This window comes from Oryctolagus cuniculus, chromosome 2 (genome assembly GCF_964237555.1).
Source record: "Oryctolagus cuniculus chromosome 2, mOryCun1.1, whole genome shotgun sequence".
Classification (NCBI taxonomy): Eukaryota; Metazoa; Chordata; class Mammalia; order Lagomorpha; family Leporidae; genus Oryctolagus; species Oryctolagus cuniculus.
The window spans coordinates 97,328,831-97,473,009 of record NC_091433.1 but is presented as its reverse complement, the minus strand read 5'-3'; the positions used below and the strand labels follow the sequence as shown (position 1 = coordinate 97,473,009).

The 144,179-nt window shown below is 46.2% G+C and overlaps 1 long non-coding RNA gene across 1 annotated transcript; it reads right to left on the bottom strand.

Moving 5' to 3' along the window:
- Positions 1 to 35,709: 35,709 nt before the first annotated feature.
- On the bottom strand, positions 35,710 to 87,213 carry LOC138843255 (uncharacterized). The gene is made up of 5 exons (XR_011386408.1): positions 87,074 to 87,213; positions 86,257 to 86,517; positions 37,648 to 37,863; positions 36,228 to 36,314; positions 35,710 to 35,775 (listed from the first exon to the last, which is right to left on the bottom strand). It is a non-coding gene; the product is annotated as an uncharacterized lncRNA (long non-coding RNA).
- Positions 87,214 to 144,179: the final 56,966 nt, after the last annotated feature.

The following is a 144,179-nucleotide window of genomic DNA, read 5'->3' as shown; positions in this document are numbered from 1 at the left end:
ACAGAGAGAGCTGTCCCCGCGACAGCTGTGTGCTCCTGTTGGGGATGCTCAGGGGCACGGTGAGTTGGCTTTTAGTTATTTATCTGTAACAAGTGTTTTGATGTTGAGGTAATGCAGACTCATGCTCATTGGTGACAGGGTCAGAGGTCCCTGCTTCTCTCCCCCACCCTCAGTTTGCCAAGGTGGCCACATCCTGTGAAGCTGAGTCGAGGATGTGGACACCTCAAGACCCAGAACATCCATCACCAGGGACCCCCACTCTCCATCCAGGACCCTGGCAGCCCCTGACCTCCCCATGCCATGCAGTTCCCAATGGGGTTAGCAGATAAAGGCTGTTGCCTGGCCACATGTGGCTGTGGTGGCTGTGGCTTCCCTGCTTCTGGGGCAGCGTAGGAGGGGGCTTAGTCCTCAGGCCACACCTGTCTCCTGACACCTCGGGAGTCTGACCATGGCTTCCTGGCGAGTCCTATGTGGCCTGTACCAGGGGCTGCACCTGCTCCCTAGCCCAGCCTGGGGGCCTCAGAATGGAGCCCACACCCTCCCCAGAGCTACAGGAGTCCCTGGGGTGACCCCCACTGAGCACAGCAGGGCCTTTGAGAGGCAGACAGTCCTGCCCAATGCCCAGCAGGTCCCGGACACAGCATGTGGCTTTGTGGACAGCATCCTGATTGCAGCCCACAGGGGAGTGGAGCTGACCGCCAGCCACACTGTCCCTGGGGGACACACTCGCCCGTCTGGATGCACACTCGAGGACAGTGGATGCAGTGGTTTATTTAGATGGGGACACTTGATGTCCATGAACCTGCCTGTCTGTCACGTTGACAAGGATGCCAAGCAGCAGCACTGTGCTCTGGAGGTGTCACACAACCGCCAGCCTCCTGGATGGCACACCTGGCTGTGCCGTGCCAGGGACACTGCAGGGCAGTGGAGGGGTGAGTGCTGAGTGGTCAGAACATGTCCAAGCTCCACCCTGCTCTGTGTCTGCAGTGTGCCGGGTAGCTGGAACTGCAGGACTGGAGTTTGTGGCTGGGGTCTCTGGGAGGAAGGGGACCCCCCAGCATCCCAGCCCAACTTGTGAGAATTCTATAAAGTCCGCTTGAAGGGAAGCACTCAGGCTTTTCTGCGGAACATGGAGGTGGCCATTTGTGGAAGCAGATGCCACAGGCACAGCTTGCGTGGGCTGAGGTTGGTGCCAAGTCCCAGGGCCATCCACCCTGACACAGCCCTGGGCTCCAGGGGGGCCAGGAGACATACAGCATCCTTGGTGGCAGGGGCCAGGGCCAAGTTACCCTGTAACCCTCTCTCCCAACATCTGGCTAACAATTCAGTTAATATCCCCATAAGAAAACAGCTGATGTCTTCCTCTGGCTGGGCCACACTGAGCTGCACTCAGAGCATCTATCCATGGCAGGCAGAAGCAATGATTAAATGGTGAGTATTCATTAAGCCAGGGGTGGTGGGGCCAGGGCATGGGGGGGGGGTGTGGCCATGTCACCACAGGCTCAATGGGCTTCTGGTAAAAGGGCCCAAACCCTGACCTCGGGGTCTCTAGGTCAAGTGTCTGTAGCTAGGGGGAGGACACAGGGTGAGGGCTGGGAAATGAGAATGGCTGCAGGGGCCGAGTCAGCAGCCCACACTCCAGGCTCCACGGCCATCCATGGCAACCTGGGGGCAGCAGGTGCAGCCTCCCCACCCCTCAGCTCTTGACTTTGGGGGACATACTCAGGGCTGTGTGGCATGCTGTACAATGTTCATGACAAGGAGACTGGGCCCACATGGTACATGTGTGTGCCATGAACATGTAAACAAAGATGCACATATTGCACATATGTGTGTGAACACGTGTGCACCTGGATATGCACACACATGCACGTGCATACAAGCAGTGTGCGTATATGTGTAAGCACAATGCACATGTCCACATGTGCACAAAATATATAGCTACATATGTACAGATGCACGTACACACATACACATGCATATGCACACACCCATAAAACATGCACATGTATGCACACAGGCATACATGCACACAATACATACATATCCAGGTATGCATACAATGCTGACATAACTCACATGTACACACACGTGTGCGTAGACATGCATGCATATGGAGAAACATCACATACACATGAATGAATATACACATGTACAACATACGTGTCTACACATTCAAGCTAGTGCACACACGTATGAAATGCTCACACACATAAATGTGTGCATGCGTGCACTCACATACACACACAGCCTGGAGCTGGGCCCCTCAGTACTTGAGGTCCCCATTCACGGAAGCCATGGACTGCGTGCTGACCAGGCCCTGCTGGTCCCCTGGCTGCTGGCAGTGGCCCCTGATGAGCTTGCAGATGGCGAAGCAGGGGATGATGAAGCTGGGCATGCCAGCCACGACGACCACCACCATGTACACCCAGGGCAGGTACCTGACCTGCCAGGATTTGAGGAACTCCTCCTGGGGGAGAACCAGGCCAGAGGTGAGCATGCAGGGCCTCCACCCTGACCTGTGACCCTCCCCTGAGCACATGCATGGCCTCCACCCTGACCTGCGACCCTCCCCTGAGCACATGCATGGCCTCCACCCTGACCTGTGACCCTCCCCTGAGCACACACAGGGCCTCCACCCCAACCTGAGACCCTCCCGGCATGGGCGGCCCCAGGCACTCATGTAGCTGGGGTCCCAGACACTGTAGGTCAGCTCCTTGCTGACTTCGACCGTGAAGTAGAAGAGGAAGATGACCAGCATGATCTGGGGGCTGACAACCCACCACATGAGCTGCCAGAAGATGTTGGGTTTGTGCTCAATCATGAACTCAATGTCCTTGTTGAACTTGGAGACAGAGGCTGGGATGGTGTCGGCTGACCTGGGTGAGATGCTGCCTTACCCTGTACTCCGGGCCTTTCACAGATGGACGTGTAGACATGTACAGTGCCAAGCACAGCTGCACAGCTGTGGGGCCAGGCGCATGGCCAAACCCACACTGCATGATATTACCAGAGCATGGCCATGGTACCTTGGCCTGCCCCTCAGCTGCACACCTGTACCTGCACACGCAGCCTCTGCACACTTGGCCTGCACATACCTGTGCATACCTATATCTGCACACACCTGGCCTCTGCACACCTGTGCCTCCACACCTGTAACTGTACACCAGGCCTCTGCACACTTGGCTTCTGCACACCTGTGCCTGTGCACACCTGTGCCTGAACACCTGTACCTCTGCACACCTGGCCTCCACACACCTGTGTCTGCACACCTGTACCTCCGCATGCCTGTGCCTGTACACCTGGCCTCTGCACTCCTGGCCTGCACACACCTGTGCCTGCATGCCTGTACCTGCACACCTGGCCTCCACACACCTGTGCTTGCACACCTGTGCCTCTGCATGCCTGTACCTGTACACCTGGCCTACACATACCTGGCCTGCACACACCTGTGCCTGCACAGCTGTACCTACGCATGCCTGTGCCTGAACACCTGTACCTCTGCATGCCTGTGCCTGTACAACTGGCCTCTACACTCCTGGCCTGCACACACCTGTTCCTGCACACCTGTACCTGTGCACCTGGCCTGCACACACCTGGCCTCCACACACCTGTGCCTGTACAACTGGCCTCCACACACCTGGCCTCCACACACCTGTGCCTGCACACCTGTACCTGTGCACCTGGCCTGCACACACCTGTGCCTCCACATACCTGTGCCTGCACACCTGTACCTGTATACCAGGCCTCTGCACACTTGGCTTGTGCACACCTGTGCCTGCACACCTGTACCTGTGCAACTGGCCTCTTCACACCTGGCCTGCACACACCTGTGCCTGTACACATCTGTGCCTGCACACCTGGCCTCTGCACACCTGGCATCCACACACCTGTGCCTGCACGCCTGTACTTCTGCACGCCTGTACCTGTACACCTGACCTCTGCACACCTATGCCTGCACACACTTGTGACTCTGCACACCTGTACCTGTACACCTGGCCTCTGCATGCCTGGCCTGCACACACCTGGCCTGCACACACCTGTGCCTGCACACCTGTGCCTCTGCATGCCTGTACCTGCACACCTGGCCTGCACATGCCTGGCCTTCACACATCTGGCCTGCACACCTGTACCTGTACACCTGTGCCTGCACACCTGGTCTCAGAAGCAGCTTGCCTTGATAGCTTCTCAGGCTGCTCTCTGGTGGCCACCCCACCCAGCAAGGTGAGTGCCCAGATGTCTGGCCAAGTGGGGGCTGAAAGCCCCCGCTCTGGAAAGGCCTGGACTCCAGGGAGGAACAGCCCCCCACTATAACATAGGTACCCCGGGCTGAGGACCCCAGCCCCACTGCCCACCCACCCATTGTTCCTCTGCTGCACCTGCACCCAGGCTGCTGTGGGGGACCCAGAACAAGGCTCTTGCTCAGCCATGTGGCAGAGGGCCTGCTCTTTCTCTGGCCTCCATGCTCATATACCCCAAGTTCTGGGCGGTCTCCCAATGCTGCTGTCAGTGCTCGCTCTGCACAGCTAGGTGTAGGGGAATCTGGAAGCCAGAGGGGCATGGACTGCCCCTGGCGGGCCCTGCAGAGCCCCCTCCCGGGACTCAAGGCTGCTGCACTGCTGTCTGCTCTGTGCCCCCTGAGGCTGGCCCTGGCCCAGCTCCCTGCTGCCTCCTCCCTCGTACCTGTCAATGCCATACATGTAGAGGATCCCAAACATCTAGCAGAATGCAATGATGAGCATGGGGATGGAGCCCGCATATCTGTCCAGTAGGGAGAGCCAGTACTGGCTAGAGTTCAGTGTGAAGATGAGGGCCAGGAGGTAGGTCCCCAGGCAGATGAGGCCTGCAGGGAAATAGAGCCGAGCGGGTCCCAACCTGTGGCCTGGCGGGAAGGGGACACAGCCGGGCCCCCCACGGCACATGCACCTGTGAGCAGCTCCTTAGGGCATTTGGCGTGGATGAGTTTGAGGTCCTGCAGTGGCACAGCCATGCCCTCCATGTTCCCGAACATGGACGACAGGCTCAGGCAGAAGAGCATGAGGAAGAACAGCACAGACCACAGTGGCAACACCGGCATCTTGGTGATGGCCTCTGTGACGACAATGAAGGCCAGGCCTGTGTCCTCCATGCCCTGCATGATGGCACCCAGTCACTCAGGGCCTGTCGGTCCCTGACGGCCACACTGGTCACCCTGTCAGCACATGGCCCACTGACCAAACCACACCAAGCGAGAATGAGGCTGATCCTAGGCCTCTTGTTGGCTCCAGATACATGGGTAAAGCGGAGCTGCAGGCTGGGAGGTGAGGGTACACGGGGCCCGGGCCCCTTCACCAGGTGCGCCCGGCCCTGGCAGAGCCAGGAGCAGCTGAGGGCACCTGGGCTGGGATGGGGAATGTCAGCAGCCACCTGGGGCCCAGGAGGTGACACACAGCTGACAAAAGGTGACGCCATGTCCCGTCACCAAGCTTGACGCTGTGGGAGCCGGACCAGAAGTAATGACACCCCCACAACCTGGGGGCTCCTGAACAGAGAGGAGGCAGTGTGTGGGGAGCCGAGCAGCAGCAAGATGTGCCACAGCCAGCATCGTGGCGACCAAGGGGAAGTGGATGGCAGCCCCAGGGAGCAACCTGAGGGGCCGGCAGGGGCGCTTCTGCCTCCCGCTTGCCAGGGTGCCTGGGACCTGCCTCCGAGAAGACGGAGTTCATGCCGCAGCTCTGGAACGTGAGCTGGGCTAGGCCACGGGGTCCATGGCATTCCACCAGAGCTGCATCTCCGCGAAGTTCTCCTGGGTCACATTGCCCTCCGGCAGGTCGAAGGCGTTGATGAGGGTCAGGAGGTTCCTTGGAGCAGAGCCAGGATGGCACTGGGTGCAGGGCGTGGCGGGGGTGGGACCACTCACATGCTGAAGCAGTCGTCATAGCGCTTGGTGGCGCAGAAGCCGATGATGGAGTAGATCACTGTGGCCGCTTACACAGATGTGTAGCCATTGATGGAGATGACCACCATCTCACACCCCACAGGCAGAGGTTGGCAAAGGCACCACTGCCAGGCCCAGGACTGAGGGCCCAGGGCCTGCTGGGAAATGGGCTGGGCAGGAGTCCACCTGTGCCCCTCCAAGCAGGTGCGGGCGCTGAGGACTCAGAGGGCCAGAGGGCTGTGCCCAGCGTGGGAGCCCAGAGCAGGGACCCTTGGCCCTTGCCCTTCATGCCTCCCCCACCACAGCCTACTGGCTCTGGGGCCCCTGGAGCAGCTGTCGCCCCTGGTTCTGGAGCAGGAGAGCCCTGGGTTCAAGTCCCAGCTGGACCTCAGGTGCCCCTGGACCTGCCGGGCATCGGTGCAGCCAACACACATGATGCCGTCGGCCATGGAGACCCGGCTGGACCCACAGTTCCACTCCCAGGCACGCACCTGGAGGTGGGATCGTTCCCAAGAGCCACGGAGCCCCAGGCACCTGCGGAGCAGCCGCAAGGCCCTGTAGAGCTGGCGGGACAGGGAGAGTGGGTCACGGGGTGGGGCTTGGGCGGGTGGGGTAGGGAGAATGTCTGGAACTGGAAAGAGGTGGTGGAGTCGTGGGAGCCACCTGTCCTGCCAGCCAGATGGAGCCTCTGTAAGGGTCAGCACCCGGGAAGCCAGGTGCCACAGGGTCAGCAGGGTCACACTCCTCATACCTCCCCCAGCACGCCCCCACCAAGGGCTGCCATGCACGCTCTCGCGAGGGCGGCCGGGTTTCCAGGTCTGATGGAGAAACCGAGGCGTGGCCCGCTCCCGGCGCCCCAGGACCCCTGCACCTCCGACTCACTGCATGGAGTTGCAGCTGGAGAAGGAGACGAGGACGCCGAGGGCCAGCGAGAAGGAGTAGAACACCTGCCCGCCCGCGTCCAGCCAGGTGACCAGTTGGCCAGCTCGGTGACCTGCGCAGAGCGAGAGCGCGGCGTCAGCGGGCAGTGGGCAGCGGCGGGCGGCACTCACGTTGGGCATGAAGAGGAAGGCGATGCCGGCGCCTGCGCCCTTCAGCCTCGGGCTGCGGATCAGGAAGATGGTGAGCACGAGGTAGGGTAGCGTAGAAGTCATGTACATGGCCTGCAGCGGGGCAGGGAGGCGGGCTCAGGGCGGCCGGCGAGGGCGCGCCCTGCACCGCATCCCCGCAGCCACGCAGCCGCGCGGCGCCCTCCCCGCACCTTGCCTGTTGTCTCGATTCCGCGGATGGTGCACACGTAGAGCACGCTCCAGGCACACGTGAGGCACAGCAGGATCCAACACTGCACCGAGCCCGTGTCATTGATGGACGTAGATATGTTGAGCGTCTCGCGGTACCAGAATTAGTCCAGAGGAGCTGCGCGCGCACTCATCCGTGTAGCCTGCCAGGGCGTGGCCGTGACGCGTGTTGGCGGGAGCAGCACACGTGCACGCACCCGGGGCTGCATGCTCCCTAGCTCCTGACGGCCTCCCTCTCCCTTGGCTGCCCTGGGTGGAGCGGAGTCTCGGGGCTCCCTGCCCCCAGCCCCTCCAGGACCCTGGCTTCGGCCCCAGGTGCAGCTCACCAGTGAGGTTCTGGTCCAGCGGGCACTGGCTCCAGGGCAGCCGGTCCTGGAAGGAGTTGAAGAAGTACCAGAAGATCCAGGCCATGATGGTGTTGTTGTACAGCCCGACCGTGAAGGACGCTAGCATGGCGGTGATGCCTGCGTGGGCGAGGGGGCTTCAGGGGAGATTCCGCACGTGGTGGGGCAGGGGCTCCTGTAGGTGCTTGCCTCTAACAGAACCAAGCATGAAGGGACCAGGAGAGGCAGCCAGGGGAGGCCTGGATCGTGGGCTTCAGGGCAGGGGCCTCCTGCCCCAGGAGCTCTCATCAGTGGACCCTGCCCCCTGCCCTGGCCGGAAGTCTGAGGGAGCCAGTGCCCTGGTCACAGAGCTGGTCAATGAGTGACCCCCAGGGCTGGCAGGGTGTGGGAGTAGATGGAGGCCGCCTGAGCAGGTGGCCAGCGCCCCTTGCTGGGCTCTTACTCTGGGCAGGCAGGCTGTGCCCCTCCACTCTATGCCGATACTGCCCACACTTCCCAGGTGCCCAGGGAGGGGCCTACCCACACCCTTGAGGGCTGGGTGCACAGCGCTCCACACGCCCACAGGCCTCTTGTGCAGCCTCTGCCCGATGGCAAACTCCAGGTACAGCAGGGGGATGCCCTTGAGGACCAGCAGGATGAGGAATGGGATCATGAAGGCCCCTGGGGAGGCAGCACCAGTCAGGGCAGGTTCCCTTCTGGAGGGGCCACGTAGGGGCTGTGCAGTGCCAGCCGGGTGGCCCTCCCAGTCCGCGACTGCCCAGGAGCCCCAGCATGGGCGGGCAGCACCTGTGGAGCCAGGCAGGACCAGGCCGCCTTGCTGCTGAGTGACCAATCCATCACAGACTGGCTGCTGCCCCTGGAGCCGCCCCCCTGGGGCTCCCAGTGAGCTTAGCCAAGATGCAGGAGCTCTGTCGTCCATGTATGTCCAGCCCCAGACCTGACAGAACTGTGCACACGTGTGTGTACATGCATGTATTTTGCATGTGCTGTGTGTGCATGTATGTGTGTATGTTGATATACATGTGCCCATGTATGCACGTGTGTGCTTGTGTGTGGGCGTGTGTGTATTGTGTTTTGTGTGTATGTGTGCTTGCATGTGAGTGCATGTGTGTGCAGTGCGTGCATGTGTGCACACGTGTACGTGTGCTTGTGTGTGTGTGTGTGTATACTACCAAACTTGGCCCTCAGTGTCTGTCAGGTTCCCTGGTTGTGCCCTGTGTGTGCTCCGTGAGAATCACATTGATGGGAATTTTTCGCAGTCCAAAGACAACATCAAGGTGGTTGTTTGGCCTGGGGGTGCGGGGCCCACAGCCCACTCCAGAGAGCCTGGGTTTGAGTCCCAGCTCCACTCCCAGTTCCAGCCTCCTACTGACAGCCACCGGGGAGATGGCCCAAGGACCTGGCTCCCTGGCACCCACATGGCTTGGCATTCAGGGAGTAAACCAGCAGGTAGAGCTGTCTTTCAGGTAAGTTAGTTAAGTAAAAAAAACACGCAGCACCAGGGGACAGTGGCAACCTGTGGTCGGTGAGGAAATGCTGGTGCGTTCTGACCTCAGGGATTCTCGCCCAGGAACCCAGAGAGCAGCTGGACTCTGCTCAAGACATCACCATCACTCAGATCTGGACCAGCGAGGGCCATGTCTCAGTAGATGAGGGCCAAGCAGAGTGCCTGCCCAAGAGCTAAGCCCAGGTCTCCCCAAGACCCAGCCCCCACCCTGCAGAGCAAGGCAGCTATCCCCCAATGGATGGACAGATGGACAGAGGAGCAGAGGAGTTCTGTGCTCGGGCCTGGGTGCTGTGTGACATTAGTGGATGCCAAAGGATGCCTGTAGCCCTCACTCACAGGAGGACCCCAGAGAGACAGGAAGCAGAGCAGAGCTGCCTGGGGTGGGGCCTAGGAGTCAGTGACAGGTGGGCACACAGCTTTGGGCTGGGGAGATAGAGCTCTTGAGAAGGTGGCAGAGGCAGCTGCACATGGCCCCACCTGCTGCCCCTGCTGCACACGGCACCATCAGCTGCACACGTCACTGCTGCCCCTACTGCACACGGCACGGTCTGTGGCCAGCTCTGCCTACCCACGGCTGAGGTCCCCCCGTCTCAGGTTCCTCGCTTCCCCCACCCTCCTCACTCTAAGGGGATGCTCCCGGCCATCCCTGGGAGTTCTGGCCTGAGACTTCTGGAAAGTGACCTCTGAATGTGGATGACATTGACCTCATTCTGAAATTACAGGAATTCAGGGCTGGACAGGAACAGGAGACTGACCAAAAAGTTCAGTTTGTCGGGTTGTATGCAAACTCAACGATGTCCCCACTGGCACGAGTCAGCCTGAGGCTGGGACGACCCTGAGTAGAGGCCTCAGGCCACCACGGCTCGCACATGTCCAGTGGGCTGTGAGAATGGCCTGCACAGGTGAGCCCCCACCTGGTGTCCACAGGTGCTTCCCAGGCCCCGGGCGGGCCAAGGTGGCCCCCTTCCAGCTGGGGGCTTCACCGGGAAGGAGGCATGCAGCAAATCACACAGCCAGAAGCCTGGATGCCAACGGTGGCCCCACACCTGACACCCAGTGGGCGATGTCTCGTCCCTGGACACGGCACAGGATCACCTCGGCCTGTGCTGAAGGCAGCGCCCAGGAGCAGGAAGCAGAGGCCTCCCCAACCCTGTGCCACACGGCAGCGATGGAAATGAACTTCTGTGTCATCAACGTTCTAGAACAGATCTCTCCCTGTGGCCGCTTAACCACTTGTCCGGGCTGCGCCGAGTCACACCGCCAGCATACCAGGTCGGCCAGGGTTCTCTGGAAGCGTCCTGGTCTCCAGTGCTGGCCTCCCCGACCTGGCCCCAGCTCTGGCGCTCCCAATGCCATGGTCTGCATCTTGCTGCAAGCCTGGGCAGAACCCGGGGGAGCCGCCACAGAGCACCTGCTGGGCCTGTGCCCTCATCTGCCACCCAGTGCACCCCGAGAACCGAGTGTGAGGAGCGTGGGCACCCAGCACCCGCGTGTGGAGAGAGGCCTCTGCCTCCCAGCTGCCGCGGCCACAGACGTTCAGCTGCTCCCCTGGAGTTGTTTTCCACCTGTACCCGCAATGAACTCTCATTCCAGCGTTTCTCCATATATCTTGTGAGGTGAGTGGGTGTCGGTCAAGTCTCCCGCCGCTCCCTCGGAAACCGCCTTGTGCCCCTCACCGGCTCCTCGTGGAGTTAACACATTCGCTGGGCAGAGACGGCCTCCTTCGTGGCGTGCCACTGTGCCACTGGGGCTGCAGCAGGGGTGGCCTTAAATCTGGCCAGTCCTGCCTTGGCACCCCGCAGTTATCCCATCTCCTTCCGGCCATGACCTGAGGCCCTCAGCAAATGTGCGCCGGACAGCCAGGTGTGTCCTGAGCTCCGGGACACTGTGAGTTTACTCATTTGTAAACATTACTAGATTTCCCACATTGGCAAGACAGCAATACTCCCAAGATATCAAGCGTTATAGTTATTTGAAAAGAAATCTTGTCAATCAGGCTACTGCCTAAAACAGAAAAAGGACCAGAACCAATGGCTGGCATTGTGGCACAGTGGGTTAAGCTATGAATTGTGATGCCAAATCAGTGTTGATTTGAATCCTGGATCTATACTTGACCTAGCTCCCTGCTAATGCACCTGGGGAAGCAGTGGAAGATGAACCAAGTACTTGGATCTCTGCCACTTGTACAGGAGATCCAGATGAAGTTCCTGGCTCCTGGTTTCAACTCAGCCCAGCTCTGGTTGCTATGGCCATTTGAGGAGTGAACTAGTTGATGAAGCTTGATAACTCTCTCTCTCTCTCTCCCTCCCCTCCTCTCCATTTCACTCTCTCTGTCACTCTTTCAAATAAACCACTAAAAAATACAAAAAGAAAAATCACAATTATTTAAACTAAATGCTTAAAAGCATTAATTAAGCTGAGCATCTGACCATAAAAAAGCAACTGTTAACAGAGCAGTAAAATATAGGAATGTCCCTATTATAGTTAAGATTGTCTATAATGAACAAAAACAGGAAAATTTTTATTTTTTTATTTTTTATTTTTATTTTATTTTTATTTTTTTGTTTTTTTTTTTTTTGACAGGCAGAGTGGACAGTGAGAGAGAGAGACAGAGAGAAAGGTCTTCCTTTGCCGTTGGTTCACCCTCCAATGGCCGCCGTGGCCGGCGCGCTGCGGCCGGCGCACCGTGCTGATCCGATGGCAGGAGCCAGGAGCCAGGTGCTTTTCCTGGTCTCCCATGGGGTGCAGGGCCCAAGCACCTGGGCCATCCTCCACTGCACTCCCTGGCCACAGCAGAGGGCTGGCCTGGAAGAGGGGCAACCGGGACAGAATCCGGCGCCCCGACCGGGACTAGAACCCGGTGTGCCGGTGCCGCTAGGTGGAGGATTAGCCTAGTGAGCCGCAGCGCTGGCCCAAAAACAGGAAAATTAACATGGAACATTGAAAGCTCTTTTCTCAAGGGCCAGCACTGTGGTATATAGCAGGTAATGCCACCACCTGCAGTGCCGGCATCCCATATGGGTGCCAGGTTTGAGTCCTGGCTGCTCCACTTCTGATCCAGCTGTCTGCTATGGCCTGGGAAAGCAGAAGATGGCCCAAGCACTTGGGTCCCTGCACCTTAGTGGGAGACCTAGAAGAAGCTCCTGGCTCCTGGCTTCAGATCGGCCTAGCTCTCGCTGTTGTGGTCATTTACAGAGTGAACCAGCAGATAGAAGACTTCTCTCTTATGTCTCTGCCTCTCTGTAACTCTGCCTTTCAAATAAATAAATGAATCTTTTTTTAAAAAAGAAATAAAGTTCTTTCCTATGGCAGCAGACCCATGTGAGATGGGTCTTTCTTTTCAATATTGTACTAAAAGTGTAATCAGGGAAATGAAACAATGAAATTTAAACACAGTATAAAGATACATTTTTAAGATTTATTTATTTTTATTTGAAAGGCAGAATTACACAGAGGAGAAGGAGAGAGAGAGAGAGAGAGGTCTTTCATCCAATGGTTCACTCCCCAATTGGCTGCAATGACCAGCACTCTGCCAATCCGAAGCCAGGAGCCAGGAGCTTCTCCCAGGTCTCCCATGTGGGTGCAGGGGCCCAAGGACTTGCCATCCTCTACTGCTTTCCCAGGCCATAGCAGAGAGCTGGATCAGAAGTGGAGCAGCCGGGTCGAACTGGTGCCCATATGCGATGCCTGCGCCACAGTGGCTGGCCCCAAAGATAAATTTTTAAGTAACAAAACTATCTATACAGAGATAATCCTAAAACAAACTGATAGGAGAACTAAGCAAGAATCCTGGGTACAAGATCAACTTATACCATCAATGGGGTTACTATATATCACTAAGAAATAAGTAGAAATCTATTTTAAAGGAAAAAGATACAGACTAGAAGCAAATGAGTCTTTTCAGTATCTTTAAATATTCTTCAAAACAATAAAAAATACTGAAGTGACATAAAAGAGAAGTATGCCAAGAATATGATGAAACTGAAAGGCTCAAGACTTAGTAAATGTTAGTAAATTGTGACTGTGATGCTAAGTTCTAGGTCACAAGATCCCAGCAGGATCACAGACATGGTGGGGATTGAGGGATCTCAGGTGGAATCATCAGGGACATGACAGTACAGGCTGCCGTCAAGAGAGCCAGCCCCCAGGAAGATGAGGTGGCTTTAGACTTGAGCTGAATGTCCCCCAACAGAAACTGCCCAAAGGACTACCCCTATGCTAGGGCAATTCTGATTGGTTGAATCTTTCCTGAGGTCATGCATAATCACCAGCTGAACAAACTGTCCAATCAGGTATGCTGAGACAACACTGCAGTACTATATGGGATCTTTGATCTTGGTGTTGCCAAACACAGCTTCTCTAGTCTGTTCCCAAGAGAGGCCCTTGGTGGCTCAGCCTTTGCTGCTCTGTGAATTCTCCTCACCACAGGAGCCATCAGAAGGATGCCCAAACACCTCAGAAGCTGAAAAATGGAGAGTGTGTGGAAACAACCCCCTCAAGCTTTCAGGATGTGAGCTGGGCTGGCAGCTGGGATTATGAGTATGCTCTCTCATCCCTGTATTTAGTTTCCTTGGCTCAGTCCTAGAGCCAATCTTGCCAAATTGTGTTGTGAGGATGAGCGAATTCTCAGGGAGAATACAGACTTCATCATGTATGGAAGAGAAGCTGTGACATATAGGGTCCTCTCTCCCTCCTTTCTCTCCAGGGGTGACCTGATTACTCTTAGTTGGGAAAGATGTCATCAAGCCCACAACCCAATCCTCTTAGCATAGACCTTCCTCAGTGTCTGATGCTGTTTTCTGTTGCTAATAACACAATACTATAGAGTTATCGTGTAAGTTATAAAAAAGTAGCTTTATTTGGCTCAAATCCAAGGTTGGGAGCAGTCTATGGTTGCAGTGTTCTTTTTGACAGAGGCTTAGATGTGGTACAGAGGCTATGTGGCCCAAAAAAAGGAATGTAGGAGAGGCCAATCCAAAGTGACTTTTTAAAAATATATTTGCTGGGCTGGCGCTGAAGAGTAAGGAGCAAAGCCTCTGCCTGTGGTGCTAGAATCCTATATGGATGCTGGTTCATGTCCCAGCTGCTCCTCTTCCCATCCACCTCTCTGCTATAGCTTGGGAAAGCAGTAGAAGATGGCCCAAGTGCTTAGTCCCCTGCATCCGCATGGCAGACCTTGGAAGAAGATCCTGGCATTGGATTGCTGCAGCTCTGGTCATTGTGGCCATATGGGGAGTGAACCAGTGAATGGAAGACCTTTCTCCCTGTTTCTCCCTCTCTTTATCTGTAACTCTGCTTCTCAAATAAATAAATAAAATATTTAAATAAAGATATATTTATTTACTTGAGAGGAAGAGTTAAGAGATACACACACAGAGAGACACAAAGAGCGATCCTCTATCCACTGGTTCATGCCCCAAGTGGTCAAAATGACCAGATCTGGATGAGGCCAATGCTGAGTCTGGAATGCCATCCCCATCCCCACATGGGTGCAGGGAGGCAAGCACTTGGGACACCCCCGCCACTCTCACATAGCAAGGAGCTAGATCAGAATTGGAGTGATCAGTACTTGAACTGGCACCCATATGGCTTGCTGGCATTGCAGGTTGCAATTTAACCCATTATACCACAAAGCCAGTCCCCCAAAGTAATTTCTATAGTAGACCTCTGGCAATAACTCATTAATCACATGAAAAGACTTATCCTAATCACCTCTTATTGATGTGAAGATTAGATAGGTAATTTTAAGTTTATGAGCTGGAAGTCACACTTAGTTCACTTTATGTTTTCATATTCATCTTCCTGTCAATCAGGGATCCCCTCCCCAGAAAGTACCTCCTCTTACCCAGGAAATGGGGGTTGTACCATGTAAACATTTCCATTTTTCTTTCTTTTTTAAAAGTTTCATTTATTTATTTGAAAGCCAAAGTTATACAGAGAGAGAAGGAGAGAAAGAGAGAGAGAGAGAGAGAGAGAGGTCTTCTATCCGATGGTTCATGCCCCAGTTGGCTGCAATGGCCAGAGCTGTGCCGATCTGAAGCCAGGAGCTGAGAGCTTCTTCCAGGTCTCCCATGCAGGTGCAGGGACCCAAGGGCTTGGGCCATCTTCTACTGCTTTCCCAGGCCATGGCAGAGAGCTGGATCAGAAGTGGAGCAGCTGGGCTATGAACTGGCACCCATATAGGATGCCAGCACTGTGAAGTAGGCAGACATACAGGCTAAAATTGATTAGATTTGTGAACTGGAAGACCACGCCTTCACCACACCCCTGTGTGACCACATGCCCCTAACTGATGCCTTCACCATGGCCCTGTGTGGCCTCATTCCCCTACCTGGCCACACTTGGGTGCCCACCGGCCAATCAGGTTAATTAACCACTCGCTTTTGGAAGTGGGTTAAAATATGGTACATGGTGTGGCCTGGCCCTCTCTTCTTCCCTGGACTCTTGCCAGGAGGGGGTTGGCTGTAGCCCTGCACCACCAGGGCACATGGCCTTCAGGCCATATGCTCCAGGCTTCCTGGCCTAGATGCTCTTCCATGTGGCTGGTTCCTGGTGCTCGGTATGAACCCCTATTTACCTCTCTCTTAAATAAAGCTCTCAACTCTCCTATGCATTTTTCTCACTAAATAAAAGCTTAAAATGTACCATGCTGCCTCGTTTATCTGTGCCGATATTTAGAATTCTTCTTTAAATAATAGGCAAGAACCCTCTAGGGCTTATTAATATTGGGGATTTAGTAATAAGCCCATGGTGAAATCGTATGGCACCCCAATTTCTGGTAGCACATGTGACACCCTAGAACTTTAAGGGCCACATTTTTAGTGTAGATTTTAGGGGTCTTCTCCAATTTCAACTGCAGGCAGCAGCTTTACCCACTACACCACAGCATGGGCCCCAACACTTCCATTTTTCTAAGAGTATAAAAAGTTAGGAAGAACAGAAGCTCTCTGTCATCCTCCTAGACTCAGGAGGAGCAGAGCAGGCTATGATAACTCCCTTTCTTTAGCCCCATTCTTCCTAATTAAGCCCTTTTGGGTGTGTGTATGTTTCTCACTTTGTAAATAGTTTATCACATTGCATGCTGTGTTTGGGCCTGTATTTAGTATTCTTCTCTAAGTAAAAGCAAGAACCTGGAAAGTTAATTTAGGCCCTACACCTAGTCCATAACATTATAAGATGTCATCTAGTTCTATTTCCTAATAACTCATTATTGGGATTCAATCTCCCAATGACTGTCAGAGTGGACAAAACATGATCAATCCATAGCAATAAGTCTGGCAATAAATGCATATATATTCAGATCTTTTTCCACATTACCAATTGAAAACTTTCTCCTCTAATACTTCCAAAACTGTCAACTATTTTTTCTCTATGACACACTTCATTCAGCTCCAATGTGTTAGGTAGGAAATTAAAAATTAGCCTATGCATGTAAGAGGGACCTAAGGAACACAAGGCACCACAGAAGGGAAAGCACTGCAGCAGCCCTTAGCAGCCTCAGAAGCACACATTCTGTCCTGCCTAGCATTTTCCACCATAGAATACTACTCCTACCCTGATAACATTACTGGTGGTCCTAGCCTTCTCCCAAGATAAGCTCCCCAGAGGAATCTCCTGGTACCATCTGGGCTACCAATCTAATAACATTCAGTAATAAAACCTTGGCAGATAGTTTACCTATTTCATATCTGGCAAGTCCTTTGCCCAGAAGAGGGAAGGAGAAAGAAAAGTGGTGGGAAGAACTGGACCCCAGGGACCAGTGTTGTGGTGTAGCAGGTTAAGCTTCCTCCTGTAATGTCAGCATCCTATAGGAGCACCAGTTTGGGTCCCAGATGCTCCACTCCCAATCCACCTTCCTGATAATGCAATCTGGGAAAGCAGCAGAAGATGATCCAAGTCCTTGTGCAGAGAGTTGGATCAGAAGTGGAACACCTGGACTCAAACCTGATTCCCATATGAGATGTTGGTGCCACAGGCAGAGGCTTAGCCCACTATGCAACAGCACCAGCCCTGACAGAAACTGCTTTTTTTTAATTTTTGTTTTGACAGGCAGAGTTAGACAGTGAGAGAGAGAGAGAGAGAGAGAGAGAAAGGTCTTCCTTCTGTTGGTTCACCCCCAAAATGGCCACTACAGCTGGTGCACTGTGCAGATCTGAAGCCAGGTGCCAGGTGCTTCCTCCTGGTCTCCCATGCAGGTGGAGGGCCCAAGCACTTGGGCCATCCTCCACTGCCTTTCTGGGCCACAGCAGAGAGCTGGACTGGAAGAGGAGCAACCAGGACAGAATCTTGAGTCCCGACCAGGACTAGAAACCGGGGTGCTGGCACCACAGGCAGAGGATTAGCCTAGTGAGCCATGGCACCGAACAGAAACTGCTTTATTATTCTGTCTTATGATATATGTGTTTCTTATGTGTGTGTGTGTGCATATGTTCTATGTTGCACCTACATGGTAAAAATTCCTTAAGAGTTCTATTTTATTTGACATACATCAGTGATGACTCACATAAATTAAAACTATTAAATTAATCCAAATATATTTTGGCTCATGTGACACCTTATATTGTTTCAAATTTGTTGGTAAAAGCAAACTAAAGATGTTTTCAGAGCCATTAGTTTTTTTTTTGCTTGCAAAAGGTATACTTGTTTTTCTTAGACACTTTAAAATAATGTATAATTTTGACCTAAGAACAATAGTGCATAAAAGGTGTGATGCAAGGTTCCTTATTTCATTTGTAAGAAGTATAATTTAATTTAGTTTCTTTTAGTTTTTAAAGATTTACTTATTTACTTGAAAGGTAGAGTTACAGAGAGTAAGAGGCAGAGGGAGAGAGGATCTTCCATCCGCTGGTTCACTCCCCAAATGGCTGCAATGGCAAGAGCTGGTCCTCTCTGAAGCCAGGAGACAGGATCTTCTGGTTTTTCCACATGGTCACAGGGCCCAAAGCACTTGGATCATTCTCCACTGCTTTCCCAGGCACATTAGCAGGGAGATGGATCAGAAGTGGAGCAGCTAGGATTTGAACCAACACCCATATGGGGGGTGCTGGCACTGCAGGAGGTAGCTTTACCCTCTATGCCACAGCGCCAGGCTCTTAGTTTCTAGAATTGTTCTTTGGCAAGACATGACTTCAAATTATAACCATGTTTTTTTTTAATATCTTAGTTTCTTAAAAAATCTACAATTGTTAAAATAAGTTAGTAAACACAAAAGATAAATATTTTCAAATTCACATACTGTTGGTTTTTTCATGTCATGATAGAGTGCTATATCATATGGGAAGTGTGGGTGGAATTCCTGACTCCTAGTTGTAATATAGCCCACCATGGGAAGTGAACCAGAAGAGGGAAGATCTCTCTCTGTTTTTACTGTTTTCTAATTAATTCATTAAAGACTTCAAGGGAGATGCTGGTACTGTTGCATAGCAAGTAAAGCCACTGCTTGCAGTGCTGGTGTCCCATATGGGTGATGGTTCGAGTCCCAGCTGTTCCACTTCCAATCCAGCTCCCTGCTAATGTACCTGGGAAAGCAGCAGCAGATGGCCCAAGTTTTTGGGTCCCTGCATCCATGTGGGAGACCTGGAAGAAGTTCCTGCCTCCTGGCTTTGGATTGGCCCAGTTCCAGCTATTGCAACCATTTGGGAAGTGAACCAGTGGATGGAAGACTTCCCTCTGCCTCTGCCTCTGCCTTTCTGTAATTCTGCCTTTCAAATAAATAAATAAATATTTTAAAAAACCACACAACTTATCAGGAGTAGGGAGCTTAGAACTCAATCCAGGTCTCCAACATGGCTCAAAGGGTCAAAACTACTTAAGTTATTGCTCACTGGGCAATGTACTCACAGGGCGCACATTAGTAGGAAGCTGGAATTAAATCAGGTGTGGAACTGGTACTCGAACCCAGTCACTCTGGAATGTGGATGTAACCAGGTAGATCTTAACCATTGGTCAAATGCCTATCCCTATGTATTTTGGGGGTGATAAAATATTCTAAAAGTAATGGTGGTTATTGTTACACATAACTGGAAGCTGGTGGCTTGTATGTACACCCTTAATGGATGAATTTCATGGTAAGTGAAATATATTCATACCTCAGTTCTGCTGCTTAAGAATATGATATTGGCCAATGCCATGGCTCACTAGGCTAATCCTTCACCTGCTGCACTGGCACTCCGGGTTCTAGTACCGGTTGGGGTGCTGGTTCTGTCCCGGTTGCTCCACTTCCAGTCCAGCTCTCTGCTATGGCCTGGGAGGGCAGTGAAGGATGGCCCAAGTGTGGGCCCTGCACTCACATGGGAGACCAGGAGGAAGCACCTGGCTCCTGTCTTCAGATCAGCACAGCTCCAGCCATAGTGGCCATTTGGGGGGTGAACCAACAGAAGGAAGACCTTTCTCTCTGTATCTCTCTCTCACTGTCTGTCTGTCAAAAAAAAAAAAAAGAAAGAATGTGATATGATATTTACAAAATTTTAGCCAGGTGTATTGAATTATCAAAATTTTATGTAACATTTTTAATGCCTTTCAAATTCAAATTCATGTAAAATGTGACTTCCCCTATGTAAGCTGTACTGCACATTTATGTGTAGATATAGATATAAATGCATGAGAAAGTGATGGCAGCATAGAACTGGATGAAGTACAATGATTGATTTGGGGCAGGGGATGGTGGAGAAAGGTGATATTAGTCTTATCTCATATGTCTTTCTTTGAAAATATATTCATGAATTAAATTAATGGATAATCAAGCATGGTCAGACACTACAGGTATATGCCTAAATATTTTTATTAGTGATGTATCAGAAAGGACTTCTTTCAGCTTTTATTCCTTATGGTATTCTCAATTAGTCAATCCTACTGTTGGGTCATCATTTCCCTTATCATCACATGAGGGACTATTAATTCTTCTGCATTTGGTACAAATCAGAGAACTCCTGTCACTTAGTTAATGCTCAAAATCATGAGCTCTACTCATTACATACAGAGTACAGGTGGCTGGCGCTGCGGCTCACTAGGCTAATCCTCTGTCTTGTGGCACTGGCACACTGGGTTCTAGCCCCGGTTGGGGCGCCAGATTCTGTCCCGGTTGCCCCTCTTCCAGGCCAGCTCTCTGCTGTGGCCAGGGAGTGCAGTGGAGGATGGCCCAAGTGCTTGGGCCCTGCACCCCATGGGAGACCAGGAGAAGCACCTGGCTCCTGCCATCGGATCAGCGTGGTGCGCCGGCCGCAGCACACAGGCCACAGTGGCCATTGGAGAGTGAGCCAATGCAAAATGAAGACCTTTCTCTCTGTCTCTCTCTCACTGTCCACTCTGCCTGTCAAAATAAATAAATAAATAAAAATAAATGAGAGTACAGGTAAAACAAAGAGGAAGTGAGTGCCTGAGGTCAACTACCTATAAATGGATATGATCTTTCCAGTTTTTCTCTTATTAGAACTCCTCATGGAATCCACATCTCCAATCCTAGTATGAACAACTCCTGCTGGCAGAGGTGTGTGACTACCACCATTCTGGAGCAGTAATTACTAGAAAAGGACTAATCAACTAGCTACTTCATGGAACAAACTAATTCATTTTAAAAAATTTTAAAAGATTTATTTGTTAATTTGAAATGCAGAGTTACAGAGAAAGAGTGGGGGAAAGAGAGATCTTCCATCTGTTGAGACAGGCCAAAGCTAGGAGCCTTGAACTCCATCCAGGTCTCCCATGTGAATGGCAGAGGCCCAAGAACTTGGGCTATCTTTCACTGCTTTCTCAGGTGCATTAGCAGGGTGTTGGAGTGGAGGTGGAGCATTTGGGACTCAGACTTGTGACCATATGTTATGACATTGTTGCAGAGTGGCTTAACCTGCTGCACAAAAATGCTGGCCCTCAAGCTAATTCTTTGATTCCTGCAAATTATTTTCTATTTCAAGGAATACAACTTTGAGAACTACATATTCAGGTGCAATTGCCACTCTGATCTGAAATGGAGAGATCTAGGCTTAACATTTAGAGGCAGGTTTCTTAATTTGCAGAAGACAATCACTGAAGGGCAAAGGCAGGATCAGAGAACAGGGAAAACCATATCTTATGCATAGAAACAACAAGGGGTAAATTGTTGGGTAAGAGTGAGTATGCCTTCACATCCCTGTTCAAACCCACACCAACTCTGACTATAGTATACAGGCTTATCTCTATTGGAAGGAGAGCAGCAATAGGGGTGGGGGTGCCATGAAACCCTTGCACTGATCTCCTTGCCTAATTGGTGGCAGAAATCACAAATGGAGGGAAAAGTTCAGGTTCAGCAGTTAGACAATGAAAATTTATTAGGTAGTCAGATAGATGGTGTATGAGTTGGACAGAGAGGCCTTATGAGTTCCTTCGTTCCAGGCAATGGCAGATCTGTGATTGTACAGTGATTTTGAGGTATATCCACCTTAAGGCCCACTATTTTATTCCAGTATATGCTCTAGGATAGTTTTCTTAACTGGGAAATATGATCCATTGATAGGTAATGAATTACTGTAGTACTTTAGAGAAAGCCTCTTTTTCAAGGGTGAAATATGAGTTGCCACAGAATATTAGTTTGTTGTTTAAGTATCTTAATGTAGAGTCATTGTGACTTTCCTCGTGCTTTAAGTATCTGTAACAAATAGATATGTATTCTTTTTTTAAAGACATTTATTTTTTGATATTCAAAGCTACACAGAGAGAGCAAGAGAGGCAGAGAGAAAGAGAGGTCTTCCATCCATTGGTTCACTTCCCAATTGGCTGCAATGTCCAGAGCTGCACTGATCTGGAAGGAGCCTGGAGTTTATTCTGGGTCTCCCACATGGGTGCAAGGGCCCAAGGACCTAGGCCATCCTACACTGCTTTCCCAGGCCACAGCAGAGAGCTGGATTGGAAGTGGAGCAGCTGGGATGTGAACTGGTGCCCAAATGGGATACCCACATTGTAGGCAGTGACTTTACCTGCTATGCCACAGTGCCAGCCCCTAGATGTGTGTTCTATACCTACAAAGCAGTTAACAGAAAAATAGAAATAAAATAGTGACAAATAGCATTAAACAGCAATGTTCAAATTTCTCCATTCCTAGCACATTTCTTTCAAATGTGAATTTGTCAGGCTAAGAATTGATCATGAGAATTCCACTTGGATACAGACCAATCTCAATGCATTACATGTATTCTCCAGGCAGTAGGGCTGAATAGTGAGCAAATAGACATACCACTCTTCTTGTTTCTTAGTGGAGGGGTGCAGAGGCTTATGAGAAATGTAGTCTCATCATCTTGTGACACCATTAGTGCAGAACCATCGGAAGGCCTTTCCATTTCCTTCTGAGCATGCGCCATCCTTCTCAGCCCTGCCCTGTTCTTCCAAGATTTTCTAGGCCCTGTGTTTCTCCCAATGCTGCTCCACAAGCTGTGAATGAATTCTTCTTCCCTGAAGGTTGGGGATAAGGTAAATAGAGGCCTCACAGGCCCACAGGGAGCCCTAGAAAGTGAGACAGATGTTCCTCAGTTGTGGGTGCTGTTCCAGAAAGCCAGTGTGTTCTTTCACATGTGCAGATGTGGTTCCAGAATCTCCACAGATGGAATGGACAATCCAAGATGACAATGGAGAAAGGGGAGCCTACAGATTGTGTGAGCAGCAGGGAGGCCTGTGGTATAAGTCCACTTCCAGCTCAACCACTGAGGAATCCTTTTAGTGGCCTGGATGACATTATTTTATCCATTGTAGCATTAAGATATTAACAATACCAGTGAAATACCCCAAAATTCACAGAGAATTGAATATGAAGTGGTGCAGGCTGCCCTACTATTAGACAGTAGTAGGTTTTGTGCTGCCTTCTCAGATAATGAAGTTTCTGACCCATTCCTGCACTGTGTATCTTGCCCATGCTCTTGTTTACACAAAATCTACTTTCCAAGCACAGTGGATTCTGTGAGAACAATTAGGAAACTGAATGCTGATCCTGTTTGGTTTATTTTCTTAAAGATTTTTTAAAAGATTTCTTTATTTTTATTTGAAAGTCAGAGTTACACAGAGAGAGGAGAGGCAGAAGTCTTCCATCTGATGGCTCACTCCCCAATTGGCTGCAACAGCTGACACTGGGCCAATCTGAAACCAGGAGCCAGGAGCTTCCCCCAGGTATCCCATGCGGGTGCAGGGGCCCAAGGACTTGTACCATCTTCTACTGCTTTCCCAGGCCATAGCAGAGAACTGGATCAGAAGTGGAGCAGCCAGGATCAGGACTGGCACGCATATGGGATACCGGCACCTCAGGCCAGGGTGTTAACTCTCCATGCCACAGTGCCGGCCCTGATCCTGTTTAGTTTAGAACAAAGTAGCTAATGGTGTGTGAAGCAGTGGGTTCCATGAATAGGGATTTCGCCTGAAGGAACATCCCTCTGGCCCAAATGTTCTCAATAGTTCTTCACAGCAGAAGCAAGGGAATCCTAGAAGGGTGAAGGCCATAGCTTTGCATGGCCCAAGCAATTAATTATTCACTCTGATGCCAAGAGTGATTTAAGATTTAAGTGATGATAGCTCACCTAATCCATAAGCTATCAAAGACAGTGTGATGTTGGAAAGTTTGTATAAACTTTTAGAAGAGATATGTGAGTGGGTTGAGGACAGGCAAGGATCTAGGAAGTAGTACTTAGAAAGTTATTGAAGGTATGGCCATCACTGGAGGGATAACCTGCCTTTTCTGAGAATCTATTTGTGTTGCTCTCTACCACTTCATTTTACCTCCATTATTTCCTGAATTGGAGCTCTCTGAAACCTAGTCTTTCAACACAGTTGGTGACTGCAAATGTGCTGATGCCTCCTAAATCCTGATAGCTCTGGTATCACAGGAAGATTGCCACAATCTTTTTACCTGACAAGGAAGATGGAATGGTCCAGAGCTGTGGTGTAGCAGGTAAAATTCTGGCATCCCATATGGGTGCTTTTTTGAGACCCAGCGGCTCCACTTTCAGTCTAGCTCCCTGCTAACAACTGCTTTAACTGCTAGGAAAAGCAGTAAAAGAGGGCCTAGTGCTTGGGCCCCTGCACCCACATAGAAGACCTGAAGGAAGCTGCTGGCTACTGGCTTCGGTCTAGCCCAGCCCCAGCCATTGTGACCATTTGGAAAGTGAACCAGCAGATGGAAGACTTCTCTGTCTCTCTTCTCCACTGTCTCTCTGTCTCTGTAATTCTTACTTTAAAATAAATAAATATTTAAAAACAGCAAGAACAAAAAAGAAAGATGGAACAAATTTTTAGGAGATAAGTGAGTTGATTACAGTCATATCATTGTAGATGTCAGCCACCTTTAATTTTGATAATTGTTCTGCATTTTTCATAGTGAAAATTGTATTTAGTCAGCCCTTAAGGCATTTTGATTTGGCTAAAAAGCCCATGAGAGTATTTCAGGCATGGAAAGCCAAGACACTCTGGCAAAAAAACAAAACAAAACAAAACAAAACCTAAATGAAAGATCTCTGTGAATGAGATCCTAGTGGAAAGAACGGCCCATCAACAAAGGAGGTACCTTTCTCTGAAGGGAGGAGAGAACTTCCACTTTGACTATGACCTTGTCTAAATAAGATCAGAGTTGGTGAACTCAAAAGGCTTCCATAGCCTTGGCAACTCATGACACACACCTAGGGTGATTACTGATGTCATAAACAAGAGTGTCAATTGTTAAATCAACAACAGGAGTCACTGTGCACTTACTCCCCATGTAGGATCTCTGTCCTTAATGTGTTGTACTATGTGAATTAATGGTATAACTAGTACTCAAACAGTACTTTACACTTTGTGTTTCTGTGTGAGTGCAAACTTTTGAAATCTTTACTTAATATATGCTAAATTGATCTTCTGTATATAAAGAGAATTGAAAATGAATCTTGATGTGAATAGGATAGGAGAGGGAGTGGGAGATGGGAGGGTTGTGGGTGGGAAAAAGCCACTGTAATCCAAAAGCTGTATTTTGGAAATTTATATTTATTAAATAAAAGTTAAAAAATTATATTTAGTTTTGGGATACTTTTCAGAAATGAATCAATTTGTAACACTGCACTTTTGAAGATTGTGTTAAAATTGCTATATTTTTCCCCCTTTAATGTCAGTTATCCATTCTAGGCAACATTAAATACAAAAGAATTTTAAAGTTAGTCTATTTTCATTTATTTAAAGTGGAAAAATCGTAGTTTGTTGCTAAGTAGTTTGCTAAATACAAATATAGCATAATTGAATGCCCACACATATGTAAAACAGTAAGCATAGTCTTATAATCTCCAGACAATGGCTGTGTGATTGGCATGTATCATGCTTGTGGCGACTTCTATGTGAGACCATAAAATGCTGGTGAATTTCAGTTCTTTCTTCTCTACTCCCTGATATACATCAGCATTTGATGTGTAGAGAACCTACAAGAGATGTGCACGTTGAAAATACAATGCTTTCATTTGTAACTTTGAATCAATCTTTTGGAGGTGAGCTACACTACATAGACATGTCTTTCCTTGGATCTTAAAGTAGGGTTTAATCATCTGATATCTTGATTGAGATGGATGCTTTTATTTATTTATTTGAAAAGCAGAGGTAGAGGGAGACAGAAACATTCATTTGGTTCACTCCCCAAATGGCCGCAATAGTTAGGGCTGGGTCTGACTGAAGCCAGAAGCCAAAAGCTTCTTCTGGGTCTTCCATGTAGTGCAGGGGCCCAAGTACTTGGGCCATCTTTCACTGTTTTTCCAGGCACATTAGCAGGGAGCTGGATCAGATGTAGAGCAGCCAATGCTTGAACCAATACCCATGTGTAGTGCCAGCACTGCAGGCAGAGGCTTTACCCACTACACCACAGGGCTGGCCCTGGCAAAGCTCTTCAAACTTTGTCCGATATATATTGATGGCCCATGGGCTAATCCAAGTAAAATGGCACAGTCAAGGGTAACTGTGTTGAAGGACCATTTGAAGACTTGGATACGGGGAGGCGTGTCTTTTGGAACAATTACCAAAAAGGTTTACTACAATACATATTTATATTTTCCCTATGGAGTAGTGGGTAAAAAAATCAGGTGGCAATATATATACTTTTTAAAAAGATTGTATTTATTTATTTGAAAGGCAGAGTTAGAGAGAGAGAGAGAGAGCCAAATAGAGAAAAGAGAGATCTTTTATCTGCTAGTTCACTCCCCAAATGGCTGCAATGGCCAGAGCTGGGCTGATCTGAAGCCAGGAGCCAGGAGTTTCTTCTAGGTCTCCCATGTGGGTGCAGGGGCCAAAGCACTTGGGCCATCTTCTACTGCTTTCCCAGGCCATAGCAGAGAGCTGGACCAGAGTGGAGCAGTCAGGATTTGAACTGGGCCCATATGGGATGCTGGCTACACCACAGCACTGGCCCCAATATTATCCGCTATACCACAATGCCAGCCCCCATGATATGATTTTCAAGTTAGATGTTTTTGAGCTTGAGGTGTGATTTAGACAGCTATAAAGGAGGATTCAACCTGCAGTAGAAGCTTTGGTCTGAAGGCTGTGGGATAGACACAAACTAGAGGGAAACAAGAATGTCAGACTACAGAGGGACAAATTTAACAAGGAGAACCGCAGAATAGAATGCAGAGAAGACCAGAAGGAATACTTAGATGGGTCATGTTAAGTGGAAGAAACTAGAATAGTTCAGGGAAAAAGATAAGATGCCATCAGTGTGGTCCTAGTAGAAACAGAATTTGCAGAAGAGTATGCACAGTACATTCAAATAAAGCAGAGGAAAAAAAAATGTGTAAAGGGAGAGTTAGCATTTAGCCTAGTAGCTATGATACCAAAGAAAATGTTCAAGTCCTACTTTAGAGTGCGTGGGGTTGACTTCCAGCTCTGGTTCCCGATTCCACCTTCTTGCTAATGAAGATCCCAGGAGGCAGTTGTGATGACTCAGTTGGGGTCCGCCAGTTACTGTGCAGGTAATGTTCTGTTGTAGTGACTGTTCCACAAAGTGGTTGACATGCATTGATCAATGCACTCATATATATCTGGCTGATTTTTATCTGTTTGGTCCATGAGTTACTAAAAGAAAAGTATTAATTATCTAACTTTGTGGATTTTTTTCAGTTTCTTATTTAGTTCTGTGGGTTTTGTCTCATGTTCTTTTAGATTTATTTTTTATTTATTTGAAAGACTTACAGAGAGAAATAGAGACAGAAAGAGTGAGAAGGGTCTTCCATCCTTTGGTTCACTTCCCAAATGGCTGTGATGGCCAGAGCTGAGCTGATCTGACACTAAGAGCCAAGAGCTTCTTTAGGGTCTCCCACATAGGTGCAGAGGCCCAAGAACATGGGTTGTCTTCCACTGCTTTCCCAGGAAAATTAGCAGGAAGCTGGATGGGGTGTGAAACAGCCAGGGCTCGAATGAATGCCCATATGGGATGCTGGCACTGCAAGCCCGGGCTTTAACCTGCTGCACCACAGTGCTGCCCCTCATGTCCTTTGAAACTTTGTTTTATGAACATGGACATTTATGATTATTATATCATAATGACACATGAGCTATTTATTGTGAAGAAAAGTCTCTACATCTGTGGTAACATATTTTACATAAATATTGTTATTTTGTACAAAATATAATACACACTTGAGCTTTTTTTAAAAGATTTTATTTATTTGAGAAGTAGAGTTACAGATAGTGAGAGGGAGAGACAGAGAGAAAATTCTTCCTTCTATTGATTCACTCCCCAAATGACCGCAATGGCTGGAGCTGCACCGATCCCAAGCCAGGAGCCAGGTGCTTCTTCCTGGTCTCCCATGTGGGTGCAGGGGACCAAGCACTTGGGTCATCCTCTACTGCCTTTCCAGGCCACAGCAGAGAGCTGGATTAGAAGTGGATCGGCCGGGACTAGAACCGGCATCCACATGGGATGCTGATACCACAGGCAGAGGATTAACTTACTGCCACACAGCACCGGCCCCCTCAACTTGAGCTTTTTATGATTAGTGTTCATATAGATAGTGTTCATATACAGAGATATGTTCATATCTCTGTAAAATATTTATTTTTATTTAAATGGCAGAGATGGAGAGAGGTCTCATCCTTGATTCAGTTTCCAAATACCTGCAATGACTGGGACTGTGCTGTGTTGAAATCATCAGCCAGCAATTCAGTTACTTGCATCATCTAGCCCCCTAGAGTCTGAATTAGCAGGAAAGTAGAGCTGGAAGCCAGAACTGTGTATCAAACCAACATACTCCAATATGGGATGCAGTTTTCTTTACTACACTGTACATCCCACTCTGCATGGTGCATCTTCTTTTACTTTTAGTCTGTGTACCTGTATTAAAATGGATCACTTATGGATTTGCATAATGAAATGTCTTGTTCTTTTAATCAAACCTGACGAGTTCTGTGTTAATCATCAGTCCATTTACATTTAATTAAAATGTGGTTGAAATTATGTCTGCTATTTTATTATTTATTTTCTGTTTATCTCATTTGATTTGTTTCTCTGTTTTTCTACCTTCTTTTGAGGTCATCAAATATTTTAAATTATTTTTAAAAACATTCTTATTTACATTGCTTATTTGGTACACACATGGAGAGAATTCCCATTCACTATTTTACTTCCCCAGCTGCCTGCAATGACTGCAACTGAGCCAGGCTGAAGCCAGAACCTGGAAACTCACTGAAGCTCTTCCTCCCATTTCACGTGGATGTCTGAACACCAGTCCCTTGAGCCATTGCCACTGCCTACTGGGGTCCTCCCAAGAAGGAAGCTAGCACTATGAGTCTGAGCCCAGGCCCTCAAATCCGGCACACATGCATCTTAACCGACATCTAAGCACTAGGCTAAAAGCCAGTGCCAATAAAGTGTTTTAAATATTTCATATGGCATTCCTGTTGTATATTTAGATCTATGTTATAGATGAAACATGTTTTTCCAAAAGATGTATGTGGACATTCATAGGACCTTCAAATGAGTAATTGAGATTAATAGGGTCCTTTGGATGGACCCTTATCCAATTCAACTGCTGTCTTTGGAAGAGAAACACCAAGGATGGGGCATAGGAAAGATCAAGTGAGGACATAGAATTTGGCCATCTTCCAACCAAAGAAAAAGGCCTAGGAGAAACCAAGTCTGAAGAAGCTCACTCTTGAATTTTCATTCTCCAGAACTATGAAAAAATACATTTCTGTTGTTTAATCCACTCAGTCTATAGTATTGAATTATGGCGACCTTAGCAAGGGCATACAATGCTTTATTTCTTTCTTTTTTATAGATTTATTTATTTATTTGGAAGTCAGAGTTACAGTGAGAAAAAGAGAGGCATAGAGAGAGGAGGTCTTCCATCTGCTGATTCACCCCCCAATTGGCCTCAATGGCCGGAGCTATGCTGATTCAAAGCCAGGAGCCAAGAACTTCCTCTGGCTCTGCCACATGGGTGCAGGGGTCCTAGGAATTGGGCCATCCTCACTGCTTTCCTGGATCACAACTGGAGCAGCCAGGACTTAAACCAGTGCCCATATGAGATGCTGACATTGCAGGTAGCAGCTTTACCCGCTACGCCACAGTGCTGGCCCCTACCATGCTTTCTTGTATTAATTTTCTTCAATTGACACATAACCATATGCATTAATTGTTCTAAGGAATTACAATATGAATAATTTGCCACAATATACATGATTAACACTGCACTGCATCATATGAATATAGGGTATTTTTCAAACAACAATTCCATTATGATCCTTCTGCAATGTGCTATTTTTATACCAATGTGTACATACTGAATTAACACATGTGTGCCACACATGGTGTGATAGCTTTTGCTTCAAATAATGATCTCTCTTTTAAGGAAATTAATTATCTATATTCACCACTGCACATGCTTGTCATCTTTAGTGATTCTGATTTGTCGCTGTACATCCAATAAAGAATCTTCCAACATTTTTTTTTCAGCTTGTAGACTTCCTACAGCATTCAATGGTGTAGGTCTGCTGATGACTAATTATGTTAGTACTTTTGTCTGGAAATTTTCTTTATTCACATCATGTTTTAATTTTTATGTATTTTTATTCATTTGGAAGGCAGACTGACAGATCTTCCATAAATTGATTCACTCCTCAAATGCACATAGCAGTGAGATAGGGCCAGGCCAAAGCCAGGAGCACAGGATACAATTTAGGTCTCCCTTGCAGAGATCAGGGGACCAAGTACTTGAACCATCATCTCATGCTTCTCTTAGCAGCATTAGTGGTAGCAGTGGCAGAAGCAGGCAGGTTGGTGAAAGCATCCCAGGCAGCAACTTAATCTGCTGTGCCATAAAGCTTGCCCTTATTAACCTCATATTTTGGAATGGTTTCACTCAGTAAAGAATCTGGAAAGGGGGCCAGTACTGTGGCGCAACGGGTTAAAGCCCTGGCCTGAAGCTCCGGCATCCCATATGGGTGCTGGTTTTAGTCCCGGCCACTCCTCTTCCAATCCAGCTTTCTGCTATGGCCTGGGATAGCAGTAGAAGATGGCCCAAGTCCTTGGGCCCCTGCACCCATGTGGGATACCTGGAAGAAGCTCCTGACCCCTGGCTTTGGATTGGGCCAGCTCTGGCCATTGCAGTTATTTGGAGAGTGAACTGGTGGATGGAAAACTCTCTCTCTCTCTCTCTCTCTCTCTCTCTTACTCTTTGCCTCTCTGTAACTCTTCCTTTCAAATAAATAAATATATCTTAAAAAAAATATCAGCTTTGTGGCTAACTTTGTGGCCCAGGGGTTAAGCTGCCAACTGCCATGCCAGCATCCCGTATGAGCTTCAGTTTGAGTCCTGGCTGCTCTGCTTCTGACCCAGCTCCCTGTTGATGCACCTGGAAAAGAGCAGAAGATGGTCCCTGTGCTCATGTGGAAGACCCAGATGGAGTTCCAGGCTCCTGGCCTCAGCTTGGACCAGCCCTGGTCTTTGTGGCCACTTGGAGAGTGAAGCAGCAGATGGAAGATCTATCTGTCTCCCTGTGTCTGTGCAAGAGGATAAAGGAGGCCGGGTCTCAGGGGTTGCTGCTGTGGGTGAGATTACACCCCACAATCAAGACTGACCAGCCACGCAGCCGCACCATGGTAAGCCCACCAGCTTGCAATCAAACTGCTGCTTGCCTCAAGTCCTCTGTACCCATAATGTGCCATCACTGCCCATTCCTATCTTCCCACGAGCATTGAAAGTGTGTGTCCCCATTTATGACTGAAGTCTTTGCAAGGTGACTCAAGTTCTGCCCAGAGCACCAAGGCATTGGGGACAGAGGAGCAGAAACTGCTTTCATGATGCTCCTGCTCCACCTATTGTACAGTCTAGCCCTCAACCAGACCCATACCCTTCCTTCTTCCCTCCCTCCTTCCCTCCCTCCCTCACTAGGGAGGGTAGCAGATTTAGAACACTGACTGCTTATCCACCTGAGGCTGTGGGAGGAGCTGTCAGAATACCAAAGCAACTGCCCCACCCCCCTTCACTGGGCAGATGATTCTGCCTGTACATTGGGGGACACATGACATTTTGCCAGGACATTTGTGGACACCGTGGAAAACAAAACCACTTGGGGCCCTGCTACTCTCACGTGAGAATGCACAAGAACAAGCCAAGATGAAGGGGTGGAGGAAAAGCAGTGGCATTTTAAGAAAAGTGGTGAGAAAAGAGGTGACCCATGGGCAGAGAAGTGAAAGAAGGGAGGGCCGCATTGCAGGTGGCAGGAACAGCAAACTCCAAGTTCCCACTAAAGAAAGATCAGTGAAAGCAGGTGCATGATTCAAACATGTTTTGCTTCCGATTAATCCCAGAAGAGGGGAGGGAGGACAGGAAGAAGCTGATGTGGAATTGAGTAAAGTGTGTTATCTACCCTTTATCAGGCTAACAGCTTCTTACAGAAGGGCCCACAGTCTGGAGCAAAGTCAATCTGTTTTATAGCATGTTTCCAGAATCAACTATAAACAACTGGATGTGTGACTAGCTGGTGGGAATCCTTGCATTCTGTTAGTGTAGCCCCAGCCCCACAATACAGCAAGGTAGAAAAGAAATCAGAACCTCTGAGCCTTGTCTCCCCCCAAACCCACCCCGGGGATTAATGGAGAATTACTGGAGGAGATTGTTTCACTGTGTGTAAGGGAGGGAGAGAGGAGAGTGGGTGCAGGTTAGGGAGAGGAAGTCTCAAACTCTCACCCGAAATGCAGGTCTGTCATTCAGGATCTTCCTGATGTTATACAGGTGATGCTCAAATTCATTTCATGATTTGGTCAAGGTCAAGTTTTCATTTTCATTTCCTTCTTTCATACAAGCACATCCTAACATATTCCCACCCCCCAGTAACTCAGGGGTGCCATACTAGCTGTTTCCAAAATGTTCATGAAAAATGCAAAAACATATGTATGGATTTCGAATTTTTTCCACTAAAATAAATGTAGCTTTCAGCTCCATTTCCCATTAACGTGAGTGACACTTGTATTTCAGCATGTCAGTTACATGTGACTTCCCACCTACCTTGCTTTCTCATGATCCTCTACATTGAAGGTGAAGGCAGGAATGGTTTCTGTTTTTCTTATAGTCCTAGAATGGGTTTCTGTTTGTCTTGTGGTCCTAATCCTTCTTCAGTGCCTATTAACAACTGAATAAGTGACTTGTAAAAGTGTTCTGTGTCTAAGTGCTCCTTTACCTTGTACTTATGGGAAGCGACCTAGCCCGAGGCTCTGACACCCAAATGAGGTGTTTCTACAAATGAGATATTTCTCCTTGAATGGAGAGGGAAGAAAATAAAGGGTTAAATTATGACTTCAAATAAAACCTCGTTTGAGACTCACTCAATCTTCCCAACAAACTGCACCCACACTCCCCTATCACTCTCTGCATGACACAAGACTTCTGCCAGGGAGTCTCCATTAAGCAAGTCTGAGCATGCGCAAGCAAGGGTTGCTCTGCACAGGTCAAAGCATATATAGGCAAAGCTTAGCCAGGGACAGTGCCGACTAGAAGACTGGGTGCTTGACCATAACATGTGGAGAGAATGGCTCAAGACCTGACTCAAACAGGATTCTAACTCCTGTCCAGCTGACCTTCCCAGGTTACACGGACTCTGACAAGGAGGTGAACCAGCAGCTCCACCTGCTGGCCAGTGTGACCCATAGGTGGAGAGTCCAGGAGGGTAGGTGCATGCATTTCACAGGTCCTGAGCACCTTTGCCTTTTGAATGGCAAATGTTCCTGCCATCTTCCTCCCCCACTAGCATGAAGGCCTTGCATGTCAGTGGATTCCACGGAGCTGCCAAGTTTGCTTGAACTGTGTGATAGATGCCTCCTGATAGTACAAGTCTCGTGCCTGCTGGACTTCTCTCCCCATCTGTAAAAGCAGGAAGATGGAATTATATCTAACAGAGGTCCTCTCCAACTTTAATATAACAAGGGTAAAAATTAAGAATCAGAAGAGACTGAGAGGAAACATATGGAATTTGAACAGTGGAGACCTGGGAGGCTGGTTGACATGTGGTTCTAGTTATTGGTTGGAGAAGATCAAGTTCCCCACTCAAGTTCTCACTTTCTCTGAATTCCATAGCCTCTGAGAAGTTCAAGTGGTCAGAACTTCCTACACAGAGCTCCCATCATCATTTGTTTCCTATAGGGAACGAATATAAAGTGTTTCATTTAACTCATAATTGCTAGCAATACACACTTCAGGCCCAAGTGTGGGGCCTTTTGGGCTTTATTCATGAACCAAGTAACTTCTTTATTTTTTAAAGATTTATTTATTTATTTGAAAGTCAGAGTTACACAGAGAAAGGAAAGGCAGAGAGAGAGAGAGAGAGAGAGAAAGAGAGAGAGAGAGAGAGAGAGAGAGAGAGAGAGAGAGAGAGAGGTCTTTCATCTGCTGGTTCACTCCCCAACTGGCCGCAACGGCTGAAGCTGCGCCTATCTGAAGCCAGGAGCCGGGAGCTTCTTCCAGGTCTCCCATGTAGGTATAGGAGCCCAAGGACTTGGGCCATCTTCCACTGCTTTCCCTGGCCATAGCAGAGAGCTGGATTGGAAGTGGAGCAGCCAGGACTAGACCAGTACCCATATGGGATGCTGGTGCTTCAGGCCAGGGCGTTAACCCACTGTGCCACAGTGCCGGCCCCCAAGTAACTTTTCTAAAGATTCCTATTCTCCAGAAGAAAACCCAAACCTGTATCATACAAGTTAAATTCCTAGAAGAAAATTCAGATTTAAATCTGCTTTAGGCTTCCCATTACATCTATCAGATTAAGAAATTAAGACTAGCACAATACAAGGTTCTTAGAGGAGCAGTTGATTACATGCAGTTTCTACAAATAGGGATAAGTTATGAAATGGCCATAAAAAGCCAGTTGAGGAGGTAAGGATGGTTAGGGATTGTTAGATATAAAATCTTGAGTCTCTGTTTATAAAATGAAGTCTTTCCAGTGAACACGATGTTGCGATGTGTCTGGTAAATTCTCCAGTGGGGAACACTTGGGTGTGTTGAATTAGATTCCAGGCAGCTAATACTTGGGAATACTTTCACAGGAGACCAAAGGTGGGTGTGTCACTAGTGGTGCCCAGCTTGCCTCTTGATCCTTCTTCACTGTGGGAACAAGGAATTACAGTTTGGAGAGACAAAAGTAGGAGTAGGACAGCAGAGGTTTTTCAAGTTTGTTCAAGGAAAGAACGGGCTGTTGTGAGAAAGTGTGGCAGTCACTCTATTCCTGGTCTCTGGCTTCCTCCCTCATGTGAGAGAGCATTGACTGGTGATGTGGCTACGATGCTCATGATTGGCATTTTTTTTCTCTGATTGTGTTGCTTTATTTATTATTATTTTTATCTTTCGCCCAAGAAACCTTTTAGCCAAGGAATACAAACCTCATGCATTTCACAAGCACAACCTTAGGAACACAGTGATTCTTCCCCCCACACCCACACTCCCACATACTCTCCCACCCCTCCTTCCCTTCCCTCTCCCATTCCTGGTCCCATTCTCTTTGAGGACAGAGGTCCTGCATGGGAAGTTAGTGCCGTGACTCTTGTTGCTAGTTTAACAGTTAACACTCTTACGTATGATGTCAGTGATCACCCAAGGCTCTCAACATGAGCTGCCTAGGCTATGGAAGTCTTTTGGATCCAAAATCCTTCAGGAAGTGGCAAGCATTTCTGGGGCTCAAGCTAGAAATAGGGCCTTCAGAGTAGAAAGATGGGACTGAGAGGAACATTCCCAATGGGGCCCATGGATGTCCACTGAGCTAGCCTGGACACAAGCCCTGGAAATCTGGTGGAAGGCTGAAGGTCTAAAGAGACCAAGACAGCCTGTCCAAAGAAGGTGGAATATGGTTGGACATCACTTATACAAGCGTTTGAGCTTGGTTTTTGGACACTTTTATGCATTTTGTGTATCAGCAAAGGCAGACTTGCAATGGCAAAGTTGGGAGAGAGTAGCAAGAGAAACCTAATCCTTTCTGTGCAGGAGGGGAGGGTAGGGTTCAGTGGTGCTAAGACCCTGGGGTATCTTCTTATGCCTGCTCTGTCTCCCAGTTACAGAGTCCTCACCCTGGCTCCTCAGGACACATGCTCCCCTCACACTGGTTCTTCAGGTCAAGGTGATCTTGATTTGGGAATGTTTTAACTGATGGAAAAGCACAGAATGAAGTTAAAACAGCACACAATGAAAGATACAAGCAATTCTGATCCGAATGTTTCAGCTTCTTTTTACTAAGGTCAGTCCACTTGTAAAGAGGTTAACAAGCCCTGTGGGAAAAGAGAATTGAAGTTAGAGAACACACACTGAGTGGGACGGCTGAGCCACTCAGAAGTAAGCTGACTTCACAGAGGGGGATAAGTCTTAAGAGAGACTCCAAACAGCCCCTACAACAGCAGCCCACCATAGGGCTGAGCTCCTTGTGGAAGTCCAGCAAAAACTCATGCCTTGATGACTATTTCATGCATATTTCACATCATTCAGCCCTTAATTATTAAAATCCAAAGCTGAAGGTAAAAATCAAAGCTAAAGACAAAAGAGATCCAAAAAGAGTTTGATACACATAGTAGCAGCTTCACCAATGGCAAGAAGTTACCATTGAATACTGTCACCTGGCTAGGATTTTTCCCAAGGGACATTCTTCCACCAGGTCCCACAAACATTTTCCTCAGAGACAGATGTCCCAGACTTCCTCAGCATCTCTGTTCATCCCAGGACTCACCAACAACATCTCACTGCTCAGCACATGCTCTTCCTCTTGGTGACTTTCTTTAATGCAGGTGGGATTTCTTGGTGATGCCATACTGTTCTAGAACACAAAGAGGCAAAGTCAAGAGAGTTGTTCTTGGAGGTAGAAGCTGAGATTGAGGGACTATTAGAAAGGGCTGATTTGTTCTCTACAGCTATTACTGTAGGAATTATGAACTATTTAAAAACTGAGAGGTAGACACACATGTGCACACATACACACACACACACACATCCCATCCACTGGTCAATCCCCACATGCCCACAACAGCTGGCAGCTGTTAGTACAAGGAGCCAGAACTCAGTTCAGGTCTCTCATGTGGGTGGCAGGAACCCAACAACTTGAGACTTTGTTGTTGCCTCTCACGATCCATATTAGCAGGAAGCTGAATGAGGAGCCTGAACCAGGAATCAGACCCAGATAGTCCAGTATGGGACATGTGCATCCTAACAGGTAGCTTAACTGCAAACCCAAATGCCTGTCCCTGTACCCTATTTTAATTGTCAGTCCAAGTCAACTGCGATTTGTTATGAGGCTTTCAGTTAATTCCCAAAATGGGATTTTTTCTCAATTGAGGGAAACCAGGTAATTGGAGTCAATGAGAACAGAATCCAAATACAGGTAAGAGATAGCTAGACACAAGTGAATTGAGAAAGACTGTGAATGTAGTAGAAGCCCAAGAGAATTTGATAATCTTAATGTTGACCAGCTAGATATTAACCAATGTTACTGTGGGTAAAGATTGATCGTTACTCCTGGTCTTTTCTTTCATCTGAAAAGTGACAGCTGGAAAGAGATGTAACTTAACTCTTTAACATCTGTAAAATATTTCTTCATGGACCGGGTGTTTAATGACCATTCTCAATATGTATTCCACAAAAAAGGGGGGGAGTTGTGAAATCAGTTTGGGAAAGTGGTTTGGAGCAGATGAAATGGATTGCTTTCCTGCCAGACCAAGAGTGTTGAACATGCTAACATGCTGAGTAATTACCAAAATGGCTCCGGGCTGCACACTTCTTTGAGTACTGCTCAGAAACTGGTGTCACTTAGCAACTTTGAGAAATGTGTCAGGTTCTCATGCAAGGGTACGTCAAAGTATTAGTGGGAAATGGAATTAGGAGATAAGTTTATTTTGGGGCCAAGAAATTCTGAAATCCATGCATACATGGTGGTCTTCAAAAAGCTCATGGGAAAGGAATATTATGAAAAAGCTGTGTCTAGGTTTTTACTTATTTTTAAAGCATTCCCAGAACATGAACAAGTTAGGGAGAAGGTCTGTTGGGCTTGGACACTGCCAATGCAAACACTAGGATGCCCAAGATTTTATCTTAAAAACATGCCAAGAAAGGTCAGCTGAACCAGATCTCTAATGAGCTGATGGAGGAAGGCTCACCTGGTATCTCCCAGTTCACTGCCAAGACGAACATTTTCTTTATTTATAGGTGGTTCTTTCAACACAAAGAAGGGCTCCCCATGTCCTGCTGTCACACAAGAGCAGCCTCGTCTGCAGCCAACAGCAGAGCCCATAGGCCACTGGAACCCCCATTGCTCCAGGACTTCTTCCAAGAATGTGGGGTCTCACTTTTCAGGAGACTCAGACTTTGCAACCCTAAGGAAGAGTCAAGTTCTTGCCAAAATAGTGACCCACGCTGAGGGTACAATTTAGAGTTTGATGACCCAATAAGCACATTATTTTCTACCAAGCTGTACAGGTTTTAGTTATACATTTAAAGATAATCCAGTTTTAGGTTTAAGCTCCAGAAAAGCAAGGGGCTTATTTCTTCTGTGAGAGAGCATGTGACTTTACTGTCTTCCACGCATATTAAAAACACCCTACCATTGTAGCAGCCAGGTCCCGAGAACAGCAAGAGATCCAGCAAATACGGCTCCAGCAGGGCACTTGACCTTGTACCTCTCATCAAATTGTAGCTGCAGAACCTGTGTTTCATGTGCAAGGGAAGTTTGGTTCCATAACTTCCACTTGTAGAGGTAGAAACAAAATCTAAACATGACAAAAAGCTATTAATCACATTATTTTGGACGTGTTTGATCTTTAAATCCCAAGCCCAGCCTCAGAGACGGCAATTGAGTTGGAAGTAAGTGACCTGCCAGAGCTTTAACTGTGACAGTTAGAGTTGGGGGGGGGGGGCAGTGCTGTCATGGAGCAAGTTAACACGGTGCCTGCAGTGCCCGCATCCCATGTGGACTGGGTTGGAGTCCCGGCTGCTGCACTTCCGGTCCATCTCGCTGCTAATGAGCTTGAGAAAGCATTGGAGGATGGCCCAACTGTTTGGGCCCCTGCAGTCATGTGAAAGACTGGGATGAAGCTCCTGGCTTCTGGCTTCCCATCGGCCCAGCTATGGCTGCTGGGCACTGGGGTGTGGAGGAGCTCCCTTTCCACCTGCCGAACACCCAGGGAGTGAAAAACACCGAGCACACCTGCAGGCTGGGAAAGCGGCAAGAAGAGGGGCTGGGGCACCGACTCCTCCCACATCCAGGGCGTCCCCTACAGCACCGCCAGCCTCACCCTCCTACATCTTCCGGAACGCGGGAGGGCAGAATGCGCGTGGGCTGGCCGCCAGGGACCCCAAGTTCTCCGCCTACCGACCCCACAGCACCTGGTAGCCCGCGCCCCCTGCGCCTTGCAGAGCGAGGTGTGTGGCCTCTCTGCAGCGCTGCTCTGCCCGCCTGCGCGGGAGTCCCCGACGCCTCCCGCGCACACGGCCCGGGAGAGGACAAGGGGACAAGGCACCGGGGACCCCGCGCTTGGTGCCGGCGCCCAGGATGGAGCTGCGCTCTCCTGAGCAAAGCGCGGGCTGCGTGGAGCCCAGGGACGCGCTTTGTTCCCTGCCGGGGTGCGGACATGGGGTAGGGGTAGGGATCATTGATGTCTCGGGCTCTCGGTGAAGACCTGCAGGGCAAGGGGCTCTGGCTGCTCTGGACAGCTCCTCAGCTCCTTAGCGGGGAGGAGTGGCTGAACCCTGAGGCCCCTGCCGCGATGGAGCGCACTCAGCCGAGGTGCAGCCATCCCGAGATCCGGCTCTTGTCACACTCAGGGACGAGGAAGGGTGATCAGCGACCCTGGATGTACTCCCTGCATATCTTAGAAGACAGATTCTGCGCTCCCAGGTGTGGGCGGGAGCGGAGGTTCTGTGTCCATCAGAGACCTAAGGCTTCCAGGCCTTCTTTGAGGGTCCTCCGGCCGCTTTGAAAAGCAAGGGCTTGGTGACTCCACAGCCAGGGCAGCACCGTGACTGCGGGGCTCCCGGCTTCTAGGGGCACTCAGGCATAGTGAGGGCATCACTGACCCTGAGTTTAGGGGAGCAGCGCTGGAGACGTCAGCCCTCAGGTTGGTGAGCCACAGACCGGCAATGCAAAGCGAACCCCGCAAAAGGCCTGAAGAAGGTCATTGTCACTGCAGTCTGTAGGAGGCGCTTCAGCGAGCCACAGCACAGGCACTGTGACCTTGAACTTGATGGAACAACTCAACCAGAGCTAGCAGGATGCCCACAGGGCCACCACCTGACAGCGTCGGAAGAGCTTAGAGGACACCAGTCCAAAGCCACTGTTTAGGGGAGAGAGAGAGAGAGTGAGTTAGAAGGCAGCAGGTTCTTGCTTCTGGTTGAATGGCAAGAGATGACTGACAAATCTCTTGGGAACGATGGAGATGGGAAACCACTATTTTGCAAACATCATTAGTAATGATTATCTCAAACAAGACACATCAATGTGTAAATCTGGGAGAAAACTTGGCATATACGTGCATGTTAACAAGATAAACCACTACAGATTGCTTACGCATTGCAAGGGAGAAAAACAGAACCATCATGCTAGAGAAATCAGATGATCAACATTAACATTCCCAGGGGAGGACAGAGATTTCCCCAGCGCCTCCAGTGGGATACCCTGAGGAAAACACTCCTTGATGAGCTTGAGTGAGAAGGCCTGTGCTGAATCACACAGAATCAAACAACATCCAACTGTAAAGATGGCAGGGGAGCTGTATTCTCAAAGAATGTGTATGTGCTAGCAGACTAAGAAAGGCTGTATGGGGCCGGCGCTGTGGCACAGTGGGTTAAAGCCCTGGCCTGAAGCACTGGCATCCCATAGAGGCACCAGTTCTATTTTTTTATTATTATTTTTTTTATTTTTGACAGGCAGAGTGGACAGTGAGAGAGAGAGAGACAGAGAGAAAGGTCTTCCTTTTGCCATTGGTTCACCCTCCAATGGCTGCATCGTGCTGATCCGAAGCCAGGAGCCAGGTGCTTCTCCTGGTCTCCCATGCGGGTGCAGGGCCCAAGCACTTGGGCCATCCTCCACTGCACTCCCGGGCCATAGCAGAGAGCTGGCCTGGAAGAGAGGCAACTGGGACAGAATCTGGCACCCTGACCGGGACTAGAACCCGGTGTGCTGGTGCCACAAGGCAGAGATTAGCCTATTGAGCCACGGCGCCAGCTGAGGCACCAGTTCTAAGTCCTGGCTGCTCCTCTTCTGATCCAGCTCTCTGCTATGGCCTGGGAAATCAGTAAAAGATGGCCCAAGTCCTTGGGCCTCTGCACCCATGTGGGAGACCCAGAAGAAGCTCCTGGCTTCACATTGGCCCAGCTCCGGCTGTTGCAGCCAACTGGGGAGTGAACCAGTGGATGGAAGATATCTCTCTCTGTCTCTACCTCTCTCTGTAACTCTTTCAAATAAATAAAATAAATCTTAAAGAGAAAGAAAGGCTGTGTATGGTTTCTGATTACAAAAGGCTGGAAACATACAACTAAGGCAGGAGAACTTGGGAACATGAGAAGACATCAGTAAGCCAAGGACAAAATATTAATATGGATCATAGATTAAAATACTCTACCAGTATAGACTTAGGAAACTGATGACTGCACTGTGACTATGTAAGAGAATGTCACTCTTCCTAGGAAGTTCACGCTGAAGTGTTGAGGGATAGGACAATTACACACATGTAATTTATCCTCAGATGGTACAGATGTGTGTGTGAGAAAGAGAGAGGGAGAGAGAAAGGGAGAGAGAGAGAGAAAAAGAGAGGGTGGGAGGGGTACAAGGTTATAACCAAACAGGAGTAAAATTTTGGGGTTCTATTGCACAGCAGGATAAAGATAGATAATATTAATTTACTGTGTATTTCTCTAAAAAGAACTAGAGGATAGTTTTTTTTTTTTATGATTTCACAATAAAGAAACGTTAAATGCTTGAAAGGATAAATAGATTTACCCAGATTGGACTTTTATACATTATATATATTTAGCAAAATATCACAAAATACCCCACAAATATGTACAATTGGTATATGTCTGTTAAATTAAAAAAGAAAAAAGAAAGCCAATAACAGAGTTAATGGGGTAAAATGTTAATAATAATTGACAAATCAGAGTGAAGGTAATTGCAGATATTCTCTGTGCTATTTTAATTTCCCCAATTTTAGAGTTGTTTTCAAAAAAATTATAAACTCCCTAAATGAGGGAGGGGGTATCCAAAAGTTCATGGGAAATGCATATTGTTTTTAAAAACTGCACTACACAAATTTTTTGCACCAAAATAAACTTATCTTTAAACTTGCTTTTCCATGAACTTTTTGAACCCTCATATAAATTATTAATTGAATTAACAAAATATAGAGGATAAGAATGGGAAAATATATGAGATCCCAAACACATTCTGTCTCCCAAGGTAGGGAGAGAGTGGGAGTGATGGTGTTTAAGCTTCAGGCAGGGGGCTGGCACTATGGCTAGTAGGTTAGGCCTCTGCCTGCAGCCCTGGCATCCTAAATGGGCACCAATTCAAGTCCCAGCTGCTCCACTTCTGATCTAGCTCCTTGTTAATGGCCTGGGAAAGCAGTAGAGGATGGCACAAATGCCTGGGCCCCTGTATCCATATGGGAGACCTGGAAGAAGCTCCTGGCTCCTAGCTTTGGATTGGCCCAGCTCTGTTGTTATGGCCATTTGTAGACCAGCAGATGGAAGATCTCTCACTCTATCTCTCTGTCTGTAACTCTGCCTTTCGAATACAATAAAAAAAAAAGCTTCAGGGAATCCAAGTGACCCTGAATTTACATACATTCATAGAGACTTTGATCTTTAAATATGAAATAAAAATTTTGTATTGCTTGAGAGGAAGAAGCAAAGAGAGAATTAGTTAAAACTAATGTCCTGATTAATCTGGAAGAAATCTGAAAAGAAGAAAAGCACGGACAACAATAGATACAATGTAGTAAAATATACAGTAAGGAAGAAGATATGAAATCAAACCTATCAGCTACCGCAAGAAATCTGAATGGGGGACCAGCGATGTCATTGTCAGCTAAACACTGCAGAGGGCACTTGCAGAAAACTAAACTATACAGGTCAGTCACACCATGTGGCCTCTTACTGCAATCAAGGAATAGAACACGTGGATGTGTGAGGCTGCTGCCTGGGTAACAGGGCATACTGTTTTACAGTAACTTTTTAAAAAAAAAGTAGAGTAAAATAATGCTAAAAAGTATAGTACATAAAATATGTAAGGCAGTAGCATAACTGTTATGATCATTATCAGGTACTGCGTGTCATTGTGTGGCTGTATTTTTACTTGAGAGGCAGCACAGTTGGTTTATTTATGCCAGTGTATAAATAATACATTGCAAATATACAGGTAATGCATTGCACAAGGACGTTGTAATGGCAGTAGGAATTTTGCAGCTCCGTTATAATCCTATGGGACCACCATCATATATGCAGCCTGTTTGAAAATTGCTAGGCAGTGCATTACTGTATGACATTTGCACCGAAAGTTTCAGATATATTTTAATTTGACAGATAGAGTTAGTGAGAGAGAGACAGAGAGAAAGGCCTTCCTTCCATTGGTTCACCCCCCAAAATGGCCACTACGGCTGGAGCTGAGCTGATCCGAAGCCAGGAGCCAGGTGTTTCCTCCCTGTCTACCATGCAGGTGCAGGGGCCCAAGGACTTGGGCCATCCTCCACTGCCCTCCTGGGCCACAGCAGAGAGCTGGACTGGAAGAGGAGCAGCCGGGACTAGAACCTGGCACCCATATGGGATGCTGGCACTGCAGGCCAAGGATTAACCAAGTGAGCCACAGCTCTGGCCCCCTCAGATATTTTTAATCACATGGAAAAACACACAAGATGATTCAATCGATGTGTTGCATCTACTGAAATGATGGCTGCTAAATACTTCAGGTCTTTTCTGTAAGCCACTCAAAGAAGCAGACTCATTGTGATATGCTTCTGCAAAAGGCTTTGCCAACTGACTTTTCCATGTCTGATCTTTTGCTGCCACCTAGAGACACAACCTAGTCATAGCATGTTGTCCTTAAAGCACAAAGAACCAAAGATATCCAGCCTCCCTGACTACAGCAAAGATTGCATACAGGATCTGTGGGTACAACATCTTCTACAGCAAGGAGAGCCATGAGACAATTGATTTGCACCAGGAACAACTCTTAACAGGCCTGGAGATGAGCACTGAGTGTGCAGTCCCAGCATCACTCAATACTCCCAGCCTGGAAACTCATCCCCTCCCCCTGGTCAGCCCGGCTCCTGACCCCTAAGTCAGTGAGGGTCTGAGATGAGCCCTCCCCCCCACTACTGGGTGGTTATATAACATTTCCACATAGAAATAATAATAATGATCACCACAACTTGTATGCATGGACTTCAAAATTTTTTCACAAAAATAAATTTATTTTTTTAAAAAAAGATTTGATTTTTTGAAAGGCAGAATTACAGAGAGAGAGAAAGAGACAGAGATTCCATCCACTGGTTCATTCCCCAAATGGCCACGACCCCCAAGAGCCAGGAGCTTCTTCTAGGTCTCCAATGTGGATGGCAGGGGCCTAAGCATGTGGATATCTTCCACTGCTTTCCCAGGCACATCAGCAGGGAGCTGGATTGGAAGTGGAGCAGCTGGGGTGGGAAGCAGTAATAAAATAAATCTTAAAGAGAAAGAAAGGCTGTGTATGGTTCCTGATTACAGAAGGCTGGAAACATACAACTAAGGCAGGAGAACTTGGGGACATGAGAAGACATCAGTAAGCCAAGGACAAAATATTAATATGGATCATAGATTAAAATGCTCTACCAGTATAGACTTAGGATGCAGGTGTCGCAGGCGGTGGCTTGACTCTTTGCACCGCAGTGCCGGCTCCTTAACTTATTTCTTAAAGAATCCTTGGAATGACAAAGTTTATGTCCTGCCTCCAATGCACCAGCCATCTCAAAGTGCATTAGTTCATTTACTCTTCACAACAGCGTTCGGATTTAGTTATTCTTAGTTACAAAGATACAAACCAAGGTTGAGAAATCAAGTAGCTTATCAAAAAAAAAAAAAAGCAACTGATAGTGAGAGTCTCTAGGCTTAAATTCAAATGCTGAAGTTCATAGTCAACAGTGCTTTACAGTATGACATGACTGATTTGCTCAAGTACACAGAAAAATCCATCTCACAGCTGAGGAACTTGGACCACTTTCCCTAAAGAGAGATAAAGACAGTCCTTTCTTGTGATGCTTTTCCACATCATATTTCCCTGGTGGCATCATTGTCCAACACCCACTCTCCCCTTGTCCCCCCCTCCACGCCCCAATCTAGAGTAACTGATTACATGAAACTCTTGAATTCTTGGGAAGAACTGTTAAGACCACATGAGAGCCAGTGCTGCAGCTCAATAGGCAAATCCTCCACCTAGCGGCGCCGGCACACTGGGTTCTAGTCCCAGTTGGGGCGCCGGATTCTATCCCAGTTGCCCCTCTTCCAGGCCAGCTCTCTGCTGTGGCCCGGGAAGGCAGTGGAGGATGGCCCAAGTGCTTGGGCCCTGCACCCACATGGGAGACCAGGAGAGGCACCTGGTTTCTGGTTTTGGATCAGCGTGATGCGCTGGCCACAGTGGCCATTGGAGGGTGAACCAACGGCAAAAGGAAGACCTTTCTTTCTCTCTCTCACTGTCCACTCTGCCTGTCAAAAAAAAAAAAAAAAAAAAAGGAATGTTTGGCCAGCGCCACAGCTCAATAGGCTAATCCTCCGCCTAGCAACGCCGGCACACCGGGTTCTAGTCCCGGTCGGGGCGCCGGATTCTGTCCCGGTTGCCCCTCTTCCAGTCCAGCTCTCTGCTGTGGCCAGGGAAGGCAGTGGAAGATGGCCCAAGTGCTTGGGCCCTGCACCCCATGGGAGACCAGGAGAAGCACCTGGCTCCTGCCATCGGATCAGTGTGGTGCGCCAGCCACAGCGTGCCAGCCGTGGCAGCCTTTGGAGGGTGAACCAATGGCAAAAGGAAGACCTTTCTCTCTGTCTCTCTCACTATCCACTCTGCCTGTCCAAAAAAAAAAAAAAAAAAAAGAAAGAAAGAAAAGAAAGGAAAAAAAAAAAGACCACATGAGCTCTTCCAGTGCAGAAAACCTCTACTGTTCCGTTCATGCATCCACACCAACATGCTCTTCAGTGCTCTACCAGCTACATAACCCCAGCCATGACATGAGGATGGGGAGCACAGAAGTGTGTGTGGAGCATGTGATCACCAACAGCACTCAGCTGAAGTCAATTTCTGTTTCTTCTTTGTCAGACCCTTTTTGCACAAAAACTAAAGAACACACCCTAGGATGTTGACCCAGACCTTTCTCTTTTTTCCTTTTTTTGCATTTATTTCAAAGTTTAAAATTTTTAAATTGCTTTCTATTTAATGCAAATTGTATAACTTCAGAAGCGACAGTGAAGAGTCTGGCTGGGGTCCCCACACCCCATGTTGCGGTGCCTGGGTTTGAGTCCTGGCTTGCCCAGATTCTAGCTTCCTGCTAATGCAGATTCTAGGAGGCAACAGAGATGGCTCCATTGATTGGATTCTTGCTACCCCTGTGGGAGACCTGGATTAAATCCCAGCTCCTGGCTTTGGCCTGCCCCAGCCCCAGCCATTCTGGGTATTTGGGAATTGAACCAACAGATGGGAGCTCTCTGCCCATCTGTCTCCCAAATAAATAACTAAAAATTTTGTTTTCAATTTTTAAAATTTATTTGAAAGATAATTACAGAGAGAGGGAGAAAGAGAGAGAGAGAGAGCAAGCGAGAGAGAGAGAGATATCTTTTTTCCACTGGATTACTCCCCAAATGGCCGCAACAGCTAGGACTATGCCAGACCAAAACCAGGAGCTTGGAACTACTTCTGGTCTACCATGTGGGTTGCAGGGGCCTAAGCACTTGGGCCATCATCTGCTGCTTACCCAGGCACATTAGCAGGGAGCTGGATTGGAGGTGGAACAATCCAGTCTCAAACTGGCACCCATATGGGATGTTGGCATCATAAATAAAAATTTTTAAAACTGCATAACTATGCATTAAGAAGTATGTAATAGTCAATTGTGAAGATCAGCCAATTTTTTTTTACCACCCTGAACTTCATTTTTTCTTCTCTGTAAAATGAGGAAATAAGCCCAGGCATTCTCTGAGAGTCATTAGCTCTCTCTTACCTTATGATCTTAAGAGGTCCTGAACCAGGAGTGGTGGTGCCATTTCAGACTCATATCAATAGCACAAGATGTTTGCCTTCCTTTGCCAATGCTTGCCATGGTGTCATCGACAGAGATTTCTAAACAAATTTGTCTTTCTCTTGACTTGAAACTTTCAATTTCATCAGCTATAAATCAATACTGTTGACTGTTTACACTAACCAGTATTTAAAGGGTTGTCAGTAAAATATTCACTTTATTGATTTCTTTCCCTTATATATCATGACTTGAAATGTAAGTAGCTCAGATTGTGGATAGTAGTGAGCAGTCACTCTGTCTTCCCTGTCCCATGGCCACAGAATCAATGGCTTGAATTCTGGTGCTCACATGGACTGTAAGTAACAAGATTATGAAAGACAATGGAGAAAGGCTTCGATTGGTATCTCAACATCCGGAAACCATCAAAACAGTCACAACTTTCTGTAGAGATGATTAGCGAGACTCCTCCAACAGGTGGAGTGAGATGTCAGATCAACACAGCAAGGCACCAGCAAAAGTGTACACACCAGACGGCACCTGCCTCTTCCCTGCCCAGTTCCCTACACCCACAGCTGGACCAGAAGCAGGGATCACATCCTTCCCTGGAGATGAAAACATAGAGAAACCCAGCCTCTCCCTGCCATATTGCGCTAAAGCCCCCCAGATGCAAGCCTCACAAGATACACGATGTGCAGTCAACTCACAAATGGCCAGGCAAGACTTGATGGATATCTGAGGGGAAGATCTAAAATAGGAGCAAAGTAAAAGACATTACAACCAACAAGTAGAAACCAGAAAGTCAGAAGAAACAGACAGGGAGTGGAAGACGATTTCACAGAAGACGGTGAGTATGCTCTGACAAACACATGGCCTCTATGAAATAAGAGCAGGGTAAGATTTTCAGAGTAAAGGACACAAAAAACTTGGTCACTAAATATTGATAGTCATTTTTTAAAAAGTCAATAAAAGTACTGAAAATAAGGTTGGAAGGAATTCCTGAGATAACTTTTTCTTTAAAAATTTTTTCATTATGAATTGAGCTGCAATAAACATTAGGGTGCAGACCGCTTGTTTGTTTGCCAATTTAAACTCCTTTGGGTAAATTCCAAGGAGTGGGATGGCTGGGTCAAACGGTAGGGCTATATTCAGGTTTCTGAGGAATCTCCAGACTGACTTCCATAGTGGCTTGACCAGTTTGCATTCCCACCAACAGTAGGTTAGTGTCCCTTTTTCCCCACATCCTCGCCAGCATCTGTTGTTGGTAGATTTCTGAATGTGAGCCATTCTAACCGGGGTGAGGTGAAACCTCATTGTGGTTTTGATTTGCATTTCCCTGATTGCTAATGGCCTTGAACATTTTTTCATGTGCCTGTTGGCCTTTTGGATTTCCTCTTTTGAAAAATGTCTATTGAGGTCCTTGGCCCATCTCTTAAGTGGGTTGTTGGTTTTGTTTTTGTGGAGTTTCTTGATCTCTTTGTAGATTCTGGTTATTAACCCTTTATCTGTTCCATAGTTTGCAAATATTTTTTCCCATTCTGTCGGTTGTCTCTTCACTTTCCTGACTGTTTCTTTTTTTTTAACTTTTATTTAATGAATATAAATTTCCAAAGTACGATTTATGGATTACAATGGCTTCCCCCCCATACCGTCCCTCCCACCCACTACCCTCCCCTTTCCCACTCCCTCTCCCCTTCCATTCACATCAAGATTCATTTGAAATTATCTTAATATACAGAAGATCAGCTTAGTATACATTAAGTAAGGATTTCAACAGTTTGCTCCCACACAGAAACATAAAGTGAAAAATAATAGATGATTTTTTTTAAATGATGATGAAATCAGATCAGACCTATTGTCATGTTTAATCCCAGTGAGAGTCAAGTTGGGAGTTGATAATTTTTTTTTTTTACAGAGGATCAGTTTAGTATACATTAAGTAAGGATTTCAACAGTTTGCACCCCCATAGAAACAAAAAGTGAAATATATTGTTTGGGTACTCGTTATAGCATTAAATCTCAATACACAGCACATTAAGGACAGAGATCCTACATGAGGAGTAAGTGCACACTGACTCCTGTTGTTGACTTTACCAATTGACACTCCTGCCTATGGCATCAGTAATCTCCCTATGCTCCAGGCATGAGTTTCCAAGGCTATGGAAGCCCTCTGAGTTCTCCGATTCTTATCTTGTTTAGACAAGGTCATAGTCAAAGTGGAGGTTCTCTCCTCCCTTCAGAGAAAGGTACCTCCTTCTTTGAAGACCTGTTCTTTCCACTGGGATCTCACTCACAGAGATCTTTTGCCAGAGTGTCTTGGCTTTCCATGACTGAAATACTCTCATGGGCTTTTCAGCCAGATCCAAATGCCTTTAGGGCTGATTCTGAGGCCAGAGTGCTATTTAGGACATCTGCCATTCTATGAGTCTGCTGAGTATCTCACTTCCCATGTTGGATCACTCTCCCCTTTATTTATTCCATCGGTTAGTGTTAGCAGGTACTAGACTTGTTTATGTGCTCCCTTTGACTCTTAGTCCTTTCATTATGATCAATTGTGAACTGAAATTGATCACTTGGAATAGTGAGATGGCATTGGTACATGCCACCTTGATGGGATTGAATTGGAGTCCCCTGGTATGTTTCTAACTCTACCATTTGGGGCAAGTCAGCTTGAGCATGTCCCAAATTATACATCTCTTCCCTCTCTTATTCCCACTCTTATGTTTAACAGGGATCACATTTCAGTTAATTTTCAACACTTAAGAATAACTGTGTATTAATTACAGAATTAAACCAGTCATGTTAAGTAGAACAGACAAAAAAACTACTAAGAGGGATACTGTATTAAGTTGTTCATTAACAGTCAGGGCTATGCTAATCAAGTCACCATTTCCCATAGTGTCCATTTCACTTCAGGAGGTTTCCATTTTGGTGTTCAGTCAGTTGTCACCGATCAGGGAGAACATATGGTAATTGTCCCTTTGGGATTGGCTTATTTCACTCAGCATGATGTGTTCCAGATTCCTCCATTTTGTTGCAAATGACTGGATTTCGTTGTTTCTTACTGCGGTATAGTATTCTAAAGAGTACATGTCCCATAATTTCTTTATCCAGTCTACCGTTGATGGACATTTAGGTTGGTTCCAGGTCTTGGCTATTGTGAATTGAGCTGCAATAAACATTAGGGTGCAGACCGCTTGTTTGTTTGCCAATTTAAACTCCTTTGGGTAAATTCCAAGGAGTGGGATGGCTGGGTCGAACGGTAGGGTTACTTCAGGTTTCTGAGGAATCTCCAGACTGTCTTCCATAGTGGCTTGACCAGTTTGCATTCCCACCAACAGTGGGTTAGTGTCCCTTTTTCCCCACATCCTCGCCAGCATCTGTTGTTGGTAGATTTCTGAATGTGAGCCATTCTAACCGGGGTGAGGTGAAACCTCATTGCGGTTTTTGATTTGCATTTCCCTGATTGCTAATGACCTTAAACATTTTTTCATGTGCCTGTTGGCCATTTGGATTTCCTCTTTTGAAAAATGTCTATTGAGGTCCTTGGCCCATCTCTTAAGTGGGTTGTTGGTTTTGTTTTTGTGGAGTTTCTTGATCTCTTTGTAGATTCTGGTTATTAACCCTTTATCTGTTGCATAGTTTGCAAATATTTTTTCCCATTCTGTCGGTTGTCTCTTCACTCTCCTGACTGTTTCTTTTGCAGTACAGAAACTTCTCAATTTGATGCAATCCCAATAGTTAATTTTGGCTTTGACTGCCTGTGCCTCCCGGGTCTTTTCCAGAAACTCTTTGCCTGTGCCAATATCTTGAAGGGTTTCTCCAATGTTCTCTAGTAACTTGATGGTGTCAGGTCGTAGATTTAGGTCTTTATTCCACGTTGAGTGGATTTTTGTGTAAGGTGTAAGGTAGGGGTCTTGCTTCATGCTTCTGCACGTGGAAATCCAATTTTCCCAGCACCATTTATTGAATAGACTGTCCTTGCTCCAGGAATTGGTTTTAGATCCTTGATCAAATATAAGTTGGCTGTAGATGTTTGGGTTGATTTCTGGTGTTTCAATTCTGTTCCATTGGTCTATCCATCTGTTTCTGTACCAGTACCATGCTGTTTTGATTACAACTGCCCTGTAGTATGTTTTGAAATCTGGTATTGTGATGCCTCCGGCTTTGTTTTTTTGTACAAGATTGCTTTAGCTATTCGAGGTCTCTTGTGCCTCCATATAAATTTCAGCACCAATTTTTCCAGATCTGAGAAGAAGGTCTTCGATATCTTGATTGGTATTGCATTGAATTTATAAATTGCTTTTGGGAGAATGGACATTTTGATGATATTGATTCTTCCAATCCATGAGCATGGAAGATTTTTCCATTTCTTGGTATCCTCTTCTATTTCTTTCTTTAAGGTTTTGTAATTTTCATCGTAGAGATCTTTAACGTCCTTGGTTAAGTTTATTCCAAGGTATTTGATTGTTTTTGTAGCTATTGTGAATGGGATTGATCTTAGAAGTTCTTCCTCAGCCATGGCATTGTCTGTGTATACAAAAGCTGTTGATTTTTGTGCATTGATTTTATACCCTGCTACTTTGCGAAAATCTTCTATGAGTTCCAATAGTCTCTTAGTAGAGTTCTTTGGGTCCCCTAAATAAAGAATCATGTCATCTGCAAAGAGAGATAGTTTGAGTTCTTCCTTCCCAATTTGTATCCCTTTAATTTCTTTTTCTTGCCTAATAGCTCTGGCTAGAACCTCCAGAACTATATTGAATAGCAGTGGTGAGAGTGGACATCCCTCTCTGGTACCAAATCTCAGTGGAAATGCTTCCAACTTTTCCCCATTCAATAGGATGTTGGCTGTGGGTTTTTCATAGATTGCTTTGATTGTATTGAGGAATGTGCCTTCCAAACCCAGTTTGCTTAGTTTTCATCATGAACGGGTGTTGTCTTTTATCAAATGCTTTCTCAGCGTCTATTGAGATAATTATATGGTTTTTCTTCTGCAGTCTGTTAATGTGGTGTATCACATTGATTGTCTTGCGCACATTAAACCATCCCTGCATACCAGGGATAAATCCCACTTGGTCTGGGTGGATGATCTTTCTGATGTGTTGTTGCATTCTATTGGCGAGAATTTTATTGAGGATTTTTGCATCTATGTTCATCAGGGATATTGGTCTGTAATTCTCTTTCAGTGCTGCATCTTTTTCCGGCTTAGGAATTAAGGTGATGCTGGCTTCATAGAAAGAATTTGGGAGGATTCCCTCTTCTTCGATTGTTCTGAATAGTTTGAGATGAATTGGAGTTAGTTCTTCTTTAAATGTCTGGTAGAATTCAACAGTGAATCCATCTGGTCCTGGGCTTTTCTTTGTTGGGAGGGCCTTTATTACTGTTTCAATTTCTGTCTCAGTTATGGGTCTGTTTAGGTTTTCGATGTCTTCCTGGTTCAATTTAGGTAGGTTGCATGTGTCCAGGAATCTATCCATTTCTGATAGGTTTTCCTGTTTGCTGGCATACAAGTCCTTGTAGTAATTTCTGATGATTCTTTTTATTTCTGTGGTGTCTGTTGTTACGTTTCCTTTTTCATCTCTGATTTTATTGATTTGGGTCTTTTCTCTTCTTTTTTTAGTTAGTTGGGCCAATGGGGTGTCAATTTTGTTTATTTTTTCAAAAAACCAGCTCCTCGTTTGGCTGATTTTTTGTAATGTTTTTCTTGATTCAATCCTGTTGATTTCTTCTCTGATTTTAATTATTTCTCTTCTCCTACTAGATTTGGGTCTGGTTTGCTGTAGGTTTTCTAGATCCTTGAGGTGAATTGAAAGCTCATCTATTTGGTGCCTTTCCAATTTCTTGATGTAGGCACCTATTGATATAAACTTTCCTCTTAACACTGCTTTTGCTGTGTCCCATAAGTTTTGGTATGTTGTGCTGTTATCCTCATTTACTTCCAGAAAGTTTTTGATTTCTCTTTTGATTTCTTCTATGACCCATTGTTCATTAAGGAGCATGTTGTTCAATCTCCATGTGTTTGCGTATGCTCTAGGGATTCCTGAGTTGCTAATTTCCAACTTCATTCCTTTATGGTCTGAGAAGCTGCATGGTATGATTCTAATTCTTTTGAATTTGCTCAGACTTGCTTTATGGCCTAGTATGTGGTCAATCCTAGAGAAGCTTCCATGTACTGCTGAGAAGAATGTAAAATCTTTAGCTGTAGGATGGAAAGTTCTGTATATATCTGTTAGATCCATTTGGGCTATAGTGTCGTTTAAATCTACTGTATCCTTGTTGATCTTCTGTCCTATTGATCTGTCTATTTCTGAGAGTGGAGTATTGAAGTCCCCCAGTACTATTGTATTGGGGTCTAAGTCTCCCTTTAAGTCCGTTAACAAATCTTTTAGATAAACCGGTGCCCTGTAGTTAGGTGCATATACATTGATAATTGTTATATCTTCCTGTTGAATTGATCCCTTAATCATTATGTAGTGTCCCTCTTTGTCTCTCTTAACGGTTTTTGTGGTAAAGTTTATGTTGTCTGAAATTAAGATGGCTACGCCCGCTCTTTTTTCATTTCTGTTGGCATGGTATATCTTTTTCCAGCCTTTCACTTTCAGTCTGTATGGATCTTTGTTGGAAAGATGTGTTTCTTGTAAGCAGCAAATAGATGGGTTTTGTTGCTTAACCCAATCAGCCAATCGGTGTCTTTTAACTGGACAGTTCGGGCCATTCACGTTCAATGTGACTAATGATAAGTGGTAACTTTGCCCTGCCATTTGCCAAAGATAAGTTCTAATATATGCTTTGAATTCCCTGTGATCTTTTGCTGTGAGGTTTCCTTCCTTGGTTTCCTTCCTTTACCTTCTTTCATATGATGACCGTGTTTCTTTGTTTCTGTGTGTAACACATCTTTAAGCATCTTTTGCAGGGCTGGACGAGTGGCAACAAATTCCTTCAATTTCTGTTTGCTATGAAAAGTCTTTATTTCACCTTCATTCACAAATGATAGCTTTGCAGGATATAATATTCTGGGCTGGCAGTTGTTCTCTCTTAGTACCTGGGCTATATCTCACCATTCCCTCCTAGCTTGTAGAGTTTCTGATGAGAAGTTAGCTGTGAGTCTGATTGGAGATCCTCTGAGAGTAATCTGACGTTTCTCTCTTGCACATTTTAGGATCTTTTCTTTATGTTTCACTGTGGAGAGTTTAATTACAACGTGTCGTGGTGAGGATCTCTTTTGGTCGTGTTTATTAGGGGTTCTGTGCGCTTCCTGTACTAGGATTTCTCTGTCCTTCTCCAAACCTGGGAAATTTTCTGCTAATATCTCACCAAAAAGGCCTTCTAATCCTTTCTCCCTCTCCATGCCTTCAGGAACTCCTAGAACCCGAATGTTGGTTTTTTTAATAGTATCCTGAAGATTCCCGACAATATGTTTTAGATTCCTAATTTCCTCTTCTTTTCTTTGGTCTTACTGTATCCTTTCCTGTTCTCTGTCTTCTAAGTCCGATATTCTCTCTTCTGCTTCACCCATTCTGTTTGTAAGGCTCTCTATTGTGGCTTTCATTTGATCTATTGAATTCTTCACTTCAGTCACTACCACAGTTTCCTGTTGTACTAGTTGTTTCATTTCATTTTGATTCCTCCTTAATATTTCATTTTCACGAGAGAGATTTTCTATCTTGTCCATTAAGGATTTCTGTAGTTCAAGAATTTGTTTTTGAGAACTTCTTAATGTTCTTATCAATTTTTTGAGATCTGCTTCTTGCATTTCTTCTATGTCATCATCCTCATAATCTTGAATTGGGGTGTCTTTTTCATTTGAGGGCTTCATGGTGACTTCCTTGTTTTTATTACCTTGGTTTTTGCATTTGTTATTTGGCATATTGGAGATATTTGGTTTCTTCACTGTGGTGCTTTTTCTTGTTATACTATGACTCTAGATTAAGTGGACTATCTGTTTTTGATGGAGCCTTAGGGCTTGAGATGGGTGTGGCCTGAGAGCTGTTTGGTGTGCCAAAGGTGACACTCCCAGGTTAGGCATGGTAGATCTCTCTCTCTCTCTCTCTCTCTCTTTCTTTCTTTCTTTTTTTTGATTCAAAAGGGAAGTTATTCTGCACAGCTGAACGAAGTTGGAGGTAGTTAGCAGGCAAATGATATACCCACAGGAGCCAGAGATCAGAAGCTCTTTCCCAAGGACCACACAGGGAATCTGTTCGGCCCTCAGAGTGGGCTCAAATTCTCCTTCAGTCTCCCACTGGGTTGCCAAAGTTACGGAATTGTAGCGTCTCTGGAGAGTGCTCACATGAATTCCGTGAGTTCTCTCCCCCAGCATCTCTTTTTTCACAGTCTCAGTTCAGTAGCACCACAAATTTACAAGGTCCTAATCTCCTGTTAATTCGCCCTGCCCAGAGTCAGGTTTTTCTGCTAGGCTCAGGGCCGGTGCAGACCTGAGGTCGCTCTGCTTATGACGTATGTCCAAGATGGCGCCTGCTCTTTGTCTTGCTCGCCCTTGAGAGGTGAGCAGAGAGAGAGAAACCCGTGTCCGTACCAGTCACCTTTTTTTTTTTCCTCTCTGTCTCCCAGTTAGCCTGGTGAATTTCCCCCCCTCCGTGGGTCGTTCCCTCTAGTCTCCTCTCTCCGCTTGCCTGCCGGTGTCTCGGGCTATTGAGGTTCGGCTCACCTCGCGTTCCAGCGCTGGTGTGTTGAGTCTGCCGCTGGTGTCCCGAACTGTGGGCTCCCACGCTCTCCACGCAGGTCTGCTCCCCTTCCAGCGCCGATGTGTGGACTCGGAGCCCTGGACGTCCCAAGTCTCCCCACTGTTGTCTGTGTGGCACGCACTCCCCTCCGAGCACTGGCGCACAGACCCTGCGGCTTGGGTGGCTCGGTCCCGCGGCTCGGTCCCGCGGCTCGGCTTAAACGCGGTGGGCAACCTTGTTCTACCAGTAGGTCCTCCGATTCACAGCTACTTGATCCAGAAGAGTTTCCTCTGCAATATTTTCCTGGTTCTTTTTTCTGAGGCTACCGTAACTCCCCTTTTATTAAACTAAATTTTCCCGGACTATCAGTGCGTGCCCTCACTATTCCGCCATCTTGGCCAAAACTCCGCTGACTGTTTCTTTTGCAGTACAGAAACTTCTCAATTTGATGCAATCCCAATAGTTGATTTTGGCTTTGACTGCCTGTGCCTCCCGGGTCTTTTCCAGAAATTATTTGCCTGTGCCAATATCTTGAAGGGTTTCTCCAATGTTCTCTAGTAACTTGATGGTGTCAGGTCATAGATTTAGGTCTTTAATCCATGTTGAGTGGATTTTTGTGTAAGGTGTAAGGTAGGGGTCTTGCTTCATGATTCTGCACGTGGAAATTCCAATTTTCCCAGCACCATTTATTGAATAGACTATCCTTGCTCCAGGAATTAGTTTTAGATCCTTGATCAAATATAAGTTGGCTGTAGATGTTTGGGTTGATTTCTGGTGTTTCAATTCTGTTCCATTGGTCTATCCATCTGTAGACTGGATAAAGAAATTATGGAATATGTACTCTTTAGAATACTATACCGCAGGATGAAACAACGAAATCCAGTCATTTGCAACAAAATGGAGGAATCTGGAACACATCATGCTGAGTGAAATAAGCCAATCCCAAAGGGACAAATACCATATGTTCTCCCTAATCGGTGACAACTGACTGAACACCAAAATGGAAACCTCCTGAAGTGAAATGGACACTGTGGGAAACGGTGACTTGATCAGCATAGCCCTGACTGTTAATGAACAACTTAATACAGTATCCCTCTTAGTAGTTTTTTTGTCTGTTCTACTTAACATGACTGGTTTAATTCTGTAATTAATACACAGTTATTCTTAAGTGTTGAAAATTAACTGAAATGTGATCCCTGTTAAACATAAGAGTGGGAATAAGAGAGGGAAGAGATGTATAATTTGGGACATGCTCAAGCTGACTTGCCCCAAATGGTAGAGTTAGAAACATACCAGGGGATTCCAATTCAATCCCATCAAGGTGGCATGTACCAATGCCATCTCACTATTCCAAGTGATCAATTTCAGTTCACAATTGATCATAATGAAAGGACTAAGAGTCAAAGGGAGCACATAAACAAGTCTAGTACCTGCTAACACCAACCGATGGAATAAATAAAGGGGAGAGTGATCCAACATGGGAAGTGAGATACTCAGCAGACTCATAGAATGGCAGATGTCCTAAATAGCACTCTGGCCTCAGAATCAGCCCTAAAGGCATTTGGATCTGGCTGAAAAGCCCATGAGAGTATTTCAGGCATGGAAAGCCAAGACACTCTGGCAAAAGATCTCTGTGAGTGAGATCCCAGTGGAAAGAACAGGTCATCAAAGAAGGAGGTACCTTTCTCTGAAGGGAGGAAAGAACCTCCACTTTGACTATGACCTTGTCTAAACAAGATAAGAGTCGGAGAACTCAGAGGGCTTCCATAACCTTGGAAACTCATGACTGGAGCATAGGGAGATTACTGATGCCATAGACAGGAGTGTCAATTGGTAAAGTCAACAACAGGAGTCACTGTGCACTTACTCCTCATGTAGGATCTCTGTCATTGATGTGCTGTGCATTGAGATTTAATGCTATAACGAGTACTCAAACAATATATTTCACTTTGTGTTTCTATGCGGGTGCAAACTGTTGAAATCTTTACTTAATGCATACTAAACTCATCCTCTGTAAAAAAAAAAAAAGGAAATTATCAATTCCCAACTTGAGTCCCACTGGGATTAAACATGACAATAGGTCTGCTCTGATTTCATCATCATTTAAAAAAATCATCTATTATTTTTCACTTTATGTTTCTGTGTGGGAGCAAACTGTTGAAATCCTTACTTAATGTATACTAAGCTGATCTTCTGTATATTAAGATAATTTCAAATGAATCTTGATGTGAATGGAAGGGGAGAGGGAGTGGGAAAGGGGAGGGTTGTGGGTGGGAGGGACGGTATGGGGGGGAAGCCATTGTAATCCATAAATCGTACTTTGGAAATTTATATTCATTAAATAAAAGTTAAAAAAATTTTCATTAACAATAACTATATTTATGGGGAACAGGGTGACTTTTCAATATACGTATGCAGTATGTATTGATCAAATCAGTACAATCAACATTTCTGCTTTTTTGACTTTACTTTATGATTGGCACCTTGGGTCTCTTTTTTTTTTATTTTCTCATAAAATACATCATAGGCTACTGTGAACGATAATCACCCATTATCAAGCCTCCTTCCATTCCCTCCACACTCCCTAGCCTATAGTAATCATTATTCTGGGTTCAGATAGAGTTTTTTTGCTTCCACATGTGAGAGAGAACAGGAGCGTTTGCCTTTCTGTGTCTGGCTTATTTTATTCCACATAATGTCATCTGCTTCCATGCATTTTGTTGCAAATGACAGAATTTCATTCTTTTATGGCTCAACAGTATCCTGGTGTGAAGTCCCCTAGCGGGCATACATCCAGAAGACAGGATATCATTTTACCATGGCAATCCCTGCTCTACTGTATCTATTGCAGCACTGTTCACAAAAGTCCTGAAATGGAGTCAACCTCTGATAGTTTCCAAAAGTGACAACAGGCAGGGGAATGTAAGTCAATCAGTTCATCACAGGAAGTACACCAGAAAACCAGGCAGAATTCTGCCAGGAAAGAAGAGACAAAAGACAAGAAGAAAAATGTCAAAGACAGGTAGAAAATTTCCCACAACTAAGCGTGTATTTCTCTGTATTCTGGGAAAAATGAGTCTGGCACATTCCTGCAAACCTACCGTGCCAATCTCACAGGTCCTGGCAAGATGAAATAACACATAACTATTATCCTAATTACTCCTTAAAATTCTATCTTACTAACTCCCTCTGAGATCATAAGCTCCCTTGTGGTAGGGTCTAATTGTGATTAGTCTTTGGGCCTTAAATTTCACAGGCCAGTGACTCAGAGTGTATAGCAACCAATACTTTTTGAATGAATAAGTAAGGTTTATAGAAAGACGTTTTTATTTGACAGATAGAGTTAGAGAGAGAGAGACAGAGAAAAAGGTCTTCTTTCCATTGGTTCACCCCCCAAATGGCTGTTACAGCTGGAGCTACACCAATCCAAAGCCAGGAGCCAGGTGCTTCTTCCTGGTCTCCCAGGCGGGTTCAGGGGCCCAAGCACTTGGGCCATCCTCTACTGCCTTCCTGGGCTACAACAGAGAGCTGGACTGGAAGAGGAACAACTGGGACTAGAACCCAGCACCCATATGGGATGCTGGCACCACAGGTGGAGGATTAACCAAGTGAACCATGCCACCGGCCTGAAAGACTTTCTAACTATTGAAACATGTGCCACTCCATAATCATAAAAATTTGGAAACTCATCCATATAATACTACACAAGAGAAGATAGTTTTAAGATTTATTTATTTATTTGAAAGACAGAGCTGCAAGAGAAAAGGAGAGAGAGAGAGAGATAATCTTTCATGCACTGGTTCTCTCCCCCAAATGACTGCCCAGCCAGGGTTGGTACAGGCTGAGGCCAGGAGCCAGGAACTCCATCGCAGTCTCCCACATGGATGGCAAGGGCCCAAGTATGTGGGCCACCTTCTGCTGCCTTATCAGGTGCATTAGCAGGGAGCTGGGTTAGAAGCAGAGTAGCCAGGACTCAAACCAACACTCAGATATGGGATGCCAGCCTCATAAGCAGTAGCTTAACCTGGTGTCGCAATGCCAATGCCCTCCCAATTTAATTAGTGAAAAAGATAAATTAGCTGAAAGGCGGTGGCTTCCAAAGCAGGTAGGTGAGATACCGTGGGGCATTTGTGCTGGCCCCTGACTCCCTCATGGTACTAATGGGCCTGGCACCCCTTTCTGTCCAAGCAGGGCCACCCTGGAGCTGAGGAAGCAGCTGAGTCCTGGCAGCGCCACTGCCCTTTTAGACTCAGTGTCGCCCAGAGTGACATACACAGCTAAGCCATGTGCTCCCATTTGAAGAGGCTTCTGGACCTGATCTTCAGCCCAACTCACCACCCATGTGGCTACATCCTCTGCTTGGTGGAAAGCAGAGGCTGTGACCAGTGGCCTGGGACACTGCCTCTGTCTGCTGTCCATGGTTTCCCCATGTCCAGTGCTTCCCTAAATGACTCTCTTGAGACTTATTGCCAATCCACAGAGTCCAGGATGACCAATTCTGAAAAATATGGGAGAAGAGATGAGAAGAAAATGCAGTAAAATGTTCAATGAAACCAAAAGGAATTCAGTAGTTGAAGAAACACCACACTCTTCAAAATGCAGGAGCAAAAAGGAATGTGAAGACGAATCAAAATCCTGACAAACTAAAGCCAAACTCTAAAATGCATTTCAGTTTTCTACAGGGGCCTTCAAAGAATTCATTTTTAATTTATCTTTTCTTTCGGTTGTACCAAAATTCATACATTTATAGCTCTATTGACTTTCTAGTGATTTTCTGCTATGCCAATACTGTGATAAGCATATTACATACACATTTTCTGATTTTTTAATTTATTTATTTGAGAGGTAGAGTTCCAGACAGAGAGAGGAGAGAGAGAGTGAGAGGTCTTCCACCTGCTTGTTCACTCCCCAGATGCCTGCAACAGCTGAAGCTGAGCCCATCCGCAGTCAGGAGCCAGGAGCTTCTTTCCGCGTCTCCCATGCAGCTGCAGTGGCCCAAGGACTTAGGCCTTCCTCCACTGCTTTTTCAGGCCATTAGAAAAGAACTGGATTGGAAGAGAAGCAGCTGGGACATGAACCAGAGTCCACATGGGATGCTGGAGTCGCAAGCAGAGGCTTAACCTACTATGCCACAGTGCAAGCTCCTACATACACATTTTTTGCTCATCTGGGATTAGTTTCTAAATAAACCCCTAGAAGTAAAATTACTAAATCAAGGAGTAGGAATATTTAAGGCTTCCATGATGTGCTCCCAAATCATTTTTAGAAAAGCTCTCTGAATCACTTTTCAACTTTCCATTTCCTGAAACTCTATGCCAATAAAACCCACCAATTCTTCCCCCTGCAAATCCGTTCTTTCCATTCCTGCCATCCTAGGTCAAGACCTGTTCTCCCTCCTTGGGCTGATGGTTCCCCTCAGCTCATATTATCTCTTCCTCCTCTTTTTTTATGAGGAAGGGCACTTGTTCATTTCAAGGAACAGGACTTTCCAGAACTGGCTAACGTGGCTTACCAACATTCTCTGTGTCTTGTTAAAAGTGACCATGCCTTTCATTATGATCAATTGTGAACTGAAATTGATCACTTGGAATAGTGAGATGGCATTGGCACATGCCACCTTGATGGGATTGAACTGGAATCCCCTGGTATGTTTCCAACTCTACCAATTGGGGCAAGTCAGCCCGAGCATGCCCCAAATTATACATCTCTTCCCTCTCTTATTCCCACTCTAGTCAAAGGGAGCACATAAACAAGTCTAGTACCTGCTAACACTAACCGATAGAATAAATAAAGGGGAGAGTGATCCAACATGGGAAGTGGGATACTCAGAAGACTCATAGAATGGCGGATGTCCTAAATAGCACTCTGGCCTCAGAATCAGCCCTAAAGGCACTCGGATCTGGCTGAAAAGCCCATGAGAGTATTTCAGGCATGGAAAGCCAAGACACTCTGGCAAAAAGATCTCTGTGAGTGAGATCCCAGTGGAAAGAACAGGTCTTCAAAGAGGGAGGTGCCTTTCTCTGAAGGGAGGAGAGAACCTCCACTTTGACTATGACCTTGTCTAAACAAGATAAGAGTCGGAGAACTCAAGGGGCTTCCATAGCCTTGGAAACTCATGACTGGTGCATAGGGAGATTACTGATGCCATAAACAGGAGTGTCAATTTGTAAAGTCAACAACAGGAGTCACTGTGCACTTACTCCTCATGTAGGATCTCTGTCCTTAATGTGCTGTACACTGAGGCTTAATGCTATAACGAGTACTCAAACAGTATATTTCACTTTGTGTTTCTATGGGGGTGCAAACGATTGAAATCTTTACTTAATGTACACTAAACTGATCTTCTGTAAAAAAAAAAAAAAGAAATTATCAATTCCCAACTTGACTCTCACTGGGATTAAACATGACAATAGGTCTGGTCTGATCTCATCATCATTTAAAAAAAATCATCTATTATTTTTCACTTTATGTTTCTGTGTGGGAGCAAACTGTTGAAATCCTTACTTAAGGTATACTAAGCTGATCTTCTGTATATTAAGATAATTTCAAATGAATCTTGATGTGAATGGAAGGGGAGAGGGAGTGGGAAAGGGGAGGGTTGTGGGTGGGAGGGACGGTATGGGGGGGAAGCCATTGTAACCCATGAGTCGTACTTTGGAAATTTATATTCATTAAATAAAAGATAAAAAAATAGAAATTCATTATAAAAAAAATAAAGTGATTAATAATGCTGAAAAAAAAAAAAGTGACCATGCCTTGACCACCATTTTGAGAGGGGGCTGCATTATCCTGCTTGCTGGAAATCCTGCTCTATCGGACTCTTCCAAATGTGTATCTGGGCCTCTACTGCCACCAAACAGAGCCCCAAGAGCAGGGACTGGGCCCGTGCCTCACTCATCTGCATAGCCACATCCCATAGTCAAGCAACTGGTACCTTGCTGTGCTCCAAAGAAACTTGTTGTATGAATGGATCAGTACGAAATGGGGAATGTGAAAGGACAAAGGTGGGAAGAGTCATTGATATAGGAACATAATATAGGGATAAGGCTCAACAGACCACAGAGATCAAACTGGAACCTCCAAATCATTTACATCTGACAAGATATCTGGTTTATCATGGCATAGTAGATTTAAGTTGCAGCTTCAGCTGCCCGCATCTCTTGGCTGACTTATGGGATGGAGGATGTGATTAAATCTTTCCTTTTTGGAAGCATGGTATACCCACATGAACCCTATCAGCTTCTTAAAAAATAGGCACAAAAGGGCCAGTGCCACGGCATAGTAGGCTAAGCCTCCACCTGCAGTGCCAGGATCCTATATAGGTGCCAGTTTGTTTCTTGGCTACTCCTCTTCTGATCCAGCTTCCTGCTAATGTGGAAAGCAGTGGAAGATGGCCCAAGTGCTTGACCCTCTGCTGCCCATGTGGGAGACTAGTCCAGCCCTGTCTGTTGCAGCCACGTGGGGAGTTGGACCAGCAGGTGGAAGATCTCTCTGTCTCCCTCTCTCTAACTCTGCCATTCAATTAAATAAAACAAATCTCAAAAAAAAAGAAAGAAATACAGACACAGGACTTTCAGATTTGTGTTCGGACACTGATACTCTGACTGCCCCTTATGGGCCAAGCCTGGAGAGGTCCTCCTCCCCCTACACTGTATGGTTGGGGTGAGAATCTCAGGGAAGGAGAAAAACTCAGTTACTTTGGTACTTGAGTGCCCTTTGGCCCAATGCCTGGGAATTTAGGTTAAAGCCCTTGGTACAGGGGATTATAAGCAAAAAGAGTCCAATTACCCTCTGCAAGCCTAATAAGTAGCTGCAAGTGCTAGTGGGTAAAGAATACTCTCAGTGTCAGTGAGGTGAGCCTGCAGCATGGAGCAAGACAGCCACAGAAAACAGAGCAAGTTCCAATTCCAACCATCAGGTGTTGGAACACAGAGCAACATTCAGCTGCACTGAGCAAGCCCTTCCATCAGTGATCTCCCCAGAGGAGAGTCTGATGACCCCAGGGATTTGTCTGGAGCAGGGCTCAGAGTGAGCCAGTATAGAGGCTGTAACCCACAACTGTAATTCAAAACTTTTTTTAAAAACTGGAGTTAAGTTAAATGAAAAATGAAGATAGGGATGAGAATTTGGTACAGCATTTAATATGCCACTTGGGACACTTGCATCCCATATTTGAGTGCATAGGTTCCTATCTTGGCTCCACTCACCATTCCAGCTTCCTGCTAATGTGCACCCTGGGAGGCTCAGGTGATGGCTCAGGTAATTGGGTCCCTGCCACCTCTATGGGAGACCCAGACAGAGTTCCTGGCTCCTGGCTTCAGTCTGGTCCAGTCCTGACTTGGGGGAGCAAACCAGTGAATGTAAGCTTGTGCTCTCTCTCTCTCTCAAATTAAAACAAGTAAATACTTTTAAAAATAATAAATGTTGAAAATCAATCATTCTTTAGCTTTTTAACTGCATTTTATTATTTTCAGTGCTCTTGAGGTTGTGTATGTAGTGTGCATGATGTAATGGAGTGCTGTTGCATGCTTCTTCCCAACTCCACATTCAGTGACATCAAGTGGATGATGTGAAATTGGCCATGGGAGGAATATTTACACCACAGTAATTGGCAAATGCTGCAAGTCAGCTTTTGGAGGAGGGCTGCAGTTACATGTTAACACACCACTTGGAGGAGAACAACCATAAATTATGATGAAAGGCAGAAGGGAAAGTTGGTCTTGTAATTTGCCTCTGAAGGTAATTCAGGCACAGCAGAATGCAAAAAATAACTAAAATCTGGGTTCTGAGTTCAGAATTCCAGGTGTGAATCTGTTCTGCCACTTCTTAGCTGTGTAACTTGGGGAGTTAACTCTCAGTGTCTGTCTCATCATCTGGGAAAAGGGAACATCAGAGCCTGCTTCATAAGATAATTCTAATGATTAGGTGAATTAATATGTAAAGTCACCTTAAATAGCTGTATGTGTTAGCTATCATTGTTACCCAAAAGCAATGAAATTATTAATACAGAAAGTATGGAGATGCTAATAACAGAGATGCATTTGCATCCTAAGACCATTTACCCATCTTTGTTTTATTTATATTGAATTATTTCACATTATGTTATTTACATTGAATAATTAAATGATTATTAGTAAATAATACAGTATTAATAAATAATACATAACTAAAATTATTTTCTGGAAGGAACCTAACACAACATCAGATTTTGATCCAGAATAATACATTTTTATTATCATGCATTCCCTTTTCAATATTTGGGAAGTAAATAAAAAATCCAAGATTTACTTGTAAAGGTGTGTATTCTGTTTCCATCAATATTTTACAAATATCAGGAAATCAGTGGGGTTTTCTCCAAAATTATGTTATTTAACACACGAGTGTGTCTTAAACTGAGCTCAGCAGAAATTACATTAATAGAAACTCAATGTCTCTTTCATCTAAAGAGGAGTTAAGAACTTTTCTCCATTTTTCAATGGCAGCAGCCTTTAAGAATAATTCATGGAGAGATCTCTCATGGTGACAGAAGGGGAGTCAGGAATCTAGAGCAATGCCATGTGTGATTTTCTGAGACCACAAATCAGAAAAGGGCCAGCTTTATGATGTGAAGAGCATCATCATAGGTCTGGGTTTTGATGGACACAGAACTTAGGACATCTGCTGACATCAAGTTCCAAAGCCCTTTCTGGAAGTTTGGAGGAAGCTGGAGAACAAGCTACTCTCTGAGTTCCCAACCTGCTGGGCACTCTCCTGCCTGAGGCCACAGGAAACCCAGGGATCCACAGACCACACATAAAATCAGCAGTCATTGGAAAGTTGGGCAATCAGCTGGTCAGTGACACCATCAGACCAACTGCACAAGCCAAAGTCTATCTTTTAAATATTTGCTTATTTATTTATTTGAAAGACAAAGTCACACACACACACACACACACAGAGAGAGAGAGAGAGAGAGAGAGAGAGAGAGAGAATCTTCACCCACTGGTTCACTCTCAGATGGCCACAATGACCAGGGCTGGGCAAGGCAAAGCCAGTAGCCCAGAACTCCACCTGCATCTCTTATGTGGGTGGCAGGGGCTCAAGTACTTAGGCCATCATCCACTGCCTTTCCAGGCACATTCCTGGGAGCTGGATCAGAAGTGGGACAGCTGGGACTTGAACTGGTGCTGTCATGTGGGATACCCATATCCACAGCAGCGGCTAACCCCGCTGCACCAGGCCAGTCCCATAAGCTAAACTTTAAAGCATGAACTGCAGCATTTTCTACTCTTACCAGTCATTAGGCCTTTTTGATTCATGTATTTCAGTTGCCTGTTCATCACACTAATATTTATCGGCCCTCTGTTATTTCTGCTTAACACAGTGAGGTGTGCTGTTTCAAAACTTATTCTAAGAAACTATAACTTGTGGCCGGTGTTGTGGCACAGAGGGTTAGGCCACCACCTGAGACACCAGCATCCCATATGGGCATCAGTTTGAGTCCCGGTTGCTACACTTCTGATCCAGCTCTCTGCTAATGAGTCTGGGAGGCAGTGGATGATGGTCCAAGTGCCTGAGCCCCTGCCACTCAGGTGGGAGGTCTGAATGGAGTTTCTGGCTCTTGGCCTTGGCCTGGTCCAACCCCTGCCATGCGACCATTTGAGGAGTGAATCAGTGGATGGAAAACTCTGTCTCTTCCTCTCTCTGTAACTCTGCCTTTCAAATAAAATAAATAAATCTTTTTTTAATTAAAAAAACTACTACTAAAGGGAGAAGAGTATTTTTCCAAGGTACCCTAGATTAAGAAGACATATTTCATACATCTGCATAAGTAATACTTTTGTTTTTAAAAAATCCCAAAGGATGTCAGAACAACACAGATTCACTTCTCCATATTCATCACCATGGAATTCTGAGGCCACCAGAAAGTGGCAAGAGTACTTCTGCACCAAGGAGTATGCTGACACTTCTAGAATTCCTCCTGTCATGCAGCATAGCCAGCACCTTGGGGACAAGCATGTGACATGCCAAGTCACTTGAGACTACAGCTGTACTACCATCACGATCCCATTCAGATCTATTTTGGCACTGCCACAGCTGCTGGTGCAGCCCAAGAGGTGTATCCACACATGAACCAAACAGTGACAGCGACAGGACAACAGGCCCTGGAAACCACCTTGTGACAGGTAGGCCAGCACCAGAGACCCTGGTGGCACCCTCTAGATTTTAAATAAGTGGGTGTTATAAAGAGCAATGTATGCTCACAGTTGATTATGTGCAAATCATAAAAGCATAGAGGAGATTAGTTTTAAGTGAGATGTTTCAATAAATATGTAATCCCACCATGCAGATATAAACACTATTAACACTTTTGCTAAATTTTCTTCAGACACATATATGTATATGTCTGTGTAGAGAAAGAGAGAGAGAGAGAGGCACTTTCTTTTTCCTCTTTACCACTATTATTTATTTTGGAATAATTTCAAAGTTATGCAAACTTTGCAAAAATGGAATAAAAAATTCCGATATCCTCTCCACCCAGATTCCCCAAATATTAATGCTGTATACCATCTGCTCTATATTTCTTTCTCTCTCTCTTACATCATCTGATGGTAAATTGCAATCCTCACACCTTCTTTCTTCCAAATCCTTCCCTGTGTATCCCCTAAAAATGAGACCTACATTGTACATAGCCATGTTAACTTCTAAAAGTCACAAAATTAGTAATGATGCAATTGTACCACTGAACGGACAGAATGTATTTAATTTCACAAATTGCCTCACTATTGCTCTTTCTCTTGCACATGCATACACACATGCACACTCACACACACATGCACACTGGTTCAGGATCTAGTCCAAGACCACTTTGGGGGTTTTCTCTTGGTTTCCTTTCACTCGAAGAGCTCTCAAGTCTTTCACATCTGAAGGAGGTCTTTGAGAGTGCAGATAATCACTTTGTAGCAGACTTTGAGTTGCTGTGGGCTCTCTCACCATGATAGTGATACAGTGTTTGTTCTCAGCTCACGGTCAGGGGATCATGCTGTGGCTCTGGCACATGCACTGGGAACCAGTGAGGTCCTATCTGCCTGTGCGATACCATAAACCTTGTCCTGCCCTAGGCAGTGGCAAGTCCTCCACAGCAGTGAGTACCTCCAAGATTTCCCTAGGCCATCATCCCCTGGTGGTCTTGCCTAAAGCGATTCTGATGATGACAGTGATGATGGTGATGGTGGTGGGGGTGATGATTTCCACTGACTGTAAAGTAGCACTTTCTCTGCTCTCCATTCATTTACTCACTTGCTGGCAGTGGCATCAATAGTCATGGGTCCTAATTTTCGTCTATGAATTATAACCTGTTGCTGTGTTATGCTCATATAGCCCTGGAGTTGGGCAGTGAGAACTCCTCAATCTGGCTCCTGGTCAACATGGACCCATCGATCTTGGAGCTGCCTTCCTTATACCACATCAAAATGCTCCAGCCTTGGAGTTAGCCCATTCTCCAAGGAGCTCCTGCCCCAGGCAGTGGAGGGTGGCATGGATGAGTGTATCCGTTGCTACTGGGGTGTCCTTGCTTCTAGACACTCTCATCAAACAGAGTCAGGGCCACAGATCTGTGTCTTGAGACTCATTTCAATTTCTGTATCTATGTATATAAAGCCATGTGGTTTTGCTGATTCCTCCAGTTCTAACCAATGCCGGTCTAGCCTTCTCCCTTTCATTATTTGTAATCCCATTATCTGACAATAGAAGAAAGCCCTGGATACCATTATTTGCTCAATACATATAACAATTTCAGAATTGCTAATGTATATCACTATGAAAAAAACAAAACTACTTACTACAATAATTGCTTACAGTTTTCATCTTTAGATTGAGGATGTGAAGTGAAATTCCTATGCCCAAAAATATTTGGTTAGCTCCTCTGAGCTTTCTTTCTGATGCTTTTTGTCATTTTAAACACTATTAGAATTATTTTCTTCTTTTTTTAAATTTATTTTTTTTGACAGGCAGAATGGACAGTGAGAGAGAGAGAGAGACAGAGAGAAAGGTCTTCCTTTACTGTTGGTTCACCATCCAATGGCCGCTGTGGCCAGCATGCTGTGGCCAGCGCACCACACTGATCTGAAGCCAGGAGCCAGGTGCTTCTCCTGGTCTCCCATGGGGTGCAGGGCCCAAGTACTTGGGCCATTCTCCTCTGCACTCCTGGGCCACAACAGAGAGCTAGATTGGAAGAGGGGAAACCAGAACAGAATCCAGCACCCCGACCAGGACTAGAACCTGGTGTGCCAGCACTGCAAGTGGGGATTAGCCTATTGAGCCACAGTGGCAGCTGAGAATTATTTGCTTCTGTTCATATTCAACTTTTGCCAACTGCTCATTGACTACATTTATTAATACATTTATTTATTCATTGATTCTTTCAGTATGTGACACATAAATGATTCCAAAAATCAAAACTGCACGGAGAGCTTTCTCATTCTCTCTCTATTCTACCCTGCTTCCATGCTCCAACTCCAAAGGCAACCACTCTCATGTATATCTGGTCTCTTCTTCCTTTGGTTCTTTTTGCACAGATTAGCAGGTATGTGAGCATGTTCTTATTTCTCTCTCCTTCATACACAAGAGTTATTATACAATAGATACTGTTTTTTTTTCATCACATAGCAATATATCCCAGAAATTACTCCCCATTTGTTCATAGAGAATCTAACTCTTTTTTTTAAGAAAAGATTTATCTACTTGAGAGGCAGAGTTACAGAGAGAGAGAGGAGAGACAGAGAGAGGTGTCTTCCAACCACTGGTTCACTCCTCAAATGGCCACAACAGCCAGAGCTGTGCCAATCCAAAGCCAGGAGCCAGGAGCCAGGAGCTTCTTCTGGGTCTCCCATAGGGGTGTAGAAGTCCAAGCACTTGGGCCATCTTCCATTGCTTTCCCAGGCTGCAAGCAGAGATCTGGGTTGGAAGTGGAGCAGATGGGTTTCCAACCAATGCCCATATGGGATGCCAGTGCCATAGGCAAAGGCTTAGCCTGCTATGCCACAGACCTATAGATTCTCCACAGTCCCCAAGATCTTATATCTCTTCATAACATCATAATACTTCTGATGTGGAAACACCATAGCTTATTCAATGTCTCCCTATGTACACACACTCCAATTTTCTGAAATTATAAACACTGCTGCAATGAATACTCTGGGCATATGAATTGTCATTTTGCATGAGGTGTATCTTCAGGCTAAATGATTAGCAGTGGAATGTCAAGGTCAGCAGGTGGTGTTAAACAGAGCATGCCTGAATCATTGCTACAGGTGCTGCGCCATTGCCAACAATGGATGTGGGTGCATGGTTCCTGCGAGTTCTCTAAGGGACTGTGGTGTCACACTGTCAAACTTCCATCCATCAGATTAAGGAGAAGTGGCATCTCAGTGAAGTTGGAATTTGCATTATCATTACGAGTGGAGTTAAACACCTTTTCCCATGTTTAGGCTATTTTTCTCCTCTGTTTGGGTGAAATATCTGTGAGTGCCTTTGCCTTCTTTTCTCTCTTACTTTTGGCCTGCATTCCCCTAAGGAGTTATTTTTATTTTAGGGACATTAGCTTCTTATTTGTGGCAAATATTCATAGTATTTCCTCTCAGTTTGGCATTTTTTTTTCAAAATATTTTTGTTTGGTGAAATGCATCAATACTTTTTAAAAGATTTTATTTATGTATTCATTTTAAGTGCAGAGACAAATGCATTTATTAATGCATTAAAAATGCCAACTATCTAAAACTTTTCTTGAAGGAATGAAGCAAATGAACTCCTACACAGTCCCAAGTATCTGACAAATCCTCAGTAAATGCCTGTGACAGACAGCACTGGAATTGAGGTATGTGGACTTCTAGTCATGAGAGCCATTGAGTGGCTGAGAAAAATCCCTTTCCTAACTCCAGAAATAAAAGCATAGCCAGCCATGGACAGAAACATTTCTCTAGAATCCACTTAAAGGATTTTTTTTTCTAATGGAAAATGGAATATAGTTTCATGGCAAAGCACTTAGAAAATACAGAGAAAGTATAAAAAAGAAAGTAAAAAGTTCTCTCTTCCACCACCTTCGGAGTCTTCTTTTCCATGCACCCTTTTTACATATCCCTCTTGATGATGATGTCAAAAATAGAAAATCTTCTAGTAAAAGGAGCACGATCTCACGCAAAAAGATCAGAAAATGCAGAAAAGCTTCATGTAGACCTGAAGTGTACCCTGTTTTTCCCAAGCACCACCCTGACTTCTTCAGGGTAGATAAACTTAGAGGAGAAATCTCTGGAACCTTCTTGGAGTTCCTAAGAAAAAGTGTCCAATCATCCAGGACCCCTTCCAAGACACAGCAGTGTTGATAACAAGCTGCTCTTCTTCTACCTCACTGTGCCTAGGGTTTCAGAGGTTGACAGTCACCAATAAATGCCCATCTGGGTTTCTTCCTGATGGCCTCCAAACAATCATTTGGAAACAGATAAGGCATTGCTTCCACCGCACTCCACCTTGGGATTTCCCAGGAACTGTGTCTGTATGGGCTGTGACATTTGTAACTACACTGCTGAAGCGAGGCCTGTGGTTTTGCATTTCTCATTTCAGTGTATTTGTAGGGAGAGGGGAGAGGGGAGAGTGGGGGATGAGCCAGGACACAAACTCATGTCAAATGATGAGGGGTCATTATTAAAGGGACAAGCATCAGTTGTTGGTTTTTAAGTTATTTTTATAATTTTAGGATAAAATTTCTTTGAGAAGGAGAGAGAAAGAGAAAGAGAAAGATAGAGAGAGAGAGAGATCTCATCTGCTGTTTAATTGTCTCAAATGCCCACAATAGTCAGGGCTTAGGGGTTGATGCTGTGGTACAGTGGGTTAAGCTGCCATATGTAGCACCAGCATGCCATATAGTCACTGGTTCAAGTCCTGGCTCTTCCACTTACTATCTAGCTCCCTGCCATGGCCTGGGAAAGCAGCAGAGGATGGCCCAAATCCTTGGACCCTTGCACCCATGTGGGAGACCCGGAAGAAGCTCCTGGCTCCTGGCTTTGGCCTGGCCCAGCCCTGGCCATTGCAGCCATTTGAGGAGTGAACCAGAGATGGAAGATTGATCCCCTCAGTCATTTTCTCTCTCTCTCTCACTCTCTCCCTCTGTAACTCTTTCTAATAAATAAATAATTCTTTAAAGAAAAATAAGGCTTGGCTGAAGCCCAAGACAGGAGCCAGGAGCTCAGTCTTGGTCCCACATGAACACAGTTGGCTGAGCCATCACCTCTGCCTCCCAGGGTATGCATTAGCAGGAAGTTGCAGTCAGGAGCCAGAGCCAGGAACTGAAGCTGGATATCCCCATACCACTAGGCCAAGTGCTCACCTCTCAAGGTAAACCTCATGGTGAGTATTTGGGAAGTAGAGCAAAGAGTAAAGGAGAAGGGGAAAAAATCACCCTCCTTCGAAATCAAAAGTTATCTCTGCTTATGTTGTCGTGTATCATTGTCTTCATGTATTAGAAAAAGCTATATTAGCTCACAATGCAACAAAAATGTATATTATAAAACACTTTCAAGAAAGTATTTATTTGAAATCAAGAGAGAGGTTGAGAGGAGAGAGAGGAAGAGAGAGAGAGAGCGAGAGTGAGAGAGAGAGAATGGCCTCAACAGGCAGGCCTGGGCTGGCACCATGGCTCACTTGGCTAATCCTCCACCTGCGGCACCGGCACCCTGGGTTCTAGTCCTGGTTGGGGCGCCGGATTTTGTCCCAGTTTCTCCTCTTCCAGTCCAGCTCTGTGTTGTAGCCCAGGAAGGCAGTGGAGGATGGCCCAAGTTCTTGGGCCCTGTACCTGCATGGGAGACCAGGAGGAAGCACCTGGCTCCCAGCTTTGGATTGGCACAGTGCACTGGCCGTACTGGCTATTTGGAGGGTGAACCAACAGAAAGAAGACCTTTCTCTCTCTCTCTCTCTCTCTCTCTCTCTCTCACTAACTCTGCCTGTCAAAAACAAAAAACAAAAAACAAACAAACAAAAAAACAACCAGGCAGGCCTGTGCTGGGCCAAGGCCAGGAGCCAGGAACTCCATCCAGGTCTCATACCTGGGTGGTAGCAGCAACCCAAATACTTGAGCCATTATCTCCTGCCTCCTAGGTACATTAGCAAGAAACTGGATTGGAAGCAGAATGACTGGGACTTGAACCAGGCACTCTAATATGGGATGCAAGTGTTTCAAACAGTGGCTTAACCCGGGGAACCACAAGGCCTGTTCCATAAAGCATTTTTTTAAAGATTTATTTATTTATTTGAAAGGCAGAGTTACAGAGAGGCAGAGAGAGAAAGAGAGAGGGAGAGGACAAGGGAGAGAGAGGGAGAGAGGTCCTCCATCTGCTGGTTCACTCCCTAAATGGCTGCAATGGCCAGAGCTGGGCTGATCCAAAGCCAGGAGTCTGGAGCTCCTTCCAGGTATCTCACATGGGTGCAGGGGCCCAAGGACTTGGGCCATCTTCTACTGCTTTGGAGCTGGATTGGAAGTGGAGCAGCTGGAACTCAAACCTGCTCTCATATGAGATGCCGGCAATGCAGATGGCAGCTTTACCTGCTATGCCTCTGCACCGGCCCAAAACATTCTTTAGAAGCATCATTTTAGTGATATTTTCTATCATATATTTTACTGAATAATTCCCCATTGTTGCTTTAAATTTTTTCTGAAAACATCATTATACATAAGGAGGTCTTCAAAAATTTTGGGGAAATGTATATTATGAAAAAAAAAACTATGCATGATTTATATTTTTGCATCAAAAATAATCTTTTAAGTCCATTTTCCAAAATTTTTTTAAATCCTCCTTATATATCTTTGACTATCTATCTAAGATTTGGAGATAGATTTCTGATTCAAGCAACTTGATGAAAGCAGTTGGACACATTGGTTTTTAAAAATATTTTATTTTCTTTGAAAGAGTGACACACAGAGAAAGAGGGAGAGGCATAGAGAGACAAAGAGACTTTCCATCATTTGGTTTATTCCCCAAATGGCCACAGCAATAGGGGCTGGGCCAGGCAGAAGTCAGGAGACTGGAACTCCATCCAGGTCTCTCCCGTGAGTGCAGGGGCCCAAGTAGTCAGGCCATCTTCTACTGCTTTCCTAGCCACATTAGCTGGGAGCTGGATTAGAAGTGGAGCAGCCAGGACTCAAACTGGTGCTCATATGGGATGTTGGCATCACAAGCAGCAGCTTAACCCACTGAACCATAACCCCAGGCCCTACATTGATGACTATAGATAGATATTCCCAATTGCTACTATAGTGATCCAGCTTCCATTGTTCCCTCAGCAGATGAGTACAAAGAAGGCAAACCTCAAAACAATAGTGTTTGGGAATGCCAATAGCTCCAGGTGCACAAGATGTCAAAACCAAGGTGGGTTTGCTAACACGATCCTTTTGACCTTCCTTATTTTACAATCCTTATCATGCAACACAAGTCTGTTTGCAATTGCATCTGGTAAGCTTGACTTCAGAGATGCCTCATGTTACGGTCTTGCCAGTCCATGTTTCAAAAACAGAGCTTCTCAGATGGTATTACAGAGATGCCCAGAGTTGTAAACTTGTCTGGTAAGCCCTGCTTTACTTTTTCCTTGAGTGGTATAGAATGTCTGCCTCATTTTTCAAGTGATTGTCCCTGCACAGCCAATGTCCCACTCATCCAACCTCTTTGGCTCAGAACATAAACATTTAGTTATTTGCCTTTGAGTTCCAAAGTAATCCCCAAAGAAATCCTTAAATGTCAGTGATCATATAAATTATTCATTGATTATCTGTTAAGGCAGAAGTTCCGGAGCCATTCCTTTAATGCCATGTTTGGACAAGGGGAAGCTGTCCCAGATTCAGTCAAATCCCATTGCTTCAGGCCACAGTGTGGCAAGTGCAGAGTTAGTTACAAAGAGAACCAGGTCAGAACATGTGTGTGAGTCAGCACAATTAGAACAATGACCCCAGTGTTGATGGGTCAGCTCCAGGGATTTGGTAGATGTGGGATAGGAGTCTAATGAACTGGCATAGGTTCAGCTCAGTGCAAAGAAGCCCAAGAAATCATTGCATACATAGACATACACTCTAAGTCCTTGAGAAGTTACATGTCATTGCCTGGGGTCCTATGGCTTCTTGGGACCTCTCTCGGTCTTTAACCAGGTTTTCTGATCACACGTCCAGTGCTGTTCCTAGTGCCTTGCTATAGCTGATGTCCCTGGGGTACTGGCAAGGCCCACAGGGCTTGACAAGTCAGTTGAAAGACAAATCTGACCAGCTGAAAAGCCATCCTTATCATTCTTTGTGTTGCCGCCTCATAAAGGTAGTTCATGGAATTTTCTGGTGCCTCTGGAAGCTGAGTGCACTTCTCTGCATATTTGTCTCTCAGGAAGAAATGAAATTCACTTAAGAAGTCATTTTAGCTAAGATCAAGGGTAGCATAAGAAGTCATTTCCCCAGTCCCTTATTTATAATCAGCCCCAAAGCATGAAGGAATAACTCCAAAGCAAGATTCCTTTCTGATGAGATGTAAACCAATCTGCAGGGAAATGTGTAACCAGGGAACTGTAATTTCCTGACCCCAAACCATTAAACCTCAGCAATGCCATCACATTAGCTTGTTTTCATGTAATTGTATAAACACAGTTTTGCCAGTCCAAAGCACTGGGAAATATTTCATTATGCTCTCTTCCTTGCTGTGCAAGAGTGACCACATGCCAAGGCTGAAAAATGGCAAGTGTGTGTCCATGAGTGAGTGAGAATTTGGATTTGTACAAAGGAAGGAGCTGGACTAATGTCTTTAATTACACATCACTATTTCATTTTACTATAGCAGATAGGGCAATAAAGCTTCATGGCCATATTCTTGGATGTGGAAGCTGGGAATAATAATCCTCCTTACTCCCACCCTCCCTAGATTCAAATAGGAAATAATTTTAATTTAATTAAAAATTAATTTTAATTTATATGCATGGAATAGATCTTGCATGGAAGATTCTGGAATAGGCGCTAGGGAGAGGGGGACCCAGGCCCAGTTGTTCCTCTCTAGAGCTTAAGTTTCTGAAGATGAAATAGGCACGGAAACAACTTTAGCTCGGAGGCAGATGATACAATTGCTGCATTGCCCACTGAGGCACTGGGTGGTATGGGGAAGAGGAAAGGTGACTGCACCTGAAAGATTGTAGGTGGCAACAAGGAGGAGGTAGCAAGTGAGCTGGACCAGGACAAGGGGTGGTCATTCAGCTGGTGAAGGGAATGCTATGAAGAAGAAATATTGTGAGCAGGCCTCGAGGGTGAGGGTGAGTAACCCAGTGTGTAACCCAGCGTGAGGATGGAGGATCTGCGACCACGGGAAAACCAGCCGTACGCACAGGTCTTCTCCGGTGCTGGCTTTCCACTGCCCCAAACAGCAAAATAGCTTCCAGCAAGTGCGTGCGGCCTTAGTCCATTCAGACTGCTCTAAAGAACACCTTAGGCTATGAAACTTACAAACACTAGAAGTTTGTTTCTCACACTTCTAGACTCTGGAAAGTCCAAGAAAAAGGCGTCGGTGGTTTCGTGTCTGATGAGCTTGCTCTCTGCTTGGTAGAAGGTGTCGTGCAGGCACCGGAAGCCAATGAGCTCTCCTGGGCATCTGTTACCAGGGCACTAATGCCATTCACGAGGGCTCCCTGCTAGCGACCCCATCACCTCCTAAACAGCCTGCGCAAAGCCTTCCACCCAGGCACAAGTGGGATGGTGAGGATCAGCCCCTTCTGCCAGAGAGGCCTCAGCTATGCGCTGATTGGTCCGTGTGGCTTGTGGCTGCTTTCAGGCCTGCTCAGTCCTGCTCTGACTGCCCCTGAGGGGGTGCAGCCTGGCGCAGGTGCTTGGCCTTCCCACTCCGCGTGGACTCCGCTCCTCTGCGGCTCCTGTAGGAGCTCCGGGCTTCTCGGCTGCTCGCTAGCATCACGGGGCTCCCAGCATCTTCCACCAGCCCCCAGGTCTCCATCTTAGGCAGTGGTTTTCCAGACTGCCCCAAGCAACGCTAGTGTCCTCAGGACTCAGAGCACTGACGTTTCCCCTGGACAGAGGCCTGCGCCCTGCCCTGGGACTGGCAGAGGGGCCTTCTAGGAGGGACCCTGCAACCAGGCTGTTTCCCCTTTAATCGTATTTCCTCTGAGACCCACAAACCCCACCTCGTTCTTTCCCCTAACGCCTCCCAACCACAAAAGTGCAGTTACTAAATCGCCAGTTCTTAAGTGTGTTTTTACAGAGTTCAACACCAAGCCGGCCTAAAGCAGGTTTGCACTAGATTGAGAGGGAGCAGGGGAGTCGCACAGGGACATAAAGGAGGATTATGACCTCAAGGGGGACGCCTGGCACTGAAGTTACCCCTGGGAACCCAGAATTGGAGAATTGAGAAACGGAAGAGCCGGACAGCCTCAGGAAGTGAAAGATCCCAGGGATTACAATACTCAGGGACTGGACTTGTAGTTCTATACAGCTGGCAACCAGGGTCCACTGCAGTCTGACCCCACAGACACTGATGTGTCTGCAGAGATCCCACTGCAGGGTCAGACTGGAGCTTTGCCTTCCATCTCCTGCCTCTACTGATGGGGAGCCTCGCCTGGTGTGGAAGCTGGGCAGGGCAGTCAGACCCATGTTCTTGGCCCTGCCCTGTGAGTGCAAGAGGACTTGGGAAAGGGCTCCCATCTTAAGCAGCTGGGTAAGATGAGGAATACCAGCAGCCCATCCTGCTCAAGGTAAAGCTGTACCCCTCCTCCCATGGGGAGCTGGGGAACAGAGGGTCTCTGTCTATTTGACCACAATAATTTTTTCTGTTGGAAATTTTAAAACTGGGGTACTATTTTTTTATTTTCATTTTTTATTTGAAAGGCGGAATGAAAGAGAGGCACAGACACAATCAGAGACCTTCCAACAACTTGTCCACTCCCCAAATGGCCATGACAGCCAGGGCAGGTCCAGGCCAAAGCGAGGAGCCAGGAACTGGCCTTCTGACAGGGTTGGCAGGGGCCCAAGTACTTGAGCCATCATCTGCTGCCTCCCAGGGACAGCTTTAGCAGAAAGATGGAATTGGAAGCAGGGCTGGAATTCAAACCCAGGTGGTCCATCTGAGATTGGATACAAGCTTCTCAAGGGATCTCTTAACCCCTGTGCCAAATGCTAGTCCCTGGGCGGGGGAGGAATCTTTTTTTTAAATAATTCTTTTTTTTTTTTTAAACTTTTATTTAATGCATATAATTTTCCAAAGTACGACTTATGGATTACAATGGCTTCCCCCCCATACCGTCCCTCCCACCCACAACCCTCCCCTTTCCCACTCCCTCTCCCCTTCCATTCATATCATGATTCATTTTCGATTATCTTAATATACAGAAGATCAGCTCAGTATACATTAAGTATGGATTTCAACAGTTTGCACCCACACAGAAACACAAAGTGAAAAATAATAGATGATTTTTTTAAATGATGATGAAATCAGAGCAGACCTATTGTCATGTTTAATCCCAGTGAGAGTCAAGTTGGGAATTGATAATTTCTTTTTTTTTCTTTTCTTTTTTTTTTTTACAGAGGATCAGTTTAGTATGCATTAAGTAAGGATTTCAACAGTTTGCACCCCCATAGAAACACAAAGTGAAATATATTGTTTGAGTACTCGTTATAGCATTAAATCTCAATGTACAGCACATTAAGGACAGAGATCCCACATGAGGAGTAAGTGCACAGTGACTCCTGTTGTTGACTTTACCAATTGACACTCCTCTCTATGGCATCAGCAATCTCCCTATGCTCCAGTCATGAGTTTCCAAGGCTATGGAAGCCCTCTGAGTTCTCCGACTCTTATCTTGTTTAGACAAGGTCATAGTCAAAGTGGAGGTTCTCTCCTCCCTTCAGAGAAAGGTACCTCCTTCTTTGATGACCTGTTCTTTCCACTGGGATCTCACTCGCAGAGATCTTTTGCCAGAGTGTCTTGGCTTTCCATGCCTGAAATACTCTCATGAGCTTTTCAGCCAGCTCCGAATGCCTTTAGGGCTGATTCTGAGGCCAGAGTGCTATTTAGGACATCTGCCATTCTATGAGTCTGCTGAGTATCTCACTTCCCATGTTGGATCACTCTCCCCTTTATTTACTCCATCGGTTAGCGTTAGCAGGTACTAGACTTGTCTATGTGTTCCCTTTGACTCCCAGTCCCTTCACCATGACCAACTGTGAACTGAAACTGATCACCTGGAACAGTGAGATGGCATTGGTACATGCCACCTTGATGGGATTGAATTGGAATCCCCTGGTATGCTTCCAACTCCACCACTTGGGGCAAGTCAGCCTGAGCATGTCCCAAATTATACATCTCTTCCCTCTCCCATTCCCACCACCATGTTCAACAGGGATCACATTTCAGTTAATTTTCAACACTTAAGAATAACTGTGCATCAATTACAGATCTAAACCAGTCATATTAAGTAGAACAGATAAAAAAAACTACTAAGAGGGATAATGTATTAAGTTGTTCATTAACAGTCAGGGCTATGCTGATCAAGCCACCATTTCCCATAGTGTCCACCTCACTCCAACAGGTTTCCCTCTTGGTGTTCAGTCAGTCGTCACCGATCAGGGAGAACATATGGTATTTGTCCCTTTGGGACTGGCTTATTTCACTCAGCATGATGTGTTCCAGATTCCTCCATTTTGTTGCAAATGACTGGATTTCGTTGTTTCTTACTGCGGTATAGTATTCTAAAGAGTACATATCCCATAATTTCTTTATCCAGTCTATCGTTGATGGGCATTTAGGTTGGTTCCAGGTCTTGGCTATTGTGAATTGAGCTGCAATAAACATTAGGGTGCAGACCGCTTTTTTGTTTGCCAATTTAAATTCCTTTGGGTAAATTCCAAGGAGTGGGATGGCTGGGTCGAACGGTAGGGTTATCTTCAGGTTTCTGAGGAATCTCCAGACTGACTTCCATAGTGGCTTGACCAGCTTGCATTCCCACCAACAGTGGGTTAGTGTCCCTTTTTCCCCACATCCTCGCCAGCATCTGTTGTTGGTAGATTTCTGCATGTGAGCCATTCTAACCGGGGTGAGGTGAAACCTCATTGTGGTTTTGATTTGCATTTCCCTGATTGCTAATGACCTTGAACATTTTTTCATGTGCCTGTTGGCCATTTGGATTTCCTCTTTTGAAAAATGTCTATTGAGGTCCTTGGCCCATCTCTTAAGTGGGTTGTTGGTTTTGTTTTTGTGGAGTTTCTTGATCTCTTTGTAGATTCTGGTTATTAACCCTTTATCTGTTGCATAGTTTGCAAATATTTTTTCCCATTCTGTCGGTTGTCTCTTCACTCTCCTGACTGTTTCTTTTGCAGCACAGAAACTTCTCAATTTGATGCAATCCCAATAGTTGATTTTGGCTTTGACTGCCTGTGCCTCCCGGGTCTTTTCCAGAAATTCTTTGCCTGTGCCAATATCTTGAAGGGTTTCTCCAATGTTCTCTAGTAACTTGATGGTGTCAGGTCGTAGATTTAGGTCTTTAATCCATGTTGAGTGGATTTTTGTGTAAGGTGTAAGGTAGGGGTCTTGCTTCATGATTCTGCACGTGGAAATCCAATTTTCCCAGCACCATTTATTGAATAGACTGTCCTTGCTCCAGGAATTAGTTTTAGATCCTTGATCAAATATAAGTTGGCTGTAGATGTTTGGGTTGGTTTCTGGTGTTTCAATTCTGTTCCATTGGTCTATCCATCTGTTTCTGTACCAGTACCATGCTGTTTTAATTACAACTGCCCTGTAGTATGTCCTGAAATCTGGTATTGTGATGCCTCCGGCTTTGTTTTTGTTGTACAAGATTGCTTTAGCTATTCGAGGTCTCTTGTGCCTCCATATAAATTTCAGCACCATTTTTTCCAGATCTGAGAAGAAGGTCTTCGGTATCTTGATTGGTATTGCATTGAATCTGTAAATTGCTTTTGGGAGAATGGACATTTTGATGATATTGATTCTTCCAATCCATGAGCATGGAAGATTTTTCCATTTCTTGGTATCCTCTTCTATTTCTTTCTTTAAGGTTTTGTAATTTTCATCGTAGAGATCTTTAACATCTTTGGTTAAGTTTATTCCAAGGTATTTGATTGTTTTTGTAGCTATTGTGAATGGGATTGATCTTAGAAGTTCTTCCTCAGCCATGGCATTCTCTGTGTATACAAAGGCTGTTGATTTTTGTGCATTGATTTTATACCCTGCTACTTTTCCAAACTCTTCTATGAGTTCCAATAGTCTCTTAGTAGAGTTCTTTGGGTCCCCTAAATACAGAATCATGTCATCTGCAAAGAGGGATAGTTTGAGTTCTTCCTTCCCAATTTGTATCCCTTTAATTACTTTTTCTTGCCTAATAGCTCTGGCTAGAACTTCCAGAACTATATTGAATAGCAGTGGTGAGAGTGGGCATCCCTGCCTGGTTCCAGATTTCAGTGGAAATGCTTCCAACTTTTCCCCATTCAATAGGATGTTGGCTGTGGGTTTTTCATAGATTGCTTTGATTGTATTGAGGAATGTTCCTTCCAAACCCAGTTTGCTTAGAGTTTTCATCATGAACGGGTGTTGTATTTTATCAAATGCTTTCTCGGCATCTATTGAGATAATCATATGGTTTTTCTTCTGCAGTCTGTTAATGTGGTGTATCACATTGATTGTCTTGCGCACATTAAACCATCCCTGCATACCAGGGATAAATCCCACTTGGTCTGGGTGGATGATCTTTCTGATGTGTTGTTGCATTCTATTGGCGAGAATTTTATTGAGGATTTTTGCATCTATGTTCATCAGGGATATTGGTCTGTAATTCTCTTTCAGTGCTGCATCTTTCTCTGGCTTAGGAATTAAGGTGATGCTGGCTTCATAGAAAGAATTTGGGAGGACTCCCTCTTCTTCGATTGTTCTGAATAGTTTGAGAAGAATTGGAGTTAGTTCTTCTTTAAACGTCTGGTAGAATTCAGCAGTGAATCCATCTGGTCCTGGGCTTTTCTTTGTTGGGAGGGCCTTTATTACTGTTTCAATTTCTGTCTCAGTTATGGGTCTGTTTAGGTTTTCGATGTCTTCCTGGTTCAATTTAGGCAGGTTGCATGTGTCCAGGAATCTATCCATTTCTGATAGGTTTCCCTGTTTGCTGGCATACAAGTCCTTGTAGTAATTTCTGATGATTCTTTTTATTTCTGTGGTGTCTGTTGTTACATTTCCTTTTTCATCTCTGATTTTATTGATTTGGGTCTTTTCTCTTCTTTTTTTAGTTAGTTGGGCCAATGGGGTGTCAATTTTGTTTATTTTTTCAAAAAACCAGCTCTTCGTTTGGCTGATTTTTTGTAATGTTTTTCTTGATTCAATCCTGTTGATTTCTTCTCTGATTTTAATGATTTCTCTTCTCCTACTAGATTTGGGTCTGATTTGCTGTAGGTTTTCTAGATCCTTGAGGTGAATTGAAAGCTCATCTATTTGGTGTCTTTCCAATTTCTTGATGTAGGCACCTATTGATATAAACTTTCCTCTTAACACTGCTTTTGCTGTGTCCCATAAGTTTTGGTATGTTGTGCTGTTATCCTCATTTACTTCCAGAAAGTTTTTGATTTCTCTTTTGATTTCTTCTATGACCCATTGTTCATTCAGGAGCATGTTGTTCAATCTCCATGTGTTTGCGTATGCTCTAGGGATTCCTGAGTTACTAATTTCCAACTTCATTCCTTTATGGTCTGAGAAGCTGCATGGTATGATTCTAATTCTTTTGAATTTGCTCAGACTTGCTTTATGGCCTAGTATGTGGTCAATCCTAGAGAAGCTTCCATGTACTGCTGAGAAGAATGTAAAATCTTTAGCTGTAGGATGGAAAGTTCTGTATATATCTGTTAGATCCATTTGGGCTATAGTGTCATTTAAATCTACTGTATCCTTGTTGATCTTCTGTCCTATTGATCTGTCTATTTCTGAGAGTGGAGTATTGAAGTCCCCCAGTACTACTGTATTGGGGTCTAAGTCTCCCTTTAAGTCCGTTAATAAATCTTTTAGATAAACTGGTGCCCTGTAGTTAGGTGCATATACATTGATAATTGTTATATCTTCCTGTTGAATTGATCCCTTAATCATGATATAGTGTCCCTCTTTGTCTCTCTTAACAGTTTTTGTGGTAAAGTTTATGTTGTCCGATATTAAGATGGCTACGCCCGCTCTTTTTTCATTTCTGTTGGCATGGTATATCTTTTTCCAGCCTTTCACTTTCAGTCTGTATGGATCTTTGTTGGAAAGATGTGTTTCTTGTAAGCAGCATATAGATGGGTTTTGTTCCGTAACCCAATCAGCCAATTGGTGTCTTTTAACTGGACAGTTCAGGCCATTCACGTTCAAAGTAACTAATGATAAGTGGTAACTTTGCCCTGCCATTTGCCAAAGATAAGTTCTAATATATGCTTTGAATTCCCTGTGATCTTTTGCTGTGAGGTTTCCTTCCTTGGTTTCCTTCCTTTACCTTCTTTCATATTGATGACCGTGTTTCTGTGTTTCTGTGTGTAACACATCTTTAAGCATCTTTTGCAGGGCTGGACGAGTGGCAACAAATTCTTTCAATTTCTGTTTGCAATGAAAAGTCTTTATTTCACCTTCATTCACAAATGAGAGCTTTGCAGGATATAATATTCTGGGCTGGCAGTTGTTCTCTCTTAGTACCTGGGCTATATCTCGCCATTCCCTCCTAGCTTTTAGAGTTTCTGATGAGAAGTCAGCTGTGAGTCTGATTGGAGATCCTCTGAGAGTAATCTGACGTTTCTCTCTTGCACATTTTAGGATCTTTTCTTTATGTTTCACTGTGGAGAGTTTAATTACAACGTGTCGTGGTGAGGATCTCTTTTGGTCGTGTTTATTAGGGGTTCTGTGGGCTTCCTGTACTAGGATTTCTCTGTCCTTCTCCAAACCTGGGAAATTTTCTGCTAATATCTCACTAAAAAGGCCTTCTAATCCTTTCTCCCCCTCCATGCCTTCAGGAACTCCTAGAACCCGAATGTTGGTTTTTTTAATAGTATCCTGAAGATTCCCGACAATATGTTTCAGATTTCTAATTTCCTCTTCTTTTCTTTGGTCTGACTGTATCCTTTCCTGTTCTCTGTCTTCTAAGTCCGATATTCTCTCTTCTGCTTCACCCATTCTGTTTGTAAGGCTCTCTATTGTGTTTTTCATTTGATCTATTGAATTCTTCACTTCAGTCACTATCACAGTTTCCTGTTGTACTAGTTGTTTCGTTTCATTTTGATTCCTCCTTAATATTTCATTTTCACGAGAGAGATTTTCTATCTTGTCCATTAAGGATTTGTGTAGTTCAAGAATTTGTTTTTGAGAACTTCTTAATGTTCTTATCAATTTTTTGAGATCTGCTTCTTGCATTTCTTGTATGTCATCATCTTCATAATCTTGAATTGGGGTGTCTTTTTCATTTGAGGGCGTCATGGTGACTTCCTTGTTTTTATTACCTCGGTTTTTGCGTTTGTTATTTGGCATATTGGAGATATTTGGTTTCTTCACTGTGGTGCTTTTTCTTGTTATACTATGACTCTAGATTAAGTGGACTATCTGTTTTTGATGGAGCCTTAGGGCTTGAGATGGGTGTGGCCTGAGAGCTCTGTTTGGTGTGCCAAAGGTGACACTCCCAGGTTAGGCATGGTAAATCTCTCTCTCTCTTTCTTTTTTTTTTTTTTTTTTTTTTTTGATTCAAAAGGGAAGTAATTCCGCACAGCTGAATGAAGTTGGAGGTAGTTAGCAGGCAAATGATATACCCACAGGAGCCAGAGATCGGAAGCTCTTTCCCAAGATCCCCACAGGGAATCTGTTCGGCCCTCAGAGTGGGCTCAAATTCTCCTTCAGCCTCCCACTGGGTTGCCAAAGTTACGGAATTGTAGCGTCTCTGGAGAGTGCTCACGTGAATTCCGTGAGTTCTCTCCCCCACCGTCTCTTTTTTCACAGTCTCAGTTCAGTAGCACCACAAATTTACTAGCTCCTAATCTCCTGTTAATTCGCCCCGCCCAGAGTCAGGTTTTTCTGCTAGGCTCAGGGCCGGTGCAGACCTGAGGTCGCTCTGCTTATGACGTATGTCCAAGATGGCGCCTGCTCTTTGTCTTGCTCGCCCTTGAGAGGTGAGCGGAGAGAGAGAAACCCGTGTCCGTACTAGTCACCCTTTTTTTTTTCTCTCTCTCTCTCTCTCTCTTCCAGTTAGCCTTGTGAACTTCCCCCCCCCGGGGGGTCGTTCCCTCTAGTCTCCTCTCTCCGCTTGCCTGCCGGTGTCTCGGGCTATTGAGGTTCGGCTCACCTCGCGTTCCAGCGCTGGTGTGTTGAGTCTGCCGCTGGTGTCCCAAACTGTGGGCTCCCACGCTGTCCACGCAGGTCCGCTGTGAGTCACGCGTTCCGGAAGAGTTTCTTCTGCTGTTTCCTCCCCTACTCTTCCTTGAACCTGCAGTATCTCCACTTTTATTAAACTATCTCTCCCCAGACTATCAGTGTGCTCCCTTCCTATTCCGCCATCTTGCCGGGAGTCTAAATAATTCTTTTTTTTAAAGATTGATTTATTTATTTGAGAGGCTGAGTTTGAGAGAGAGAGAGAGAGAGAGAGAGAAAGAGAAAGAGAAAGAGAAATATCTTCCATCCATTGGTTCACTCTTATCCGAAGCCAGAAGCCAAGAGTTTCTTCCTGGTCTCCCACAAGAGTGCAGGGACCCAAGAACCTGATCCATCTTCTACTGCATTCCCAGGCACATTAGCAGAGAGATGGATGTGAAGTGGAGCAACCAGGACATGAACTGATGCCCATATGGGATGCCAGTACCACAGGTAGAGCCTTAACCTACTACACCACAGTGCCAGCCTGAAGAAATCTACCTTTAAAAGTTCTTGTCATGGGCTGGCACTGTGGTGAAGTGGGTAAAGCAGCTGTCTGCAGTGCCAGCATTCCATATGGGTGCTAGTTCAAGTCCTGGCTGCTCCACTTCTGATCCTGCTCTCTGCTATGTCCTGGGAAAGCAGTAGAAGATGGCCCAAGTCCTTGGGACCCTGAAACTCATGTGGGAGACCCAGAAGAAGCTCCTGGCTCCTGGCTCCTGGCTTCGGATCAGTGCAGCTCTGGCCATTGTGGCCAATTGGGGAGTGAACCAGCGGATGGAAGACTCTCTCTGCCTCTCCTTCTCTCTGTGTAACTGACTTACAAGTAAATAAATCTTTTTAAAAAAGAAAAAAAGCTCTTGGGGTCCTCCAGACTCACTCAGGCCAATCACCTGATCTCCGTGCAGAGTGTGTCAACCCAGTGGGATCACATCAGTTCAGTGGTCCTGGTATCTCTTCATTGTGTGAGCCAGACATTCACATAACATTTTCATAATTGCAGCTAGCTTCCTGACTTTTTTCTGGCTTTATGTATAACCTGTACATATTCAATTCATATTTTACTTAGCATTCATTTTTAAAGCAAAGATTTGATCATCAGTGCAAATAGTCAATTAATACATGTAATAGACAAAAATTGTTAAAAATTCCAGCTGGATACTGGAGAAGTCTCTAAATTTATAGTCTGCTCTTTTTTTTAAAAAAAGAGTTATGGTGCATTTTTTATGGTACATGTTTTTGGGTTCTCAGAAAGTTTTATTCTTTTAAAGTTTGTAAAGGTATTGTACAATTACATCACGAAGTTGTAGATATTGAAAGATAATGTATCTTAGATTGATGATGTGTTTTTTTTTTCCAAGAGAGAGAACTATGCACCAGAATAACATTAGCTGTATTTGGTTAGCAATACACCCATGGTATCTCATTTAATATTCCTACCAAGTGTAGGAGGTTGATTGTGTTCCCTTTTTGACGCACGAGAAAACTGGGGCACAAGACTCAGCTGGGCGCAGTCTGGATGCAGCACTCTTAGCCACAATGTCTCCTGTGTGACAGAAACAAAAGCAGGCTGTGGTCATCTGAAAGGCCTCAGGCAGCCTCCTGTGGCCATGTGGGTGGTGCACACCCATGTCCACAGCCACCTCGCAAGAAAGGATCCCCTCCATGCTCAGACACACAAACACGAGGACACACTGTGCCCTCTCTGTGGGGAGCAACTCGAACTATACTGTTACTGGAATTAAGACTTATTCTATGCATCTGCTCTCCCACAATATGGCGCTGGGAGAGAAGAAAACAGCTTCTACACAGCTGCCTCCAGTTCAGCCAATAAACTGTAGGACTTGCTCCTGATTGGAGGAGAGCGGCGTGCTCGGCGTGTGGGCAGCCGAGTTAGGATTGGCGGAGGAGGACTATAAAGGAGGAGAGAGATGGCATGCACCAGGAACATCTAAGGGGAACATCTAAGGGGAACACCTGTGCAGCCCCCGAGAGAGCCGGCCGGCGGTGTGCCGCTCCCCTGCGGAAGTGGGGAATGTGGCAGGGGGAACCGCCCTTCCACGGAGGTGGAAGGGACAGTAGCCAACCCGGGAAGAACCAGCAGCAAACCTGGGGAGGGCCGAACAGACGAAAGAACAGCGCAGGGTCCTGTGTTGCTCCTCCACGAAGAGGGGGAGCGACATAATGGTGCCGTGACTCGGATATGAAGCCTAGGCAGGGTTTAGTGTCGTTCCTCCACGAAGAGGGGGAGCGACACCTCTCTGCCCCTTTGCAGACTCATCATGCACATCAGCATCTTAAATGGCCTCTGAGTCCTGCAGGAAGGACTTCTCTGCTTTATTTAGTGCATTATTCCCCAAATTCTTGGACCTCAGAGCCCTTTTAAAGAGCAGCAGATGTTTAGTATCTCAGAAGACGCAAATGGCTTACAGAGCAATGTGGGAAACTAGGGGTTATTCTCATTGCATAGAGCAAAACACATTTCACTCAAAATATTTCTTGTACATGGATATAAGATAAAGAGGGTGAAGCTTCATAGAGGGGCCACATGTAGTAGTAGCGTCACTGACAAGAGTACACTGAGACATGCACTGTGTACTGTTAGGCGAACTTTTAATGTACAAATATCATGGAGTGTGCTGACGCAAGCAGACTCCAGGATATAACTGATCACTAGGTGGTAGGCTGCTACAGGACTAACATTGTATACATAGGTGGACCATTGCAGACTGGAATAACCTATGTGGTGCATGACTGTATTCTAATATGGTGTGTGTCACCAGGGGAACTGTCTCATGCTCTGCCCACCACACCCCCTTCCTACTCATTGCAAAGTCAAGTTCCACCAGGCAGCCTCCCTCATGGGAGACAGAAACTGTCATAGGAGAAGGAAACCCCAGGCACTTGAATTCAGCACCAGAGCTGCCATTCTGTGTCTGGCACCCTGCTTTCAAAGCTCAGGAAACCTGAAACAGAACAGCTTCGGGTGGGAACAAGATGGGTGATAAATAATGCATTTCTAGTTGTCATCATCAACATCTGCTTATCTGTGTGACCTGCTCAGCAAGTTTAAAGAACTCAGAGTTCCTTACCAAAGAAAAACAGAGCCCAAATGGATGACAGATGCTTCCTGAGTGCTCTCCCAAAGGCAAGGACAGCAGTGGCGAAAAGCCCGAGTCCTTGGTGTTATCTGGATACAGCTGTTAGGGCAGTCTCTCCCTGGGAGCCCACCTCTGGCTGCACAACTCCCTTGGAAATGCTGGCCACCCCATGGTTTCTGCTTTTCCCTGGTAATGTGTGTGTGTGCAGCTAGGACAGTGGGTGGCTCTCCCTAACTGTCTGGAGGTCTTCTTGGTCTGGGGCTACTGCTTCTTCAGCCACAAGCTTCTTCCTCTGCTGTCTTCTCATCTGCAAATCAGGAGCTACAGAGCCTCTGATAGGGTGCCTGAGGGGCCCACCCTTTCTGCCTCAAACACAGCCCTGGGGGTTGGGGGGCATGGGGTTAGGTAATAGTTACAAGGTGGTGGGGGGTAAGGGGTGTGGTAGGACTTTTGTGAAGAGCCCATGAAAGACAGCTCAGGGAAAAGGGAACTTCAACACTTGCAAATCCACAAGCTGATTTAGAAATCTAGGGGATCAGTGAAGAAAGCATCAAGATTTTTTTTAAAGATTTAGTTTTTTATTTGAAAGTCAGAGTTACATAGAGAGGAGAGACAGAGAGAGAAAGAGAGGTCTTCCATCTGATGACTCACTCCCCAACTGGCTGCAATTGCCGGAGCTTCATTGATTTGAACCCAGGAGCCAGGAGCTTCTTCCGGGTCTCCCACATGGGTGCAGGGTCCAAGGACTTGGGCCATCTTCTACTGGTTTCTCAGGCCATAGCAGAGAGTTGGTGGTGTTTGTCAGATTCTAGACTTTGCATTCTTATTTTCTTGGTATTTTTTCTTTCCCATGTGGACTAGTAATGCTGGCTTTGGATGGGCTTAGTGCACCGGCAGTAGCAGCCATTTTGGGGGTGAACCAACAGAAGGAAGACTTTTCTCTCTGTTTCTTTCTCTCACTGTCTAATTCTGCCTGTCAAAAACAAAACAAAACAAAACAAGACAAAAAAAACAGGGTCTTACTGGTCCAATGAGAGACTCCATGTGTACCAATAACTCAGGAGCAATGTCACTCTCCAATTAGGCAGTCCCCTCTCTGAAGGTCTGCTGGCCAGATGTGGGGGGCCCTCAAAGTGCTGTGCTACATCTCAGACTGTTCTAGCCAAGATGGAGACTTAACAGTAGAGTTCTTGGCACAATCAAGAATGGATCCCTGATGCTCTTAAGTTACTGAAAGGACTCAGGGCACCCATGCACTCAGGCTGTGCGAGGAAAGGGAGGGGACCCCTGGTGACTCACAGGCAGGGTGGGGACAATGTCTGAGACCCACATGTCAGGCCCTTGCTCATTTCTGGCAATCTCTCCAGACCCTGGGCTCCTAGACAGATATCTCTTTTCTTTTTCTGAATCTGAGAAGGCAGATTAAAGAATAAAGAAAGAACAAACAAGACTTGCTGGTGCGGGAAAATGAGATGGGCCCCATTTAGGCACAGTTCTCATGCAAAGCATTGCACCCAGTGTCAACTAACGCTAGAAGATTCAAACTGTATAAATATAAACTCATTTGCATATTATAAAAATAAAGATAAGCATATACATATTTTACACTAGTTATGGAACAGCAATGAACATCAGTCGATTCTTCTTTCACATTGAACAGAACTGAAATCTAAGTGCTCGAAATACTGCCACCTGTACGGAACTATGGCTTTTATGTACATGAAAAACAAAATCCCTGAGAAATCATTTGACTTTTTTTTTCTTGCCTTCAAGTAGTGCTCTCCTTGGGGCATCACAGTTCTGAGGTTCAGGTTGTAAAACATTTGCTCCATAGCTTCTCCCACCCTTTCTCTGCTCCCTCCCTGTCCGGAACACTGCTTCCTTCAAGTTCACAAAACAAGCTCAGGAGTGTGGAGGCCCAGCCGGTGGGCCTGGGAGGTCCTGCTCCACTCTCTGCTCCACTTAAATTCCACAGCCACAAGAGTCACTGGTTTCTGTGCTTCTCACTAATGTTCTTCCTAGAGAGAAAGCGCAGAGCTGACAAAAGGTAGAAGAGAATGACACTGGGTTATAACAGGAAGCCAGGACAGAAATCTGTGTCCTGCACCAATTTTCATTGCTACTGTCTTTGGAGCTCCTCATAAATGTGCGAATGTTAGGTGACTACTAGGGTCCCCACAAAGGGAGGAAACTTTTTAGTAGTTATTAGTCAAAAAAAGTGGCAACTACCCTAATTGGCTTATTCTATCATACTTTTATAATCTAACTGGATTTCTAATTAACAGACCCAAATGCTCCACACACATCTGCTTCCTCTCATAAGCAGACATGCACATGCATAGGCACACACCAACTACCCTGCCAGGAATGGCACTGCATACTAGAAATCAAGAATGGGTGTTTATCTGTAGTAAAAAGCACGATTTTACTTAGACGCGTAATGCATAGGGCTGTCAACTAGAATCTGGAGTTTGACAAACATAAAATGAAGAGACTGCACAGCCTCCACTTGTTGAAACCAGTGGTATTCAATTCCAACAAACCAGCTAGAGGGAAAAGCATCAGCCAGCCCTACCCCTAATGGTGACATGCGACATAGGTTTTTGCAACTGTTTTTGCAACATGTAATAAAACACGTGAGGACAACCAAAGAAAAGGAAAAGGTGAGGTTATGATCTGTTTCCCTCAAACTCTGCCTCTCTTGATGCTACCCAACTTCACTGACTCTGGCAATTCCACCAGCAGAGACATCAAATGTCCATCTGGCCCAGGTAAGAATCAGCAACGGGCTCAGCTGAGCCCAGCAACAATGATATCACCAAAAATTAGTCTCTTCCCTCTACGAACTGCATGGCAGGAGTGGTGCCTTTCTCTGGAGTACTTGTATCTAAGTCTTTACTCCAGCTAAGAGTCAATCTTGCTCTGTGTTTTACTCAGAGGAAACCAAAGTTCCAGGAGGTGATATCCTGAAGGGTGTACCAGTGACAGGCATGGCCAGGCTGACCCTTAACTAGGATCAGACTCCCAAGTATGTCTGATGATTAAAGGCAAAGCTGGGCACGTGGAGCCATAGGGAGAGTAGCATATTTTTCAAAGCACTTGACCATTAAGAACTTTCTGGTGGCCAATTAATATAGCAGACCTCTGGCAGAGGAGGGTTTGAAAAGTGCCTCCGATTGCAGTGACAGTGTGATGAATCCAGCTAGGAGGGGACAGCACTGTGAAGACACATGCCCCCCAACACATTGCACCAAGGTTTGGTTCACGTGGGAGACAGGTCACCTAAATGCCTCTCATTGACTTCGAGGAACCCTGGAGGCATCATGTGTGGCTGTCTGCTCCCCCAAGCCACATGTAAGACTGAGAAACACAAGGGTACCTAATCAAGGGCACCAAGTGCTTAGCCAGCTTGAACATCTTTCCACACTGATACCCCCACTCTCACTGGGTCCTGAGGGCCATCAAATCCTCTGCCTTCTCAGTCTCTCACTGCTTCTCCATCTCAATAAACTCATCTTGGGGCTGCTGTTGTTGTGCAGCAGGCAAAGACACTGCATGGGATCCCCACAGCCCATAACCCAGTCTCTGGGCCAAGTCCTGGCTACTCGGCATTTCTGATCCAGCGTCCTGCCAGTGTGTCTCTGTGCGGTGACAGATCATGGCCCAAGTTACTCAAGTCCCTGGCCACTAATGTGGGAGACCTGGAAGGAGTTCCTGGCTCCTGGTTTCAGCTTGCCTGTCCCAGCCCTGGCTGTTACTCCCATTTGTGGAGTGAACTAGTGGATGGAAGATTGATTGATGGATCAGTTGCTCTCTCTCTGTGTCTTCTATCTCTATCATTCCACCTTTCAAATAAATCAACCTTAAAAAGCAAACACCTCTTCTCCATCTTTGAGAATCCGCTTCCAAAACTGCTTCCTGGAACTTGGGCTGACTCCTCCTATGGTACTATGCCTACAGGCCCCTGCTGACACCCCCATGCAATGTGGCAGAAGAGCCACAGGTGGAAAGTAACCAACGGACTCAGCGATCATTCCTGTCATGTAGTATTAGGAGACGGTTAGAGTCAGGGCTGGGGAATGCCTCCCAGCGGAGCTGATGCAGGAACTCAGCCTTAGGGACCACAGGCGTGCACTGGGAGGGACAGTCAGGGGCACACTGAGGATGACCCCTCCCACAGTAAGGGAGCAACTCACCTGTCCAGAGGGGCTGGCATCTGATTGTGAAGGGCCTTGCCCATCATTTTGAACTTGACCCTGTAATCACCAGGAAGCCAGCCAAGGCTTTTAAATAGGGAGAGATGTGTCAGGGTCTGGCGTTAAAAGATAATGCCAGAGAAGAGAGGCCAGATACCAGATGAGACTCAATCCCAGGAATCCTGGCAGGGACAGGGGTTGGGGACCCGGGGAGAAAGGCATGTAGGCAAAGTCATTTGTATCAAGGCACATGGACCCAATGGGGTGATGGGACCACAGGTCTCTGTGAGAGACAGTATGGGCAAGGGAGGGGGGGAAGGCATAAAAGCTGATGGATTCCCAGACTGGTGCAGGTGGGGGCAGAGCGATGACATGGCCTTGAGACAGGAAGCCCAGACCGATGTGGCTCTTTGGGGAGGAAGACAGTAAATTTGGTGTCCACCTGTGATGCCTACAGGACATACGGGGCGGCTGCCAGGAGAGATGCTAGAGACGGGAAGTCTGCATGGGGGGCTCAAAGCCAGAAAGCACCAAAATCAGAGAATATAACCTCCTTGGCTTCTGATAGAGAAGTCAGGGCTCCAGGTATTTAGCTACTTAGGCAGAAACAACGTGTTTTATCATTCCAGGTCTTTGTGTCCTGTATCCCGCACCTTGACATCTGGCCCCTATGGCTCTGCCCCTCCCGGGGGAGCCAGGTCCTAGAGATGGTAAACAACTCACCAGGAGGGTACTTTCCAAAGACCAACCAATCCTGAGTGCACACCCCAGCCGCCTCCTTACCAGGCACTCTTGCTGAAGGCCACACCCTACCTGCCCCTCCACCCCAGTGCCAGGCACCTGGCAGCTAAGTACACCATCTCTGCTCCACAACCACTGACACTGTGCAAACCAGGCCATCCTCAGCCTGCTTCCCCTACCTGACCTGAGCCCCTCTGTGGAAGAAACAGGGCAGCCTCCCACACACAGCTCTCTCTCCTTTCTTTTCCAACTGCCATGCTTCTCTGTGTAGTTCTGCCATAGGCTGGGCAGGCTCCCTCCACATGAAAACTGTGAGGGATTGACTCCCTTCTCAGTGGCTGTCATCTCCAGCCCCTACCTCAGGTCCTGTTACATACCATGTCGGAAAACATGTGTGCAAGTGAGCGAGAGCACTCACGGCTGGGAGCTATGGCGTGGACTTCAGCAACTGTGTGTTGGGGGGAATGCCATGGTGTGGGCCTCAGCTCTTCTCTGTCTTGTGACTTACAGGGATGTGGGCAGGCTCAGGAGTCTGGGGCTGGGCTCTGAGTGTATACCTAGGCACTGTAGGCCTCAGTGACTACAAAATAAAATAAAGGACCCCCTCCACCCCCCAAGTTATCCCATGACCTTAGGTCAGGGTATTGAGGTCTGCTGCAGGAGGCCTTATACAGGTCTTCATGTAGTCACTTGCCCCTGGTGTAGCAATGAGGGGCAGGGATGCCAGCAGTCTCCTCTGCCTGTCCAGAACCCACCCATGGATGGGTACTAGAAAAGCCAGGGTGTTAGCCGGCGCCGTGGCTCAATAAGCTAATCTCCACCTTGCGGCACCGGCACACCGGGTTCTAGTCCTGGTTGGGGCGCCGGATTCTGTCCCGGTTGCCCCTCTTCCAGGCCAGCTCTCTGCTATGGCCAGGGAGTGCAGTGGAGGATGGCCAGGTGCTTGGGCCCTGCACCCCATGGGAGACCAGGAAAAGCACCTGGATCCTGGCTCCTGCCATCGGATCAGCGCGGTGCGCCGGCTGCAGCGGCGGCCATTGGAGGGTGAACCAATGGCAAAGGAAGACCTTTCTCTCTCTGTCTCTCTCTCACTGTCCACTCTGCCTGTCAAAAAAAAAAAAAAAAAAGAAAGAAAGAAAAGCCAGGGTGTTGATTTCATGCTAGTATCTACATTTGCAGAGACACTTTGCTATTCTTACATTTATATGCCATCCAGTACACATTGCTTATAGTCCTAGTATAAATAACAGCCATTGATTTTTTTTTATTTGACAGGTAGAGTTATAGACAGTGAGAGAGAGAGAGAGAGAGAGAAAGGTCTTCCTTCCATTGGTTCACTCCCCAAATGGCTGCTACAGCCGGCACTGCGCCAACCCAAAGCCAGGAGCCAGGAGCCAGGTGCTTCTTCCTGGTCTCCCAGGTGGGTGCAGGGGCCCAAGTACATGGGCCATCTTCTACTCCTACCCTCCTAGGCCACAGCAGAGAGTTGGACTGGAAGAGGAGCAACTGACGCTAGAACCAGTGCCCATATGGGATGCTGGCACCACAGGCGGAGGATTAACCAAGTGAGCCACAGCACCAGCCCTGGTTAATTTTTATTGAGTATTTATTTATTGACTCTAAGTCAAGAAGTACACAAAATGCTTTATCTACAACTGCCTAAATGCTCACAAGACAAATGCTCATGAGATAAGCACTTCTCAGAGTTCATGGGAAAATGGAATTCAAGTCAGTATTTTGGTGCTATAAACTTTGAAATCTGTGCAAAATTTTTCCATAATTCACATTCTCCATGAACTTTGTGAAGACCCCTGTACCTCTGGTCTGCATCTTAGTGCTGTGTTGAGTCCTAGCCATGGTAAGTGGTAGAGATTCAAACTCGGGAAGCAACTTGGAAGCTCAAACTGCCTTGAGGAAAGAAATACAAACCACTGCTCAGAAAAATCTATATGCTAAGCTGATCATCTGGGGCTTCTTTCTCTGTAATGTCAGAGTACATTTTAGAAATTACTTCTTTTATCCAACAAGGATCTCAGATTACCGGTATATGCAATAATATAGCAAATTAAGCAAAAGCTTAAGCAATTTCCTTATTCCTAGTTTCCGAACGTGATTTGATTCTGAGCAAGAGAAAGGCCTGTTATCCAGGACTCCTGACTGTATGGGATCACTTTGGCCCACCCATCTCGGCCCTCATTTTCCCTAAATTCTCCAAGTTCTCAAGGGGGCTGTCCCCATTCAAGAAACTCTGTGCTTCCCAGAGACTTACCCTTAAATACAGGTGCTCCTAAAGTCACAGATTGGGAACAGTAAAAATGGTGGCATAAGGGAAAGAAGCACTAGCTTTCCATTTAATTTTCCAAGAAAGTATGAAGATACCTAAGCAGAGAGGGGGAGAAATTCCAGTATCAATGCAGCTGATGGAAGACCAGACAGTTAAAGAGACACAATAGCCCACAGCCTGTAACACAGCAATGAGCAGTGTTGCCCCTTGCCTAAGACAAAACAAATCAATGCATGCCTGAGTGAGCCATGCCACAGACAACCCCCACACTTCGTCTTTTCACCCAAGTCCCCTACCTCTCCCCATCTCCCATGTCTGACGATTGTGGTTATTTGAAAAAAGCCAGCTTCATCTTGCTCCAAGGCTTCATGAAAAAGTGATCAAGTCCACACTAACTGGAGTGCATGTGGCCACCCTCTACAAAGCACACAGAGTCTTCATACCACCTTCATAAAAGGCGCTCTCCATTGGCCTTAACTACCCCTCTGTCCTAGCAGTGTAACTGCCAGAATTCCTGTGTGAAGCAATCTGCGTGCAGAGTCTGGCATGCCAAGGAAGCTTTCTTGAGTGGGACCTTTGCAGTAGACAGGCAGACAGCCAAGTTTTCAAAGGGCAGTTTTGAAATGTAGTACCAGCGCCTTGCCCTCTGTGATTGTCAGTGCTTTCCAGAAAAGGAGAAAGCTTAGCCCGAGTTTTCCAACAAGCCCATGTCCACTAATTCTCTAACCTGTGACCTGTCCCAATCCAAAGTCACTTCCTTCCTCAGTCCTTGGGCACTGCCAGCGCTCCCAAGAGAACAGGGCACAGACTGACCTGGGACGACCCCCAGAGAAGTGTCGTGGGCAGGGAGCAAGAGTGACACATTCTGTGGACACAAGGGCCAGTCCATTAGGAAACCGCATGGAAGAATGTGGGCTGTGGTTATGGGGTTCTCTGCTGGGTCAACACACAGTACGGAGTTCAACTGGTGGTGGAGAGGCCAGTTTAAACCTTTTTGGAAAGAAACATTCTGCAGGGCACCTTAAAATGAAACAGCGCTGACAAGCTGCCATCTGACCAAATAAGCTCACACTCCCTGTGAACTGAAATATCGAGTGTCTCAACCTGGAGAGCAACTGAGCAGAGATGGAATTAATAAATAGAATTTCTAAGACTATCTTCCTATGATCACTTTAGCTGTCCCACTGAAAGAATATTCTTTATTATTTGTTGTCCCTTACGGCTCCTGATGTGCAAGGGAGGCTTTTCCCACTGCTCCACCTCTCCATTGTCATCCAGGAACCAAGGGCCAGCAAGTGGGTGTGCTGCCTTCAGACTGAACTGTGGCCAGGGGAAACATGGCTTTATGAGAATGTTTTTAACCACCAGAAATCAGTTCACTATCGACTTACCAGGCACAAGCGCCATTCTTCAAAGTGACCCTAGGGGCTGGGCTGGGTTAAAACCCTGGCCTGAAGTGCTGGCATCCCATATGCATGCTGATTCTAGTCCCAGCTGCTCCACTTCCAATCCTGCTCTCTGCTACAGCAGTGGAAGATGGCCCAAGTCCTTGGGGCTCTGTGCTTGTGTGTGAGACATGGAAGAAGCTCCTGGCCCCTGGCTTTGTATTGGCTCAGCTCAGGCTTTTACAGCCACCTGGGGAATGAATCAGTGGATGGAAGACCTCTCTCTGTGTGTCTCTACCTCTCTCTGTAACTCTTTCAAATAAATAAAAATAAATCTTTAAAAAGAAAAGTTGACCCTAAACATACTTATGAACTACATGGAACTAGGTGTGACACTAGATCCAGTGACAGCAATTAGGTGTGTGCTTTCTTTCTGGGGCAATAAAAGCATCCTCAGATTAGCTTGTGGGGTTGGGTTGCACATTATGCAAACACTGACAATGACTGAATGGGTGCATTTTGCAATATATAAACTATACACCAATGAAGCTTGAGAAAATGTGCCTGACATGATCTGTACCATCAAGGAAATCAAAATCCTTCCCAGTAACACCAGCAAACTGGCTCCTAGGTGAATGCTCATCCATCATCTCAATAGCAGGTGTCCTTGGCAATCAACCCACGATACGCAAAGTGTGGAAATTACTCACCATTCCATCTCTTATGGATCAGGCAGGACTCAGCTCCCCAGACTTAGGCAGACATTTAAGGCCCAAAGTCTTATGTTAACAGTTAATGGGTGGCTGGCACTGTGGTGCAGCAGGTTAAAGCCCTGGCCTGAAGCGTTGGCATCCCATATGGGTGCCAGTTTTAATCCTGGCTGCTCCTCTTCCAATCCAGCTTTCTGCTATGGCCTGGGAAGGCAGTAGAAGATGGCCCAAGTGCTTGGGCCCCTGCACCCACATGGGAGACCAGGAAGAAACTCCTGGCTCCTGGCTTTGGATCAGCACAACTCCAGCTGATGTGGCCATCTGGGGAGTGAACCAGTGGATTGAAGACCTCTCTCTCTGTGTCTACCTCTCTGTAACTCTGTCTTTAAAATAAATAAAATAAATCTTAAAAAAAACAGTTAATGGTTTAATGCCAAAGATGGCTGGAGTAGGATGGAGACTTGATCTGATTATGGAGGCCAGGAGGTGGGCCTGGTGGGAGGTCTTTAGGGCGTCAGGGTTTGTCTTCAGAAGGCAGTTCTCGAGAGACAGTTCATGAAGTAAGTGGACTTGATTCCTGCGTGTCTGCTCCCAGGCTTGCTGTGTGATTGGTCTTCTGCACCTGCTCTGCCACTGGCAGCCTTTCCCAGATGCCAGACTAATGGGCCTGCCTGATCATGAACGGTGAACCTTGGAGATGCAACCTTTCCCTTCCCAGCAAGCTATATTGGATGCTTTAGAGCCAGGAAAAAGGACTGACACACTACTTGATACTCATCAAGAGGACAGGCAGCACCCCCACCCCCACCCTGTCCCAGGCCCCAGGGAGGGGGTGGTGCAGGAGTGGAGGCCCTGCATCCAGTCACCATGACCTCCAGCTGAAGACTTCAACCCCCCAACTGGGACAAGTTGTGCAGGTAAAACACATTTTAAAACAAGGATCATGGCCTCCTCCTTTTGCTTTGTTTCCTTCTGAGTGATTAAGATACCTGGGAATTTTTAAAAATCTTGCAATTCCTAAGAAAGGGTCACCGTCATTTTACAAATGAGCAGTGACAAGGCTGACTGGGGCTCTAAAGGAGAGGCGTAAACTCACTGAAGAAGAGCCAGAGGTGTTTTAGAAGCCCCCGTAAGATCCAGGCCAGTGGCCCAAGGGCGTAGTGATTATCGTCCTGATCTGCGGGGACATCACTCCTGTTCCTCTCCACCCTCTGTGGACTCCGACAACAGTGATCAGTCCACTCAAAGCTGAAGGCAACGTGGCATGGGCCACCGCCTTGGCACTGACAACTGTGCCTCACCTGCGGGAGGCCACATGGCTAAAGGCAGGGCCGCACTGGCCAGGGTGCCCACCCTCACAGGCACGGATGGGATCTGAGAGCTCAGAACATCCAGTGCACACACACACTGCAATCCTCCGAGGGACGTCTTTGTTTCACAGAGCTTCTTGCCCAATCTGCTCTTCTGGGAAAATTCTAATGTACAAACCTGATTGGCAGAGACGGCTCCTGGCCATCGCCTGCATTTTATGAGAAGGTGGACCAATGAAATCTTACTCCGTGGTTCCCTGCTCAAGCTAACCTGGTGGAGTAGCAAATCCAGTGCAACAGCCCCAGGCTCCCCATCTCTGGTGCCTGCAGGAACCGCAAGCCTCAAGCTCAGGCCCAAGCTGTGCAGGCGTAGCGAATGCCTCCTCTAACAGCTATCCTGATGGATGTCCTGAGTCTCCTGCTTCCAACACATTGTCAATCACTTGTGAATTAACCCTCCCACAGGGCCAGGCCCTGCCTCCATGCATGTCTGTTTGGGTTTGGTGTTCAGGAAGGTGGGCTGTGGGTGCTGGTGGTATGGTATAAGGCTGGACTGCACAAGCATGGGATTTGAATCTGACTGTGCTTTTGTATAAATGGAGACAAGAGCTCAGTTCCTCCTGGCCTCCATACTAAAAAAAAAAAAAGGTAATTTCCAAGGAAAGTCTTGCTAGGAGTGTTAACTTCCCTATTCAGAGGATATTCCTTCATTCAGAGTGGAGAATTAGATAGCAAAACTGCCATCCATTTAATGAGACTCTTTTTTGATCCCTTTCAAAATAAAATGTCTCAGATCACTAGGTCTAAAGGGGTTCAGTGCCACCACAGGGTTCCCTCCAGCACCCAGACAGCTAAGGCCGGGAGCTCCAGATCACCCACACCTTGAAAGTTTGTTCATTTAGGTTCATAAATTAGGTTCATAAATTTATTGAACCTGCTCATTAGATTCAATAAATCATCAGAGGGAGAGGCTGATAGCATTCCTTTCCAGATTGGTATAAACATGGTCTCTCTGTGGCTGCATGAGAAGCATGGGAAAACACTGACAGAGCTGGCTCGGTGCCACTGAGGTCCCTTGTGCCGATGGACAATCTAACTCCTGCCTCTCACTTTTCTATTACATGGTGTGCATCTATGACAAAAAACAATGGATTAATGCCTCTCTCAGCTCAGTGTGCTGAATGACCATTTCCCACTGTTCCCTGCCCTGCTGGGTCCATCATGTCCATTTATCCCTGTCCTAGGTGCATCTCAAAGAAAGGGACCAACATGCACAAACCAAACAATGGTGACATTCCTGTTTTTGACACATCCTGCATGGGGCATGTCTGGTTAATATGATGCTGCTATGTCCCCCTGCTCTAATATTTAAGGAGCACTTTGAGATTTTGCAGCATTGTAGGGTCTCGTTAGTGATAAATGAAACTATGCACCCTGGTAGCTAAAATAGCATTCTGGAAGTTGGAACATGAGATAAGAGCTTCCTGGTGGTGTTCCGTGATCTTTCCCAGCACAGATAGGTTGGGCAAGCTGTCTAATGAGTTGCACAGTTTGGACAGAAAGTGGCATCACACGTGCATGACAGTCACTAATGAATGAAAGCAGCACAGGGCACTGTGCTCCCCAGAGGGCACACCAAGGGCAGGGAAGACCCCTCCCCCATATCCAGGGCACCACCCCAAGCTCTGGAAGGCACCCCAGGAGCAAATTTCTCAAGGTGAGAGGACAGGTCACAGTTCTCAAAGGCACACTTTCCAGTCTCCCTACAAAAAGCTTATTATATGTGGGGAAAAAAATATGGGGCCAGCTAAAAAAGAAAAATAAAGCTAGCTATATGATGTGCATCCTTGGCCGGTTCAGCACTCTGCTGATAACCCACAGACAGTGAGCCCTGACCCAGGAAGCTCTGTGGCTTTTGTTTTCAATACTTGGGTCAAGAGGCATTTCCACTTGCCTAGCAAGCGGCCTTGTTGGTTCTGAATATTCCAAAAAACAAATGCACCCTAAAACACCAGGATGGGTTTATCTAGAGTAGGAAGCTAACATTCTGTCCAGAAGTTATGTAACATGTGTTCATTTCTCTAAGTCTATTTTTGGGGGGAAGATGGTGGTAAATAGCAGTTCATGAGTGTCAGAGCTTTAGGGCAAATCAATACAAGAAAAAAAAAAAAAACCTGAACTAACCTATTACAGATTTTCCCAGGCTTTCCTTGTTTAATGGTCCCCTCTGTTCTCTAAAGCCAGGGCCCACTTCTGAAATGACACAGTTAAGCCTACCCATCGTGTAGCTGCAAATATACTAAAAATTCAGGCACTGTACTTTTTAAGTGAGTGAACTGTGTGGCACGTGGATGATATCTCAATAAAGCTGTTTTAAAAAAATGTGCTGACTTTATCAGCAAAATTGAAAAAAAAAATCATAAAAGAGAAAGCGAAAGTCATCACTATTTTGCTGCATCAGCCCAGACCAGGAGGCCAAAGAGAAGGCTGTGTCAGCCCTGGGCTCAGGGGAGGTGTCATGTCAATGCACCTTAGCATGGTGTTTTGACCTCCAACATCTGCAGTGCAATCAGGAGCACCAGGCAGGGCACAGATGACTTCCAGATCTCATTTGGAACAGGGACTGATCACAGTCAGCGTCGGTGGGTAAACCAAGGCAACATTCACTCACTCGCTGCCGTTCTTGGGGCAAATGATCTCTGCCACTCCTTCTGGTCTGGGCTGACTCAGCAACTCCCCTGCAGAAGGAGGGAGAAAAATGCCATTAAGATTCACTTTCAAAGCGGGCCCATTTCACAGAGGAATGCCTGGCTTGGCAGTGGGGCGAGATTTGGGGAGGAGGAGGAGGGGCAGGAAGCGAGGAAGCCAAGGGTTTCTAGGCCATGCAGTCAGAGCCAACGTGCAGGTGTGGACTGCAGATCAGCTGGCTCCCACTTTGACCACAGCCTGCTCACCAGTGTCACCCAGGAGAATAAGGAATGCATCCCGGTGGTTCCGGCATGAAGGCTGTGTCCCAGATAAAGACCAAAGGCAGCAGCTACTGCTGCCCTGCTTGCCTGCCTTTCCACAACCTGACTCCGGACACCCGCAGCTCCCTGGTACAAACTGAGCCAGGCTCCCCAGAGCCCATCAGCACAAGGGCTAGCAAGGATGGGCTCATTAGGATGGAGCAGATGGGGCTTTGGGCAGTCCACAGCAGCCTCTCCAGGAAGCCCTGCACATAGGCAGAAGCAGGTACCAAGGTACGCAGCATGAGGCTGGTCCTGCCACCTTCCAGCAAAGAGGGCTGCATGGGTGGGCGGAGGTGCCAGCTAAAGCACCAGCAGGACACTATCCCAGGACTGATGGGCTCGAGTGAAAAACAGACAGTTAATTCAACTATTAGCACAGTAACAAGGAAATGTGGCACACCACACGCCCTGGATATAATTTCTCTCACACTAACAGGGTTGGCAAACCTTTATTCTGCCAATGGCCATTTGGATATTTATAACATCATTCTCTCCAGGCCATACAAAATTATCAACTTAAAAATCGGCCTGCAGTACACTGACTGAATTCAGAGTCCTGTCTGAGGCTGCCTTGACAAGGCTGGACCCAGTGATTTCCTTCCAACCCTGCGGGCCATGGTGACCTCCCATACTGCATTCCCTCCTGCTGTCCACACCCCTGCACCCAGTACTCTGCTGCCCCTCTGCTCTCGTGGCCAGCACTGCACTCACATTGAGGGTACTTAGTAAACAGCTTCTGATGGCTGACAGCCATGTGACTGCCCAAAGTGCCCCCACTTAAACTCTGGAAGGAAACAAGTCACACCAAGGACGTAAAGTTGTGTACTAACTGGGGACAGAAGCTCCTGAAACTCAAACCTCCACATCTCTTCTAGAGATGCGAAAGCACCTGCCGACACATGATATCAATGCGTCTGCCTCACCCTGGCATGTCTCTTCTCATTTTCATAGTGCTCCAGAAGGGGCTGGCCTCATCTTACAGGGAGGCTCTGTGATGGAGCCAGAGTTAGGAACAGTCTTGGGATGTGAACCTGGGAACCCATCTCTGGGACCCTCCTGCTGTACAACTAGCCGCTAATAGGGATGGGGAACCTCTGGCCAGCAGGCCATATAAGGCCAGTGAAATTAATCATTGGGTCCAGCCCTGCTCCAGGCAACTGCAGGTGAGACTCAAAATTCAACACATCTACAGGTGGCTCAACTGTCAAGCTGAGAATTTTGTGTAGCCTGCACCTGATGCTATAAATATCCAAGTGGCCCTTGGCATAGAAAGTAGATGCCCCACCCCAAAGCAGGAACCACTTCTCTGAGCCAGAATACATCTTTCTTGGATGGACCATCTAAAAACAGTTTTCTAAAATAATGAACTTAGTACTGATATGTTTATAATATTTTATGAAAGACTTTAGCCACCTGACTGAAGCATTTTCGATGACTTTGCACCACATGAACTGAATCTTGTGTTCTATAACTGAACTACAGCAACCACCAAGCCATGGCAAAAGTTAACTTAGTATCCTTAGCTCGTCTCCAGGATACAGACAACGGTTCTGACCCCAGCTAGGAAAAGATCCCTAAATATGAAAGCTCATGTTAAAAATGGAAATGCGATCAAACTGGTAAAAAAAATGGAACTGAATAGGAGCATGCTGCAGCTAGACTGAAACCTGGGGTGCCGGCATCCCATATGGGCGCCGGGTTCTAGTCCCTATTGCTCCTCTTCCAGTCCAGCTCTCTGCTGTGCTCCGGGAGTGCAGTGGAGGATGGCAGTTCTTGGGCCCTGCACCTACATGGGAGACCAGGAGGAAGCACCTGGCTCCTGGCTTCAGATCAGCATAGCTCTGGCCGTAGTGGCCATTTTGGGGGTGAACCAATGGAAGGAAGATCTTTCTCTCTGATTCTTTCTCTTTCACTGTCTAACTCTGTCAAATTAAAAAAAAAAAAAAGAAACAGCCTTATCATTAAATAAAGAAAAGGAAAGGAAAGGAAAGGAAAGGAAAGGAAAGGAAAGGAAAGGAAAGGAAAGGAAAGGAAAGGAAAGGAACCTGGAAGTCACCCAGGCAAAATCATCAGTTCAGAAGCCAGGAGCCTCTCTGAGTTAAACAGACTGGCTCCAAGTCCCACAGAGAGCTGGTATCTGTAAACCAATCAACCCACTGTGGACCATGGAGCTCCAACAGTAACCAGGGATGCTCTGAGCATCCCCAGGCTGTTCAGAACCTTGGTCCTGAACTGTCCTACTCCAACCCCTCCCCTGATATTGTCAACTTCCACATTCTGTCCTGAGAGCTTTTCCAAGGCTGCACCATAGACTGGGCTTCTCTGGTTTCCTCTGAAAACTCTCTCCTGGTTGGAATTTCATGTGATCTCAGCTCCATCTGCTTCTAACTACCTGAGTACCCAGGATCACCATCACAGTGCCAATCCCTGTCCCCTGGCACAGCCTGGCATAGCTGAAGTCATTGCTAAGGATGTTGCAGCTTTCAGTGGGCAGATCAGTTTGCTAGAGAATGAAGTAATTTACAGCAGACTACTAAGCCTTGAGGCCACGTTTGTATGAAACCAGTAGCGTTACTCTCCCCAGACTCTCAGCATCATGCCAGCCCCCTAGGTTTCAGTCTAGCCAGTAACTGGTTGCTGGGTCCTAACCCTGGCAGTGCCCCAAGTCATGGAAACAGAGCACAAAAGGGGGAGGCATGGAGAAGTTTCACACAGTTGAAAAAGTTACTTGATGCAGATGAACACTGAGCCACAGGCAGAACTGTTCAGAATCCTCAGGACATCTGTATGCTCCAAAAACCCACTGCCTGGTACCACTATCCTTAGGATGTCAGAAATGCACACAGTTCCTAGGTTAAGGACAAAAGGGAAACAGCCTTTTCTCTCTCCAATCTATCTTAAGTTTATAACATGTATGTTTATCTGGGAAAATGGCAGAAGCTAACTGTCCTCAAATACAACTTTACAAACTTGATCTCCAAAACAGAGTGTCCTCTGGCTGAGCAGCTAGACACTGATCCCCTCCTGTGTGAGAGGACTGCAGGAGCTGGGGGGTGGGGGTGGGGGGTTGCAGGAACATAGCCTCCACCATGCAGGGGCTCAGTGTCTGCAGAGATGAGTGCCACAATGTTGCAAGTTTGGACCCCAGGGCAAAGCACAGGAGATACCCATGGAGTCACCAGAAGGGGGGATCAATTCTGATTCACAGGTTTGGCAAAGGTCTCAAAGAGTGTGTTGTACCTGAGTGAGTGTAAACAAAGGAGTACCACACATTGATCAAATTTGATGGTCCTTTATTGCCGGCGGTGGAGAGTGGGCTCATGCCCTAAAGAACTCTTGACCATGAAACCCAAAGCAACAGGGTTTATAAAGACAAAAATTGCAAAATCAGGAGGGGAATATATGATTGCTAGGATCAGGGGGAATGCATGGTTACCGGTGTCAAGCTGACCTAAAACCTATGTGAAACTAGTATCAATTATAATCTTGACAATACCAGTTACAATCTTTACAATTTCAATTATAATCTTGACATTAATCCAGGTATTGGCTTTAATCATATGTAGGACATAGCCAAATTACGTCTTTATCCTTAACCCAGGTGCAGCCTATCCACTCCCAAGCTTGAATGATCATGCTAGGGAGTTTCTATGTTCTGCCAATTGTGATGTAGTGGACTGCTATTGTCCGACTTTTTTAGATCATGGTTTCATGATCTCACAGGAGGGGGAGGTACCTTCCCAGAATGGAGTCTCAGGTTCTCAAAAATGGAGTCCCTACTGTCAAGGTGTTACTTCAAGTGGGGAGCACTTAGCTGAAAGTCCCAGCAGTGTTGTTAGTAGTATTTGTCCAGCTCATTACTAGACTGGACAACAGTATGTATTGTGTACATACCTTACCATCATGCTGTGAGATGTAGCAAATAGAAAAACACGCCAGAATTAACTCAAGAGGGACACAAAGATGCTCGCCATGACAAAACAGACACTCATGAGCATTAATTATGTGCTTGCTGCTGTGTGTATAATCTCACTCAGTCTCAGGACAACTATTATCTTTGTTATACAGAAGAGGGAGCTGAGGCTCAGAGGGGATTGGTCATTTGCCAGTGGTCACAGAACAGGGTAGCAGTGCTAGAATTTGAACCCAGGACTCTAAGTGAGCTCACAACCACCAGATCACAGTATCCTGAGATAAGAACTCCATCATAATTAATTTAGAGAACATATGGAAAAATGTTAAAGATCATATCTGGCACCTGGGAAGTTCTTATACTATTATTACAGTGATGAGAGAGAAGGCAAAGAATTCACATAGGATGCAGCCAGCATCCTGAGTCTTTGTGCAGTAGCAACAGACCAGTGTTAGTTCACAAAGCACCGCCTCAAATGAAAAAAAAATTAGATGTTGTTACACATCTGTCATCACTAGCAAAAGTAAATTTAAAAGATAAATACCAAAGTTGGTGGGAGCTACATAAAAAAAAGGACTTAACAGAGAACATGGTAACAACAGATGAAGAAGTACACATGTGACCTGGTATATTTCTACCCTCAGGAATTTGCTTAAAGGAAGTAGGTCTTTCTTTCTGACAAAAAAAAATTATATGATGACTGCTCACAGCAACACTATTTATAACACAGCAAAACTAAGTAACCCTCCCAGGTGTCCAACAATGGGGAAGTGGTTACAACTATGACACAAGAGCAAAAAATGGAATATTTGTTTCATATTATGAGACCAAAATTTCTACATGGAAATTTAAATCTAAAAGTACATTCTAACTAGAAATGCAAACCAACAAAGGACATAGATGAATTCAGAAGGAAATGGGTCATTTAAGATTAAGTGGTCCAGGGGCCAGCATTGTGGCATAGTGGGTGAAGCTGCTGCCTGTGAAGCCTGCTATTGTACCTGGAGAAAGCAGCAGAAGATGGCCTTGGTATCTGGGCCCCCACCATCTATGTGGGAGACCCTGACAGAGCTCCAGGCTCCTGGCTTCAGCCTGGCCCAGCCCTGGCCTTTGCACCTATTTAGAGAGTGAGTCATTGGATGCAAGCTTTCTCTCTCTCTCTGTAGATCTGCCTTTCAAGTAAATAAAATAAACCTTTATAAGAAAAGATCAAGTGGCCCCGAGGTTATTTTTTATGTTTACATGCGAATCAATAACAAAGAGACGAGGGTGTTATTTGTACTGGGGGATAGCGAGGTTCAAATGTTGATGCTTTCTCCTCCATCAGAGACTTCCTACTTGCTTGCAGTTTACAATGCAATCACTTTCTGAAGACACAGAAATCTGGCCCATTGAATGGAACACGGCTCTTATGGCAGCTGAGACCACTACCCAGGCTCCTTGTGCCCATTAAACTGATGAAAAATGTGCTTAATTACTCTGGCCCAACATTTCTGCCAGGAGAATGCCAGCACACCCTTATCAGCTGATACCTCCCACCCCCACAGAAGAACACAATACCAAGTTTCATGATGATTTGTTTTTTAATCAACAGAAAGTGAAACGAGCTAGTCATCGGAATTCTCAAATATCGAGCACATGAGGCAAAACACTACAAGTGCATCATATCAACAACCCAAATCACAGTATTAAAAGTCCCACATGTTTTCAGTGTACACAAAAGCTACTTCCTGATCTAGGATAAAGACCAAAGTTATAAGCATCCTTCAAAATATCAAAGATGGTCTATACATTTAAACAATTAAAAATGAACAATTTATACTTATGGATGTTGGGGGAATATTTAGACCATGGCAAGGAGAGACTGAATGAAAGACAGAATGAACAAACAAATGAATGCATAAATCAGTCAAGGTCTCATTGACAGACTAATTGTTAATACAAATAATTTATTAGCTGGTTACAGGGAATAGGAAAAGACTCTAAAGAATGCCCTAAGACTCTGGATAATATCCAAGGGAGCCCACCCCAGCTGAGATTCAGACCTCTTTGGATAAGGCATGGACATTCTGATGTTGGAGAAGGCTGCTGGGCTGCCTCCAGCCAGAGCAGTCCACAGTCACCTGGCTGCAGCTAGTGGCCAGGGAACTGCCTTCAGTGCCCACAAAATTCCTGGAGAAGTCATCTGGTTGGGGAGCATCTGTTGGACTAGGAACAGCACCAGTACCTGGAAGTCTTGCTGAATTCATGGGGAAGGGTGCTGGAACACCTCAAAACACTCTGGGAAGGGGCTCATGGGAGCTGCTGCTGCACCTGCCAGGAAGTTGGCTGCAGTTACCCACAGACTCAGCAGCAGCCTGCCTGCCTGGTCATTGCTAAGGCAGCCAGGGCAGGAACACATGCTTTCCGGAATACCCCTGCAAAATTCAGAAATACAATTTAACAATGTAAAGTGCCTGCCATCTCTAGCCAAGGCACACTTTGATTCTGAATACCGGGACTTCTTAAAAAACAACAGCAGCCACAACAACTACTCAGAAATGGCCTCCTGTGCATTGACGCTTTGGAGAGAGTTTGTTAAGTCTTAACAGTAAGAAAATACAACTGACAAGTTGAGCAGGATCAGGCTGACCAGGGTCCTTGGAGAAGCCCTTGGACTTAAAAGGGGCAACTCTGAACCTGTCTTTCTGTGATTTTTCACAGCCTGGTGCAATCAACACTACACAACCCTCATTTCAACACTTTTGCTAACATCCTCCAATGCCATGATGGTGAGGGCAGCTCTGGCCGGAGGAAAAACAAAGATCTCACCTCAATGGCCTCCTGCGACTCTCACTATGACCCTGAGTGTGTTTGCTCCCTGACCTTTGTGATGCACACACTGGGTACAAGCCACTTGAAGGCAGGTGCCCTGGCCACAGCTGGCAAGCTCAGCTTGCATGCTCATCACATCAAGCCTGCCTTCTGGCTTCCACTGATTGGTTGGTTTGAGGAAAGGGCTACGACTGGTTCACCATTCACCTGCTGACTCAGCTCCCTTCTTGAGAAAACAGCTGTGACCTCAGAAAGGCCCAGTGCACCCAGAAAGGTTTTCCTTCTTGGCATACCCACATGGGAGGAGCCTGATGACTGACAGGAAAGTTCCCTGTGGAGAAGGTGGAGAAGGGCTGGGGGGCATTAGCCTGAGAATCCCCAGGCCCAGCTGGGAAGGCAAAGCTGGAGAACGAGTCATATTTTGTCCTTGACTGAGGACCTCTCTCTGATTCATGTGTGCCCAAACCTAAGCACCTGAGTGGAAAAGAGGGATAAAACAATGGTGTTGTCAGTTTTCCATTGGCTGTGTCTGTGTAAATGACATCTTCCGAAGCATCACTGTACAACAGGGATGGGAGTGCTCTGAGCAAAGTCTGTCCAGCAGGGGCCAGCGCTGTGGCTGTGGGATGCTGCAGTGCTGGCATCCCATAGGGGTGCCGGTTCGAGTCCTGGCTGCTCCACTTCCAATTCAGCTCTCTGCTATGGCCTGAGAAAGCAGTAAAAGATGGCCCAAGTTCTTGGGCCCCTGCACTTGCGTGGGAGACCCAGAAGAAGCTCCTGGCTCTTGGCTTCAGATTGGCACAGCTCCAGCTGTTGCTGCCATCTGGGGATGAACCAGCAGATGGAAGACCTCTCTCTCTCTCTTTCCCCCTCTGCCTCTCCTTCTCTCTGAGTAACTCTGACTTTCAAATAAATAAATAAATCTTTACAAAAAAATAGCCTGTTCAGCGGCGCAAAGGTAGGGGACACTGGCCACTGACGCCTGTGTGCCAGGTGCTTTCCAAATGCTGGTAAGGCAACAGATGGAGCCTACCTGACACACAAAAACTAAGAACTTCTCTCTGATTATAGGAGCACAGGCTCACCAGGGAAACAGAAAATGTATAGAATTAACATAAAAAAGTGCCACTGCTCCTAATTCCACCACCACGATGATGAGCGTGCTGTTTTTTTATAACGGTACTTACTCAACAGGCATCCCCACATATCAGGGGGCTTTGCTATTTGGTGTTTTTGTCCCCATTTACAAAGGGAATGCTTTGAGTAAATATTGTTACAGTGTGAATGTGTGGAATAAATATTCCCCCCCCAAAGCAAAGGCCTTATATTAAAGTGCCCTTTCCAAAGTATTTGGCAAAGGGGAAAAGACCGATCACAAAACTTCTTTTTCACATCTCCTTCTGCCCACATTGTACACCTACATGTCTCTTTTATCAATGTCTCTTATCCCCTTGTTTCTATTCACACACACAAATCCAATCCTCCATGACACTCTGCCCCACACCCTCTTCAGGCCAGGATATTTTTAGTTCCCCTGTTTCTGCACCTGTGGGAGAGGAGAGCCCCCCACTTCCACTTCCAGGCTGCTCTTTGTCCAAGGTGTGCACCTGCTGTGAAACCCTCAGGGCCTCAAGGCTCCAGGGTCCCCAAGGAGATTCCCAACTGGACCATCCAGGACTGGGCTGCAACTCCAAGGAGAGGAATCCACTGGCAAGTGTGAGGCTCTAACAGACACAGAATAAATATTCCTGCAGGCCAGAGCCAACATCCCAGGGCAGCATGTTATATGGACACCCCTGGTGTCTGTAACTGTACAGGAGAGATTACCCTGGCAAGGCTGCAGGAAGCTCACTCTCCTGCTAGGAAGGGCTTCGCTTCGGGCTCGGCAGAGGGAAAGACTGCCTTATATCCACGTTCTTTAAGCTCACTGTTCTCAGTGCTTCTGGCCGTCTCATTAGCCCAGCTACTATGCAAACTGAAGTGCCCAAGACTGAGAAATTCTTTCTTCAAATTCCAGCTGAGGTTTCTGTATTCAGAATGTCTAAAAATGAGTCAGCCCTCCTGCTAGGAAATGAGAAGCATGGGGTAGGCGTCGCAGTTTCTTGGGCCACTTGGGAAACCCGGATCCTGTATCAGGGTGCAGAGTCCCAGCTTCACTTCCCATCCACTGCTTTAACCTTAAATGAGGTGGCTTTATGACAAGAAAGAGCCTGCAGCACTGGCATGCACATTTCTACAGGATATGGAAAGGGCAGGTCTAAAAAGTTTAGACAAATTCATGCACAGGTTTTTCATAATATTATTTTAAAAAATTTTATTTTAGGTATTTGAAAGGCAGAGGGAGAGGGAAAAGGAGATAGAAAGTCAGAGGAAGGGGGGGAGGGAGAGGAAGCGATATCACACCCCTATGTCTGCTGTTTCTCTCCTGAAAGGCCTATAACAGCCAGGGATAGGCTCAGGCAGAGCCAAGAGCTGGGAACCCCATCCAGGTCTCCCACATTGGTGGCAGGAAGTTACCTGATGCCTGCCAGGATGCACATTAAATAAAGAAAGCTAGAATCAGGAGCAGAGTAGGATTTGAACCCAGGCACTCTGATATAGGATGCAGGAGTCCTAAGTGGGGTCTCAATTGCTGTGCCCATTGGTGCAAAAAACATTTCTAAAGCCAGGCAGTTTTTTATAATACACAATTTTTTAATTTAATTTTTTTTAATTTTTTGACGGGCAGAGTGGACACTGAGAGAGAGAGAGACAGAGAGAAAGGTCTTCCTTTGCCATTGGTTCACCCTCCAATGGCCACTGTGGCTGGCATGCTGCGGCCAGCGCACCGCGCTGATCCGATGGCAGGAGCCAGGTACTTATCTTGGTCTCCCATGGGGTGCAGGGCCCAAGCATTTGGGCCATCCTCCACTGCACTCCCTGGCCACAGCAGAGAGCTGGCCTGGAAGAGGGACAACCAGGACAGAATCCAGTGCCCTGACTGGCACTAGAACCTGGTGTGCCGGTGCCGCAAGGCAGAGGATTAGCCTATTGAGCCGCGGCACCAGCCAATATAATACACATTTTTCATGGAGACTTATCATATGCACAGATTTCATTATATTGTTTATTTTTATTTCTTTCAAAGGTAGAGAGAGAGAGAGAGAGAGAGAGAGGGAGATTGATTTTTCCATCCATTTTTTCACTCCTTAAATGCTGCAACAGCCAGGGGTTGTGCCAGACTAAAGCCAGGAGCCAGGAATTCCACTCAGGTCTCCCATATGGGTGGCAGGGACCCAAGGGCCCAATCCAATATCTGCTGCATTATCAGGAAGTTGGATGGGAAGTGGAGCTGGGACTCAGCCCTAGGCACTCTGAAAGGGGATCTGGTAGCCCAAGTGGCAGATTAACCTGTGACGCCATGACACCTGCTCTTAGATTTCAAAATCCTTTTTGCACCAAATAAGCATGTCTTTTAATTTCACTTTCCATGAACTTTCTGAATTGCCCTCGTGCATACACGCGTACACACCCACATGCTGGTGTGATGTGATTGGCCGTGGGCTCAGCTGCATGCATGCTGCCCCATCATGGCCGTAATTCTGGGTATGTCTTTAGGACACTGTGCACTGGGCTCACCCCATCCTCCCCTTGTTGCCCCTGGAGAGGACTGACAGCGTCTGACCCAGGTTAAATCTGATGGGGGCACAGGGACAGAGCACCCAGGCCCCTTCCAGCCACTCACCCACCCCAGAGCCTGCCTGCAGACGTGTGCATCTGCCACTTTGCCTGGTTTTCACCGTGAAGGGTTTATAGAAACACAAATCCACCCAAGAAAGGAAAACTATTTTCCCTTTTCCTGCCCTGGATAAAGTCCCATAGACTTGGCAGGGGATTAGACAAGCTTCAAAGATTAAAGTAGGGGTGGGGTGGGGGTGTGGCCCAGACTTCAGCCCCAGCCCGCCCCAGTCTGCTCTCCAAATGCATTGCAGGGTTACAAAAAGCCCACACAACTGGGCCCACCTACTTTCCGAAGGCTGCTCCTTATTTTTGTAGGCTATCACCTAATTCTTCCTGGCAAGTGGTCCCAGGCTCAGAGAAGCAGATGCAGACAGCAGGAAAAAACTGGGACTGACACGTTCCCTTCCCTTCTCTGAGGAAAAGAACAGGAACATTTACGGCCTGCAATTTCATATAGTGGCTGGATCCCCCTAGCATTTTTTAAAAGATTTATTTATTTGAAAGTGTTACAGAGAGAGAGAGAGAGAAGACAGAGACAGAGATCTTCCATCATCTGGTTCACTCCCCAAATGGCTGCAACAGCTAGGACTCAGCGCAGGAGCCAGGAGGAGCTTCTTCTGGCTCTCCCATATGGGTGGCAGGGGCCCAAATGCTTAGGCTCCCAAGTGTATCAGCAGGGAGTAGAATGGGAAGTGGAGCAGCTGGGACTCAAACCTGCACTCACATGGGATGCTGGTGTCGCAGGTGGTGGCTTAACTGGCTGTACCACAGCACCAACCCCCCAAATTCCCTTGGTTTTGAAGTACTAAGGCCAGAAGTTAAATACCTGCTCTTGCCTCCTTACAAAGAACTGTGAAGGCTGAAGGCCGTGTGCAAATTTATGCCTCTCTGAGAAGGGGATGAAGGAGGAGCAGTGTAAAGTCAGGGCCGGGTGCACTGGCAGAGCTGGGGGTTCTCCAGGGGGGCAGTGGGCAACAGAAAGACATCCATGGCCTTGAGTCAGACCCCCGGATCCTTCCCGCTCCCACACACATGCACAAGCAAGAAGGGCAAAGCACCCCAGCTGGGCTCACCCAACAGGAGTTCCTCCTTCCTGATCCATCCCCAGGATCATGCAGAAAAGGTCTAGTCTGGTTCTTGAGGCCGTTTTAAACACAGCATCTAGGATGGCCTGAGAAGCATGACATTGAGCCAACAGCCAGAACTCAGCACTCTTGAGCCTCACCCAGTGCTCAGGGTGAACAAGGTTAATTGTTTTATGCCTCAGTGACACGTTTACCTGCGAGCAGACACAGCGGATGTGCAAACTGACTTCTAAACACAGACCAACAGGAAGAGAAGGTCCTTGGGCTGGGCGTTTGGTCTCTTCCTGGCATGCCTGAATCCCTTATCCCAGTGCCTGAACTTGAGTCCTGGCTCTGCTTCCAATTCCAGTTTCCCACTCATACCCACCCTGGGAGGCAGCCCATGATATCTCAAGTGCTGGGGTCCCTGGCACCCACCTGGGATACCCTGCCTGAGCTCTAGGTTCCTGACTTTGGCCTGGCCCAGCAACATCTGTTATGTCTACCTGGGGAAGTGAACCAGGAGACAGAAGCTCTCTCTGTGTGTCTCTTTGCATTTCAAGTAAGTACAATTTAAATCTGAATGTTAAAAACAAGAGAATGTCCCCATGAAGGCACCAGAGCCAAAAGGTCCTCACTAGCTAAGAGGAGTGGGCACCCAGGTGGTACCTGGAGAAGCCATTTCTCAGCTGTGGCTCAGCTGACACGGAGACCATCACTGGCTCCCCACCTACACGTCCCTAAATGGCCCCAGCTGCCCTGCAGTCCTGACTTGTTCCTTTGCACCACAGACGAGGACACAGCTGCCTGTGGATGCTGTGAGGGTCAGTAGCAGACTCTCAGTCCCCTCTCCAAGTTCTTCTTTTCCCAGGATGCTCCCCACCCCCATCATGTTTCACACCATCTTGCCACACCATACCCAACTGTGGATGCAGCAGCATCTCCTGTGGATCTCCTTGCAAGGTATGCATTGGCCTCCCAGGGCTACACACAGATGCTGCACTGCCCAGCGGCTTCCTACCTGCTCACCCTGCCCCTCCTATGCAGCGGGTCTGACACATGACCCTGTGCTCAGAAGACTGAACTCTCAGCAGAACAGAGCCCAAGCTCTCGCCAGGGTCTAGCAAGGGGTGAGAGGGAGCAAGAGGACATTGCTGAGGGTGAAGGCTACATTTGTTATCTTGACGGCGATGATGATTTTATGGGTGTACATGAGTTTAATAAATACCCATTGTATACTTTTACAATTTTTGAAAATTTATGCATTTTACTGTATGACCACTATATCTTCAATGAAAACCAAACACAAACTGTCGCGCCCCATCTTCATGGAGGAACGACACAGGACCCTGCGCTGTTCTTTCATCTGCTCGGCCCTTCCCGGGTTTGCTGCTGGTTCTTCCTGGGTTGGCTACCGTCCCTTCCACCTCCGTGGAAGGGCGGTTCCCCCTGCCACTTTCCCCACTTCCGCAGGGGAGCGGCACACCGCTGGCCGGCTCTCTCGGGGGCTGCTCAGGTGTTCCTCAGGTGTTCCCCTTAGATATTCCTGGTGCATGTTGTCTCTCTCCTCCTTTATAGTCTTCTTCCACCAATCCCAACTCTGCTACCCACACGCAGAGTACGCTGCTCTCCTCCAATCAGGAGCACGTCCTGCTGTTTATTGGTTGAACTGGAGGCAGCTGTGTAGAAGCTGTTTCCTCCTCTCCCAGCGCCATATTGTGGGAGAGCAGATGCATAGAATAAGTCTTAATTCCAGTAACTTAGTCTAGTCCGAGTTGCTCCCCACAGATCCCCCTTTCTTTTTATTTTTGGCGTTGATACATGCCTGTCTTCTGTGCCCCGCGGCACACACTCTGCTCTGCTTGCTAGAGTTGCCCACAGGTGCTTACAAGCCCTACCAATCAGGCAAACCGAATCTGGGTCCTCTCTTCACCATGTTGTGAGGAGGTTTTTAGGCGCTGATGCGTGCCTGTGTTCGGTGCCCTGCAGCACATGCTCTGCTCTGCTAGAACTGCCTGCAGGTGCTTACAAGCCCTACCAATCAGGCAAACCAAATCCTAGCCTTCTCATTGCCGTATTGTGGGGAGACTTATTGATGTTGATTTGTGCCTATCTTCGGTGACCTGCAGCTCATACTCTGGTCGAACTGCCTGCTGGTGCTTATCGCCTAATTAGGCAGACCGAATCCAAGCTCTCTCATTGCCATGGTGTGGGGAGGCCTTATTTTTCTCTATTTTTCTATCTCCGGGAATTCTTATTTCTCCTATTTTACTTCTATCTGCCAGCATTCCTATTTCTCTCATTTTACTTCTAAACTTCTGTTTCTCTTATCCCCGCGGCTTCCCGGCGCCCGCCCCGAGGCTGCTTCTCGGCGCCTCGCCCCGTGGTGGCTTCCCGGCTCTGCACGCTCCGTGGTCTCCGCGCCCTTTGTGCCCGCACCACAGCCTTCGCGCCAGCCCTGCATTCCCTATCTACTCGCCCCGTGCGCTCTCCCTGCTTGTGCCCCACGCGCTCTCTCTGCACGCGGCGGCTTCCGCGAATCACACAGCCTAGCTCACGTTTCCGCCACCGGTATTCAGTCTAAGTTCCCCGGGCTAACCTGGTGAATTCAACCTAGCTCACGTCTCCGCTTCGGTTTGGCTTCCCGTCTTTTGCTCCCCGGGCTAATCTGACAGATTCCAACCTAGCTTACGCGTCTCCGCCTCTGGTTTTAGCTTTTCGCCTTTTGCTCCCCGGGTGACTTGCTGAATCCCAAGCTAGCTTATGTCTCCGCCTCAGCCTGCCCCCACAGCTTCATTTTCCCTAACATTTTTCTCTACCCGGTATGTTTCCCTAAGTTTTCTTCCAACAATATTCCCCTCTCATTTCTCCTGGCTTCTCCCCACAGTCCGTATCCAAGTCTAAGTTTCTTCTAGGTTTCACTTTCACTTTCAACCTTAGAGATTTCTCCCAGCTTCCCCCCCGTAGTCCGTATCCGAGTCTATGCCTAGGCTTTCAATAGCTTCTTCCGGCACCTTTTCCGTCCGGCTTTTCCCTAGGCTCTTTGCTAGTCTCTCTCTCCAGTATTTTCCCACTTCTTCCCGTTTCTTCCCTCCTAGGTTTCCTATCCGAGTCACGGCACCATTATGTCGCTCCCCGTCTTCGTGAAGGAACGACACAGGACCCTGCGCTGTTCTTTCATCTGCTCGGCCCTTTCCCGGGTTTGCTGCTGGTTCTTCCTGGGTTGGCTACCGACACTTCCACCTCCGTGGAAGGGTGGTTCCCCCTGCCACTTTCCCCACTTCTGCGGGGGAGCGGCACACCGCCGGCCGGCTCTCTCGGGGGCTGCTCAGGTGTTCCTCAGGTGTTCCCCTTAGATGTTCCTGGTGCATGTTGTCTCTCTCCTCCTTTATAGTCTTCTTCCACCAATCCCAACTCTGCTACCCACACGCAGAGTACGCTGCTCTCCTCCAATCAGGAGCAGGTCCTGCTGTTTATTGGTTGAACTGGAGGCAGCTGTGTAGAAGCTGTTTCCTCCTCTCCCAGCGCCATATTGTGGGAGAGTAGATGCATAGAATAAGTCTTAATTCCAGTAACAGTCTAGTCCGAGTTGCTCCCCACAACAAACAAGCAAAGAAACAAACAAAAAAACCCTAAACATTAGCCCAAAAACTAAACTATCACTAAGAAACACCAATTTCTGTTACAACATAACCAGCGTCTCAGTCCATGTAGGCTGCTGTAACAAAGAGAATGGCACTGCTGATGGTTCTGGAACTGGGAAGTACAAGACCAGGGCGTGTGCTGGGGAGGAGTCTGGGGAGGGCTCTCTGCTTCACGGGTGGCCCCTCGCTGCTCTCACCCATTGTACCCATCCTGTGAGTTTCTTGCTAAAGGATCATTGACTCCTACAGATCAATGCCCCAGAAAGGCATGAAATAATCTAAGCTTGTATCTTGAGGTTCCTTTCATCAGCTTTTATTTACAGTTATTTCATTCATGCCTCCCTGTAATACGGGTAAAGACAAAATGTATTTACTGTTAGATAAAAATCAAGCTCAAGCCATACCCAGTCCTGTAGAAACTTCTAATGTTAATAATACTGGATAAGACCTCATACTAATTGGCTGGCCACCCCACCCCCCAGTGGCTGTTACGCTTTATAAGTCAAGCTAGTTAAAGCTAATGAGTGGCTGTAACTTCTCATAGGACACCTGATGATCTGGTGACCTGATGAAAGACAGGCACAAAAAGCTGACATTCAGGTAAGGTAAGTAATGGTAAATACACCTCACCTGCCTCTAGTCTGCCTCTAATCACCTACAGACACATACACCTGTGCCCCTTTCACCTCAAAGAATTACTCCCTGCCTGCTATGAGGTTAAGAGCATCATAAAATGAAAGTGGGGCATCCACCACTACTCTCAAACTTCGAGGAGAAGCCCAGGCTTGGGGTGAATGGAGACAGGACACCAGCTCCTTTTGGTACTGAAGTACAAGGCAACCTGGCTGCTCAAAGAAGCATCCTCTGCTCTCCGCCTAGACTGGGGATTACAGCGTTTTGGATAAAACGAGCAGAAAAGTGCATAACTACTGTAACAATCTCTATCATCCATGAGAAGATTTACTGCGGCTTTTGTGGAAAAAAAACCCACTTTATTTCTTGAGCTGAGTAATTGCACCCAATTACATCCAGGCTGTTTAGTGGGAGCCCATGTGTATCAGGTGTATCAGAGATGATTGGTCTAAATAAAGGTATTTGAAATGCAAAGTGCAGGCAGTCGCTAACCTACAAATACTTGGCATCCAAAAACAATACTCCACTCCAGTCCTTTTAGAATGCTGCTGGCAGCTCCACCTGAGCAGGCCATCTGCAGCCCGGGATCCTGGGCCCCAGCCCCAGCCTCCCTGCAGCCTTGAGTGCTGATCCATGGCCCTGAACTTGGTCCTGGCCCACGGATGGGGGAGCTCTTCTTGCTCCTCCTGATTTTTCTCCTTGCCGTGGCTCTAGCCCTTACTTCTTCACACATTCTCACTATGCATTCTACTGTGGACTGAGAGTGCCAAGAAATTAAGGACATGGCTTTCTGGGCCAGCCCTGAGGCCTGACCAGCACTGACAGATACCACTGCTGCTTCAGGGCTGTGTCTCCTCCCTAAGAGCAGGAGACTACAGAGAATTTCTGGAACACAGTGCTTTGCAGTTGAAGACAAGCCACAAATCTGTTACCAGGGACTCCTGGGGAACCAGCAGAGTCACACATCATAACGAACCTCCGGTCAAATTGCTCTTCTATCTGGTCATTACTCAATGCAACCCCCAATTTTTCACAATGCAAGAACCACAGAGGTTTGTCTCTCTCTCTCTCTCTCTCTCTCTCTCTCTCTCTCTCTCTCTTTCAAAGACCTATTTATTTGAAAGTTAGAGTTATAGAAAGAAAGACAGATGAGACAGAGATCTTCCATCTGCTGGTTCACTTCCCAAATGCCCACAATGCCAGTACTGGCAAGGCCAAAATCAGGAGCCAGGAACTTCTCCCAGGTTTTCCACAGGGTGGCAGGGGTCCAGGAGCTTGGGCCATCTTCTGTTGCTCTCTCAGGTGCATTAGCAGGGAACTGGATCAGAACTGGAGCTGCCAGGACTTGAACCGGTGCCCACATGGGAAGCCAGCATCGCAGCTGGTGGCTTAACCTGCTCCTCCACGACAGATGCCCCAGACTTGTGCCTTTCTGAGAGTGGAATCAATGCCTGAGCACTCTGGCAGGACTCAAACCACTCTCACAGGGCAGCTGAGCTTCCTAACTGGAGTCTTAACCAGTACTGCTACTCCCTTCACTTTTATTGAATTACAGAAGTCACAACGGTTATCTTAATAAGTCAGTGAATATAAAGATGTATACAGAAAAGCATACAACCACTCCCCATCCCCCACACACCCCTAAGTGCCTGGTGGCTGGCAGTCAGCCTTTCCTTCTCTTTCTCCAAAAGCCCAGGAACACAGCAAGAGTGTCTGATGTCTTCCAAACAGAATCATACCATCAGCCCAGCTGCTGCACTCCCTTCTTCATCTGACAGTTATGTCATCTGATGGTCAAGTGAGGGTGAGAATGATACGAGGGGGTCTTCAAAATGTTTGTAGAAAATGCCTTAGGAAGAAACTCTGCATGCATTTCAGTCTTTTTTCCTACTAAAATGACTTTTCATTCTGCTTTCCCACAAACTCTCCAAAGTCCATGCGTATTTGTCCCCAATTTCCTTATTCATCTAATCTCCATGTCATTCTCTTTCCTACCCCTGCACAAACAATGCTGCAAAATGCACTCCTGTCACACATTATTTTTTTCAATGGGATCCCTCCTTCCATGAACAATCCACTTGTGTCTACCTCAGCCAGGGGTCTACAGGTCTCTGTCCCAACCCTGTGGTCCCAGGCCCTGCCACTTGGGGCTGGCTCCTGCAGGGAGCATCTCACAGGCAGGGGCAGGATGATGCCAAGGGTGTTCCCAAGGCCAGCCCCTACCAGCTGCTCTGTGACACATGGGCTCTGGGCCAAGCATGAAGTGCAACTCCAGGCTGAGGCTGCTGGGCCGGGTGCAGCAAGGAATGGAACAATCGAAAGGGAGATGTCACCGGATGCTTTTAACAACTCTCAAATTTGATTAAGGAACATTAGCACAGGTGGCTGAGCAAGGCTGTCCAGCAGGTAAAAGCCGGCAGCTCTCGGGTCCTCCTGCCCCTCTGCCGTTACAAGCCAGCCAAGGGGACAGAGTGTGTGAGTCAGCACGGGGAAGGCATCTGGTGCTCAGTGACAAACACATTCATCCCGCCTGGCCTGCAGGCCTTGGGGGTGACAGGGAGCAGCTGCTGGGGGATTAGCAGAAGCCATGCTAAGGCCCTCAGTGGCAGGAGGTCAAAGAATTTCAGTAAGGAGAAGGGGGTGGAAATAGAAGTTCGCACACAACTAAGCCAGTTTCCATTCTGCATTTCCCAGTTCTTAGATTTCATCACAGTGATTTGTTCAGAATGCAAGTGAGTCCCTGGCCCTCTTATCCACAGAGGCTGGATCCTTGGCTGCCTACAGCCAGACAGCACTCAATTCTGTTTACAAGGGAGCCCTTCAAAGAGTTCAGGGGAAAATGAAATTGAAAAACGCGCTTTTGCTGGTACAAAATTCTTCTGAAATCATGCATGATTTTCTCTGAGTATTTTGAAGCAAAATAAACTCTTTTAATTCCATCTCTCCATGAACTTTTAGAGGTACCTTGATTTTGCTTTTCTAATAACACATTATCCATGAGAAAGCTTAATTTATGAATTAAGCACAGTTAAGAGATGAACATTAGCTGATGATGACATATATAACAATATACTGGAAAAAACATTATTTAAAAATCTATGAGTTGTTTCTTTCTGGAGTTTTCCATTTAGTATTTTTGGACCATGCTTGATTGCAGGATATTTAAACTGGGGGTAGGGAAACTGGGGGTGAGGGGACTACTACTCTTACAATCATTGTTAGGCAAGGAGAACAGTGCAGAAGGCCCATCTTCCTCCCTCATAATTCTCATGTCCACACACAGCCATTCTTCTTTTTAATAAATGAGATTTTTTTTGAGAATGAGAGAGAGAACAACTATAGAGCCAGGGCCGATACAGAGCTGGGAACTCAATCCATGCCTCCATGTGAGTAGCAAGAGCCCAATCATGTGGTGCCATCACTGTTGGCTCCCAGGGTTTGCATTAGCAGGAAGCTGGAGTCAGTAGCAGCAGCCAGGAACTGAACCCAGACACCCTAACTGGGTCAGCCAACCATCAACCCTACAAGATCTTGACTATTGCCAGTGGTTATGAACGTACAAGTCAAACACCAGTGCTTAATCAAAATGTGTTTTATGCCACAGCTTTAAATTTTTAGGATGGAGGGAGGCTTTGAAAAGTTCCACAAACTAGCCAACAATGTTTAAATCTTCTTCCAGTGTTTCTCTAGGAACCTGACCAGAATCAAAGCAATCCTCCTCTGCCCCACGCATGTGAAGATGTTAGCGGATACTACACATGGTTTTAACAACACTGGTATCAGACCAAGTGCCCAAACAGTCACTTTCAACACATGCACAGAAGACAGTTGGGGTTCTAAGCATGGGAACATTCTGACTTATGGCTTCTGCCCTCCAACTGCATGACTCACCCTCTTGTCCAGCATATCCACACTGTATACACTCCCCTCCTGTTCACCATGTGCTGGAACAACTGTCCCAGGATGGCAGTGCTTGTGTTCAAGTAACCCTTATCTCACCTAACCATGAAGCAGAAGCACAAGGGGAATGATGCCAAGGAGGCAGGGGACGTGAACAGAAGGACAAACTAACTCTGCTACCATGTGGCCCCACTGTGGGGCCTCCAGGAGAAAACAGCATAGTACTTCCAGAGTTCTTTCCCAGCTGCGGCTTCAAGCATCGGCTGGGGGCCTGGGGTCATATCACTGGAGGATAAGGGGGTTATTGTAATCATGATACCACTGATGAACTCCAGAAAAGCCTGGTAGCAGGTACATCACCTTGCAGAGACTGGCTCTGAAATCTGCCACGTTCAGCAGTGGGTTCCTGGGCAAATGGCTCTGACAGCTCTGCACATCTCACAGGGTGGACAGAATGCATACACCCAAGCTTTCTGCACCAGGCACCTGTGTCCCTGGCCCTACATCGAGACCAGGACAATCCACCTGGCTATGGGCAGCCAGCTCCTCAGTGGCAGCAGCACACACTGTGCTGAGCAAGGCTGCAGTAGGCAGGTCAGCTGGCTCCCTGGGGCACCTGAAATTAGGGTGGGACAGAACGGTCTGTGGGTGAGACTGGAGCAGAGGGAGGCTGGAGCAGTCATGTGGATTATGTGCAAGCCACAGAGGAAGCTGGTCTCAGGGAGAAAAGAAATGGAAGAAGACCTCAAGGAGAGATGAGACAGCCTGAGGCACAAGGACAGAACCAGGCAGGGTCTGGGATGTGGGCAGGGGACCAAGTCAGGGAGACAGAGCTGGGACAGGGGCCAAGAGACATACAACATGGCAACAGAGATGAGGACAGGGTGACTGGCAACCGGAATAACAGGCAGGACAGGAGGTGCCAGTACACGGGGTTGGGGCCAGTGGAGACAGACATGAGCTATGTAATGGAGGACACAGAGATAAGCCAGGGGTGGAGGGACAGACAGACAGAAGCAGAGCAGTTTTGAGCCACAATCACACAAGGAAAGCCTACACTTGGTTACCGTGGATCATTCTCCCTTTGCCACAACACTGCTTTTCACTGAAATTAGCTTAGAGCTCAGACTACAACATACTAATTAATCAATGGATTTTAGGGGGCAAGTGTATGGCACAGCAATTAAGTTGTTGCTTGGGGCACCTGCATCCCCATATCAGAGTGGCCTAGTTCCGATCCAGCTTCCTGCTAATCTGCACCCTGGGAGGCAGCAGGTGATGGCACAAGTACTTGAACCCCTGCCAACCATGTGGGCTACATTAAATTCCTGGTTCCCAGCTTTAGCCTGGCCTAGTCCTGGGTGCTGTGGGCATTCAGGGAGTGAACCAGCAGATGGAAGAATTCTGTCTGTCCCTGAAAATATAAACAGCTTTTACAGAAAACATCAATTCCTTTCATTAATTACAGTATTATTTACAAGTTATTATGGGGCTTTAAAATCTGCCATCAAAATAGCTTTTGAAACCATGCTTAAGATGAATAATGTTTGTCTCTCCATAGATAGAAATGCACTGCAAAGAAATGGGTGAACAGGCAGCATTTCTGCTCACCCAGAAAGAAAGGAGTGGGGTCGTGGGCTCTGGGTTCTGATCCTGACACTGCACTGACTCCCTCTATGTGCTCCCCCAACCCTGCACCTCAGTGTTTCCACCCTCCAAAGGCCGCTGCAGCTGGCACTGTGCTGATCTGATGGCAGGAGCCAGGTGCTTCTCCTGGTCTCCCATGGGCTGCAGGGCCCAAGCACTTGGGCCATCCTCCACTGCACTCCTGGGCCACAGCAGAGAGCTGGCCTGGAAGACGGGCAACCGGGACAGAATCCAGAGCCCCAACCGGGACTAGAACCCAGTGTGCCGGTGCCGCAAGGTGGAGGATTAGCCTATTGAGCCACAGCACCGGCCCTCAGTGTTTCCACAACAAAATGAAGAGGCAGAACTGGTTTCTCCCTATGGCCTGTTCCTCCTAAAACACTGTTAAAAAATGTGTTTTCTCCCAAATTTTCCAGGTTTCTCAAGTTAAACACCTTGAAAATTTAGCATGAGGTAGAATCGTCTACCCCATGAACATGTCCTTGAGTCTCCCTGGCCACCCTCCCACCACCTCCCTAGCTCTCCCCTCCTCATCCCTGGACACACGGGCACCAGGGACAGTGTCATCTGTGAAACACCAGCGGGGCCCACAGCGCCATGCTCAGCCTCCAATCTAGCACAGAGGACTGTCAGGGCCAAAAAAAGGAGCCACCTCTCCAGCAAAGGCCCCCGTCTCCTGGTGGCCCAGAACCAAGCTGCATTCGCAGCACAGGCTGGTGTCTTGTCCCTATCCCTGTGGATTTCCCCTGAGCCAAGGAAACAAAGGTAAATGGTAGAAAAAGAGGCGAGCCTTCCTTTACCTTAGAAATAGGAGGGTGCTTGCAAAAGGCTGTGGGAAATGGTATGAAAAGGTAAGTTTATTTTGGTGCAAAATACATTTGAAATCCGTGCATCCTTGTACATGTCCTCTTCCCTCCTCACACAGCCAAAGATCCCCTCAGGAGCCCAGGCTCCGTGTCTTTGAGTGGACATCAATATTTATTTCTGGGATGCTCTCAGCTCTGACATGGGACTGACCAGGCCTCCCTTCCCAGCCAGGCTCTCGGCCTGCCTCTGTGAGAGGGAACTGGTCTACCTCCCCAGATAAAGCCAACTTCTCGGCTCAGCATGCAGAGGGAGCAGGGTGGCCAGAGGCCAACCTCCCATTGCTTGGCTTCAGACAGCTGAGCATCTGTTAGAAATGTGGGAGCTCAAAATGGTGGAATTAGAAATGTGCCAGGGGATTCCAATTCAATCCCATCAAGGTTGCATGTACCAATGCCATCTCACTAGTCCAAGTGATCAATTTCAGGTCACAATTGATCATAATAATAGGTCTAAAAGTCAAAGGGATCACATAAACAAGACTAGTGTCTGCTAATACTAACTGATAGAATTAAAAAGGGAGAGAATGATCCAACATGGGAAGTGGGATACACAGCAGACTCATAGAATGGCAGATGTCCTAAACAGCACTCTGGCCTCAGAATCAGCCCTTAATCATTTGGATCTAGCTGAAGAGCCCATGAGAGTATTTTAGGCATGGAAAGCCAAGGCACTTTGGCAAAAAAAACAAACAAACAAACAAACAAACAAAAAAAAACCTAAATGAAATATCTCCGCGAGTGAGATCCCAGTGGAAAGAACGGGCCATCAAAGGAGGTACCTTTCTCTGAAGGGAGGAGAGAACTATGACCTTGTCGAAATAAGATCGAAGTTGGTGAACTCAAAAGGCTTCCATAGCCTTGGCAATTCATGACAAGCCCTAGGGAGATTACTGACACCTTAAACAAGAGTGTCAATTTGTTAAGTCAACAACAGGAGTTGTTGCACTTACTCCTCATGTAGGATCTCTGTCCTTAATGTGTTGTTCAATGTGAATTAATGCTATAACTAGTACTGAAACAGTATTTTACACTTTATGTTCTGCGTGGGTGCAAACTGATGAAATTTTTACTTAATATATACTAAATTGATCTTCTGTTTATAAAGATAATTGAAAACAAATCTTGATGTGAATGGAATGGGAGAGGGAGCGGGATATGGGAGGGTTGCGGGTGAGGGGGAAGTTATGGGGGGAAAAGCCATTTTAATCCATAAACTGTACTTTGGAAATTTATATTTACTAAATAAAAGTTTAAAAAAAAGAAATATGGGAGCTCCTGGAGCCATTTCCTACTCCAGCCAAGGAAAGGGGGCCCTTGCTGGCACCAGAAAAAATTCAGCCTCCCTTTAACTGGAACATTCCCTGCACACCATTGGGGGTTCCTTTGGCCCTGGCTCAGATGCAGTGTTGAAGTGACGCTTGGAAGGGCAACGGGACTCACACAGGCATCCCTTTCTGCTCCATCACAAGCAGAATGAGATGCTTGCTGCTATTCACAAGGTCCCTTGTGTAACCCGGGTCTCGCTCTCAGATCTCACCAGTAAATAGATGCATGTCCCTCCCAGAAGATGAAGCCATGTGCAGCCAAGAGGGAGCAGCAGAGACAAGGCAAGGCATCGACGCAGAGGGAGGTGGGGTCGGCACTGTGGTGCAGTGGGTTAAGCTGCCACTGCTGACTCTGTCCCATATGGGAGTGCTGATTTAAGCTCCCTGCTAACGCATCTGGGAAGGTAGCAGACAATGCCCAAGGTCCTGGTCTCCTGCCCCCAACGTGGGAGACCCAAATGGAATTCCAAGTTCTGTGTTCCAGGCTCCTGACTTTGGCTGGGGGTTGTAGACATTTGGGGAATCAATCAGCGGATGGATGATTGATCTTCCCCTCTCTCCCTGACATCCTCTCTGTTAACTCTTCTTGTCAAACAAATCTTTATTTTTTAAAAAAAGATCTATTCATATTTGAAAGTCAGAGTTACAGAGAGAGAGGGAGAGACAGAAAGAAAGAAAGAGCTTCCATTCATTGGTTCACTCCCTAGATGGCTTCAACAGCCAGCAGCCTCATCCAGGTCTCCCATGTAGGTAGCAGGGCCCCACACCACCCTTCCCAGGCCACCAGCAGGGAGCTGAATTGGAAGTGGAGCAGATGGGTCGCTGATGTTGCAGCATACCCACTATGCCACAATGGGCCCCAAATAAATCGATCTTAAAAAAAAAAAAGTGGGTTGGAAGCAAATAATTCTGAAGTTTAAGGAAAGAAAATGGGTCAGAGAACAGGTGAGCAAGCTAGAGGCGAGGCCCTAAGGAACCAGAATGGGGAGCACACAGCAGCACGGCCCTCCAGAGAGGCTGGTGCTGGACTCCCAGGACCAGAGATTCCTGGCTCCTGCCAGATTTGATTCTCAGCTCCCAGCCCTATCTCCAGGATTTCCAGGTGCCCCTGCATTCCCCAGGGGATCAGCTTTCTCCAGGGAATGGCACTGAGCTCCAGGTGTCCTAGAAATGGCAAAAGGCAGCAAGACCTGTGCTCCTCCGAGGGCTCGCGGGAGAACAACACCGGCCCCCCTGAAAGAGTCGGTCGGAGAGCTCGCCGGTGCCGCTCCTCCGCGAAAACAGTCAGTCCAACCTCCACTGGTTAACCAGACCAGAAGTTGCTTCAAATTTACTATCCTTTTTCTATAATAAGCTATCTTCCAAGTCAAATACATTAATTTTCTTTGGGCTTGAAACAAATCTGTGAATCTTCTGGGCTTACATACCTTCTTTTTCCTCTCATTCATCCCACAAATGGTACAGTCCCTTGACTACATTTAATAACATTTGCTAGCATATAATTAAAAACATGGATGTGTATATGTATATAAGTAATGTTAAGTAGTATATATCAAATAATATATATATTTTTTTTCTTTTTTTATTAAACTTTTATTTAATGAATATAAATTTCCAAAGTACAGCTTATGGATTACAATGGCTTCCCCCCCATACCGCCCCTCCCACCCGCAACCCTCCCCTTTCCCACTCCCTCTCCCCTTCCATTCACATCAAGATTCATTTTCGATTCTCTTAATATACAGAAGATCAGTTTAGTATACATTAAGTAAAGATTTCAACAGTTTGCTCCCACACAGAAACATAAAGTGAAAAATAATAGATGATTTTTTAAATGATGATGAAATCAGATCAGACCTATTGTCATGTTTAATCCCAGTGAGAGTCAAGTTGGGAATTGATAATTTCTTTTTTTTTTTTGCTGTACATTGAGATTTAATGCTATAACGAGTACTCAAACAGTATATTTCACTTTGTGTTTCTATGGGGGTGCAAACTGTTGAAATCTTAATGTATACTAAACTGATCTTCTGTAAAAAAATATATAAAATTTTAAAAAGTAAGACAACTGCCAAGTGAAATAAATTTAAATAGTATTTCTAATCAGAAAGTTCAATGTCAGTCTTTTGATTTATAAACTGAAGAGATACAGAACTCTCTTTCAACTATGGGTTTACCTAACAAAAGATAACTTGGATAAGTTAATTTTTAAGTGCCCAAAGCAAGTTTTCCTCTACCGTTGGGTAAGTTCCACCTGTTGACTGCTGTACTTGTTGATACCCATGCGTCACCACCAGTAATAAACCAGCATCAATTTCTGATAAACCATTGCCTAAAGAGATGACAAAAAGCAAGGTGACTCAAGAGAGAGGCACCAAACAAAATACACTAATACACTAAGAGGCATAAACTGAGGAGGCCATCTCCTTGCCTCCAAGACCAAAGCTCCTGACCTATCCCAGAGCAACAGTCATCTATCAAATTACCTGACCACAAATTGGGCAATGCGGGGAAGGGGCAAGAAGGGATTAAGGGAACAGAAAAACTATGTGCAAGCATTGTGTGATGTACCTTACACACATTATCTTATTTAATCTGATAATGGCTTTATGACGTAGATTTTGCTTTTCTTAAAAATATTTGACAGCAGGGGTCGGCGCTGTGGTGTAGCAGGTAAAGCCATTGCCTACACTGCCGGCATCGGTTTGAGTGCCGGTTGCTCCACTTCCAACCCAGTTCTCTGCTATGGCGTGGGAGAGCAGTAGAGGATGGCCCAAGTGCTTGGGCCTCTGCACCTATGTGGGAGACCCAGAGGAAGTTTCTGGTTCCTGGTTTCTGGCTTCAGATTGGCCAAGCTCTGGCCACTGCAGCCATCTGGGGAGTGAGCCAGCAAGTGGGTGATCTCTCTCTCTCTCTCTCTCTTTCTCTCTGGCTCTGCCTTTCAAATAAATAAATAAGTCTTAAAAATATATATTTGACAGTAGCAAGAGAAAGAGAAAATGACAGCTCCTATCTACTGGTGTCCTCCCCTAATGCCCTCTTTGGCTGTGGCTAGGCCAAGGCAGAGGCTGGGAGCTGGGAACTGAATCCAGCTTTCCCACATGGGTGGCAGGCGCCCAATTACATGAGCCACCACCACAGCCTCCCAGGTCTGCATTAACAGGAAACTGGAGTCAAGAGCCAGAGGTAGACATGGAAGCCAGGTACTCTGATATGGGATGCAGGTGTCTTAACTGGTCTCTTAACCACTAGGTCATACAGCTGCCCTGACTATGCTGTTACATAGTCTACTCTATAGCTAGAGAAACATTCTCAGATGTCTCCATGTCACCTAAATCTAAAAATATCAAATTCTTTTTTTCATACTTCCTTTTATTACCCTCTGAAAATTTTATAATGTGAAAGAAGGCTTAAAACTTAAAATTTATCATTGTATTAAATATTTGCAAATTCTACTGAATGGTCTGTCCAGTTTTGACAGCTAAGAAGGGTTCAATATTGAGTGAATGAATTATTTTATTAGGACCTAGAACCACAGCCTATGTCTATCCCACTTACAGTAATTATGCAATGTTAGGATTACAACAATAATAAAAATGTTTGTCTTTCAGGAAGTGAATACCTTCATTATCTTGATTGTGGTGATGATCTCACGGATAATTACCTATGCCCAAACTTATCAGATTGATCATTTGAAACATGTGCTGTTTGCTGTATGTCATTTACACCTGCATACAGCAGCGTAAAAACAAACAAACCTTCCAAATCAGATGTAATAAAGACAAGGAAAGTGAAAATACTGATGAGACAAAAAAGCTATCCAGGAACACAAGCTGGATTTCTTTAATACTTCTCAAAGCACATTTCATTCCAGCTGCAAGGGAATTTTTTTTATTTGATAAAGATTTCCTAAATTGATGATAACATGAAATATGTTAAGAGTGGTTTGGACCCCAAGACCATTCTTAAAAATAAGTCTTTATGATGGGCAAGACAGTGATCATAGAAGGACAGAAGGATGGGGATTTTCTGGAGTAATAGAATATTCTATGCCCTCATTACAGGGAAATAAATCTATAAATGAGTTGAAACTTGTGGAATTGTATACCAAAGAATCAATTTTATTATATGATAACTTCTAAAATATTTTTAAATAGTACTGCTTACATTTTTAAATGTTAAGGTTACAGCTGATATTAATTCTATTTTTCAGACAAGGAAAGTAGCAGCTCAAAGAGCTCAAAGAATTTGGCCAGGAGCACACACAACAGGAGGAGGATCTCAGATTTGAAGCCACATTTGTCTGGCAGCATAGCCTATATTTGGTTCCATTGTCCCAAAGAGCCACAAAACAACTAGGGAAGACATGAAATTGGGTATGCCTGCTCCCTCCCTGAGCTGTGGGCCCTCAACCAAGAGTGAAGGTGCTCTCGGAGGGACTCACACACAGGCCTGAGAATCCATGGCTGAGCATGGAACACATGGAAACCCATCCTACTTTCACAACACTGCTTCCTGGGTACACTCTGCTCTGTGGCAGATGTCCAACCACAACAGACCACACACTATGTGTCAACAGTCTCGGCTTGACTCAGCTCACTAGGTGCTGAGTTCAGTCCACATAAAAATAATAACCACCACCTGCCTTCTCAGATGCCTGTCCTTAAGCACTGGAAACAGGAAAGGAGGAAACATGCCATACTTGGGAAACTGAACGCCTGCATCCTCTTGGTGTCCATCTTCTCCAGGACAGTTTCCAGCATGGATCTAAGAAAACATGGACCAAGGCCATCAGCCCAGAGACACAGCTGTGTTGTGTGCTCTTGATAGCAGTCCAGGCTTCCAGGCTCTTCATTTGACACACAGCACACCAGGGCTTTGGGGATGAAGTGAAAGCCACTTTCCCAGAGTCTTCCCCACTCCAAATGAAAGGCCAAGAAGACAGCCAGGCTGTCTCACTGAGGACAAATGGTTCAGGGATTCCCTCAGTAACAAAGGAATACTCAGCACCAGGTCACCCGCTAAATAAAGGCAAACCCTCTCCTGAAGAGGTTAAGAGAGGTGAGGCACTGGGCTGACCACTCTTATTTTCAGGCAAACTGGCTTTGTTACCATTTACCATTATTTTCTAGTTCATATGCACACCTGGTTATGTATGGATATCAGAGTGTTTCCAAAAGAGCTTGCAGGAAAATTGCAGGATGAGTTTATGTTGGTGCAGAAATTTTTTTTCATAGTATGAGGTATAGAGGTTCTGCCTTGTGCAGAATTTCATAGGGATTCTTTCAGTACATGGTCTACTATGTCTCACTTCTTTCATGTACCAGAATGCTTCTGAGACTCATCCATGTTGCTTATCAGTCATTCATGTCTTTCTACTGGAAGGTAGTATACCACAAATCACTTATCCATTCACTAGACAAGTTCTTTCCAGTATCTGGCTGTTAAGAAAAAAGCTTGTTAGGAAAGATGCTTGTCCTAGTAATTAAGATGTTCATGTCATGAATCTCTGTGTGTGTGTGTCCCTCCCTCTCTCTCCATAATTCTTTCAAATAAATAAAATGTAAGTTTCTATTTTTTGAAAAAAGAATATTTATTTTCATCTACTTGAAAAGCAAAGAGAGACAGACAGACAGATAGATATAATTCCCATTCATTGGTTCATTTGCCAAATACCTGCAATAGCCAGGCTGGACCAGGCCAAAGCCAGGAGGTGGAATTCCTTCTGGTGTCACTGGATCTGTCACCTGCTGCCTCCCAGGATATGTTGGCAGAAATCTGGATTGGAAGCAGAGCAGCCAGGACTCAAACTGGCACTCTGATATGGAAGAGGGCATCCCAAGCAGAAGCACAAGCTGCTGCACCACGATGCCTGCCCCATACCCTTTCTAGTTCATTACTGGTGAGCCAGGCATGACACCTGTGTCTGGGAGGCTCCTCCTTCATACTTCCACAGTTTTCACTATAGAAAGAAGTTATGAAAGACTGAGGTGGGTGGTTACAATTGGCTTCCACTTACAGACATCAAATACTTCATGTGTGAAACTTAAACAGTACCTTTGATCTCTCACTCAGATGCTGAAAAATCAATGGTAGGGGAGTGGGAGAAAGAGAGAGAGAGAAACCTCAAAATAATTCTCTGCTGTGCTTCCTTCTTTTTTAGCCTTCCCTAATTATATTTGGAGTCCAGAGAAAATTCATGGGAGACTCAATCATGGGCATACTTCCAATCATGTACTCCAACTTGCTTTATTTATTATTAGGTAAGAAAGTAGTTAAGAGCTCATTTCTTTTACATAAAGTATCAAGATCTTCACAGGGGTCCACTGCCTTGCAGAATTTTAAAAGGTAGAAGAGGGGGAAGAGGCCAGGAGGAGAGCTGCTTTGCAGATGCAATGGACCAAGAGGAGGTGAGTCCAGTCTGTGCGCTGTCATCAGCCCAACCCGCAGCTGTGAACGCCACTGGGGACTTCTCCCCCCAAATTTGATAATGAAGATACAAAGCACAGACAAAAGCAACACACAGAATAGGACGGCAAAACCCAATCATCTCTACCAAACAGATTCCTTGAATTGAATGCATCTGCTTTGACCTCTTCTTCGACAAGCACCACCACCAAAATAAGCTAGAACAAAAGATGATTCATTATGCACAGCCATAAAGAACTCCAGGGCATGTCACATGCATAATTTGTAATGCAAAGCAAGCTCCATCAGCATCATTTATCCTTTCAATATTTTCAAGTGGCAAAAGGTTAGGAGGTATTTATGAAGTCTCTCATCTCTACCTGACTCTTCCAAATTTAAGAAATGAGGGACTCCATTCTTTTGCAAATGGCAACAGTTACAAATGTTAAGACTATAAACCTTCTAGAATTCACTTGGTATACAGCATGGGAGGGTGAGCCAACATCCTGAATAAGCCAATAAGGCCAGCCAGCAGCGCGTACCAGTTATGTTGCATTCCATTGTATTCAATCACTCCTGCTTTTATTTTAAAACACCCCAGTCTGTGGTGAACCATACTCTCAAATGAAGGGTTGTGTTTTGGATCTGACCCACAAGGTAACTGAGGCTTGGAGAGATTCCTTCCCTGGGAGATCTCAGAGCTAGGAGGACAAGAGCCTGGGACTCCACCTCCATGACATTGTGGTTTTCTCTGTCCCCAGGGTCCTGCCTGGGAGTTGCACCATTTATTATTGGCTGAATGGCCTCCCAGTGGTCCCCCAGTCTCCAGTCTTACTCCATGCACATCCGTCCTCCATGCTGCCACCCTGAGTGTTCTTACAAATTACAAACCTGACCCCTCCCCCCTCCCTGGTTCACTCTGCAGTGTTTTCCCTCTCCTCCTCAGGAACAAAGAAAAATTCCTCAGCCTTTACTTTAGCTTTACACTGAGCTACCGAGAGCTCTCTTCTGGTGAAAAAAATTTTTATCTGATCAGGTAGCTATGCCAAAAACAAACAAAAACACCTCTTTTTAACCTGGAACGTGCACTGAGAAGCAAATAGCTGGGCTCCAAGCACTTGATACAATCCTCACACCTTCTGTGCCTTACACTGGCGTTTTGCACAAAGACCTCAAAGCATCACCTCCTCTGGACCCTTTCACCTGATGTGGAAGGCATCCCTAAGCTGGAATATTTTCTCAAAATTTCTGCATAGTCCTACACTGGAACTCCACCTCCTTACCTGTCAATTGGTATGCCCACTTTCCCATGGTGACCTGTGTCTCATCTGGGGCTAGAAAGGAAGAATGTGATGATGGCCACATGGAAGTTAAGTGCCACATGGAGACACCCATAACCCCCAGAAAGCCCCACATGCACTAAACCCCACCCATCTGAATAGTCAAGTAGGGTACTGCCCCGGAACTCATGAAAGGATGGGTCATGTGGGAGCAGCCCCTTTTCTCCCACAGTTATGGGCCCTTCCCTGGTCTCCTCCCACTCTCCCTCCCCATAGGCAATGCTCTGGCACTCACATGATGGGCACCTCTCTGTACGGGTGGTCCACAGTCTCACCTGATTGCTCACTCTCTCTCGTAAATAAATTCTGCTCTCAGGGCTGGTGCTGTGGCATAGCAGGTAAAGCCTCTGCCTGCAGTGCCAGCATCCCATTTGGGCGCTGGTTCAAGACCCAGATGCTCCATTTCCCATCCAGCTGTTCCACTTCCCATCCAGTCCTTGGGCTCCTGCACCCATGTGGGAGACCTAGAAGAAGCTCCTGGCTTCAGATCGGCGCAGCTCCGGCCATTGCAGTCAATTGGGGAGTGAACCAGTGGATGGAAAACCTCTCTCTCTCTCTCTCTCTCTCTGCCTCTATTTCTCTCTCTGTGTAACTCTGACTTTCAAGTAAATAAATAATAATAAAAAATAAATTCTGCTCTCACTTGTGCACTGTACTTATGCCTCTGCTTTAAATTCTTATTTGGGGAGGGGCGCAAGAACTTGGAATAAAAATTAAGATACTTACACCCATAACACACCTAACCATTCAACCTCACCTTCCCAGTTCAAGAAACATGTCCTTGGCAGACTCCTGGTCCTGAGACCTAGTCCTCTCGGTACTTGCAACACAGCACCATGGTTGTAGGTTCATGGCTCACTCAGCCTCTCTGGACTGCAGCGGCTTGGGATCAGGCCTCATTTCCCTCTGACACCGTGACCTGCCCAGCACCTAGCCCCTGCAGACCCCAGGAAAAGTGTGTAGTCCACTTCTGCTGAGTGAAAACAACCACATACATTTTCCACACATTGTCCCATTATTTTTTTCATTTCCATAATGGCACTGTGTGACAGGTGGAAAGCTGTTATCTTCCTGAGAAGCAGTAGAGGCTGATGGTAGAGACAGTAGTTGCTACAGGGTAGCCTGGGTTCTCTGTGCACCCGGCCAAGGTGCACTCTGAGCCCTCCTGTGCCAGGGACAATGGCATTCAGAACTAACATTTTTATGTATGCATGTATTTATTTATTTGAGGGACAGAGACAGCTCCCATCTGTTGGTTCATTCCTCAATGCCTGCTTTGGGCTGGGCCAAAGCCAGGAGCTGGAAACTCCCAATCCCTTGAGCCATTATCCTTGTTTCCCAGGTCTGCGTTAGCAGGAACCAGGAGTCAGAAGCTTGGGGTGGGACTAGAACCCAGGACTCCAATACAGAAGCAGGCATCTTTTTTGGTGTCTTTTGTTGCTAGGACAGATACCTGCCCTGGGGCTAACATTTACAGAGTCCTGATGCCACGGGGGAGCCTGCTCTGGGCACATGATAGCCGTTAATTCATTTAAGGACACTGTGACTGTAGGAGCAAATACTCAGGAGCTGTTAGAATTCTTTTTCCTCATAGACAGAGGAGGTAACTCAGGCTCAGAGAGGCTAAGTGGCTTCCCAGAAGTCCCAGCCTCCTTATTCCCAAGCCACTGCTTCTCACCTCATCCAGAGATAAAGGATGTGAGGCCTCTTTCTCTGATGATAGGTGGCTCACAGCAAGAACACATGAGGAATATTCACCCCTGGCTGCAGCTACAGGGACACATGTCTGCAGCACCCTCCAGCCTGCATGGGTGAAGGCAGATCCCATAATAGAAATGAGCTTAGTCAGCAGAGGGGAGGCAGAAGCCAGAGGATGAAGCCGCGGGTTATCCAGCTTCGAGTTGCAGCAGGCATCGGATTCCAGGTGTTCCAGGATGATCTGTGCAGCCATGCTTCTGCATGCTCAGAAGGCAGGACAGCATGTGCTCCTGCCAATGGGAACAAAGCCACCAGCTTCCTCAAAAGCAAATATCTGTCTGCAGCTGCAGAATCAGGATTCTTCTCCAGTAGACAACAATGCATGCCATTCTATTGCCTGATTCCACCTCATGGGTTACAGTGGTTTGTGATCCCAGTGGAGATGCCCCCCTGAATAAATGTACCTCACACCACAGTTGGCCCAATAAATCACAAGACTTACGGACCTTAAAAAGGGATGGCAGAGGATTCCAAGGTGTGGCCTCCTTCCTTGGAACACCTGGGGCCGGATATGCAGCCGTTTATGGATTCCTGGAAGCAGGTGAATCTGAACGGCCCTGTCAATGACCAACACACAATCACCCCTGCTATTTGCGTAAGCTTTCCAGACTGTACCCACTAACGCAAAGCGAGGATCCTTGGTTTTCCAGGAGAGGCTGGGAGGGGCAGCCTGGCTACTGATAAGCTTTGCCTGATTGAAGTGAGGCCTGGCCCCACAGCCTGAAGGCACATTCCAAAGAGGACTTTCCCCTTGCCTTACAAGGAGAAAAGAGATGTAGTCCCCAGGGGAAAGCAGGCGGTGTACCCAAGAGTGTTTTCCCTGGGCAGGGGGAAAAGCTGGATGAGCACAGTCACAGAGTCTTAGTAAGACAGAGAAATTCCAAACAGCACCTGCTCAGTCCTACAGAGGCAGCATCCTGGGGGTATGAGAGAGGCATGACCAGGGCTGTGCCACTCACGAGCCATCGGGGGATGAGCAGTGTCAGCATCCAGGGACAGGTACACCCTTTAAGGGCTCTGTAGCCCATATCTTGTGACTGTACCCTGGGCACAAAACCGCCTGGCTCTCAGAAGCCCAGTGAGCCATTTGGGTCATCACAACGTTGTTTTGGAAAAGTGCACATTTCTATTTTCAGTTCATCCCATGCAATCAATTCATGAGGAACCATCTTCCTGAACCAAAGGCACCTGAGCCACGCTGTGCTACAGCATGGAGGACAGGAGTCCAAAGAGCCCTAACAAGTTTATGTTTTAATAACATGTTCAGGGACTGGCACTGTGGCATATTGAGTAAAGCTGCCACCTGCAGTGCCGGCATCCCATATGGGCACCAGTTTGAGTTCCAGCTGCTCAGCTTTCTGCTATGGCTTGGGAAAGCAGTACAAGATGACCCAAGTCCTTGGGCCCCTGCAACCCCATGGGAGACCCAGAAGAAGCTCCTGGCTCCTGGTTTCAGATCGGCAAAGCTCCAGCCATTGCAGCCATTTGGGGAGTGAACCAGCGATGGAAAACTTCTCTCTGTCTCTCTTGCTCTGCCTCTGCTCTCTGTAACTCTGCCTTTCAAATAAAATAAATAAATATTAAAAAAAGAAAATAACATGTTCAGTGAAAATGTGACCTGCATTTGTCTGCATTGATTTGAGTATTTAGTATGAAATAAAGAATTTTAAAGACCAAACACTGGGATGAGTGTTGTGGCATGGCAGATGAAGCTACCACTTGCAATGCCAGCATCGCCTATCGGAGCACAGGTTCAAGTCCCAGCTGCTCCGCCTTCTCATCTAGCTCCCTGCTAACATGCCTGGGAAAGCAGTGAATGATGGCCCAAGTACTTGGGCCCCTGCACCCACATGGGAGTTCAGGGCTCCTGGCTTCAGCTGGCTCAGTCCTGGCTGTTGCAGTCATTTGGGAAGTGAACCAGTGGATGGAAGACCTCTTTTGCTCTGTCTCTCCCCATCTCTCTGTTATTATGCCTTTCAAATGAATAATATAAAACTGTAAAAAAAAGACCAAACACTTCGGGGAGCCCTGTGAAAAATCTATTCTGTCAAGAACCTGACTACTGACTGTTTTAGCTTCTATCCAAATGTTTTGAACACAGGGCAAATGTAGCAGATTTCATTGTTTACAGTTTTTCCAGGTCAAACACATTTTAGTATGCTGGGTTAGACCCATTCGTTATTCACTAAGCACAGAGAAAACCAAACAGTGTGGGTAATGGCTTAAATTTTTAACCCTCACTCTGGGGACAAAATATCCAAGGGACACAGCTCCTGAGCAAACCGGCCAAGCTTAGGTCCAAGAAACACTAAAGAGTGGAGGCCAAGGGCTTCATTACAGGACAGAAATGGAAACTGTCACACTGGTATTGGCAGATGCCCATCTGGAGGGCAGCTGGGGTTGTGAGATATAGTTTATCATCGATTATTCTCCATGCATTTCTTCCATGCCATGGCACTATCTTCACTGCCAGTCTCATTTTGATCTGAGGTGCTTTTACCTGTCTGTAAGATTTGTGATTCTTGTTATGATTAAACATTGCCTTGCAGGATGTTGGATGAATTAAGCTGTGAAATGTGCAATTATGAGGAAGCGATGGTATTTCAACATGTTTCCCAAAAGACAATTTTAAAAATCACCCTTGTTTTAAAACACAACGTTAAGTCTTCACAATTCCCAAGCCCTTTTTATGTCCCACCATTCTGATGCAGACATTTGTCTTCTGCTAATTACATCTCAAGAGTGTCCTGGGGCTGGCACCATGGCTCACTAGGCTAATCCTCCACCTGCTGGCACCCCGGGTTCTATTCCCAGTAGGGGCACCGGTTCTGTCCTAGTTGCTCCTCTTCCAGTTCAGCTCTCTGCCGTAGCCCGGGAGGGCAGTGGAGGATGGCCTAAGTGCTTGGGCCCTGCACCCACATGAGAGACCAGAAGGAAGCACCTGGCTCCTGGCTTTGGATTGGCACAGCACGCCAGCTGTAGCAACCATTAGGGGGGTGAACTAATGGAAGGAAGACCTTTCTCTCTGTCTCTCTCTCACTGTCTAACTCTGCCTGTCAAAAAAAAAAAAAAAGTGTCCTGGGCACAAAGAGGGATTTTGCACCCTGAAAGGGAAAAAAAAGTGTACTTCTTAAACCTCTGGATGTGGAAAACTTAGCTTAAAATTTATAGAACTACCTGGAAAAGACTGAAGGTCTGTCTGTGCATGTGTAGCTATAAAACATGTCCAGGGGACTATGCTGTGGTGTAATGGGTTAACATCCTGGCCTGAAGCACTGGCATCCTATATGGGTGCTGGTTTGAGACCTGGCTGCTCCACTTCCAATCCAGCTCTCTGCTATGGCCTGGGAAAGCAGTGGAAGACGGCCCAACTCCTTGGGCCCCTGCACCCATATGGGAGACCGAGAAGAAGCTCCGGGCTCCTGGCTTCGGATCGGTGCAGCTCCAGCCATTGTGGCCAATTGGAGAGTGAACCAGCAGATGGAAGACCCCCCCACCTCTCTTCTCTCTGTGTAACTCTGACTTTCAAATAAACAAATAGATCTAAAAAATAAAAAAAAAAAAACAACACATACAGTGGTAGATAATTATGGCATATGTACACAGCAGGTGTACACTGTCCATAAGGAAGTAGTATCTTAAAATGTGTTTTTAATGATTAAATGCAAGGTGCAGGACAGGTGAAACTATTTGCAAATACACCTTGTGCTTTCTCTGGGAGAAATCAGAAAGAATATCTCACAGAAGAGAAAAAGAGTTGGAGGCATTTTTACTACTACATTTGCTATCTACACACAGATACCACCTTCTTGTTGTTAGTTAAAGTTACATGGGTGGAGAACCGCTGTGTGATTCTTTCTATTCTCTCTGCATTCAGAAAAATAACAATGTTACTGCTTTTATAAAGCTCTGAAATAAATCATAAAAATATCAGTATATTGTACTGAATGAATATTTATAACTAATTTATTTATTTGAGAGACAGAAGAGGAGAGAGAGAAGGAAAGCGAGTGTGCTCTCATTCATTGGCTCAACTCCCCCAAATTCCTAGTATTCAGGAATTCCACCAGGTCTCCCAGATGGGTGGCAGAAAACCATTGACTTGAGCCATCACTGCTGCTCCCAGGATCTGTATCTGCAGGAAGCTGGAGTTAGGAGCCAGAGCCAGGAATTGAACCCAGGTACTCCACTGTAGGACTCCGGTGTCAGAACACCAGGCAAAAAGCCGGCCCCCAGATGAAATTAAAATTCCGAAACAACCATTTTTTTAAGTATTCAAAAGACAAACAAGCTAGGAAAGATATTTCAAATGTGGCACACAAAAGGTTATTATCTTTAATATATGAAGAGTTAATAAGGGGGCCAATGCTGTGGTGCAGCAGGTTAAAGCCCTGGCTTGAAGTGCTGGCATCCCATATGGATGCTGGTTCATGTCCTGGCTGCTCCTCTTCCAATCCAGCTTTCTGCTATGGCCTGGGAAAGCAGTAGAAGATGGCCCAAGTCCTTGGGCCTCTGCCCCCACATGGGAGACCTGGAAGAAGCTCCGGGCTCCTGGCTTTGGATCGGTGCAGCTTTGGCCATTGCAGCCAATTGGGGAGTGAACTATCTTATGGAAGACCTCTCTCTCTCTGCCTCTCCTCTCTCTGTGTAACTCTTTCAAATAAATAAATAAATCTTTAAAAAAGTTAATAGAAATGATTCACAACTTGATTGAAGTAAAAAATGAAACAGCACCAAGATGATGCCAAAAGACCTTATCAGAGAGTTCACAAAAGTCAGGCAATTTGATCACATTCACACAAGAATACATTTACTACCTAGAATTCTGAATCATCAGTGGAATGTTTCCGTTCAACACTAGTGCATTTTCACCATGACAGGTAACATTCATGAGGGACACTGAATGACATCTTGCATTACATACAGGCAGGAGTGTGAAGCATGCCACACTCGTGGAAAATAATATGCCCGTGTGCTGAGCTTTACTGACATTCTCTGCCTTCGGGCTCTGATAAAGAAATACTGTCATGGGGCTGGTGCTGTGGCATAGTGGGTAAAGCCGCCACCTGCAGTGCCAGCAACCCATATGGGCATCAGTTCAAGGTCTGGCTGCTCTACTTCCAATTCAACTCTCTGCTATGGCCTGGGAAATCAGTAGAAGATGACCCAAGTGCTTGGGCCCTTGCACTTGCATGGGAGACCTGGAAGAAGCTCCTGGCCTCAGATTGGTGCAGCCCTGGCCATTGCAGCCAATTGGGGAGTGAACCATTGGATGGAAGACCTCTCTCTTCTCCCCCTCTCCTTCTCTCTCTGTGTAACTCTGACTTTCAAGTAAATAAATAAATCTTTAAAAAAAAAACCTAGCAACTCAACCAGCAACTAAAAGGACCCCATCACTTGAGGCTTTGGAAGCTTCTTTACTTTGGGGAGAACCCCCACAAGAGATCAAACCCCAATATTCACCTGAAGAGCCTGAATGGACACTTTTCTGAGGTTATCCAGCCTCCAGATAACTTGAATCTAAGGAAGATAAAATTCTTCTGCTAGCCCCAAGCAAGTGGAAGCTCCTTCAAACACTTCATTAGGCCTTCCACCTGGGGAGAGATAAAACTCTACAGACACCTCACCATTTATTTACTGGAAGTGACAGTCAAGAGACAAATAAGAATATTTTGGGGGTTGGTGAACTTTGTCTTAAAAACAATCATGTAGAACAAACACACAATTATTCTTAGGTTTTTAAATTTTAACTGAAAAGTGATCCCTGTTAGGAATTTGGAGAATATTATGCTGAGTGAAATAAGCCAGTCCCAAAGGGACAAATATCATATGTTCTCCCTGATCGGTGACAACTAACTGAGCACCAAAAAAGGAAACCTGTTAAAGTGAAATTAACACTATGAGAAACGGTGACTTGATCAGCCCTCACCCTGACTGTTGATGAACAACTTAATACATTATCCCTCTTAGTATTTTTTTTTGTTTGTTCTACTTAATACTTTTGGCTGAATACTGCAATCAATACACAATTATTCTTAAGTGCTGCAACTTAACAGAAAAGTGATCGCTGTTAAATATAAGAGTGGGAATAAGAGAGGGAAGAGATGTGCAATTCGGGATATGCTCAAGCTGACTTACCTCAAATGGTAGGTTAGAAACATACCAGGGGATTCCAATTCAATCCCATCAAGGTGGCATGTACCCATGCCATCTAATTAGTCCCAGTGATCAATTTATGTTCACAATTGATCATAATGATAGGACTAAGAGCCAAAGGGATCACATAAACAAGACAAGTATCTGCAAATACTAGTTGAGAGAATAAAAAAGGGAGAGAAAGATGCAACATGGGAAGTGAGATGCACAGCAGACCCATAGAATGGCAGATGTCCTAAACAGCAATCTGGCCTCAGAATCAGCCCTTAAGGCACACAGATCTGGCTGAAAATCCCATGAGAGTATTTCAGGTATGGAAAACCAAGACACTCTGGCAAAAAACAAACAAACAAACAAAAAAACACACAACCTAAATGAAAGATCTCCGCGAGTGAGATCCCAGTGGAAAGAACAGGTCATCAAAGAAGGAGGTACCTTTCTCTGAAGGGAGTAGAGAACTTCCACTTTGACTATGACCTTGTCTAAATATGATCAGAATCGGTGAACTCAAAAGGCTTCCATAGCCTTGGCAGCTCATGACAAGAGCCTAGGGTGATTACAGATGCCATAAACAAGAGTGTCAATTTGTTAAGTCAACAACAGGAGTCACTGTGCACTTACTCCTCATGTAGGATCTCTGTCTTTAATGTGCTGTACATTGTGATTTAATGATATAACTAGTACTCAAACAGTATTTTTCACTTTGTGTTTCTGTGTGGGTGCAAACTGATGAAATCTTTACTTAAAATATGCTAAACTGATCTTCTGTATATAAAGAAAATTGAAAATGAATCTTGATATGAATGGAAGGGGAGAGGGAGCAGGAGATGGGAGGCTTGCAGGTGGGAGGGAAGTTATGGGGGGGAAGATATTGTAATCCATAAACTGTACTTTGGAAATTTATATTCATTAAATAAAAGTTTAAAAAAAAACAATCATGTAAACCAGGGACTCCCACTTCCTTTAAAGATGGGCAAGCTACCCAGGGGAAGTCAGGCAGTTAAACTCATATACATGTCAAAAGTTAAAGGTATTCAGTACCTCCTAGTTTGGGTAGAAGCCTTTAATAATTAGGTAGAAACATTTCTTTGCAGAACTGAGATGGCCACAAATGAAGCTCTTCTCAGAACTTCAGTTCTGAAGACATTTCTGAAATCCTGCAAAGTTACCATAGTCTCTCTTTCAAGTCAGCTGTCACTCAAAGGGTTTCTATGGCACTATAAATACAATACCATCTCCACTGTGCCTGAAGATCTCAGTCTTTAGGGTATGGGAGAAAAGACTATTTCCTCAAGAGATCACTAAGAAAGTTATCCCAAGAAACACACCTTCCCTAGACCACCTTATTGCCTATAGTTTTAATATGAATCAGAATCACCCTCCCCTTCAAAATTAGATTTAAGCCTTCCAAGTGCTGTATGGATGTCCTTTCCTTATTATGATCTGATTGGGGATAAAGAGGTCTTTGATTTAGTTAAGTAAATGACAGTCTTGGCTCAATTTCAACAGATTCTTCTATAATTACCAGGGAAACAGCCTCAAATCATGAGGACTCCAAAATTTAACCCTGGAGACTTTGTTTAAATTAAAACCATTTCCAGTCATTCTCATTCACTATCAGAAACCCAGGAGGGATCCTAAACAGCAAGTTTATATATCCTCACTGCAGTAAAAGTGTCTGGATTAACATCCTGCATCCACTATTCTGAAATGACCGTTGGTCCAGCTCTGAAGGACAACTCCAGTGCTTTTGAGGAAAAAGCTGACTACTCTTGCAAGGCCACAGAGTGACTCATGCTGCTGTTCCAAAAGAAATTAACATCATAAGTTAAATTTAATTATCTCTGTGAGCCAACAGTTGAAATACTAGGCATCTTGTTTCTTTTTATTCTATTTATAGTCCTTGCATTCTGCTTTATTTTGTACAGTTCTCTGAGTCTCTGCTTCAACTCTATGTGACTGAAATGCTAGGTGCACTTTATGCTAATCATCACATTGATTGCTCCTCTATTTTTGCTTACCTGCCTCTCTGAAGCCTCATAACATGTACCTTTTAACTTTAACACCCATTGTTTCTCAATAATACTATCCTATTCTTTTATTTTCTGTCTCCTGAGACTGACTCAATGGTGCCACTTCCTAATGTAAGATGTATATCAGGATATTATTTTCTCCTCTTTCTCTCCATCACTTGGGGTCACACAGTCTTACTTGGGAGATGGGATGAAAATTCCTTGATTTATATTGGAAACATAATAGAAATAGAAGGAAATTTAGATTTTTGTGTATGCCACACACACCCAAACTCTGAGAGAACTTTGAAAATTTTCCTAATACCTTACCAACAGGACTATGACAGTGCTCTTTTTGCAGAGCCTAAAACAATACAACACTATGGCTTGCCAGGATCTCTGGCATAAAGAATCTGTGCTTTGTATACGTAAAGCATGAAGTTCATAGCTCCCAGCTCTAACACTTCCATAGAAGATGGCAGAGTTTTGGTACTCTGCTCACTTGATACTTGGTTCCTGGATAGCTGCACCCAACTCAAACCAGTAAGCAGCACAGAGTGGCCCAAGATATCTTGTCCTGCTGATACAAAGCCAAAGTCATCCTCACATCTGAGCACTCTCTCAGCAAGCATCTGTGGGTATTAAACTCCTCCATCCATCATTAGTGCAACTCTTGCAATTCTGCATCTGGATATTGGCCAACAGTCTCTAAATGCACTCAGATCCTAGATCAAGCACTCACCTCACAGTTCCAGTTGATTTGATATACTGGCTGGGAATCTATCTGCCAGGCACACCCACAACACCAGTAAGGTCTGCTCCCAATACCTAGGAAGCTCATTATAGCAGTCCTGCCCTCAAGAGATGGCTGCAGACCTGCATAACAGGAGTCTCAGTGACTACACTGAGCCACAGGGAAAATGCAGATTCCTGCTATGGCTATGTCAACAATAACAAATAAAAGCATAGGGAGAGTACACCACAAAATCTAACTGAAACTAAATATAAAGCACCCCACCAAACCAATATGTGGAGAAATATCTCCAGAAGTAAAGCTGGCAATGAATAACCCAGACATTCAAAAATCAATGTAGAAATATAGGAAGCATGAACAAGGAAGTCAATACAACACCCAAAAGGAACACAATAATGCATTAATATTGGACCATGAAAAAAGTGAGATAACCAATATGCTTGAAAATAATTCAAAAGACAGAGAAACAATTAAAGGAAATCAGGAATCAATACATGATGCTGATAGATTTACTAGAGGCAGATTTATTGAAAAGAACTAAACATAAATATTAGAAATGAAGTGTATTGAATAACTCAAATAAAAAATACAGTTGAAAGCCTTAAAAGACTAGATGAGGCAGAAGAAAGAATATCTGATCCATGAGATAGGTCTTTTGAAATATTTCAGTG